Source organism: Somniosus microcephalus, chromosome 5 (assembly GCF_052327205.1).
Source record: "Somniosus microcephalus isolate GS21.2 chromosome 5, FLI_Smic_1.0, whole genome shotgun sequence".
NCBI classification, from domain to species: domain Eukaryota; kingdom Metazoa; phylum Chordata; class Chondrichthyes; order Squaliformes; family Somniosidae; genus Somniosus; species Somniosus microcephalus.
Genome location: NC_140991.1, coordinates 146401474 through 146545652, shown reverse-complemented (window position 1 = coordinate 146545652; position 144179 = coordinate 146401474). Strand labels below are relative to the sequence as shown.

Below are 144179 nucleotides of genomic sequence, written 5' to 3'. Positions count from 1 at the left end.
TGTCTCTCCCTCTCCCGCACGTTCGGTTCTACCGGCTCTGGGTACTCCGTAGGTGGAGAACAGTTCAGCCGCTGGACTGGCTCTCGCGCAGTCTCTCTCCCCGTTCTCGGCTCCTGTTCGCTCTCCCACTCCCGCACGTTCGGTTTTGCCGGCTCTGAGTACCCCGTTGGTGGAGAACAGCTCAGCTGCTGGACTGGCTCCTCGCAGTCTCTCACTCCGCACCCGGCTCTCACCCGCACGGTTCCCGTTCGCCTCCCCAGCCCTCTCACAGACCGGTGTTTCCCTCCCCGGCTGCGGCTGGGTTTCTCCTCCCGCGCCTACTCGCAGGTTCAGCGCTTCGTGGCTGCGGTCGCTGCCTGGATTTTTCCCGCCGATCGCGGTCCAGCTGTCACCCGACGCCGTTGGACCAGACTTTTGGCTGGTACAGCTCCCCCTCGACCAAGGTCGAGTGCTCTGCCCTTCTCCTCCGGATACTTCTACCCCTTCCCCTACTCACAGTCTCTTCGGCCGCCTTGTTTCTTGCTGGTCGGCTCACCCCACACCGTGGTAGCAGGGTAATCAGTGCCTGTTGCTGATGAAGCTTTTGTTGCTAGTCTTCCAGCTTCTGTAAAGTACCACACTTTCTGTTGTTGTAGCCTCGTGTTTTCTTTTGGTAGCACGACGAGGGCGGTTGCCTCTCTTCGACGCTCTTTGTTACTTTGCTATTCTTGCCGCAGGGTACGATCGGACTCATCGCCACTGTAAAGTCTGTGGGTTGTGCAGTAAATAAATACACAGACTTTTGAAGTACAAACAAACAGGTCTTTACTATTCAGAGGTCAGGGCGAATCTGCCCTAGTTATCCTGTAACATCACTTATATACTGGTGTGGTCACTGTCGGTATTACCGTATACAGAAGTCAATCAAATAGTGCCACACCTAAAGTAGTTCTCTTAAAGGTGAACGGTTACACTCAATCGTTCCCTTAAAGGTAGACGGGTACATACCCTACAACACCCAGGTCCGATGCTCTGGTCGGGCCTCGGGTCGCTGCCGGTTTTAAGCTCCGCCTCGCCTCGCCTCACTTCTCACACCCAGGTCCGATGCTCTGGTCGGGCCTCGGGTCGCTGCCGGTTTTAAGCTCTGCCTCGCCTCACCTCACTGCTCACACCCAGGTCCGATGCTCTGGTCGGGCCTCGGGTCGCTGCCGGTTTTAAGCTCCGCCTCGCCTCACCTCACTGCTCACACCCAGGTCCGATGCTCTGCATGTGCAGAAATTGTGGAAGACCGCACGATTACACAGACAAGAGGAAATGTCCAGCATATGGAACAAGCTGCAATGCATGTGGCAAACTAAACCACTGGGAAAAGAGGTGTAGAACAAAGAAAGAAGGAACATACATCAAAAACAAAGGTGGACAGCAGAACCAGAGAAAAACACAATATCCATGCCATGGATGAGCAGGATGATGATGATGATCACGACAATGCACTAAACATCGAAACCATAAAGATACAGCTTCACGAGATGTCCAGAGCGGAAAATACTCCGAGGAGAGAATTGCACACCATCCAAATAAAAAAAAAAGCCAAAGGTTGGCCCACAACCATCAACTTAAAGTTGAAGCTGGACACAGGGGCTCAGAGCAACATTCTCCCATTGAGACTGTACCAGCAGATCGTTCCCGAAAACCTGAGAAGATGGCTACCCGAAAAATGGTTGTTTAAAGGCAAGTAATGTCACGCTGAAAGCATACGGGGGGAGTGAGATTAAACAACTCGGAATAACCTTTATCAAAGGGACACATAAAAGAAAGAACATCAACTGCATGTTCTATGTCACCGACACTGAGGGGCCAGCGATCTTGGGATTAAACAGCTGCGAGAAGTTGAGATTGATCTCAGTGCATCACGAGCTGACGGAAACGTCACTGAAGATAGACAGCAACACCCCACTGGAGAACCACCCACAAATCAAGAGTACAAAAGACTTGATAGACATGTATCCGGAATGTTTCGATGATACAGTGGGATGTTTCGGAGATTTCCAATACCACATCACCATCGACCCAGAGGTAAAGCCCGTTATCCATGCTCCACGAAAAGTACCCATGAAGCTGAAGACAAAGCTTGAAAGAGAGCTAAAGGAGATGGAAGAAAAGGGAGTGATCGTAAAGGTCACTGAACCCACAGACTGGGTAAACTCAATTGTGGTACGAGAAAAGCCAAACGGGCGTCTCAGAATATGTTTGGACCCCAAAGATCTAAACCAGGCGATAAAGAGGGACCACTATCCCACCCCAACGCTAGAGGAGATTACGCCATCACTGGCAGGAGCCAAAGTTTTCTCAATTAGATGCCAGAAATGGATATTGGAACGTGAAGTTGGATGAGGAATCAACAACACTGACAACATTCAACACACCATTTGGGCCGTTACAAATTCCTGAGGTTACCATTCGGGTTAAAGGTCAGTCAAGATATCTTTCAACAGAAAGTAGACGAGACATACAGAGGCTGGGAAGGAGCTATAGGAATAGCTGATGATATTCAGATCTATGGAGCAGATGAAAGAGACCATGACATGCACCTACATGAGGCCATGGAGCGTACCAGGAAGGCTGGCATCAAGTTAAATGCAGATAAGTGCATAGTTAAAGTCAAGGAATGCCAATTCTTCGGTATGATTTATACACCAGAGGGAGTCAAGCTAAGTCCAGAGAAGATTGCGGCGATTGCGGAAATGAAACCACCCAAAGATAAGAAAGAGCTGAGGAGTTACCTCGGCTTGGTCCAATACATGAGTTCTTTCATCCCACACATGTCGGAACATACATCAAATCTCAGAGAGCTATTGAAAGAAGACGCCGAATACCAGTGGTCTGAATCACACGAAAGGAATTTCAAACAACTTAAAGAACTGTTGTGCAAAGAAACAAGTCTGTCATATTATGACAGAAGAAAACCAGTCACTCTGCAAGTAGACGCTTCTACCAGAGGACTAGGGGCATCTCTGGTGCAGGAAGGAAAGCCGGTAGCTTTCGCATCAAAGGCCTTGACGTCAGCCGAGACGAGATACGCCAACATAGAAAGAGAACTATTAGCAGTAGTGTACGGATGCGAGAAATTCCATACATACCTGTATGGCAGGCGATTTACAATAGAGAATGACCATTGTCCACTAGAACAGATATATAAGAAGAATCTGTGCAAAGCGCCTGCAAGACTGCAAAGACTACTTCTAAGGCCCCAAAGCTATGACTTCACGCTTAAATATAAGTCAGGAAAAGAAATGGTGCTAGCAGATGCATTGTCTCGATTGTCACCATATGAGAAACACGAGGTGGAGGGCCTAACAGTAAAAATCCACCACCTAGTGAATGTTACCCCTACAAAGCTCAGTCAAATCAGAGATGAGACTAGCAAAGATGAGGAATTGCAACGACTCACACAACAAGTGATACAGAGGTGGCCGGAGAGAATCCAGCAGGTACAGGCGACAATTCGTCAATACTGGACGATTAAAGACGATATTGCAGTAGAAGATGGTATTCTCCTTGCTGGATCGAGAATCATCGTGCCAAAGACGATGCAGACACAACTTCTCCATCTCATACATGAAGGCCACATGGGAATGGAGAAATGCAAGCTGAGAGCCAGATCAGCTGTATACTGGATAGGCATGTACAAAAATATCGAACAGATGGTCTCTGCATGTGGTATATGCCAGAAATACAGAAATGCACAACAGAAAGAGATGATACCTAGTGAAATACCGTCAAGACCATGGCACACTGTTGGGGCAGATCTCTTCATGTGCAATCAAGAATGGTATCTCATAGTGACAGATTACTATTCCAAGTTTCCTTTTGTGAGAAGGATGAAAGACTTGAGAGCCACAACTACCACCAGGATTGCAAAGAGCTTGTTTGCTGAACAAGGAATCCCGGAAAAGGTAATCTGTGACAATGGAACCCAGTTCACATCGAGTGAATTCAGAGCTCTGGCAGAAAAGTATGGGTTCAAAATAGTAACCTCATCCCCACATTTCCCAAGGGGACACGGGTTCATCGAAAGACAGATCCAGACTGTCAAGAGAACTCTCATCAAAAGTAGTGAGATGGGGGAAGACCAAGACCTTGCCCTCCTATCACTCAGATCAATACCACTGAAAGCAGACATGAAATCACCTGTGGAATTGCTGAATGGGAGGAAGTTTAAGACTACACTACCTGCAAAAATACATCCTTCCCAGGACCAGGAGGATGTCAGACAAAAGCTGGCAGAAGCACAAATCGTAGGAAGCAAACATTACGATAAACATGCAAAGACGCTACCAGAATTGCTAAATGGACAATCAGTGCATGTGCAAGACCCGGTGTTGAAAACCTGGAATCCAGCCAAGGTCATTGGAAAAGCTGATACTCCAAGATCCTACTTCGTAGAGACTGAACCTGGTAACCAATACAGACGGAACAGACTCCACATCAGACCTTCACCTGAACTGGATAAGCAGCAGACAACATCAGCAACATTGACAACACCAGCTACCACAAGCAGTACAACACCAGAAACAAGCGCTACAAATCAAACAACCATGAGCATGCACACTCCAACTCCAAAGGCGACAGCAACAACAACGAGAGCGGAACACACCAAAACACCGCAGAGAGGAATGGTCACCACCAAATCCACAAGATGGAGGGACAACATCCAACCACCTGAGCGATATCGCGAATAAAAAAAAACCTCACGATTCGTTGTAGTTGATAATGGCCCAGAAATTCCAGAACGGGGCTTGCAGCGCGTGCAAGCCCCGTATTTACACTTACCCCGCGCTACTGCCGATCAGCTCCAGGGACGCCTGGAATTGGTGTTTCCAGAAGAAGAATCCCGGGCAGCGTATGTCGTCACGCCGCCCAGGAATGCAGCCAGTGCGAAGTCAGGAGCGTGCAGTGCAAGTGAGACATGCCCCTTGAGGTCTCAGTTTCACTGGACACACCCCCAATGTTTCTGTCAAGCTGCTAACCATTTTTACATGCAAAGCAGCAGTTTAAATAGGTTTTTGGAAGTTTTTTGAAGATTTTGGTAACTTTCATAAACTTTTTAAAATGTTTACATTATTTTGAGTAATCTGAAGTAGTTTTAAAGAGAATTAAAGCAATTTAAAGACTTTTAAAAGCCCTAAAAGAATTTTTTTAATTCCATTTATTTATTTAGCAATGTCGTCGTCATACGTGTCTTCACACTGTTCCCTTTGGGGAACTGTATGAAGTGGTGGAAGGATTTATGGCCATGATTAACGCTCATTCCGTGACCGTAACCATCTTTGAGCCAGCCATTAGGGCGGTTAGTCCTATGGCGGGAGGGTTTTACGGGCTCCCACAAGCTATACAAGGAGGGGGGGCCACCCACACCCACGGACGCAAATATCCCACTGGATGTCAACCCAGAATTTAGAGCCGGAGCTCCGACTCCACTTGCCGGGACTGTCTGGAGCGGGGTTCGAAACCCTACCCTGATCTGGCCCAGCGGCGGGGATCCTACCGCTATGACAAAGGCCCAATCCAATTAGCAACGTGAAATGGCAGCATAGGGTTCCAGTCACGGGAAGGGAAAAGGCGCAGGAAACGTATGGGTGTCACCTTTTGTGCGGAGTGGGCCTTTTGCGTAGCAGTAAGCATCCCCGCCGCTGGGCCAGAAGGAGTAGGGTTTTGAACCCCACTCCAGACAGTCCCGGCAAGTGGAGTCGGAGCTCCAACTTTAAATTCTGGGTGGACATCCAGCGGGATGCTTGCGTCCGTGGGTGTTGGTGGCCGCCCCCCCTCAGATGGGTTGTGGGAGCCCGTAAAACCCGCCCGCCATAGGACTAACCACCCTAATGGCTGGTTCAAAGATGGTTACGGTCACGGAATGAGCGTTAATCACGGCCATAAATCCTTCCACCACTTCATACAGTTCCCCAAAGGGAACAGTGTGAGGATACGTACGATGATGACCTCTTGCACAATGCACCTCCTTGGACCCTCAGTCGCAGATGTGAGGGGGCAAGTTGTGCAATTGTTAAATTTTTTATTTTATTGACATGTAAAATGTTGGCCCAGTAATTCCCTTCCAAATGCGCTAGTACGGTCGGGGTACTTACGCATCTGGCCGGATGAAATGCCGGTTTTCAGCATGCACAGTGCATGTGGGGAAAACCGGCATTTCCTGTCCTCTGAACGAAGGGGTTCAGAGGCAGAACGCGTGCGACTGCACAGGCAGCGCGTGCACAGTATAATTCGCCGCTTTCATTAATGCTTTCAGTGAGGTCCAGTCATTACAACTTACACATGAAAAAAGCATGGGTACAGTTGCTCCAGAGGCTGCGGAGGAAGATATTTTTTTATCGTGGAGCTTCTGAAAGTATGTATGTCTGTATATATTCCTTTGCGTGTTATGTATATATTCCTTTGCTTATGTGTATGAATGTATTATTTAATTATGACTTTCAGAGAAAGTAACTTATTGGAAAATCATAATTAAAAATATACATTCATACACATTAGTAAAGGAATATAAAACATACATACATACACGTAAAGGAATATATGTGGACATACATACATAACTCATTCTCACATTCCATTCACACAGCCACAATTGCTCCTTCTACCTACCGTTCTGAAAACCCGTTTAAAAAAAAAAAATTAAAGTTTAAAACTTAGTTAAAATTTCTTAAAATAACTTCCCTCCCTTTCCCAAACCTAAATATTGCATTTCATAAGCTTCTCCATAAAATATATCTCCTTCCCCAGCCAATGAACAACTTTACACTTGCTTTTTTTAAGGGCAAGTTCTAGGGACTTACCCTCACTGAATCCATCAGTGAAATCTACAAAGTTCACTGCGCAAGCGCTGCCTGTGCAGTCGCACGCGCTGTGAATAGACCTCGGGTCTGGAAATGCCGGCGTTCCCCGCATGCGCTGTTCCTGCTGAACGCCGGCATTTCCAACGGCCAGATGCGTGAGTAACCCAACCGTACTCACGCTTCTGGCCTGGAATTTCTGGCCCAATAGTTTAGATATAATATTTGTTAATTTAAATTGTTAAATTTCATGTTTTAGTTTTTTGAGAAAGAGGGATGTTCCATTGTTATAGTATCACATCGTTAAATGGAACTACTTTGGTATGGAACTACTTTGGTATGGTGTAGTTATATTGCTATGTGGCACACTGTGCACGGGCAGTGCACAGTGCAGCGTCGGACATCTTGTATCACTCCGCACCATGCGGCAGCACAGAAACAAAGCAAGAATACAGTTAAGTAAAAGCAGTAACTAAAATGAGCTAAAAGTGTCTATTATTTATAGTATAACAACACAAGGAGACACAACAGGAAGCATTCCGGTTCGGCACCTAAGAGCGTGAGCATTTGGCTCATGAGCTCGGACGGTCTGGAGTCCCCGAGGCCGGGCATAGTGAGAAGTCTGTGAGCGCGCTCCGACTTCGGGAGGCCGAAGACCTGCAGCAACCGCGCCTTTAAAGTATCGTACTTGCCGTCATCCGGTGGGCTACCGAGGAGGCTGATGATCTGCGAGGCTGTGGCACTGTCGAGGGCGGAGACCACGTAGTAGTAATGGGTCAAATCCGCGACTATGTTCCGGATGGCAAATTGAGCTTAAGCCTGGATAAACCACGCGGCTGGTTGTTGCTCCCAGAATTGTGTCAGTTTCAGGGTCACGGCGTTCGTGTCCATGATGAATATCTTCCACGAATACTGTTCGTAGAAGTCGGGGTCACCAATGTAGGAACGGAGGTTCCTAACGAAAAGACTGAGTTCGACTCAGGCAATTAAAACAACGAACTTTAATGGAACAAAACAGGTTTTAACTAGAAACTGCTGGAATACATCGAATACAGGTCTGCTCTCTTTGAAGGCTCCACGAGGACTGACTCTCTGGTCCGAAGGCTGGCATCATGACAGCAGCGTTCTTCCCGCCATTGGGGGATCACGTGACGAACGGCATGACGTCATCACGTTGAAACCGCGCTGTAAAGGTAACTAGACATAGTACAGTTAAACAGTGTAATTAAAGGTACAGACACAGGCTGCAACTACATTGCTGTTAAAGGAATTATGTACAACTGCTTTGAGTCCTTTGGTGGCTCCGCCACAGTGTTGGATTTCAGTTGCAGAATAATGCAAGTTACATTGGCAGCAGTCACAATGCCTTTATTTTGCTGCCAAGAGTGTGATGGAATACTCACCACTTGCCAGGATGGGCAACAAAACTCAAGAAACTCGACACCATCCTGAACAAAGCACCCCATCCACCACCTTAAACGTTCACTCCCTCCACCACCAGCACAACGTGGCTGCAGTGTGTACCATCTACAAGATGCACTGCAGCAACTCGCCAAGGCTACTTCAACACCTAAAAGGACAAGGGCAGCAGGTGCATGAGAGCACCACCACCTCTGAGTTACAAAAGCAAAATACCGTGGATGCTGGAAATCTGAAATAAAACAGAAAATCCTGGAAATACTCAGCAGGTCAGGCAGCATCTGTCGAGAGAGAAACAGAGTTAATGTTTCAGGTCGATGTCCTTTCGTCAGAACTACATATATGTGGACAGATCAGTGGGGAAGGATTTTGTTCTATAGGGCTGCCAAGGTTTCAAAAATCACCATTGTCTTCTGTATATTGCATAATTTTTCTATCCATAGAGTGGAAACCATTGATTGAGAGAGCCAGGACCAGTCTGAAGCCTTTGTGGAGGAGCAGGGTGATGTGCCTCAATAATTCCGAGACTCGATGTTAGCGAAACAAAACAAGGCTTTTATTAACTTAGAAAGTAACACGTAAGAGAGAGAGGTATCTTCCTTCTGGAGACTGAGGCCAGACTGAGCTAGCTTACAAAAGGGGCCAGGTATGGGCGGAGCCCTACACACAGCACATTCCAATAAACAATACAATGAGGACTGGGGGAAGGGAAATGACACTGAAATCGACCACAGTCACAGGCAGTGATGAATGGAATATTTCATCACATTCACCCCTTCTATAGATTTAGTCTGTTCGGGGGTTTGATAGTCCTCTGCGACCGACGTGGCTGTTGTGGTGCCGCGGGTGTCAGCTGGGTGTCCCCGGTAGCCTCCTGGGTCTCTGCTGGGGGTGCCGCCAGGGTTGTTGAAGGGGTAGTTGGTGGGGGTGCCGTTGGTCGATGTTCTTCCGGGGGTGATGAAAGAGTAGTGGGTGGGTAAGAGTTGCTGTGATCGTTGTTGCTGCTATTGCCGTGGTTGTTGTCGATGCCGGCTGGGGCGACGTCTTTTATGGACACGGTGTCCTCCCTTCCGTCGGCGTGCCGGACATATGCGTATTGGGGGTTGGCGTGGAGTAGGTGTACTGGCTCCACAAGAGGGTCCGTCTTGTGGCCCCTCACATGCCTTCGCACGAGTACCGGACCTGGGGTGGAGAGCCATGACGGCATGGATACGCCTGAGGTGGATTTCCGGGGAAAGACAAACATTCGTTCATGAGGCGTGGCATTAGTGGCCGTACACAATAGCGACCGTATCAAATGGAGCACATCCGAGAGGACTTCCTGCCAGTGGGAGATAGGGAGGCCCTTGGTCCTTAGAGCTAGAGTGACTGCTTTCCATACTGTCCCGTTCTCTCGCTCCACTTGGCCGTTACCCCGGGAGTTGTAGCTGGTGGTACGGCTCGTGGCGATCCCCTTGGACAGCATGTACTGGCGTAGCTCTTCACTCATGAAGGACGCCCCCCTATCCGTATGGATGTAGCTCAGCATACCGAACAGGCAGAACAAGCTGTTGAGGCATTTAATGACCGTGGCGCTGGTCATGTCTGGGCAGGGGAAGGCGAATGGGAACCGGGAGTATTCGTCCACAATGTTCAGGAAGTAAACATTGCGGTCGACGGACGGGAGGGGGCCCTTGAAATCTAAGCTGAGCCGCTCAAAGGGCCGTGTAGCTTTGATTAAGTGGGCTCTATCTGGGCGGTAGAACCGAGGCTTGCACTCAGCGCAAGTGCGGCAGTTCCTGGTCAGAGACCGAACTTCCTCAATCGAGTAGGGTAAGTTACGGGACTTTATGAAGTGGAACAGCCGCGTGACCCCTGGGTGGCAGAGGTCGTTGTGGAGGGTCTGTAGCCGATCCCCGGTGGCGCTGGCACACATCCCTCGTGAGAGGGCGTCAGGGGATTCGTTAAGGGCCCCTGGCCGGTAAATGATGTCGTACTCGAAGGTGGAGAGCTCGATCCGCCACCTAAGAATCTTATCATTTTTAATCTTCCCCCTCTGTTTATTATTGAACATAAACGCTACCGACCACTGGTCGGTAAGTAGGGTGAAGCGTTTGCCGGCTAGGTAGTGGCGCCAGTGGCGCACTGCCTCCACGATGGCTTGGGCCTCCTTTTCCACGGAGGAGTGTCTGATCTCGGGCCCTTGGAGGGTCCTCGAGAAGAAAGCTACGGGCCGCCCCGCCTGGTTGAGGGTGGCCGCCAAGGCGAAGTCAGACGCATCACTTTCCACTTGAAATGGAGTGTTCTCGTCCACTGCCTGTAGCGTGGCCTGCTCAATATCCTGCTTAATGCTTTTGAAGGCGGCGTGGGCCTCAGCAGAGAGCGGAAAAGAGGATGCTTTCAAGAGGGGGCGGGCTTTGTCGGAGTAGTTGGGGACCCATTGGGAATAATAAGAAAATAACCCCAGGCACCTTTTCAGGGCTTTGGGAGTGTTGGGCAGGGGCAGCTCCCGTAGGGGGCGCAATCGGTCGGGGTCTGGTCCGATTTCCCCATTCTCCACCACGCTGCCTAGTATGCAGAGGCGCGTGTTGTTGAAAACGCACTTGTCCTCGTTGTAGGTGAGGTTGAGTTTTTGTGCGGTTTCCAGGAACCTCTCGAGGTTCGAGTCGTGATCCTGCTGATTGTGGCCGCAGATGGTGACGTGTCGAGGTAGGGGAAGGTTGCCTGCAAGTGGTGGTCATCAACCATGCGTTCCATCTCCCTCTGAAAGACCGAGACCCCATTCGTCACCCCAAAGGGGACTCTGAGGAATTGGTAGAGGCGTCCGTTCACCTCGAAGGCGGTGTACGGACGGTCCTCTGGTCTGATAGGGAGCTGGTGGTACGCTGACTTGAGGTCGATGGTGGAGAACACCCGGTATTGGGCGATTTGGTTCACCATTTCTGATATGCGGGGTAGCGGGTAGGCGTCTAGTTGGGTGTACCTGTTGATCGTTTGACTATAGTCGATCACCATCCGTTTCTTCTCGCTACCCCTTACCACTACCACTTGGGCGCGCCACGGGCTGTTGCTGCATTCAATAATGCGCTCTTTCAGGAGCCTGTCTACCTCGGTCGCGATAAACCGCCTGTCCTTCCAGCTGTACCTCCTGCTTTTGGTCGCTATTGGCCGGCAGTTAGGGGTAAGGTTCGCGAATAGCGAAGGCGGCTTTACCTTCAGGGTAGCCAGACCGCACACTGTGAGGGGCGGCTGGGACCCACCGTACTTGAGCGTGATGCTTTGGTGGTTGCACTGGAAATCCAGGCCCAAGATCACGCTCGCACATAGGTTCTTCATGATTAATACTTTAAAATTATCGTATACAGTTCCGTTAACGCCCAATTGTACCGTGCAGTAACCCAGAATGGTCGATGTCTGGGTTTTATCAGCCATAGAGATGGTACCCTGAGCAGGGACCACCTTTAGGGAGAGTTGTTGTGCCAGTTCAGGGTGGATAAAACTCTCCGTGCTTCCACTGTCAATTAAACATTTAACCCAGCACCCGTTTACCTCGATGTCCACCATTGATTTGGATAGCGGGTGCGGCCTGGTCTGGTCCACTGTGACCGATGCCACTGTAGGGCCCTGATCGATACAAGATGGCGTCCACGCTGTCTGCTAATAAGATGGCAGACCCCACGAGGTCGGGCAAGATGGCGTCCAAGATGGCCGCTCCCACGGCGCACACGCGGCGGTGGCGGGTTTTCCGGCGGTTGATTTTCCGGCGGGGTTCCCTCTGCACACCTTCCCGAAGTGCCCCTTCTTACCGCACTTAAAGCAGGTGGTGCCTTTCGCCGGGCACAGGTTTCTGGTGTGTTTTGGCTGCCCGCAGAAGTAGCAGTTGGGTCCCTGACGCGTCGCGGCTGTCGTAGGGCTTCTGGGGGGAGAGCGGGGCCCCGCCGGTGTCGGGCTGCCGGGCGGGGAAGATGCCTTCCAAGATGGCGGTGCCCTCGGTGCACACGTGGCGGTGTGGACAGCGCGGGCTGAAGAGTAGGCGTCCGAGTTTCTCTGGGCCACATCCAGGGATCGCGCGGTGTCCGCAGCCTGTTTCAGGTCCAACCCCATTTTTTCCACCAGTCTTTGCCGGATGTAAGTGGAGCTGAGGCCTGTGATGAAGGCATCGCAAACAAGCTCGTCAGTGTACACTGCGGCTTTTACATCTCGGCACTTGCAGTCTTTGCCAAGCATTTTCAGGGTGCTTAGGAACTCCTCCACCGATTCCCCAGGTCGCTGTGCGCGAGTAGCGAGCAGATGCCTAGCATACACCTCATTCGTAGGCTGCTGGTAATGCGCCTTTAAGATGTCGCAGGCGGCCAGGTACGTATCGGCGTCTTGGATGAGGGGGTAAACCCGGTGGCTTACCCAATTCCGCAGAATTCCGAGTCTCATCCTCGCAGCGTCCGTAGCGTCTTTGATGGCTGCGGAATTGTCCAGGAAGAATTCCATACACTCAAACCAGTGTCCGAAGCATGCTGATGTGTCCGGAGCATGTTGATCCAAATCCAAACGTTCGGGTTTCAGGAGTTGATCCATAGTGTTGAAAAATAAGTTAATAAAATTGATGTGCCTCAATAATTCCGAGACTCGATGTTAGCGAAACAAAACAAGGCTTTTATTAACTTAGAAAGTAACACGTAAGAGAGAGAGGTATCTTCCTTCTGGAGACTGAGGCCAGACTGAGCTAGCTTACAAAAGGGGCCAGGTATGGGCGGAGCCCTACACACAGCACATTCCAATAAACAATACAATGAGGACTGGGGGAAGGGAAATGACACTGAAACCGACCACAGTCACAGGCAGTGATGAATGGAATATTTCATCACACAGGGGTAGGAAGAAGAAGAAATGGTAGAGTAAGCAGCCAGTGAAACTAGTGCATCCTAATCATAGAGTCATAACGGCACAGCAGGAGGCCATTCGGCCCATCGTGTCCATGCTGGCTCTCTGTAGAGCAATCCAGTCAGTCCCATTCCCCCTACTGCCTATAACCCTCAGTCAGTTGCATTAATACAATTATAGAATCATACAGCGTGGAAAGAGGCCATTCAGCCCATGGTGCCTGTGCTGGCTCTTTGGAGCTATCCAATTAGTCCCACTCCCATAGCCCTGCAAATTTTTCCTTTCCATGAATATATTGTATCCAATTCCCTTTTGAAAGTTACTATTGAATCTGCTTCCACTATCCATTCAGGCAGTGAATTCCAGATCCTAACAACTCGTTGAGTAAATAAAATTCTCATCTCCCCTCTGGTTCTTCCACATTAATAGATTCCATCTGAAAGTAAATCTCCACACTACCTCCCAAGGAAACCAATTTATTTCCCTCCTACAGTCCTGTGTATGTAGTCTTACTGTCCACCACCCCAGTGCTTGCCCTTAAGGTGTGTGGCATCTCCTAACTAATCGTGTGGTCCCATGTGAGGAGTAAGTGGGGTGGTAGCCTGCTCATCCTCAATGTCAGGAGATGATCCTGCTACTACTGCCAGAACTTTGGCCCTCATACTGGCAGGCTGCACCTGCACACTCCTTCAGTCCTCTGGGGTGGTGGCCAGCTGGGTTGGGCGGACGTGGCATCACTCTGAAAGGGAGCTAGGGGTACAGTAGCATAGTGGTTATGTTAATGGACTAGTAATCAAGAGGCTTGGGCTAATTATCATGGAGACATGAGTTCCAATACTGTAGTGTATGTAACTGTTCTACCTTTAAGAGAACTATTGTATGTAACCGTCCACCTTTAAGAGAACTATTTTAGGTGTGGCACTACTTTATCCTGACTGCTGTATACTGTAATACCGACGGTGACTACACCGGTATATAAGTGCTGTGGCAGAATTTATTGGGCAGATTCGCCCTGACCTTCGAATAGTAAAGTCTTGTTTAAGTTACTCTTGTAGTCTGTGTATTACTTCGCTATACAACCCACAGACTTTACAGTGGCGACGAGTTCGATCTTACCCTGCGGCAACAATACTTCTGAAGAAGTAAACGAGCGTCGAGAAGAGGCACCCGCCCTCGTCGTTTTGCTGAGAGAAAACTCGAGTCTGCAGACCAAGAAAGGAGGAAGATTTCAAACACGAAGTCTTCCATCAGCAACAGGCACGGATTGTCCCTTCTGCCACGGTGGTGAGTGAGCCGATCAACACGAGAAGCAAGTCGGCCACGGTGACTGTGAGTAAAGGGAAAATAGAAACAAATAAACGGGGGATAAGGGCGGTGCACTCGACCACGGTCGAGGGGGAAAGGAGCCGGACAGAAGTCGGGCCCAGAGGCGCTGAGACTGGGGCAGTGTGGAGCAGAAGCCGCGGTACAAGCGGGCTGGGGAGCGTCGTGAGACGACTAGACCGCGACGGCGAAAAAGGCCGGACAAATACCGCGACCACGAGGCGCTGCGACCGGGATCGTAAGGCGCGGGAAGATATAAACATAAATAAGCCACGGAGAACTCAGCCACAGCCGGGGAGGAAAGCACCGGACTGCGAGAAGCTGGGAGGCGCGATTGGGGTGAAAAAGGCCAGACAGTGACTGAGGCCACGAAGTGCTGTGACCGGATCGTAAGGCGCGGGAAGAGATAAAAATAAATAAATCGCGGAGAACTCAGCCGCAGCCGGGGAGGGAAGCACCGGACTGCGAGAGGGCTCGGGAGGCGCGATTGAGAGCCGCGCGAGCGGGAGAGACAGAGCCCGAGCGAGAGCCACGCGAACGGGAGAGACAGAGCCCGAGAGAGAGCGAGCGAGAGCCGCGTGAGCGGGAGAGACAGAGCCCAAGAGAGAGCGAGCGAGAGCCGCGCGAGCGGGAGAGACAGAGCCCGAGAAAGAGACCGAGCGAGGTTCCGGCCAGCGGCTTGCAGCAGCTGCCGTGAAGGACCAGGAGCTGGATCTGTCCGACGCCAACTGGTTGTCCCCAGCGCCGGTTGCCCCTGCCGAAAAGAAGAAGGGGGGGACAAGGAACGCGATCGGCTTTTCTAGCGCGCGCTTCAGAATAAACTGAAGCCGGCGCACAGGCTACAAACCCCGTAAACCAGCGGTCGTCGCCCGAGGGCAAAGCTTACCCCTCCCACCAGAGGAAGAAGTCAGGAGCGGGAAACCGCCATTTTGCCAGTAGGGGGGAAGAAGACAAGCGCGGGAACCCGCCATTTTTGGAAAAAAGAAAAAGTTAAAAAGTTAAAGAGAAATCCTGTTGTTTCGCAGAAAGATAGTGAGAGATAGTGAAGATGCCTAAGCATGGTAACATCAACAACTTCGATGCCGAGGTGGAAGATTGGGCCACGTACGTAGAACGTATCGAGATATATTGTGAGGCCAATAAAATAGAAGATGATGATAAAGCTATAACCTTGCTAAACTCGATGGGCGCGAAGACATACGGGTTATTGAAGCATCTTCTATCACCAGCTAAACCGGCGGATCAGACCTTCGCTAATATTGTTGCTGTTCTGAAGGATCACTTGAACCCCACACCGCTGATGTTGGCGGAACGATTCAAATTTTATGCGAGAACGCAACGGAAAGAGGAAAGCAACGTGGAATACTTGGTCGAACTGCGTAGATTAGCGAAATACTGCCAGTTTGGAGGAAATCTGACAGAGGCATTGCGAGACAAGTTCGTGTGCGGGTTGTCGAAGGAAGGAACGCAAAAGCGACTGCTCGAAGAGAACGACCTTACACTTGATAGGGCTGTCCTTATTGCAGCATCACACGAAGCCGCAGCGAAAGGAACTGCGGAAATGCAGCTAAAGGCAGCGGTACTCAGTGTGGATCAAATTACTTCGGGTACAACGAAATGTTATCGTTGTGGGAAGACAACACATGACCAGAACCAATGCTGGTTTAAAAACCAGGCATGTTGAAAATGTGGCAAACTGGGGCACATAGCTAAAGTATGCCGGTCAGGAAAGAAGACCAACAACCAAAAAAAAGCCATCACCGGAAAAGTACAACAAAGTACACAAGGTGGCTGAGAAGAGTTCAGACGAACAGAATTCGGATTCAGACCCAAACGGCCAGGAACTGGGTAGTCTGAGAATTCACAATGTGAGTAAGGAAGCTGACCTACAAACTATCTGGGTCATGCTAAAAATAGCCGGAGTCCAAGTAAAAATGGAGTTGGACACTGGATCAGCCCTATCAGTCATAAATCGAAGGGATTACAACTGGCTATTCTCACATATACCCTTGAGAGATACCAAGTTCGTATTGCAGACATACATGGGGCATAAAGTATACCCCATGGGAAAGATAAGAGTCAAGGTGAGAGACAGGGGCAAAGAACACCCCGGAATGGACTTATACGTACTACCTGAGGGAGGACCACCACTTCTAGGACGGGAGTGGATCAAGAAAATAGACATGGAATGGCACTACCTCAAAGCAATAACGAGTGAGGACTCGGGGCAGACAATCAGCTCAGACTCTGAAACGGATGACGATAAGACCAGCCCAAGCATGAAAGACAAGTCTAAAATGAACTTGCTGACTAAGGTTGGTAGAACGAATGTGGGCATAAAGGCTTATGCTCCAGAGGAGAACAAAGTTTCAGAACAGAATTCCTCTGAACAACAACAACATAGCTTGACAGAGAATTCTGAGTCTGTTCAAGTTACAGACATATATATTGCTGAGGAACATCGAGCTCGAACGCAAACTTATTTCAGATTACGACAGCAATTAGAACAATTGAATTGCCGTCTCGAGCAAGAGATGAAAGCAATGAAAAAGTTCTATGATACCGAATGGGAGAATCTGGAAAGACAACAGAAGCAGCTGGGGAAGAAAAGGGAGCAGGAGCACACAAACCGTCTGCACAAGGAGGCCAAACGAATCAAAGCTGATTCGGCTTCTGAAGGGGCGTGCTCCAATCCGGTGGAACAAGATGTGCCGCAACTGAAGGCGCTTGTTAGCAGGTTGCAGGCAGAAAAAGCTGAGTTGGTCGACATGACTTCCGAGCTCCTACTGAAGTTGGGTGCAGCATCACCGGACGATTCATTAGTGGAAATTCGAATGATGGGGGCTGCGGATGATGGCGAAGTAGAAGCAGCAAAGGAGCCCCAGGACAAGGTTCTAAACAGCCCTGCAGCTAATGGAAAAGGGATGAGGACAGAAGAGTTAACAGTCAGCCAACTCCACCAGGGCAAGGTTATAAACAGCCCTGTAGTTAATGGAAAAGGGATGATGGCAGAAGAGTTAACAGTCAGCCAACTCATTCATATGCTGAGGGATAAAACTCTAAAATGGGAAAAACTTAAATACGAGCCTCAATCTTCAAAGGGAAGGGAGCTCTCAAAAGTCATTGGAAGAGCTGAGGTGGCAACCCAGACTGAGAAGTCTGCAGCAGAACAGCCCTTGGATGCCAAAAGTACGCTGACGCACGGCAATGCAGAAGAACAGAATACTGAAACAGCTACTTCAGTAGAGGGATTGAATAGTCCGATCAATCAATCTCCGAATGAAGTTGAAGTATTGAAATCACAAATGATGTCATTAGTAAAAGACTTGCAGGAAGCCCAGGAAAAGCGGGATGAAGCTGAACACATGAAGAAGTCTCTTCAGGAAAGATGTCAGGATTTGGAACAAAAGTTGGCTAACATCCAGCTGGGTAGGGAGGAAATAGAAGACCCTCCCGCTGGCTTAGCTCAGGACGACACCGAATATGACCTGTTGAGCGACACCGAATATTACGAGGACCTGTTCTGCCCAGCTTGTGATGAAAACTCCCAAAGTGCAGAAACCTTGATGAATCACAAAAAGTCTAAGGAACATCGGGAGATGGTGGCGCTACTACGGGAGGAACTGTGCAGGCAGCTGGCAGCTGACAGTGGAGCCCAGAGAGTCTCCAAGAAGCAGAAAAGGAAAAGACGAAGCAGAAAATAATGACCATCTGAACCATTATCACCTCTACCAGACACGCACGTGCTCCCTCCGAATGGAGCCAAATCAGTTGGAAGTAGAAAAACTTCCCAAGGAATCCAGTGGTTTTTAAAAGTCAGCAATGCTGGTTCAGGAGTGACGGAAGTTCAAGCTGTTAAGTTTAGGGAAGGACTATTGGATGAGTCACTCCAGCAACGTGAACCGACTACACCACCGGGAACTGCTACACCACGGAGGCGTTGTCCAGACTGAGTTAAGAAGCACAGGAGACGCCTCCACAGAGACTAAATCTGTGAACTGTTTTCCACAGAGACTGAAATTGTGAACTGTCTTCCACAGAGACTATATCTGTGAACTGTTGTAACATGAAGTTGGATATGTTATGATGTTATGTTAATGGGGAATAAGTATGTTGTAAGCTAAAAAGGGAGGATTGTAGTGTATGTAACTGTTCTACCTTTAAGAGAACTATTGTATGTAACCGTCCACCTTTAAGAGAACTATTTTAGGTGTGGCACTACTTTATCCTGGCTGCTGTATACTGTAATACCGACGGTGACCACACCGGTATATAAGTGCTGTGGCAGAATTTATTGGGCAGATTCGCCCTGACCTTCGAATAGTAAAGTCCTGTTTAAGTTACTCTTGTAGTCTGTGTATTACTTCGCTATACAACCCACAGACTTTACAAATACCACCATGGCAGCTGGGGAATTTAAATTCAGTTAATTAAATAAATCTGGAATAAAAAGTTAGTCTCAGTAATGGTGACCATGAAACTATCGGATTGTCGTAAAAACCCATTCACTAATGTCCTTTAGGGAAGGAAATCTGCTGTCCTTACCCGGTCTGGCCTATATGTGACTCCAGACCCACAGAAATGTGGTTGACTCTTTACTGCTCTCTGAAATGTCAGAGCTGTACATCTGCAGAGCCTCTGGAGAGAAAGAGGTGGGAGATGGGGTTAAAGTCTTAAAAATGGGAAACCTGACCCCAACCCATTGATCTTCCCTTAACAAATCCATGTTGACTGTCCTTGATTAATCCGTGCTTTTCTAAATGACGATTAATACTGTCCCTCAGAATTTTTTCCAATAATTTGCCCACCACCGAGGTTAGGCTGACTGGCCTGTAATTACTCGGTCTATCCCTTTTCTCCTTTTTTAAATAATGGTACAATGTTAGCAGTCCTCCAGTACCACACCTGTAGCCAGAGAGGATTGAAAATGATGGTCAGAGCCTCTGCTATTTCCTCCCTTGCTTCTCTTAACAGCCTGGGATACATTTCATCTGGGCCTGGGGATTTATCTACTTAGCTGCCGGGTTTCCCGAGCCCTGGGAACCCGGCAGATAAAGAGAGGTGAGAACAGCTGGATCCAGCAGATGAGTGCTTCTTCCAGCACTGCTTGTGGACCAGCAAGGACCTCCACATTCCACGTATTTCAGGGTTTCCCAGCCACTAAAAGTCGTCCCCGCTCCCTCCCCGCCTTCTCCAAAAATATTAGGGCCTCTGATTCTGACATGCAGGGAGTCCTGAAGATTTGCAAAGAACCACATGAAGTCTTTGTACTCCTTAGTGAATTCCTCTCTATAGGCAACGCTGTAAAGCAGAAGAAGAAACAACAAACTTGTATTTAAACAGCACCTTTCACATCCTCGATACATTTCATAGCCAGCGAATTACTTTGGAAGTGCAGTCACTATTGTAATATAGACAAATGCAGCAGCCAATTTGTGCACAGCAGGGTTCTACAAAAGGCAATGAGGCAGAATGACCGGATAACTCCCTCAGTACTGCAATGAAGTATCAGTCTAAATCCAAGTCAAAAGGTTATGGGTTCCAATTACCACTTCAATCTCTGGAGTGGGATGTATCCAGAAAATTCTGATCCTGAGGCAATGGTGCTACCACCGAGCCAAGGCTGACACTGTACAGTAAGAATCTGTTGACTCTGCAACCAATGTTCCCTCTAAGTTTTTTTGTACTGAGCGGGCCACGAACTCCTTTGAGCATGACCTTATCATCCATAGGCAAATTTTACAAAAACATATATACAGTAATGCCATATTGCCACCCCACCGTCTCAAATCATGAGATAATCAGACCAGGTTCGATACAAGTTTAACATAACTTCTCTACTTTTGAATTCTATTCCTCTAGAACTGAACCCCAGTGCTTTATTTGCACTTTTCTGGCTTTTTAAACCTGCGTTGCTACTTTTAATGATTTGTGAATCTATACCCCTAGATCCCTTTGCACCTCTACCCCATTTAAACTCTTATTTTCCAAGGAGTAGGTCACCTCCTTATTCCTCCTACCAAAATGCAGCATCTCACACTTACCTATATTGAAATTCATTTGTCATTTACATGCCCATTCTGCAAGTTTGTTTACGGTAGAATTAATTAAAAGCTTTTAGTTCGTTATCTACAAACTGTTAAAAATAAAATTACTCATCAGAAATGGCAGGAATATAAAAGAACTCCATAATAATGCATTAACACTTCAGAAACGTCACTCAGTTACATGGTTATGCATCGACAAACAATCCAAAAGCCCAAGGTGAGCTGAAAGAGGCATATCTATTCTTGTAATTAGTATTAATTTTAAAGTTTTCAACGTATTAGCCCATCCCTCATGTCACTATAGAAGTGGCTGTACAAGCAGCAGGAGCAGTGGCTTTCCTATGGCGCTGATGTGCTTTACGTCCACATAAGTGATTAGAATATTAATTACAATACAACCCGACAGCCAACAAATATAAAGTGCTGTAGTTCTTAAGTTCGCAGTATTAAAAAGAACTGAACAAAAATGGGTATCCATATTTTCAACTTCAATCACTTTCATTAATAAACGTTGCCTTCTTGAACCAGCAGCCCCCGCCCAGCCCCCCAAAACACATACACAATTTGTATCATCGAATTAAAAACAAAAAGCAGGAAAAGCTATGATTTAACAGAAATAAACATTCATCTTTCTTCCTGGACAGGAGAACCAATCAGACTGACTTGGAAATGTTTACTAATATGGTGACATAAAGATGTTAATTTACAAATTTTGCTTCTAATTTTTTTCCCTCAAACATTCTCCGCAATATTAATCCCTGCTCTTATCATGAAAAGTGTCAAATTATTTTAGGTACCTTGCAATTAAATAGTGGGAAACAAACTTTATTGTACCCTCAATTTTTAATCTCCTATTTCAAACATTTATACCAAACATTTATACCAAATCAAAATTGTACATTATCGGTTTAATCAAGTATTTTCTTTGTCTTTCTCAATAAACAAATAGTGGTTTCTTCTAAAGCAGCTTCCTGCAATTTTTATACATCATTACCTAACGCTTGTTTCTATTAACATCCCACTAGATGTTTAAGAGGAAATTTATATTTATATTATTCCTGGGACTTGTTAGAACTATAAAACAACAGACAAAATAAAATGGTTGTGTTTTCACCTTTTTTGGTTCTCTTCCTAAATGTCTCAATTATATATTTTTAAAAAGTCAATAAAAAGTAATGGCCCAGATATTCCGATCGCAGGCCTCCCGCAGGCGGAGGACTGCGAATTGGAAGAATCTGCGCCCTTACCTGAGGGCTCCTGGGGCGCGCACAATTCTGATGCTGGGTCTCTCCAAACTGCAAGTGCGCAGGGCCCACGTATCCCAGAGGTGCATGTAGTTCGCAGCATCCCTGGGATTACGTGGGCCATGGGGAACCAATCACAGAAGGGAATCTCCCTTCATACATTTGACAGGAAGACCTGTCAAATATATGAATGGAGATCAATGAAAAAACATAGTAAAACTTTAAATACATTTTTTTTTTAAATCACATTTTTAAAATGACTTGAAATTACAATAAATTAACTATTTTTGAAAAAAATAATTAAAGTTTTTTACAGGGCTAAAAATAAACTTACCTTTTTAAAAAAAAGTATTTTTAAATGGAGAAAATTTTTTAAAAACTTTTTTCAACTCTTATCCTAGGCCTGCTTTTACCAGGCACAAGAATTAAGAACATAAGAACATAAGAAATAGGAGCAGGAGTAGGCCAATCGGCCCCTCGAGCCTGCTCCGCCATTCAATAAGATCATGGCTGATCTGATCCTAACCGCCAATCCACTATCACAGAACCATCTCCTGAATCTAACAGAATTAGACACATGAAATAGGAGCAGGATCAGGCTACATGGCCCCTGGGCCCGCTCCGCTACGCACAGGGCCATGACCGATCTGAACCTAGACTCATGTCCAAATTCCTGCCCGCTCCCCGTAACCCTTAATTCCCTTTACTTCTAGGAAACTGTCTATTTCTGTTTTAAATTTATGTAATGATGTAGCTTCGACAGCTTTTTGGGGCAGCATATTCCATGGACCTACCACCCTCTGAGTGAAATAGTTCCTCCTCATCTCAGTTTTGAAAGAGCAGCCCCTTATTCTAAGACTATGCCCTCTAGTTCTAGTTTCACCCATCATCGGGAACATCTTCCCCGCATCCACCCGATCCAACCCCTTTACAATCTTATATGTTTCGATAAGATCGCCTCTCATTCTTCTGAACTCCAATGAGTAGAGTCCCAATCTACGCAACCTCTCCTCATATGTCCATCCCCTCATCCCCGGGATTAACCGAGTGAACCTTCTTTGTACTGACTCGAGAGCAAGTATGTCCTTTCTTAAGTATGGACACCAAAACTGTACGCAGTATTCCAGGTGCGGTCTCACCAATACCTTGTACAACTGAAGCAATACCTCCCTATTTTTATATTCTATCCCCCTAGCAATGAAAGCCAACATTCCATTGGCCTTCTTAATCACTTGCTGCACCTGCATACTAACCTTTTGAGTCTCGTGCACCAGGACCCCCAGATCCCTTTGTACTTCAGTACTTTCCAGTTTCTTGCCATTAAGATAATAACTTGCTCAACGATTTTTCCTGCCAAAGTGCATAACCTCACACTTTCCAGTATTGTATTCCATCTGCCAAATCTCTGCCCACTTACTTAGCCTGTCGATGTCCCCTTGCAGGTTTTTTATGTCCTCCTCACTCACTACTTTCCCTCCCATCTTAGTATCATCTGCAAACTTTGATATGTTACACTTGGTCCCCTCCTCCAAATCGTTAATATAGATTGTAAAGAGTTGGGGATCCAGCACTGACCCCTGCGGAACACCATTAGTTACTGATTGCAGTCTGAGAATGAACCATTTATCCCAACTCTCTGCCTTCTGTTAGATAGCCAATCCTCTATCCATGCCAGAATATTACCCCCAATCCCGTGATTTTTTATCTTAAGCAATAATCTTTTGTGTGGCACCTTGTCAAATGCCTTTTGGAAGTCTAAATACACTACGTCCACTGGTTCCCCTTTATCCACCCTATATGTTACTTCCTCAAAGAACTCCAGTAAATTTGTCAAACATGACTTCCCCTTAATAAAACCATGCTGACTTTGTCCTATTAAATGATGATTATCCAAATGTCCTGTTACTGTCTCCTTAATAATGGACTCCAAAATTTTACCTACCACAGATGTTAGGCTAACCGGTCTATAGTTTCCAGCCTTCTGTCTACTGCCCTTTTTAAATAAGGGTGTTACATTAGCAGTTTCCCAGTCTGCCGGGACCTTTGCCGAGTCCAGGGAGTTTTGGAAAATTATTACCAATGCATCCACAATCCCTACCGTCACTTCCCTCAAGACCCTAGGATGTAAGCCATCAGGTCCAGGTGATTTATCCGCCTTGAGTCCCATTATTTTACCGAGTACCACTTCCTTAGTGATTTTGATTGTGTTTAGCTCCTCCCCCCCTTTAGCCCCCTGTTTGTCCAGTGTTGGGATATTTTTAGTGTCTTCTACTGTAAAGACTGATGTAAAATATTCATTCAGTGTTTTTGCCATCTCCATATTTCCCACCATTAATTTCCCAGTCTCATCCTCTAAGGGACCAACATTTACTTTAGCCACCCTTTTTCTTTTTATATAACTATAAAAACTCTTACTATCTGTTTTTATATTTTTTGCTAATTTACTTTCATAATCTATCTTCCCTTTCTTAATCAATCTTTTTGTTATTTTTTGCTGTCTTTTAAAGTTTTCCCAATCCTCTATCCTCCCACTAGATTTGGCTACCTTATATGCCCTTGTTTTTAGTCGAATACTATCCTTAATTTCTTTACTTAGCCACGGATGGCTGTCTTTTCTTTTACACCCTTTTCTTCTCAGTGGAATATATATCTTTTGGAAGTTGTAAAATAACTCCTTAAATGTACACCACTGATCATGTATCGTCTTACCCTTTAATCTATTTTCCCAATCCACTCTACTCAATTCCGCTCTCATACCTTCATAGTCTCCTTTATTCAAGCTTAGCACGCTTGTTTGAGATCCAACCTTCTCACCCTCTAATTGAATATGGAATTCAACCATGTTATGGTCACTCATTCCAAGGGGATCCTTTACTGGGACATTTTTAATTAATCCCATCCCCTTACACAGGACCAGATCTAAGGTTGCTTGCCCCCTGGTCGGTTCAGTTACATGCTGCTCAAGAAACCCATCCCTAATACACTCAATTAACTCACCCTCAAGGCAGCCCTGCCCAATTTGATTTGTCCAATTAATATGATAGTTAAAATCCCCCATAATTATAGATGTTCCCTTATTACAAGCCTCAACTATTTCCTGATTGATACTCCGTCCAACAGATTTGCCACTGTTCGGAGGCCTATAGACTACGCCCACTAGTGTTTTTTTCCCCTTATTATTCCTTACCTCCACCCAAACTGTTTCATTATCCTGATCTTTTGACCCAATATCATTTCTCTGTATTACAGTGATTCCTTCCTTTATTAACATAGCCACCCCACCTCCCCTTCCTTCCTGCCTGTCCTTCCTGATCGTTAAATAACCTGGTATGCTTAATTCCCAGGCATTGTCACCCTGCAGCCATGTTTCTGTAATGGCCACAAGATCATACCCATATGTAGTTATTTGTGCCATTAACTCGTCTATTTTGTTACGAATGCTACGTGCATTCAGATAGAGAACTTTCAAAGATGTTTTGTGACACTTAGTTCCTGCTTTTGCCCTTTTTATTACTTTACCTTTTACTCCATACCTTCTGCCCCTTCCTGACACGCTCTGGTTTTTAATTTCCCCACTGCTACCTAAGTCTATGACCTTCTCTGTTGTCATTATTATTATTTGCTCTCTAGGAATCTCCCCCCAACTAGTTAGTTTAAAGCACTCTCTACAGTCCTAGTTATATGATCCTCCAGGACTCTAGTCCCAGCACTGGCCAAGTGAAGCCCGTCCCAACGGAACAGCTCCCTCCTGCCCCAGTACTGGTGCCAGTGTCCCAGGAAGCAAAACCCATTTCTCCCACACCAGTCTTTGAGCCACGCATTTAACTCTCTAATTTTATTTGTCCTAGCCAAATTCGCTCGTGGCTCAGGTAATAATCCAGAGATTATTACCCTTGTGGTTCTGCCTTTTAATTTGGCCCCTAGCTGCTCAAACTCCCTCAGCAGAACCTCCTTCCTTTTCCTATCTATGTCGTTGGTACCAACATGGACCACGACAACTGGATCCTCCCCCTCCCACTCCAAGTTTCTCTCCAGTCCAGAGGAGATGTCCTTAACCCTGGCACTGGGCAGGCAACACAGCCTTCGGGACTCTCGCTCTCGGCTGCAAAGAACTCTATCTATCCCCCTAACGATACTATCCCCTACCACTACAACATTTCTTTTAACTCCCCCCACTTGAATGGCCCCCTGCTCCACGGTGCTGTGGCCAGGTTGCTCATCCTCCCTGCAGTCCCTGCTCCTGTCCACACAGGGAGTAAGAGCCTCGAACCTGTTGGACAAGTGCAAGGGCTGCGGCTCCTCCAACACTACCTCCTGGATCCCCGTACCTGCCTCACTTCTAGTCACACCATCCTGACCCTGGCCACGGACTACATCTGAATTAATTAATCTAATTGGTGTGACTACCTCGTGATACACAGAGTCCAGGTAACTCTCCCCCTCCCTGATGTGTCTCAGTGTTTGAAGCTCGGACTCCAGCTCTTCAACACGGGGCCAGAGTTCCTCGAGCAGCCAACACTTACTGCAAATGTGATCACTGTGAGCATCAATGGTGTTCACCAGCTCCCATATATTGCAGCAGCAACACATCGCCTGATCTCCCATTCTGTGTAATTAACTAAATTTATTAATATTATTCTTAAATATCCTCTGCCCCGATTCTAGATGGTGAATATCACACCTTAGAAACTATAAACCAAAGAGATTTAAGCTTAAAAGGGAGAAATACTTACCAACCAATCACTTACCCGCTTTCTGGTGACGTCACACTTGGATTACTTTTCACCTCTCTCCTTCCAGACTGGAGATTGGTACGTCTTACCTGGTCTCTGGGACTTTTATAGCCCCGCTCTGCCGCTCGAGATTCCCGCCAACGCTGTGAGGCCTTACCTGGTCTCTGGGACTTTTATAGCCCCGCTCTGCCGCTCATGATTCCCGCCGACGCTGTGAGGCCTTACCTGGTCTCTGGGACTTTTATAGCCCCGCTCTGCCGCTCAGGATTCCCGCCGACGCTGTAAGGGGTTTCTGCGGGCGGAGGGTCTCCAAAAAACAGAACTCTCTCCCTGCAGAGGCCCTGCTCCAGGGCAGCCGGAGGATCTGTCAAGAGCTTTCTTGGCAGATCGGAAATGCCGGTTTCCAGCGCATGCGCAGCGCATGCCTGAAACTGGCATTTCCAATGTCCCTGCGGGTGAGTACACAGCGCATACTCACCCATAGGGATCGGAATATCCGGCCCAATATGTATCTCCTACAAATCCTCCCTGCCCTACAAATCCTCCGTGTTTGTGTAAAACTACTCACTTCAGTCGATCATTCAAAATCAAATCTTGAGAAATTTCAATTTTAAAATGTTTTAAGCACTTCAGAGCCTCGTTAAAAGCGTTTGGACTTCAAGACCTGGTTGAAACTTGTTTAGATGAGGGGAAAATTGATTTTTGCTTCTTTCTTCCAAAATCACATTCAAAACTTAGGGGGGAAAAAGTGTTTTTGACACTCATTTTTTTGTGAGAATTCATTAAAAATCTTTAAATTCTTTCAAGTCTCGTTGCAGCTTTGACAGAAGAAGTTGCTCTAAGTTTCTCTTTCCCTCTGCAATGCTGTTGGTAAACATACAGCAACAAAAAAAATTCAATTCAAAATGGAACTCAAATAAGAAAGTGAATAAAGTGGTTAAACTTCCCAATCCTAAGAAGGTGGTGAGGTTATCTATCCCCAGCCTTGGCGATGAATTGGGATCAGCTTTGGAGAAGTTTTTTCCTCGTATTCTTCTTCTGTCTCTCACAGACTCTGGGGTACAAACAGGGGCACTAACTTTTTCCCCTCTCTCATAACATGATTTAAATAACCCTGATAAACTCTTTCAAAAAAGGGGACAACACCTTGAGAAATTCTCATGTTTTTGTTTCACCGGGGGCCTGAAAGTTGTCTGCTTTAGCCTCCTTCCAGCGGCCATTGTACCTGTGCATCTCCACCTGTGTTGTTCCAAAGTGTGGCCACCGTTCAGTCCCCGGGAAGGGACTATACGGGCAGGATTTTCATTGGGCCGTGGAGGCGAGATTGGAAGCGTGTGAACATAAGAACATAAGAAATAGGAGCAGGAGTAGGCCAATCGGCCCCTCGAGCCTGCTCCACCATTCAATAAGATCATGTCTGATCTGATCTGACCCTGTGGGGGGTTAAAATCCCAAAATCGGGGAGCACGAACCCATCCCGCCTCCATGCCAGTTTCAAAGGATGCGGGTACCCGACCCGCACTGGGACCTGCCGCCCCGAGTCGGGAAGGGGATTAGTGCCAATTAACTGCCTGTTAACATGTAGTTAACAGGCAGTTTTTAGCCTAATCCCTATTTTCATTCTTTAAGTGTGGGATTCCCGACGGCTCCAAACCACGCCAAGTTAGCGAGGCGGGCCATCGGGCTGAAGGGCTTGGAGGGGTCGAGATGTCCGGTGTTCAGGTGAGTGATGGGTGCATGAGTGCAGAGGTAAGTGTGTTTGGTGTGTGACATGAATCAGTCATTCATGAAAGAAAGACTTATGAAATAATACTGAGCGGCCTGCGGGTGGCGTGGTCCAGGGAGAGTATAAATACTCGGGCACAGGCCCAGCTTGCGCAGGACATTCTTAACAGGAACTAGTGAAGGACACAACTAGACCTCCATGTTGTAAAACAGTTGATTAAAGCTTTGTTTAACGCTTAGACCAAGTGCCTAGTAGTTTTCTTACGTCAATTTAATCAACTGGAAATTGTTCCATGCTCAGTGATTTTGGGAACAGACGGCTACGACTCAAACGGTAGAAGGGAACCAGAGGTAGTAATCAATCCATCATGGAGAAACTACTCCGACCCGCCCGTCTTGACCTGGACCCGAATTCACCTGCAACTGCTAAGGCATGGAAACACTGGTATCGTACCTTCAGCAACTTCCTCGGGGCTTGTGGTGAGAATGTTCCTGATAAGTTACAAATGCTTGCCAATTATGTATCTCCTCATGTGTTTGACTATATCGAAGACTGTGTAGACTATGACTCTGCTATCCAAATACTGCAGCAACTATATGCTAAGGCCCCAAACAAAAGTTTTGCTCGGTACTTACTGGCCACAAGTCGACAACAACCTGGGGTATCAATTGACGAATTCCTTCAAAAGCTTTGCAGGCTTAGCAAAGACTGTAATCTCAAAGCTGTCTCAGCTGAGCAGTACCAGGAGGAATTAATTTGTGATTCTTGTATTAATGGAATTGCGTCTCCCTTCATACACCAGCATCTGTTGGAGAATAAAACCCTCGAGTTACAAGCTGCCTATGACCAGGCATATTCTCTGGACTGAGCAAAAAAAATGCAGATGCCTATCTTTTACCATGTGCACGGACTGCTGCTATCACTTTTACTGACTCCTCCAATAAGCCTCAGGCGGAAGCCCTCACTGATGACGACTATATCCTAGCTGATGATGACCCTACCCTAGCGGCATCTTGGCAATCTAAAATGAAGTGTTTCTTCTGTGGAGGTGCATTTCACTATAGGAAATTTTGTCCTGCTCGTAATGCAGCCTGCAATCATTGCAGTAAGAAAGGTCACTTTTCTAAAGTATGTCAGTCAAGAGCCTCTCCTAGGGTTACAGCAGCTATCTATAAAACTGCTCCTCCCCAAGAGCCACTACTAATGTTACAGCTGTCAAGTATAAAACTGCCCCATCTCCCATCACAGCTGTTTTTCCCCAAAGCCTGTCCCATGCAGCCATGAAGGTTTCAGTAAATGGACACATTCTGAGTGCACTAATTGACTCATGTAGCTCTGACAGCTTCATCAGTGAGCAGGCTGTCAGTAAGTTAAAACTGCGTATTTACCCCTCGGACAGGGAAATTGCAATGGCTCTGACGACACTGACCACCAACTCTTTCGGCTTTTGTCTTGTCGACCTTATTCTCAATGGCTGCACTTATTTTTCCACCCGGCTTGGGGTGCTCAAAAACCTATGCAGTGAAGTGCTCCTGGGACAGGATTTCCAGAAGCAACACAAAAGACTCACTTTCGAGTTTGGAGGGTCAAAGCCAGAGCTTACTATTTTCAAAGTACCGTTTTGTGCGCTCTCAGCGGCTTCGCACGACAAGCCCTCCTTGTTTGCCAATCTTTCCCCCCGATGTAAGCCCATAGTCACTAAATCACGACATTTCAGTCAAGATGATCTATCTTTTATCGAGGCAGAAATCTCTCACCTTCTAGCGGATGGTATCATTGAGCCATGTTCATCGTTAAAATTCCTCTGAAGCAACACAAGAAACGTCTTTGCATCGATTACTCGCAAACTATTAACCAGTATACCAACCTGGATGCCTACCCACTACCACACATCGATGACATGGTCAATAACCTTGCCAACTACAGGATATTTTCAACTTTTGACTTAAAGAGCGCATACCATCAAGTACCGTTAAAGGACTCTGACAGAAAGTATACGGCCTTTGAGGCCAATGGTCAGCTTTACCAGTTTTGTTGCCTTCCATTTGGGGTCACCAATGGGGTGGTCGTGTTTCAACGGGCATGGACAGCCTAGTCAAACAGGAGAACTTAATGGACACTTTTCCATATCTGGATAATATCACCATTGCTGGTCATGACCAGAAGGAGCATAATGCCAACCTCCCAGAAATTTCTTGACGTTCTCCGTCGTCGCAACTTAATGTTAAATTAGTCCAAATCTGTGAAATCAATACCATCAGTCAACATCCTTGGCTACTGGGTGGGCAATGGTGCCATCAAACCGGATCCAGAGCGACTTCATCCGCTTCAGGAGCTCCCTCCCCCTACGAATCTCGGCTCTCTTCGTTGGGCCCTCGGCATGTTTGCCTATTATGTGAAGTGGATACCCCACTTTTCCGACAAGATCCAGCCCCTGCTTCACACGAAGTCATCTCCATTGGAGGCGATGGCTATTTCAGCTTTCGACCCCCTCAAGCAACAACTGGAAAAAGCCACGCTTCGTTCCATCGATGAAAATCTCCCTTTCGTGGTCGAGTGCGATTCATCGGAGGTGGCGATCTCGGCTACTTTGAATCAAGGTGGTCGACCCGTGGCATTTCTGTCCAGAACTTTGCAGGGTAGTGAGCTCCATGATCCTCCTGTCGAGAAGAAGGCTACAGCTATCATCGAAGCAGTACGTAAATGGAGTCATTTTCTCGCTCGTTGCCATTTCACGCTTATAACCGATCAGCGCTCCGTGGCCTTTATGCTGGATAACCGGAAATGCACTAAGGTCCAGAATAACAAGATACAGCTCTGGAGAATGGAATTGGCCGCCTTTGGCTACACCATACATTATCGACCCGGCAAAGATAATGTGGCCCCGGATACCCTCACATGTGCATTCTGCCCTTCCATGTCAACTTCGACTCTTGCGGATCTGACTTATGCCATCCTAGCGTTACCCGTATGTTACACTTTGTGCGATCTAAAAATCTCCTATTTTCTACAGAAGATGTGAAAAGAACATGTTCCACTTGTAGAATTTGCGCGGAATTAAAACCGCAATTCTTCCGTCCGTCAGATGGCTCGCTCATACACGCTACACAGCCTATGCAGCGACTCAGCATTGACTTTAAAGGGCCATTGCCTTCTTCAATGCGAAACACCTACTTGCTTACTATGGTAAATTAATATTCACGCTTTCCCTTTGCTTTCCCCTGTCCCAATATGCTTAGTTCCACAGTGATCAAATGCCTCGATCAGGTCTTTTCCCTTTGCGGTATGGCCAATTTCATCCACTCTGATCGGGGTCCCTCCTTCATGTCAAGCGAACTCAAAAGTTATCTTTCCCAACGGGGAATCACCACAAGTAAAACAACACCGTATCATCCTATTGGAAACAGACAGGTTGAGAGATACAACGCTATCATTTGGAACGCTGTTCGTCTTGCACTGCGGTCACACAACCTATCAGACCAGCAGTGGGAAACTATGCTCCCTGACACGTTGCATTCCATCAGGTCCCTCCTTTCTACATCCACCAATGTTACTCCTCACGAACGATTCTTCGGGTTCCAGCGTCGCTCCATTCATGGGACGTCCCTACCATCATGGTTTGCAGCTCCTGGTCCCGTGCTGCTCCAAAGGTTCGTCCGATCTTCAAGAGTGATCCCCTCATCGACGAAGTGGAACTAACGGATGTCAATCCTACATATGCGTACGTGCGGTACCCTGATGGATGGCCGGGAGTCCACAGTTTCACTTCGGGATCTGGCTCCCTGCCCAACCGGTCCCAATCGATAGAGGGATCCATATTAACGACGCTGATACTCTGCGCTCCTCCGAGGATGACGCCCTACCTGGGACGTCAAGGGATCTGCCAGCTACTCCACCAGATCAACCCGGGGAACAGAGTGCTCCCCGCGAGATGACCACCCGAAGCCAGGACACCAGTCAATCACCGACTACTGAGCAGGATGAAGCCAGCTCTGCGCCTGTGGGTCCTGCACCCGGAGTCACCATCTCCCCAGTCCCCCTCAGGTCGATCAAGGCGACACGGGCTCTGCCAGCCCGTCGGTACAAACCAAGCAACCCAGGGACCAAGACATGGTCCGAGGAGACGTGTCTTCCAGCCACAAACGGAGATCCAAATGACTGCAGCTATTCATAGTTCAATTAATCTGATAGAAGGAAGTCGCCAGACTACCAATCCTTCAGGCGGGAAGAATGACATGAATCAGTCATTCATGAAAGAAAGATTTATGAAATAATACTGAGCGGCCTGCGGGTGGCGCTGTCCAGGGAGAGTATAAATACTCAGGCACGGGCCCAGCTTGCACAGGACATTCTTAACAGGAACTAGTGAAGGACACAACTAGACCTCCATGTTGTAAAACAGTTGATTAAAGTTTTGTTTAACGCATAGAACAAGTGCCTAGTAGTTTTCTTACATCAGTATGTTTAAAGTCTTTAAAGAAGTTTTACTTACCTTTACAGCCTTCCTTCCTTCAGGTCTCGAGAGTCCCTCATCTCACCGGCACAGAAAGCAGAATGGCCACGATCTGTCAAAAATTGTAGCATTCAGCTTTCTGTTCTGGAAAGATCTCTAAATCAGCCTGAGAGGAAGGAATTAACTTGGAGTACAGATTGTCAGTGTTTGACAGCTTCAAACAGCTGTCAAACACTGATATTTCATCTGTCAAAAGGTCTTGACAGATGAAATATCAATCTGTGACGTCACCTGTTGCCGGGTGGCCCTTAATTGGCCTGCTGAGCCCGCTGTGCAGGCTCAACAAGGTCAATCAATTCAAAATTGCGTGGGTTGGCTACAACTCGATGGAGGCGGGACTACAACCCCGAAAGTTGTAGTCTCTCCTCCTACACGCCTCCTCAATGAAAATCCAGCATCTCCACAAACAAAAGTTACTGACAGAATCCTGAGACAACGCTCACCGGGCTCCAGGGCTCTGTATCTTAGCAAATGTTGTTCCAATTCGGATTGGCTCTGAGGTCACAAACGACTCTGAGAATTCCTGGGCTGGGCCTAGAAATTGCCCTACGCCTGCTTGCATCAACCATAAGACTTATGTGGGCAATTGCTGGCCAGTTGCTGGAGAAATAGCCCAACTCTGCGGCAGCGATTGCTTTTTCAGAGCCACCTGCAAGTTCCAGGTTTCGCGCAATGCGGATATCCAGAACTTGCGGGGCATTTCAAAGGTGTTGTGTCGGTACCTTTCTACCTAGACACAATTTAGGACTCAGAACTCAGAGATTCAAACATGAAGGCCTAGAAATTGAGTGCCCTTAGCGCCGATTTTGCGGCGCTAGAGGGCCTAGCGCTGCAATTGGCGCCGGCGCCGAAATTGCCTGGGGCCCTTCCGCCGCGGTAGCCCGGTAGCGCTGCGCCAGCACCGATGACGTCATCGGTGTGCGCAGCGTCCCGGTTGCCATGCCGACGGGCCCCAGCGCCGAAATTCAGTTGCGGCCGCCTCGCCCGTGGCAGCCGCAACTAAGACTCTGGCAACAGAGTCTTACAAGTCTTTGCGCCGGCGCATTAAAGGCCCCGCGGCGGCCGGCCGCTTTCCCGCCGGCCACCTGGCCGCAGCTCCCTCCCCGGACTTCCCCCCCCCCCCCCCCAGAACAGAAGCAAGCCTGGCACTTGTCCGAGGTGCCGGGCTCATTTTTAAAAAGATTTTCGCGGGCCGCGGCCGGGTGCAGGCAGCTCCTCCTTAAGGGAAGGAGGAGGCCTGCACTTCCCGAGCCTGCCGCACCGCATCGGGTGCCGCAGCGCCGGAATTGCGGCGCGAAACGGCAGTTAGCGCCGATTTACCGCCGCAAAGACCCTTCAGTAGCGCCGGCAGCCGTTTGGGCGCGGCCCTGCTGAATTTTTGGCGCGCGCAGGGGGACTTAGCGCCGGCACTAACTTCCGGCGCTAAAGCCCTGGCTAAGCCAAAACTCAATTTCTAGGCCGAAGTGCTTTATTGGAAGGAAAGGAAGTTCTGGCAAGTTCCGAACAAAGAGAGCTAAACTTAACCGAGAGAATATCCAACCATTTATCTCATGACAGCGCCACCACAGGTGGGAGGAGAACACACAATACATAACATTTCCTCCCCTCTTAAATGGAAGGTCCACATTATTCCTCAATAGGTAAGTTACTTTCAATACACTCAACTAACCTAGGGTAGAGGTAGACTGCCTCAAACCCTGACTTTACCCTGGGGTTTATTCTGCCCCAGTCTTGTGGGTAAGTCACTAAGCCTACAGATCCAAGCGTCTTGGAGGCCGCCGCTCTCTGACAGGATACCGGCAGTCAGTCATCGCTGGCTTCCACAGCAGTAGGCATTGACACAGGCCTGGATGGAGAAGGTGCCTGTGTCAGTTGAAAGTCAGGAGTTTGCACAGGTGGAACAGTCTCTTTGACTTCCTGTGTTGGAGAAGAGCACTGTGGCAAAGGATGCTGGTTTGCGGTATCATTCAGAAACAGTTCAGGCCAACCAGCCGTTGGAGCCTCTGTGGCTGTCTCTGCTCCTAGCAAAAGTTGATCTGTGTGTCTTCTCCAGACGACGTCCTCAGCAGTCTCAACCGTGTAAGACACAGGGCCCGTCTGCGTGATCACCGTAGCAGGAACCCATTTCGGTCCAGTGTTGTAGTTTCGAGCTAGGACGTGCTCTCCCGGATGAAACCGTCTCTCCTTGGCTCTTTTCTCTCTTTTCAACTTGAGCTTGTTGTTGACGATGGACAACCTGCTCTGCCCTTGGAGGTTTGAGTAAGTCAAAACTTGTCCGCAACTGCCTCTTCATCATGAGCGAAGCGGGGGAAGTTTTGGTTGTGGCATGCGGCTCGTTCCTGTAGGACAACAGGAAGCTGTTCAGACGTTGGTGGATTGAGCCCTGACTTTGCGATGCCTTCAAGGCGTGCTTCAAAGTTTGCACGAACCTTTCTGCCTGGCCGTTAGTAGAGGGATGATAGTGCGCAGACCTGATGTGTTGGACACCATTCACATGCAGGAAGGTTGATACAAATTGTGGACCATTGTCACTTACGAGTTGTTCCGGTGAGCCATAACGGCTGAACATCTCACCAAGTTTCTCAATTGTTTTCTCTGCCGTGGTAGACCTCATCACAGCGACCTACGGCCACTTGCTTCGAGCGTCCACAACCACCATAAACATCTTCCCTTCGAAAGGACCGGCGAAGTCCACATGTACTCGCTGCCACACTTCTGCAGGCCAATCCCAGGGGTGTAGGGTTGCCAGCTGTGGAACATTCCGGATCCTTTGACATGGGGAACATGTTTTGGCTTTCTCCTCAATATTCCCATTGAGACCTGGCCACCAGAAGTAGCTTCTTGCCATTTCCTTCATCCGAACCATCCCACTGTGACCTGTATGAAGTTGTTGCAGTATAGGTTCCCTCAGAGGTGGTGGAATGATGACACGGCGTCCCCAAAGAAGACAACCTGCCTGGACAGAGAGCTCATTTCTTTTTGAAACGTAAGGTTTCAAACTAGGAGAATCTCCTATCGCTCTCCCTCGAATGACATCATCCATTAACTCAGACAGGACTGGATCGTTGCGGGTGTACCTTCGCACCTGAACTGCAGTGACAGGTGCTCCCTCCACTTGTCTAAAGTAGAAGATGTCTATCGGACGAGGCTCTGGGGGAGTAACAGGCAAGGGTAGCCTCGAGAGACCATCTGCGTTGCCGTGCAAGTCTGATTTGCGATATTTGATGTCGTATGTGTGTCCTGACAACAGTAAAGCCCACCTTTGCATCCTGCTTGCAGCGAGAGACGGAATTCCGGTGTGGGGCCCGAAGATTTAAGTCAATGGACGGTGGTCCATCAGGAGTGTGAACCTTCTCCCAAACAGGTACTGATGAAATTTTCGAATTCCAAAAACGATTCCCAAGGCCTCGCGCTCGATCTGCGCACAGTTACTCTCGGCCTTGTTCAAGGTGCGTGATGCGAAGGCGATAGGCTTCTCTTCACCCGAAGGCATGATGTGGGATATGACTGCTCCCACACCATATGGTGATGCATCACATGCTAGCTGCATGGGTAGCTTTGGGTCGAAGTGTGTCAGGACCTCCGAATTCAGCAATGCTTTCAGTTGTATCCGTGTGTTAATGGAGACACGGAATGCAGGAGTTGGTTTAACAGGTGTTTACTGAACAAAGTCTGGAGGTGAACTAAAAGATACAAGACGCCATACAGGCTTATATACCCGAGTGGTCACTACAGGTATTACAGTACGCAGGGGCTCTTAAAGGTACATACACTACAATTCCTCCCCTTTTAGATAATTAGTACATAACATTTTAAGTAATCATTAATTAACATGTTTACAAGAACAATAATCTACACATTTGCTGCAGTTAATCAATTATAAGTCAGTCTCTCTGGAGGCTTCCGGACTCGGTCCGGAAAACACCTCGGTGGTGTAGTAGTTTTCGGTGGTGCAGTAGGTTCTTTTGGCAAGGTCGATTCAGCTTGAATGCCAGTGTCGGGTTCATCTGGTTCCAGTATCACCGGATCGGAGGTAGATACTATGGGTATCTCTGCTTCATCATTAGGCGTATAGAGTTGTGGTGTAGGTTGTCCCTTTTTGGATGATTCTATGATCTGGTCAGCATGGCGCCTTATTATGCTTTCTCCGATGTCCACGGTATACATCAGCGGTCCTAGTCGTGTGCAAATAGTTCCAAGCTGCCATTTCTCGGTACGGTAGTCCCAGGTCAAAACTTGTTGACCTATCTGGAAGGTTCTAGTTGGCCTTTCATTCATGCCTTGAAATTGCCGGTTCTCTACGTCCCTTCTGATGTTTGGCTTGATCAACTCCAGCCGGCATCTTAGTCTTCTATTGAAAAACATCATGGCGGGATTTTGGTTTGTAACCATATGTTGCATTCCTGTACGCAAACAAGAAGTTATCTACCTTATGTTGTAGTTTTATGTCTTCATTACCCATGGCCTTTATGGCCTTCTTGAAGGTCTGGACAAACCTTTCAGCTAATCCATTGGTAGCGGGATGGTATGGGACGGACGCGCAGTGCTTAACCCCATTGTTTTTTAAGAACTTCCTGAATTCTTCGGACACAAATTGCGGTCCATTATCAGAACAGATCTGTTCAGGCAGCCCATTCCTGGCAAATATGGTCCTTAATACTGTGATGGTTTTTTCCTTGGTGGTGGAGGACATCTTTATTACCTCCGGCCACTTGGAGTGTGCATCAACTACGATTAAGAACATGGAGTCCATAAATGGACCAGCAAAGTCGATATGTACCCTTTGCCATGGAGATGAGGGCCACTCCCATGGATGTAGAGGGGCTTGTGGTGGGGCGTTTTGGACCTTCTGGCAACCTAGACAGCTCTTGGTCATTTCTTCGATGTCTCCATCGATTCCTGGCCACCACACAAACGCTCTGGCTAGGTTCTTCATTTTCACTCCACCCAGATGCCCCTCGTGAAGCTCCTTTAGCACTTTATCCTGGAGTTTAGGTGGAATCACCACTCTGGATCCACACATCAAGGTTCCTCGGCACACTGACAGCTGTTCTCTTCTTTGCGAGAAGGCTGGCAACAGTGGTTCTCCATGTGCTGGCCATCCCTTCACTGTTAAATCGTAGACTCGTGAGAGAGTCGGGTCATTTCTCGTTTCCTTTTCAATGGTAGAATTTGTTACTGGTAGACATTCCACTATGGTTGAGTGGAACATCTCCACTGGGTCCACTGTAGGTGCCTCTTCTACCGTTGGCAGCGGTAGGCGCGATAAACCGTCAGCATTCCCATGCTGTTTTGATCCTTTGTATTCTATATCATATTGGTGTGCCCCTAGGAAAAGGGACCACCTCTGTAGCCTTTGCGCTGTCATAATGGGAACGCCCTTTTTAGGGTTGAATATGGAGACGAGGGGTTGATGATCAGTCAACAAGGTAAATTTTTGTCCGTGTAGGTAATGGTTGAATTTCTTCACTCCCCACACCAGGCTGAGTGCTTCCCTGTCGATCTGGGCATAGTTACGCTCAGCTGAGTTCAATGAGCGTGACGCAAAAACTATCGGCCGCTCCGAGCCATCAGGGAATCTATGCGATAATACCGCTCCTACGCCGTAAGGGGATGCATCGCACGCCAGTCTGATTGGCAGTGATGGGTTGTAATGAGCCAACACTTCCTTGGACGTGATCAAGCCTTTGCATTTATGGAAGGCACGTTTACAGTCTTCGCTCCATTTCCAAATTACTCCCGTTTGTAGCAGTTCGTTAAGAGGGTGCAGAACAGTTGACAAGTTCGGTAAAAATTTATGATAGTAATTTATCAATCCCAGGAATGACCTTAATTGTGAGACATTTTCAGGTGCTGGGGCTTTTATGACCGCTTCAATTTTTTCAGGTGACTTATGCAACCCTTCTTCATTAATTATATGGCCACAATATGATATTTGTTTCTGGAAAAATTCGCACTTGGGGTGATTTGCTTGTAGGCCCCGTTCTCTCAGCCTAGTGAGCACCTGCTCCAAATTGGCAAGGTGCTCGTTGTCGTTTTCTCCTGTTACAAGGATGTCGTCTAGGTAACATTGAGTCCCCGGAATCCCTTGCAGGACTTGCTTCATAGCTCTTTGCCAGATAGCTGGAGCTGATGCTACTCCGAAAACCAGTCAATTGTACTGGTACAGGCCTTTGTGTGTGTTTATCGTGAGATACTTTTTAGAGGCCTCCTCAACCTCCATCTGTAGATATGCCTGTGCCAAGTCAATTTTGGTGAAACGTTTCCCTCCGGATAGTGAGGCGAAAATATCTTCTATCCTCGGAAGAGGATACTGTACCATGTGAAGGACCGGGTTTACAATCACCTTGAAGTCCCCACAGATGCGAATTTTTCTCTGTTCTTCAGATTTATCATTATTCAACGTTTTCTTCATGACCGGGACGATGGGTGTTGCCCATTCGCTCCAATCTACCTTGGATAACATGCCTGCCTTTTCCAAATTCTCCAGCTCTGCATCGACTGCTGGACGAATTGCATATGGCACTGGCCTTGCCTTAAAAAACTTGGGAATTGCCGCATCTTCCACTTTCATTGAGGCGGTGGCGCCTTTCAAGGTTCCTAGTTCCTGTTGAAACACTTCTTTGGCGTTGGCCAAGATGTCTTTTAATCGTTCATGTATGACGTCATCGTCATTTTTTTTCTTACTGGTCACCATCAGTGCCTGAATGGAGTGCCAGTCTAAACGTATCTTCCTGATCCATTCACGTCCCAACAGCGGTGGACCACCATCTTGCAGAACATATAAATACAACTTCTGTATTTCCTTGCCGTTGTATACAACAGGCCCCCTTATTTTCCCTCTGGGGTACACTTTCTGCCCCGTATATGTCTTCAAGATAATGGATGTGTCTTTCAAAGGTATATGCGGAAATAGCCACTCGTAATCCCGTCGACTCATGACGGTCAGAGCTGATCCTGTATCTAGCTCCATTTTAACTGGGGACCCCGCTATCGTGAGGGTAACCCAAATGGTCTGGTAATCTTCTTTGGCAATTACATTATGTAATTTGAGACAGCTTAGTCTCGTTTCCAGAGTCGCTATCGCTCTTCTGGTTTTCGGAGCTACTGTCAGTCATCATTTGTACCTTTCTGTACTTTTCCTTATTGATTTTTTTCTGTCAGTGGATTTTTTGTTTCCAGATCGGCATACACGTGCAATGTGTCCCATCTTTCCGCATTGCCTGCATGCTTTGTCCTTGAACCAGCAGTCCCTCTGGTCATGGGTGGATCTGCCGCAGCGATAACATCTCTCAAAACCCCGTGTCATTTCATGGGTGCCGAAGTCCTGTGGCTTTTGCTGTATCTCTGCAGCTCCTCTTGCTGCTGCTTTGTATGATACAGCCACACTGAAAGCCTTGTCCAGTGTCAAATCTTTCTCAGAAAGTAGCCTTTTCTGTGTTCCTTCACTTAGGAGACCGCAGACGAATTTGCCTTGTAGAGAATCTGCCAGTCCTGCCCCGAATTGGCAGTGCTTTGACAACTTTCTTAATTCGGTGAGGTAATCAGCATTACTTTCATTCTTGTGCTGATTCCTCCTGAAGAATTTGAATCGTTCCGCTATCAGCAGCGGTGTTGGGTTTAAGTGCTCCTGTAGGGTATCAACAATCTCCTTAAAATTCTTGTCCATCGGTTTGGCTGGAGTGATCAAGTTTCGTAACAGCCCGTATGTCCTTGCGCCCATCAGATTTAGAAGTACCGATGCCTTTTTATCATCCTCTACTTCATTCGCTGTGCAATATACCTTCACTCTTTCCACATGTGGTCCAATCCTCTATATTACTATCGAAAGCAGTAATATTGCCAGTCTTAGGCATCCTGAAAATCAAAAATGGTGCCTCCCGCGCTTTCCTTTCTTCCCTGCCGAGAATAAATGGCGCCTCCCGCGCTTTCCCGCCGCTGCCGCTGCTGACAACGCTGTTCTCCGTGGTTTTTATTTACACAGATATTTTTAATAGTTGGAGACTCGTTCCCGCCGGACTCTCTGGGACTTTTCCCTCCCTCTGCTTGGTCCGAATGCTGACCTGCTTTGCAGCGCCGGCCGTCTCCCGAGTGCTCCACCCTCCGTCTCTGTTTGCCTCCGCCTTCCGACTCGCTGCTCGGCCCCGCTGCAGAGCCACCCAATCGAGCCCCAGCCCGCCGCCCAGGAAGGATTAGTGCAGTACCTGCCACCAGCCCGGCTAGCTGGTGAAACCACAGTTTTTTTTTTTCTTCTTCGACCTTCGTCTGAGGAATCGATCTCCTTGAGGTGCTGCCGAATTGCAGGTAAGTCCGTTTCCAATTCGTCGCCACTGTTGTATCCATGTGTTAATGGAGACACGGAATGCAGGAGTTGGTTTAACAGATGTTTACTGAACAAAGTCTGGAGGTGAACTAAAAGATACAAGACGCTATACAGGCTTATATACCCGAGTGGTCACTACAGGTATTACAGTACACAGGGGCTCTTAAAAGGTACATACACTACACTTTCTTTGCTTGGGCGAAAGCTTCGTTGCACAGTTCAGTCCATTTCCATGTTTTGCCTTGACATAGCAACTGATGTAACGGCTTCAGCAATGTTGCTAAGTCTGGAATAAACACCCCATAGTAGTTAAGTAGCCCCAGAAATGAACGCAACTGGCTCACGTTCTGGGGTGCTGGGGCCTCCACGATCGCCTTGACCTTTGGCGGCGCCTTATGCAGGCCAGTAGCGTCAATCACATGCCCCAGGTACTCAACTGAAGACTGAAAGAATTCACATTTGTCTTTATGAACTCTGAGTCCATACTCTTTCAGTCGTTGTAGTGTCGCATCCAAGTTCAGAAGATGATCCTCCTCATTTGTCCCAGTGACAAGGATGTCGTCCAGGTAGCACTGGACTCCTGGCAGTCCACTCAAAATCTGATCCATTGCCCTTTGGAATAGAGCAGGGGCCGACGTAATTCCAAACAGAAGGCGGCAGTACCTGTATAGCCCCTTGTGTGTCACAATTGTCAGCAGCTCCTTTGATTTGTCATCGACATGCATTTGTAGATAAGCCTGGCATAAGTCTATTTTGCTGAACTTTTGCCCTCCGGCCAGGCCCGTAAAAAGATCATCAATGAGGGGAAGAGGGTACTGTTCCACAGACAGCACCGGGTTAATAGTCACTTTAAAATCCCCGCAGATTCGAACAGATCCATCCTTTTTCAGGACAGGAACAATGGGTGTGGCCCATTTGCTCACGCTCACAGGCTCCAGGACTCCATTCTCGACTAAGGCCTCCAAGTTAGCCTCAACTTTTGGCCTAATTGCATAGGGTACAGGTCGGGCTTTGTGAAACTTCGGCTTGCTGTCAGGTTTAATGTCCAGTCTCACGCTGATCTTTTTCATGCTCCCAAGTTCCCCATTGAAGAGTTCTGCATGTTTGTTTAACACTGCAGTCAGACCTGACTCCCCTTTTGACATCATGCGGACTGCAGGCCAGTCCAGTGTGATTTTCCATAGCCACGCACGTCCCAGTAGCGATGGGTAATTTCCCTTTACCACATATAGTGGCAGTTTTGCAGTCTGTCCGTTCAATTTAACTGTCACCTCAATGACGCCTCTCATGGCCACAGGTTCGCCGGTATACGTCTTTAGCACAATGTTTGTTGGCTGAAGGGTAAGATGCTTTAGCATTTTGTTGTAGAGTATCTGAAACAAGGGACACAGCCGCGCCTGTGTCCACCTCCATCCACACTGATTGTCCCTCCACCAGTGGTGACACCCAGTAGCCATTTGAACCACCTGCAACCGTCAGTATATGCACCTCTTCCTCCTCAGAGGTGTCGCTCCTCTCTGTTTTGCTTGTTCCATCATACTGCACTGAATGAACACTCTTTTTCCTCTCTTGTCCAAATACAGACATTTTGCTTCCATGCTTCCCAGCTCTGTCTGTTCTTTTTTTACCTCTACAGGCGCATTCAATGTGACCCTTTTTGCCACAATTTCGGCATTCCAGCTCCGTACACCAGCAGTCATTAGCGTGATGGCCCGTTTTCCCACAACGGTAACATGTGCCGTTCCATGCACCTTTAGGCTCAGATGACACCTTGTGAACTCTCCCTGTTGAACTCAACTGGTGAGCCTCCTTTTACACCATCTCCATGGAGACACTAACTTCAATGGCCTTTTCAAGAGTAAGGTTGTCCTCAGTAAGAAGGCGCTTCAGTGTGGCTGCATTTTGCAGACCACACACAAGTCTGTCTCTAATGGTGTCATTCAGCACCTCCTTGAACTGGCAGTGTTCCGACAACCTTTTTAAAGCAGCAATAAACATCGTCACTGATTCCCCCTCCTCTTGATTCTGTTTGTGAAATCTAAATCTCTCAGCAATAACCAGAGGTTTTGATGAAAAATGTGCTCCAAGAATTTCCACTAGTTGCTTATATGTTTTAGTTCCTGGCTTATCGGGCTGCACGAGGCTGCAAAGTAAATTGAAAGTCTTCGGCCCGATTACACTCAAAAAGGTAGGCACGACCTTTTCATTTGCCACCGCATTCGCCAATGCAAAATAGTCAAAACGTTCCGTATATGCGCTCCATTGCTCCACATTTTCATAAAAATCACTGATGTTTCTTAATATAGTAGCCATCACACGTTTCAAATTAAATTTTCTGTTTACTCACTGCACCCGTAACGTACGCGATTCATCCGCTCCTCGTTGCCACTTGTTGTGTCGGTACCTTTCTACCTAGACACAATTTAGGACTCAGAACTCAAAGATTCAAACATGAAGTGCTTTATTGGAAGGAAAGGAAGTTCTGGCAAGTTCCGAACAAAGAGAGCTAAACTTAACCGAGAGAATACCCAACCATTTATCTCCTGTGACAGCGCCACCACAGGTGGGAGGAGAACACACACTACATAACAAAAGGGATTACCATGGCGTACTCAGAGTACAGACACCACAATTTCAGGGCCAGTGTTATGGACACCTCTCCCCACTCCAGCTTTCCAGCTCACTGCATGGCCTTTGAACTTAAGTGGGCGGGACCTTACAGATCACTGCGCAGCCGTGCACCTTACAGGGAACAATGCCTACAGCCCTCCGAGATCTCAGCGCAGCCGTGCATCTTACAGGGAACAGTGCCTACAGCCCTCCGAGAGCTCAGCGCTCCTCCAATTCAGCTCTCTTGCATATTCCCGACTTTACTCGCTCCACCATTGATGGCCGTGCCTTTAGCTGCCACACTCACTCTACCATCCAATACAAGAGGCAACCTTTGTTGCCCCAGGCAGTTTGAATTCTTCAGCAGACCGATATGCTAATGGGGTTGGCCTGTAGAAATTGAGGTGCCTCAACATTTGAAAAATATAAACCTGACACCAGAATTCTGATTTTCAAAAGTAAGCTCCCATTTTCCCCACTTTTTATGTTATTAAAGTTTTTATTAACTTTCATCCTGGTCCAATATTGGATTTTATAAAAACTAGCTAATAAAAGTAAGATAAACTTGTGTTAATCACTCTTCTCTGTTCTGCTAACATGCTCCCTTACTTCACCTAATGATTGAAATCCTGATCTTACAAACCCATCTGCAGTAGGATCATTTTATTTTAAAAAGCGGATTCACTTACAGCTCAAAATTCACACAAACTCGTTTCTCATTTACACTCCTAAAACATGTCACTACCATCTGACAGCAACAAAGTCCCTTCTTACTCACCTGTTTCAGGTAAAACATGGCGACTCACTCACCTGCAACAGGTTTAATAAGTTGAGGGACACATGGTTTATCTACCAATCTCTCCCACCAATTTTCGATTTTTAAAACTTTGCTCAGCCCCATAGCTGCATTGATCTGACCTGCTCCGATTTGCCTGGCAGTGACTTTGGAGTTTTTGTAACACAGGCCCATGGAACCGTGGCGCCAAAGGAGAAGGAGGGTCACACTGCCCTCATCACCATGGGAGCTGGCCGAGCGCGGCTCCTCCACAGCTTCTGCCTGCAGCATGTGGAACTTCTCAGAGGGTGACACAACCAACATGTCACCCACTCCCTTATCATGTGGCCACTGCTCCAAATTCTTTTGTTGATTTCCAATTGGGTTCGGCTCTGAGGTCGCAAGACCCGCAAATGACTGTCTATCTGCATTCCGGTCCATTGTGTATTGAGCCCCTCCCCCGCTCCAGCTGTCCGGCTCTCTGTGTGGCCATGGAATTGAAGTCACGGGAGCTCAGGGACTCAAAGATTCAGAACAGATCTAACAGCTCAAAACTGGGCACCCATGAGACGCTGTGGGCCATCAGCAGCAGCAGAATTGTATTCCACCACAATCTATAACCTCATGGCCTGGCATATCCCTTATTCTACCATTACCATCAAGCCAGCGGACCAACCCTGGTTCATGCAGAAGAGCATGGCAGAAGCAGAACCAGGCATTTGACCGAGTGTGGCATCAAGGAGCCCTAGTAAAACTGAAGTCAAAGGGAATCAGGGGGAAAACTCTCCACTGGCTGAAGTCAAACCTAGCACAAAGGAAGATAGTTGTGGTTGTTGGAAGTCAATCATCACAGCCCCAGGACATCGCTGCAGGAGTTCCTCAGGGCATTGTCCTAGGCCCAACCATCTTCAGCTGCTTCATCAATGACCTTCCCTCCATCATAAGTTCAAAAGTGGGGATGTTCACTGATGATTGCACAGTGTTCAGTTCCATTTGCAACTCTTCAGATAATGAAGCAGTCCATGCCCGCATACAGCAAGACCTAGGCAACATTCCGGCTTGGGCTGATAAGTGGCAAGTAACATTCGCGCCACACAAGTGCCAGGCAATGGCTATCTCCATCAAGTGAGCATCTAACCACCTCCCCTTGACATTCAACGGCATTACCATCGCCGAATCCACCGCCATCAACATCCTGGGGGTTGCCATTGACCAGAAACTTAACTGGACCAGCCACATAAATACTGTGGCAACAAGAGCAGGTCAGAGGCTGGGTATTCTGCAGCAAGTGTCTCACCTCCTGACTCCCCAAAGCCTTTCCATCATCTACAAGGCACAAGTCAAGAGTGTGATGGAATACTCTCCACTTGCCTGGATGAGTGCAGCTCCAACAACACTCAAGAAGCTCAACACCATCCAGGACAAAGCAGCCCGCTTGATCGGCACCCCATCCACCACCTTCAACATTCACTCCCTCCACCACCGGTGCACTGTGGCTGCAGTGTGTACCATCTACAAGATGCACTGCAGCAACTCGCCAAGGCTTCTTTGACAGCATCTCCCAAACCCGCAACCTCTACCACCTAGAAAGACAAGGGCAGCAGGCGCATGGGAACACCACCACCTCCAGGTTCCCCTCCAAGTCACACACCATCCTGACTTAGAAGTATATCGCTGATCCTTCTTCGTCGCTGGGTCAAAAGCTTGGAACTCCCTCCCTAACAGCACTGTGGGAGTACCTTCACCACACGGACTGCAGCGGTTCAAGAAGGTGGCTCACCACCACCTTCTCAAGGACAACTAGGGATGGGCAATAAATGCTGGCCTCGCCAGTGATGCCCACAGCCCATAAGTGAATTTTTAAAAAAAGTTAATTTTAAATCTGAGAGTGATAGATTTTTGTCAACCATTAAGGGATATGGGGCAAAGGCAGGTATATGGAGTCAGATCATAGATCAGCCATAATCTCACTGAATGGCAGAATAGGCTCGATTGGCTAAATGTCCTACTCCTGTTGCTATGTTCCTATGAAAGGCACATTGAAGTCAATGGAGAGGAAAATTGGCGGGGTTTAAAACAGGCTGCTGATTTGCTGGTGGCAAAAACAGGAAGGCAGATTATTATCTGAATGGCAATAGATTGGGAGAAGGGGAAGTGCAACGAGACCTGGGTGCCCTTGTGCACCAGTCACTGAAGGTAAGCATGCAGGTGCAGCAGGCGGTTAAGAAGGCAAATGGCATGTTGGCCTTCGTAGCGAGAGGGTTCGAGTACAGGAACAAGGATGTCTTGCTGCAGTTGTACAGGGCCTTGGTGAGACCACATCTGGAGTATTGTGTGCAGTTTTGGTCACCTTATCTGAGGAAGGATGTTCTTGCCATGGAAGGCGTTCAGCAAAGACTCACCAGGCTGATACCTGGGATGGCAGGAATGACGTATGAGGAGAGATTGGGTCGATTGGGCCGATTGGGCTTGTACTCGCTGGAGTTTAGAAGAATGAGAGGGGATCTCATTGAAACTTATAAAATTCTGACAGGACTGGACAGACTAGATGCAGGAAGGATGTTCCCGATGGTCGGGGAGCCCAGAACCAGGGGTCACAGTCTAAGGATAAGGGGTAGGCCATTTAGGACAGAAATGAGGAGGAATTTCTTCACCCAGAGAGTGGTGAACCTATGGAATTCTCTACCACAGAAGGCAGTAGAGGCCAATACATTAAATATATTCAAGAAGGAGTTGGATATATTTCTTAAGGCTAAAGGGATCAAGGGGTATGGGGGGAAAGCAGGGACCGGGTACTGAGTTTGGATGATCAGCCATGATCGCTTTGAATGGCGGAGCAGGCTCGAGGGGCCAAATGGCCTACTCCTGCACCTATCTTCTACGTTTCTATGTTATTGCCCATCTCGCACTATCAACAAAGAACATGGGGGAAAAATTGGGTTGCACCCCGAAAATGTTAGCTTCTCTGTGCCCAAAATGAATGGCAGTGCCCCAAGCAGGAGGCGGGGCGCTGCTGGAAGCGCTCACCCTCCCTCTTGGGGCGCTCCAGTTCAATATTGCGGCGATACGTGCCGCAGCACCACGCACACTGGCACGGCCTGCCGCGGTACTGTAGGCCTCCCTCCCCTTATTAAAGGGAAGGGAGCTTGCGCAGCGCAAACCGGGGCCCTGCTGGGCCACCAGGGAGTGGGGTGCCGGCAAAAGATCGCAGCCAGCACCCCGCAGCAGGAGACCAGAGGGGGCAGGTGCTGGCAGGCGGCACCCCCAAAAAATGGCCGCCTGGCACCTCCCCTTTAATTTTGCTGCCCCGGCCGCAAGTACGCCCCCCCGACCCTGTTGGACATAGCGTCCGGCGGTACATCGGGGCGGGCAACCCAAGTTTGCGGCTGGGGCGCCTCTGTGGCAAATGACGTCAGCGCCGCGGGGCGCTATCGGTGCCGCTAACTTCCCGCTGAATTTCGCGGGAGGCATTAGCGGTGCCATGCCCGGGCGCTAGTTGCTTTGCGGGCGCGAACGAGAGGAGCAAAGCAACCGAATTTTGCCCCCCATTGTGTTTTTCAGCTGACGTCTTTTGTAGTCATGAACTAAATCTAATTGAAGCATCAACCAAGGAACAGGTTTAAAGCAGAAAATAAAATTATTTTCTCACAGCTATAAAGAAACTGGAATACTGGCATGAAACATTTGGCATATCTAACGACTTCATACACAGACGTAGAATCAAAGGTTTGTTTAATACTTTTTGCACACCTGCCTTTGTTTAGCCACTTCCTTCACATGCAGTGTTTCATCAATTTGGCTTTACTTGGATTACATACAAGAAAATGCAATACACCAGAAGCTACAATTATATCTGAAATTGAGTCGAGTTTCATATACAGTGCATAAGGTAACAATAGTATAAAATCATGGCAAAAATACCATCTGTGAGATTTCACTGTATGCAACTCATTGTTGACCATTTGTCTGCAATTTGTTTCCCCCAAAACTTAAAGCTTTCCTGACAGTTCAGCCAATTCATCCAAAGAATAGCTTAGTCACAAAGAACAGGAAGGTCCCACCTTTCATTTCCAGTTGATGCTTAGTTAGCTGGAGTAGCAGTGAATGCTAGAATTGCTTTAAGTGGCATGGAATAGTAATAGTATTAGGAAAATCAGCTAAGTTTCCAATCCGGATCACTATCCAGCAGCCGCTACTGGAAGAGAATGTGTTTGGACATCAGGATAGAACATTATTGGGCTCAGCTTTGTTGTCCTTTAGGTCGAATAGCCTACCAATACTCATTATTAAAGCTCACACAGAATATTGGGCATTCGGGTGAGGTACCATGAAGTGACCAGTGGCTATGGAACCATAACAAAACAAGGAGTAAACATATTCAAAAGAGAATGAAAGGACAGGAGAAAAATGGGTGAGGAAAAAAACTGATTTAAATATTTAGGTTAGGTCCCACTGGAGTTATTGTCCGGGTATGTACTGAGAATTGTAGTTTCAGGAAGGCCGGTACCCTGTGACCTGAAATCCTTTACTGTGGCAGAGGCAAAATGGTGACTTAGATGCACTTACACAGCAACTCAAAATGCTGTTGTTTCCACTTCACAATGACACTAATGTTGCTATGTAAATCTGGAGTTAGGACCCAACTTGACTTTTGAGGGACTTGTGGTGAGACTGCCTGTGAGGAGGAAGGCTCACACCATGTGTGTTTGACATGCAGTGTCAAACCTGGTTTAAAAAGTGCTCAGCGATCCCTTGGACCCGAGATACTTTTTTTATATACCAATCTGTAGTTAATTTAAATGTTTACAGAGTGTGGGCACTGCTGCGCTACAAACATTTACATTTAAATCATTGGGAGAGGAACGTACAACCACACAGGTGCAGAGGACGGGAGAACTGGAGTGACAGCCAAGTAATGTTAATAGGGCCCTGCCTGCCTGAAACCCACACTGCAGCTGCCAGCCTCAGACTGGTTGCTACAACACAAATACAGCACTTACCTCAAGTACAAAGCATTACCACAAAGAAAAGAAAATCAGTTCAGACTGAGTATTTCTGCTGATCTACCCCTTCCAGAACTTTAGCTTGGTTCTGTTCAAAACAGAACCCTTCCTCTCCTGAAGTCTATGGCCCACACTGAGGTACAGTAGTACAGGTGTTAATAGTCTTCCAGTACTTCACCCAAGTGGCCATGTTTAATGTGCGACATGTGAAAGATAAAGAAGTATTTTTGATAGGTTGCAAAAAAAGAGACGGGGTGGGGGATGTAAAGTCCGCGCCTCAATAATACACGGACTTCGGGAGAACAGTTTAACAGGTACTTTACTGAACAAGAGGCAGCTTGAAACTGAAACTACAGAAGCCTGCTAGGGCCTTTTATACAGGAGTGGCCACTGCTGGTACTGCAGTCTAAGACCAGTTATTCCCTTAAAGGTACATACACAACAATTCCTCCCCTTTTAGATAAACAGTACATAACATTCATTTAACAACTAAATAATAACTAATTACAATTACAATTTTCTCAGTAATATATACATCAACTGAAATAGTCATTTATAAGTTCAGTCTTTGAGGAGGCTTCCTGATCCGGACTGGATAGCGCCTTTCTCGAGTATCCTGTTCTGGCGGTGGAGTCAATTCTGGCTCATTGTCATTGGTTGGTTCGTCAGCTTCCAATACCCCTGCTTCTGAGGTAGACGCAATCTGTACTTCGGGCTCATTACCAGGTGCACAGGCTTGTGGTACAGGTTTGGCTTGTTCCTGTGACTCTAGAATCTGGTCAGCATGGCGTCTCACGATGCTCTCTCCAACATCCACTGTGTACATTAGTGGTCCCTGCTGTGTGCATATCGTGCCTGGCTGCCATTTTTCTGTTCGGTAGTCGCGGGCCAAGACTGGTTGCCCTATCGTGAAGCTCCTGGTTGGCTTCTCATTTATGTGCTGGAACTGCTTATCCTCAACATCTCATCTTATGTTTGGTTTGAGCAAATCCAAGCGACATCTTAGTCTCCGGTTGAAAAACAGTACGGCTGGAGTTTGGTTGGTTACTGCATGTGTCGCATTCCGGTAAGCAAACAGGAAGTTATCCACCTTGTGTTGCAGTGGTATGTCGTCATTATACATTGCCTTTATGGCCTTTTTAAAGGTCTGAACAAACCTCTCAGCCAATCCATTTGTGGCTGGATGATATGGGGCAGATGTGTAATGTTTCATCCCATTATTCTTCAGGAACCTCCGGAAATCCTCAGACACAAACTGTGGGCCATTGTCGGAACAGATCGGTTCTGGCAACCCATTCCTGGTGAAGATGGTCCTTAGGACTGCAATAGTTTTCTCCGTGGTGGTGGAGGACATTTTAATGACCTCTGGCCATTTCGAATGGGCGTCCACAGCGATTAGAAACATTGAGTCCATAAATGGACCAGCGAAATCAATGTGTACCCGTTGCCATGGAGATGAGGGCCACTCCCATGGATGTAGCGGGGCCTGTGGTGGAGCGTTTTGGACCTTCTGGCATCCTGTGCATCTCTTGGTCATATCCTCGATTTCTTTATCGATTCCCGGCCACCACACAAACGCCCTGGCTAGGCACTTCATTTTTACCCCTCCCAGATGACCCTCGTGAAGCTCATTGAGCACTCTATCTCTCAACTTGGGTGGAATTACCACTCGGGATCCACACATCAAGGTTCCCCGGCACACTGACAGCTGTTCCCTCCTTGGCGAGAATGCTGGCAACGGTGAGTCGCCATATGCTGGCCATCCCTTCACCGTCAAATCATAGACCCGAGAGTGTGTCGGGTCATTTCGGGTTTCCTTCTCAATACTTGCGTTTGTAACAGGCAAACATTCGACTATGGTCGCATGGAATATCTCCACAGGGTCCACTGCAGGTGCTTCTTCCGCCGTAGGCAATGGTAGGCGCGACAGCCCATCAGCGTTTCCATGTTGTTTCGTACCTTTGTATATGTCATACTGATGTGCCCCTAGAAAAAGTGACCATCTTTGCAGCTGTTGCGCCGTCATCACCGGAACACCCTTCTTTGGGTTAAAAATTGAGACCAGGGGTTGATGATCAGTCAGTAGGGTGAATTTCTGCCCGTGCAGATAGTGATTGAACTTCTTCACCCCCCACACCAGGCTGAGGGCCTCCCTGTCAATCTGGGCGTAGTTACGCTCGGCTGAGGTTAGCGAGCACGATGCAAAGGCTATTGGCCTCTCTGAACCGTCACGGAATTTGTGTGACAGCACCGCTCCAATGCCGTAAGGTGACGCATCAGATGCCAACCGAATCGGTAGTGTTGGGTTGTAGTGGGCCAATACTTCTTTTGAAGTGATTTGGCATTTACATTCCTGGAAGGCACGCTTACACTCATCACTCCATTTCCATGTTACACCAGTTTGAAGGAGGGCGTTCAGTGGGTGCAGAATTGTAGATAAATTCGGCAAGAACTTATGGCAGTAGTTCACCAACCCGAGGAACGACCTCAGTTGCGACACATTTTCTGGTGCTGGAGCCTTGACTACAGCCTCAAACTTGTCCGGCGACTTATGCAACCCTTCCTCATCAATCATGTGGCCACAATACGAGATTTGTCTCCTGAAGAACTCGCATTTGGGACGGTTGGCTCGTAGCCCATATTCCTGCAATCTCGTGAGCATCTGTTCCAGGTTGGCAAGGTGTTCATTGTCATTTTCGCCCGTAACCAGGATGTCGTCCAAATAACACTGGGTCCCCGGGATCCCTTGCAGGACTTGTTCCATTGCCCTCTGCCACATAGCCGGGGCCGATGCTACCCCAAAAACCAGTCGATTGTACTGGTAAAGGCCTTTGTGAGTATTTATCGTGAGGTATTTCGTAGATGCTTCTTCCACCTCCATTTGTAGATACGCTTGAGCCAGGTCAATCTTTGTAAAACGTTTCCCTCCAGATAGTGAGGCGAAAATATCTTCTATCCGCGGAAGCGGATACTGTACTGTGTGCAGGACTGGGTTCACAGTCACCTTGAAGTCCCCACAGATGCGAACCTTCCTTGGCTCCCCAGGGGTGCTGCTCAATGCTTTCTTCATTACAGGAACGATGGATGTGGCCCACTCGCTCCAGTCCACCTTAGACAGCACTCCCGAACGCTCCAGACTCTCCAGTTCAGCTTCCACAACTGGGCGTATCGTGTATGGCACCGGTCTGGCCTTGAAAAATTTTGGGGTTGCGTTATCCTCAATCGTTATGGTTGCCTTTACTCCTTTTAGAGTCCAAGTCCTTGTTCGAACACCTCTTCCGCGTCAGATAGAATTTGTGACAGACGTCCAGGTGCGACGTCATCATCTTTTTTGTCAGTCACAGTTAGTGCCAGAATGGAATGCCAATCCAATTGTAATCTTCGGATCCATTTACATCCCAATAATGGTGGTCCTCCATCTTGTAGTATATACATGTATAGTTTCTGTGTTTCCTTTCCGTTATATTCAACTGGCACCCTTATTTTTCCTCTGGGGTAGATCTTTTGCCCCGTGTATGTCTTCAATACAATGGACGTGTCCTTTAAGGGTATGTGTGAGAATAGCCGCTCATAGTCTCATCGATTCATGACAGTTAGGGCTGATCCTGTGTCCAATTCCATCTTCACTGGGGACCCTGCTATCATGAGGGTGACCCAAATGGTTCGGTGATCTTCTTTTGCGATCACGTTGTGTAACTTTAAACAACTTAGTCGCCTGCTCCCGGAGTCCTTATCACTCTCCTGATCTTCTGAATTACTATCTGTCAGTTTCTTTACTTTCCTGTACTGTTCCTTAGTAGTTCTTGTCGCGTTGGTCTTCTTTCCCGACCTGCAGACTCTTGCTATATGTCCCATTTTCCCGCATTGCCTGCATATTTTGTCTTTAAACCAGCAGTCCTTCTGCTCATGGGTTGTTCTGCCGCAGCGATAGCACTTTTCGGCTCCATATGCCATTTTGTTAGCGCTGTATTCTTGTGGTTTCTGTTGTATTTCCGCAGCTCCCCGTGCTGCTGCTTCGTAGGATACTGCCACGCTGAAAGCCTGTTCTAGCGTCAGGTCCTTTTTTGAAAGTAGTCGTTTCTGGGTTCCTTCACTCTGGAGCCCGCAGACAAACTTATCCCGTAAGGTGTCTGCCAGTCCTGCTCCGAACTGGCAGTGCTTCGATAACTTGTGTAGTTCCGGAAGATAGTCAGCATTGTTCTCATCTTTGTGCTGGTTTCTTTTATGGAACTTGAATCTTTCTGCTATCAGCAGTGGTGTAGGGCTTAGATGTTCCTGTAAGATATGAACAATCTCCTCAAAACTTTTCTCCATTGGTTTAGCTGGGGTAATTAAATTCCGCAATAGGCCATACGTACTCGCACCCATCAGATTTAATAATACCGACGTCCTCTTTCCATCAGCCACCTCATTTGCCTTGCAGTACACTTCAATTCTTTCCACATACGTGGTCCAGTCTTCTACCTCGTTGTCGAAAGCAGTGATACTGCCACTTTTCGGCATCTTGGGTGATTTAAAATGGCGCCTCCCGCGCTTTTGCTTCTTCCCCAACGGGATAAAATGGCGCCTCCCGTGCTTCTGCTTCTTCCCCTTACTGCCACGCTGCTCCTAGCGTTCTACGGGGTAATGGCGGCGACCCGCAGCTTCGGCGCATCTCGCTTTCCTTCCCCCCCGTTTAGTTTCTCTCCGCTGTCCTGTTCTCGAGCACCGACCGCGCCCTGTGCGCTCCACCCTCTCTCTCTTGTTTTCTTTTCCCGGCGACGCTGCGCGGCCCGATTTGTAGAGCCGCTCGATCGAGCTTGAGCCCGCTGCAGTCCGGAAGGGTCAGCGCACTACCTGCTACCAGCACGATTCGCTGGAACCACAGTCTCTCCTGCAATTCTCCAAACACCGATGGATTCTTTGGGCGGTTGCCCTCGGTCGACGCCCGTTGCTCAGACTACGACCTTCCAGGACCTTCCTTTCAGGCGAGATCCCCGTGAGATGATGCCACACTGCAGGTAAGTTCGAACTTACTCATCGCCACTGTAAAGTCCGTGCCTCAATAATACACGGACTTCCGGAGAACAGTTTAACAGGTACTTTACTGAACAAGAGGCAGCTTGAAACTGAAACTACAGAAGCCTGCTAGGGCCTTTTATACAGGGGTGGTCACTGCCGGTACTGCAGTCTAAGACCAGTTATTCCCTTAAAGGTACATACACAACAGGGGAAGAGTATCAACAGCTGTACAAGTCACAGAGAGGAAGTTTATCAGTTCAATGACCTGCAAATTGCTCAATAGAAAGACTAATAGATTGATGAAATAGAAAGAGAAAATGCACAGCAGGTTAGGCAGCATCTATAAAGAGAAAAGAGGTATATATCCTTCACCAGACTGAAGGCTAATGCCAGTAAGCTATTTTTCTTTCTCTTTCATTGTTGACAGACCTGCATGTGTTTCCAGCATTTTCTGTTTCTCTTTTAGATTACCAGCATCTGCAGTTTTTCCCTTTTATTTTATTTGATGATTGATTTGATTAAGACCAGATGAGCCTGCTGCTGGAGGAGTCCCCCTGAAGCAGGGAGCTTACTTCACATCTACTTGGAACATGGTATACAATGTACAATTGTTCTGACATGGTATGCCATGCAGAGGGTATTTAGCTCTTGGGAATTCAATGACTGTAATTCACTCTCATTGTCTGTTTTATTGGAGCGTGTGCGAGAGCCAGTACCACACTGACTGCCGTGTCAGATTAAAGACTCTGCTGGCTGCGTCTCTGTTGGGAGAATGACTCCAGGCTCATGAAATGAATCTAATGTACCCTCTCTCTCTTTTTAACAACTGATGCAATAAGCTCAAAATGACTTTTTTTTGCAATAAACAAGGTAAATGTGGCAAATAAGTTTGCCTGTTTGATATAATTGAAACCCTTAAGGACAACGTAGGATAATTTTGGAAGCACTTCAAAGAAATGGGAGGTGGCAAGTTATTGCCAGGAGAGTTGAGTTATTGTCTTAGGCAACTGGTGGAGAAAGGAAAAAAAACTGAATGCTTAACTTATATACTAAATTTTTAAAAAATGTTGTCCTAGTTGATCATCTATAGGAAACATTTAGAATTGGTTATTAAAAGTGCTAGTTCTCCCCCCACCCCCACCGAGAAGTGCTACCACTGTCTTATCAGAATTCTCAGGTTTAGCTCATTGACATATTGTATGTCAGACCAGGAATAATTCATGTGTAGGGAAGAGGAGCTTTCTTACTGCAGGATCTAAAAGCAAGTAACATCTTAAAATGGCAACAGCTTTCTGCAGGCATCACTCTCCTTTGTTCTATACCTCCATGTTTTCAAGACAATGCAGGATATAAGATCTTGCAATAGGTTTTAAAGCAAAAATAATTGACTTAGCCTATTGCACAGATATTTTCTAATAATTCCTTAAAGTACTACATTATTTATCCAGAGGTTTAACAGCCTTCTTACACGGTTATAAACTGAAATTAGATTAGTGGAAAATGAAGAACAAGCACGAAAACCTATGAAGTATTTTTACAGTACAATAATAGACTTAAACAACAGGAGATAGGCACATTTAACTTCTCAATTCATAATTTATAAAATGGTTTTCTTTAAAAAAGCAGACATGGAAATATGCCAGCTTTGAAATGGTTTCTGTAGCAAAGAAAAAGTGTTGTCATTCTGGATAAAAGTGTCTTGCTTGGTGTTTGGCAGCAGCACTTGTGTTATTCAGAATTCTCTCAGGACATTTCCCTCATAGGAACCTCCTCTCTAAACACTTCATCTTTATATTAAGCATCCCAAGAGGTACCTTCTGATACCATCTGCCCTTAGAAAATAGAGGTTAGCCAATGGCTTAAACGTTCCAACTCCTTTAAAAGATGAAAATAACCAGACACTGAACATCTAAACCACAAGCTTGGGATAAGGGTGCAGGAAAAAGATGAAAGAAAGCATAACGTGTATAGGGACACTACTTTCAAAGTACTTCATTTCCACTAATGTTCTACTTTAAGCAGCATAAGCAACAATAAGCTGCATTCCTGTCCAGCTTCCATCAAAAACTTCACACTTAATCTCCTAACTCCGTCACTCTTCCTCGCAGCTCGCTCAGGTTGAATCTGTCATGGCACATTCTCAATGTTCTATTTGACCTGGAGCAGAGTTACAAACTGCAAATCATAATCACCATCAAGACTAATTCCATCCTCCTAACATTACCTGCTTCCACCCCTACTGAAACACTTATCCATACTTTGTCACCTCCATACTCGATTACTCCAGCACTTCTCTCACCAGCCTACCGAGATCTGCTCTTCAGAAATTGCAACTTATCCAAAACTCCACCACCCAGATCATAACACTCACTAATTCCTAATGCCCTATTATCCCTGTCCTCGTCAACATTCACTGGTTCTCTGTAATCCAATACATCATTTTCAAAACCCTTGTCCTCATCTAAAAGTATCTAATGACTACATCCCACCTGACCTCTGCAACCTCCTGTAGACCAATGTTCCTGCATGTTCCCTCCATTAATCTGACTCTGGCTTCCTTTGCATTCGGCCCACCCGCCCACTGCCTTAGCCACAGATCTTTCAGCCGTCTTGACCTTCCACTCTGGAACGCTCTCCCTAAACCTCCTCCGCTATGCTATCTCTTGCCCCTCCTTTAATCTACCTAGTCAATTATAGCTTCGGATACCACCCTAAATCTTCTCCCATCACTGTTAAGAGTCTGGTTATTTTCATCTTTTAAGGAGTTGGAGCATTTTAAGCTAAAGGAAATTTGTAAGTACAACTGGTTGTTGTTGCTTTCTTTATTCAAATATCTTTCGAAGCTTGGGTTCCAACAGAATGGGAGTCCAAAGTTACAGAAGTATTGGATTGATCTTAACTTCTCTATTAGCTGCCTTGTTCCTCTTCATTTTGTTTTTGTTTTTCTCCTCGTCTCTTTAAACTTCGCTCACATCACATACGCTTTTCAACAACTGAGAACAGACAGTTCATTTCTTCCTGAGTGTCTGCTAATGCCAACTTGCAACTAACAAATGCACTACGGTTTGAATTATCCATTCATCGACGCTGTCACATTGTTAAAACTGTCTTTGGTTTTACTAGTTGCCTCCTCCCTCACACTTAGCAATGATCTAGTGAGATTAGCTAATCCTCCTAGGCGACTTTAACGGCAGAGTTGGAAAGGACACATACCTCTGGGGAGGTGTGATTGGCAGAGAGGGGGTAGGGAAAGCCAACTCCAACGGCACCCTCCTCCGGACAAAATGCTTAGAACATGGCCTTGTCATAGCCAACACCTTGTTCCATCAGAGAGACAAGTACAAGGCTTCATGGCAACACCCTTGCTCCAATCACTGGCATCTGCTGGACTACGTCATTGTCCAAGTGAGGGACCGCAAGGACATCCGCATCACCCGCGCCATGACAGGAGCTGACGACTGTTGGACAGACCACCGCCTAATCTGTTCTGTCGTCTCCATCAACGTAGCCCCAAAACAGCAGCGGCAACAGAAGCAATGCCGCAGGAAAATCAACGCTGGAGCACTCAAAGACCCTGCTAAGAAAGCCCTGTTCAGCCTGCACCTCACAACCAACCTGATGACTCCCAGTGATTCAGAGAGACAGAGCGCTGGATTTTGTCAATGGGAAGCTTTTGGAGGCGGGATTGCTGCTTGCCAGCTTTCAATCCCGCCTCCATCAGCTTCTGGCCAACCAGAGGGATTTTGCCCTGATTGATATTGTTAAGCCTGCCCAGTGGGCTCAGCAGACCAATTCGGGGAAAGTCTGTGACAGAGCACGTATGACATGCCATCTGTCAAGATTTCTTGGCAGAAGAAATGTCAGCGTTTGACAGCCCCGTGAAGCTGTCAAACACTGACATTCTGTGTAGTTTGATGAGACTCATCAAACCATTCAACTTTGCAGAAATCACCTGGCTGCTGGTTCGGAGGATCCAACAGCCAGTCTGTGAAATCTGTAATGGAGATGCCGGGACACCGGCTCCTCAGCGGCTGAAGGCTGTAGGTAGAAACAAAGGTAAGTGAACATTGTCTAATAGTTTACACTCACCTTACATACTTACCACTCCACACTTGCACCCATCACTCACCTCTACATTGCACTTTCAGACCCCTCCAACCCCCGCAGACCTCCTACTCGTCTCCTCCACCCTGGCGGGGATCCAAGGTCAGGAAGCCTGCACTTGGGAAGGTAAAATGGGAATAATCCTATTTTCTGGCTGTTAGCAGGCAATTAATAGGCTTTAATCCCTTTCCCGCCTCGAGGAGACGGGACCCGGGGCAAGACGGCTTCCCGCCTCCGTGCCCTCTTGCCAGCCGCCCCCAAATTCTGCAACTTTACCGGCAGTCCCGCCTCCATACCCGCCTCCTTGAGGCTGAGAAAATCCAGCCCAGAGTGTCCACAGCGATTGGTCTGCACTCAAGGCCTCCATAATCAGCACCTGTGAAGAGACACTCGGTCACTCGACCAGGAAACACCAAGACTGGTTCGACGCAAATGACCAGGAGGTCCAGGAGCTAATAAGCCTCAAGCGCAAGTCATTCCTGATCTGGAAACAGCAACAGAACTCGAGAGCAAGAAAGCAGCTCTACAGACGCCTGAAGGCCGAGGCCCAACAAAAAACTTGCAACCTAAAGAACAGATGGTGGGTGGAGAAAGCACAGCAGATCCAGCAGCTAGCCGACAACCATGAATTGTGTGGATTCTTTAGCGCATTCAAGGCTACCTACGGCCCAAGCACCCAAGGTCCTACCCCACTGTGGGCCAAGAACGGAGAGGTACTCATCAAGGACAGAGAGGCAGTCAGTGCACGCTGGAAGGAACACTTCGAAGATCTCCTTAACCGAAACTCTGTCTTCGACGCGAGTGTCCTCAACTCCATCCCGCAGCATGCTACCCGCCACCACCTCAGCACAACCCCAGCCCGGCATGAGGTTGAAAAGGCCATCCGACAACTGAAGAACAACAAGGCCTCAGGAGCAGATGGAATCCCCGCCGAGGTGCTAAAACATGGCGGAGAAGCACTATTGGCACGAATGCATGAACTAATTTCTCTTATTTGGAAGGAGGAGAGCATGCCAGGGGATCTCAGAGACGCAGTAATTGTGACCATCTTCAAAAAAGGTGACAAGTCCGATTACGGCAATTACAGAGGAGTCTCCCTGCTGTCTGCTACAGGGAAAGTCATCGCAAGAATCCTCCTCAATCGCCTCCTCCCAGTGGCTGAAGAGCTCCTCCCAGAGTCGCAATGTGGATTCCGCCCACTAAGGGGCACAATGGACATGATCTTCATCGTGCATCAACTGCAAGAGAAAGGCAGGGAACAGCACCAACCGCTGTACATGGCCTTCTTTGACCTCACAAAGGCCTTCGACACCGTCAACTGTGAGGGATTAAATTCGGCTGCTCTCAAAAGTTTGACACCATCCTCCACCTGCTTCACGATGACACGCAAGCTGTGATCCTGACCAACGGATCCACCACAGATCCAATTCACGTACGGACTGGGGTCAAGCAAGGCTGTGACATCGCACCAACGCTCTTCTCGATCTTCCTGGCTGCAATATTCCATCTCACCCTCAGTAAGCTCCCCGCTGGAGTGCAGCTAATCTACAGAACAAACGGGAAACTGTTCAACCTGTCGCCCTCCAGTCCAGATCCAAGGTCGTCCCATCCTCGGTCATCGAATTACAGTATGCAGACAGCGCTTGCATCTGCGCAAACTCTGAGGCCGATGTCCAAACCATCGTCAACACCTTCACCGAAGCGTACGAGAGCACGGGCCTTACACTAAACATCCGTAAGACAAAAGTCCTCTACCAACCTGCCTGCACCACACAGTACTGCTGCCCGATTATCAAAATCCACGACGAGGCCTTAGACAACATGGACCACTTTCCATACCTCGGGAGCCTACTGTCAGCAAGGGCAGACGTCGAAGACGAAGTCCAACACCGCCTTCAGTGCGCCAGTGCAGCCTTCGGTTGCCTGAGGAAGAGAGAGTGTTTGAAGACCAGGACCTCAAACCCAGCACCAAGCTCATGGTCTTCAGAGCAGTAGTGATACCCGCCCTCCTGTATGCTTCAGAAACATGGACCATGCATAGCAGGCAGTGGTATAAAAAGTGCCGAGAGTGGGAGCAGCAGCACAAAGAGCGCCGAGAGCGGGAGCAGCAGCACAAAGAGCGCCGAGAGCGGGAGCCATGGTATAAAGAGTGCCGAGGGCGGGAGCAGTGATACAAAGAGCACCGAGAGCAGGAGCAGCGGCACAAAGAGCACCGAGAGCGGGAGCAGCAGCACAAAGAGCGCCGAGAGCGGGAGCAGTGTCACAAAGAGCGCCGAGAGCGGGAGCAGCAGCACAAAGAGCACCGAGAGTGGGAGCAGTGTCACAAAGAGCGCCGAGAGCGGGAGCAGTGTCACAAAGAGCGCCGAGAGCGGGAGCAGTGTCACAAAGAGCGCCGAGAGCGGGAGCAGTGTCACAAAGAGCGCCGAAAGCGGGAGCAGCAGCACAAAGAGCACCGAGAGCGGGAGCAGCAGCACAAAGAGGGCCGAGAGCGGGAGCAGTGTCACAAAGAGCGCCGAGAGCGGGAGCAGTGTCACAAAGAGCGACGAAAGCGGGAGCAGCGGCACAAAGAGCGCCGATAGCGGGAGCAGTGTCACAAAGAGTGCCGAGAGCGGGAGCAGTGTCACAAAGAGCGCCGAAAGCGGGAGCAGCAGCACAAAGAGCGCCGAGAGCGGGAGCAGTGTCACAAAAAGCGCCGAGAGCGGGAGCAGTGTCACAAAGAGCGCCGAGGGCGGGAGCAGTGTCACAAAGAGCACCGAGAGCGGGAGCAGTGTCACAAAGAGCGCCGAGGGCGGGAGCAGTGTCACAAAGAGCGCCGAGAGCAGGAGCAGTGTCACAAAGAGCGCCGAGAGCGGGAGCAGTGTCACAAAGAGCGCCGAGAGCGGGAGCCATGGTATAAAGAGTGCCGAGGGTGGGAGCAGTGATACAAAGAGCACCGAGAGCAGGAGCAGCGGCACAAAGAGTGCCAAAAGCGGGAGCAGCGGCACAAAGAGCGCCGAGAGTGGGAGCAGTGTCACAAAGAGCACCGAGAGCAGGAGCAGCGGCACAAAGAGTGCCGAAAGCGGGAGCAGCGGCACAAAGAGCGCCGAGAGTGGGAGCAGTGTCACAAAGAGCGCCGAGGGCGGGAGCAGTGGTATAAAGAGCGCCGAGAGCGGCACAAAGAACACAGAGAGTGGCAGCAGCGATACAAAGAGCGCCGAGCGTGGGAGCAGCGGCACAAAGAGCACCGAGAGCGGAAGCAGCACCGGAAGGAGGTGGTCACCCCGCAGCTTAAGAGTATGCAGGCAGAGAGGGAATGGGTGACTGCCAGACAGAAGAGGAGGACCAGACAGGTAGTGCAAGAGTCCCCAGAGTGCATCACGCTCTCCAACCAGTATTCTGTTCTGAGTACTGGTGAGGGCGATGGTTCCTCTGGGGAGTGCAGCCAGAGTCAAGTCCATGGCACCACGAGTGGCTTAGCTGCACGGGGGATGGTGGTGGGGGGCGGGGGAGGAAAAAAAGTGAAAGAGCAATAGTGGTAGGGGATTCAATAGTTAGGGGAGCAGACAAGCGTTTCTGTGGCTGTAGACGTGACTCCAGGATGGTATGTTGCCTCCCTGGTGCCAGGGTCAATGATATAGCGGCTGCAGGACATTCTGAGATGGGAGGGTGAACAGCCAGACGTCGTTGTCCATATTGGTACCAACAACATAGGCAGAAAGAGGGATGAGGTCCTGCAGGCAGAGTTTAGGGAGCTAGGAGAGAGATTAAAATGCAGGACCTCAAAAGGTAGTAATCTCCGGACTACTCCCGGTGCCACGTGCTAGTGAGTACAGGAAGAGGAGGATAGAACAGATGAATGAGTGGCTGGAGAGATGGTGCAGGAGGGAGGGCTTTAGATTCCTGACGCAATGGGACTGTTCTAGGGAAGGTGGGACCTGTACAAGCCGGACGGGTTACACCTCAACAGAGTCGGGACAAATATTCTCGCAGGGAGGTTTGTAAGTGCTGTTGGGGAGGGTTTAAACTAGCTTAGCAGGGGGATGGGCACCAGCATATAGGAGTAGAAAAGAGGAATAAGGTGCATAAAAGAGTGAGTGTGTTGGATAGTACTAAGGAAGATAGTAGTAGAGGTGGCAGTAGTGCCTGTTGTATCCGTGTGTTAATGAAGACACGGAATGCAGGAGTTGGTTTACAGGTGTTTACTGGACAAAGTCTGGAGGTGAACTAACAGATACAAGACAATATACAGGCTTATATAGCCCGAGTGGCCATTACCGGCATTACAGTACACAGGGGGCTCTTAAAGGCACATACACCACAATTCCTCCCCTTTTAGACAACCAGTACATAATATTTTAAGTAATCATTAATTAACATGTTACAAGAACAATAATCTACACATTGCTGCAGTTAATCAATTATAAGTCAGTCTCTCTGGAGGCTTCCTGACTCGGTCCGGATAACGCCTCGGTGGTGTAGTAGTTTCTGGTGGTGTAGTAGGTTCTTTTGGCAAGGCTGATTCGGCTTGAATGCCAGTGTCAGGTTCATCTGGTTCCAGTATCACCGGATCGGAGGTAGTTACTATGGGTATCTCTACTTCATCATTAGGCGTATAGAGTTGTGGTGTAGGTTGTCCCTTTTCGGATGACTCTATGATCTGGTCAGCATGGCGCCTTATTATGCTTTCTCCGATGTCCACGGTATACATCAGCGGTCCTAGTCGTGTGCAAATAGTTCCAGGCTGCCATTTCTCGGTACGGTAGTCCCGGGCCAAAACTTGTTGACCTATCTGGAAGGTTCTAGTTGGCCTTTCATTCATGCCTTGAAATTGCCGGTTCTCCACGTCCCTTCTGATGTTTGGCTTGATCAACTCCAGCCGGCATCTTAGTCTTCTATTGAAGAACATCATGGCAGGAGTTTGGTTTGTAACCACGTGTTGCATTCCTGTATGCAAACAAGAAGTTATCTACCTTATGCTGAAGTTTTATGTCTTCATTACCCATGGCCTTTATGGCCTTCTTGAAGGTCTGGACAAACCTTTCAGCCAATCCATTGGTGGCAGGATGGTATGGGGCGGACGTGTTGTGCTTAACCCCATTGTTTTTTAAGAACTTCCTGAATTCTTCGGACACAAATTGCGGTCCATTATCAGAACAGATCTGTTCAGGCAGCCTATTCCTGGCAAATATGGTCCTTAATACTGTGATGGTTTTTTCCATGGTGGTGGAGGACATCTTTATTACCTCTGGCCACTTGGAGTGTGCATCAACCGCGATTAAGAACATTGAGTCCATAAATGGACCAGCAAAGTCGATGTGTACCCTTTGCCATGGAGATGAGGGCCACTCCCATGGATGTAGAGGTGCTTGCGGTGGGGCGTTTTGGACCTTCTGTCATCCTAGGCAGCTCTTGGTCATTTCTTCGATGTCTCCATCGATACCTGGCCACCACACAAACGCTCTGGCTAGGTTCTTCATTTTCACTCCACCCAGATGCCCCTCGTGAAGCTCCTTTAGAACTTTATCCTGGAGTTTAGGTGGAATCACCACTCTGGATCCACACATCAAGGTTCCTCGGCACACTGACAGCTGTTCTCTTCTTTGCGAGAATGCTGGCAACAGTGGTTCGCCGTGTGCTAGCCATCCCTTCACCGTTAAATCGTAGACTCGTGAGAGAGTCGGGTCATTTCTCGTTTCCTTTTCAATGGCAGAATTTGTTACTGGTAGACATTCCACTATGGTTGAGTGGAACATCTCCACTGGGTCTACTGTAGGTGCCTCTTCTACCGTTGGCAACGGTAGGCGCGATAAACCGTCAGCATTCCCATGCTGTTTTGATCCTTTGTATTCTATGTCGTATTGGTGTGCCCCTAGGAAAAGGGACCACCTCTGTAGCCTTTGCGCTGTCATAATGGGAACACCCTTTTTAGGGTTGAATATGGAGACGAGGGTTGATGGTCAGTCAACAAGGTAAATTTTTGTCCATGTAGGTAATGGTTGAATTTCTTCACTCCCCATACCAGGCTGAGTGCTTCCCTGTCGATCTGGGCATAGTTACGCTCAGCTGAGTTCAATGAGCGTGACGCAAAAGCTATCGGCCGTTCTGAGCCATTAGGGAATCTATGTGATAATACCGCTCCTACGCCGTAAGGGGATGCATCGCACGCCAGTCTGATTGGCAGTGATGGGTTGTAATGAGCCAAAACTTCCTTGGACGTGATCAAGCCTTTACATTTATGGAAGGCACGTTTACAGTCCTCGCTCCATTCCCAAATTACTCCCGTTTGTAGCAGTTCGTTAAGAGGGTGCAGAACAGTTGACAAGTTCGGTAAAAATTTATGGTAGTAATTTATCAATCCCAGGAACGACCTTAATTGTGAGGCATTTTCAGGTGCTGGTGCTTTTATGACCGCTTCAATTTTCTCAGGGGACTTATGCAACCCTTCTTCATTAATTATGTGGCCGCAATATGATATTTGTTTCTGGAAAAATTCGCACTTGGGGCGGTTTGCTCGTAGGCCCCGTTCTCTCAGCCTAGTGAGCACCTTCTCCTAATTGGCAAGGTGTTCGTTGTCGTTTTCTCCTGTTACAAGGATGTCGTCTAGGTAGCATTGAGTCCCAGGAATCCCTTGCAGGACTTGTTCCATAGCTCTTTGCCAGATAGCTGGAGCTGATGCTATTCCGAAAACCAGTCGATTGTACTGGTACAGGCCTTTGTGTGTGTTTATTGTGAGATACATTTTAGAGGCCTCCTCAACCTCCATCTGTAGATATGCCTGTGCCAAGTCAATTTTTGTGAAACGTTTCCCTCCGGATAGTGAGGCGAAAATATCTTCTATCCTCGGAAGAGGATACTGTACCGTGTGAAGGACTGGGTTTACAGTCACCTTGAAGTCCCCACAGATGCGAATTTTTCTCTGTTCTTCAGATTTATCATTATTTAACATTTTCTTCATGACCGGGACGATGGGTGTTGCCCACTCGCTCCAATCTATCTTGGATAACACGCCTGTCTTTTCCAAATTCTCCAGCTCTGCCTCGACTGCTGGACGAATTGCGTATGGCACCGGCCTTGCCTTAAAAAACTTGGGAATTGCCGCATCTTCCACCTTTATTGAGGCGGTGACGCCTTTCAAGGTTCCTAGTTCCTGTTGGAACACTTCTTTGGCGTTGGCCAAGATGTCTTTTAATTGTTCAGGTATGATGTCATCATCATTTTTTTTCTTACTGGTCACCGTCAGTGCCTGAATGGAGTGCCAGTCCAAACGTATCTTCCTGATCCATTCACGTCCCAACAGCGGTGGACCACCATCTTGCAGAACGTATAAATACAACTTCGGTATTTCCTTGCCGTTGTATACAACAGGCACCTTTATTTTCCCTTTGGGGTATACTTTCTGCCCCGTATATGTTTTCAAGATAATGGATGTGTCTTTCAAAGGTATATGCGGAAATAGCCGCTCGTAATCCCGTCTACTTATGACGGTCAGAGCTGATCCTGTATCTAGCTCCATTTTAACTGGGGACCCCGCTATCGTGAGGGTAACCCAAATGGTCTGGTAATCTTCTTTGGCAATTACATTATGTAATTTGAGAGAACTTAGTCTATCGCTCTTCTGGTCTTCGGAGCTACTGTCCGTCATCATTTGTACCTTTCTGTACTTTTCCTTATTGATTTTTTTTCTGTCAGTGGATTTTTTGTTTCCAGATCGGCATACACGTGTAATGTGTCCAATCTTTCCGCATTGCCTGCATGCTTTGTCCTTGAACCAGCAGTCCCTCTGGTCATGGGTGGATCTGCCGCAGCGATAACATCTCTCGAAACCTCGTGTCATTTCATGGGTGCCGAAGTCCTGTGGCTTTTGCTGTATCTCTGCAGCTCCTCTTGCTGCTGCTTCGTATGATACAGCCATACTGAAAGCCTTGTCCAGTGTCAAATCTTTCTCAGAAAGTAGCCTTTTGTGTGTTCCTTCACTTAAGAGACCACAGACGAATTTGTCTCGTAGAGAATCTGCCAGTCCTACCCCGAATTGGCAGTGTAGGGTATCAACAATCTCCTTAAAATTCTTGTCCATCGGTTTGGCTGGAGTGATTACGTTTCGTAACAGCCTGTATGTCCTTGCGCCCGTTAGATTTAGAAGTACCGATGCCTTATCATCCTTTATTTCATTCGCTGTGCAATATACTTCCACTCTTTCCACATATGTGGCCCAATCCTCTACATCACTATCGAAAGTAGTAATGTTGCCAGTCTTAGGCATCCTAAAAAAAAAAGGCGCCTCCCGCGTTTACCTTGCAGAATTTTTTTTTTTTTTTTTTTTTTTTTTTTTTTTTAAATGGCGCCTCCCGCGCTTTCCCGCCGCTGTCAACGCTGTTCTCTGCGGTTTTTATTTATACAAATATTTTTAATAGTCGGAGACTTGTTCCCGCCGGACTCTCTGGGACTTTCCCGCCCTCTGCGTTGTCCGAACGCCGGCCTGATTTGCAGAGCTGGCCGTCTCCCGAATGCTCCACCCTTCGTATTTGTTTGCCTGCACCTTCACTACTTGGCCCCGCTGTAGAGCCAGCCGATCGAGCCCCAGCCCGCCGCCCAGGAAGGATTATTGCAATACCTGCCACCAGCCTGGCTAGCTGGTGAAACCACTGTTTTTTCCCCTTTTTTTTCTTCTTCCTTCGTCTGAGGAATCGATCTCCTTGAGGTGCTGCCGAATTACAGGTAAGTCCGTTTCCAATTCGTCGCCACTGTTGTATCCGTGTGTTAATGAAGACACGGAATGCAGGAGTTGGTTTACAGGTGTTTACTGGACAAAGTCTGGAGGTGAACTAACAGATACAAGACAATATACAGGCTTATATGGCCCGAGTGGCCATTACCAGCATTACAGTACACAGGGGGCTCTTAAAGGCACATACACCACAGTGCCATATTAGATAGGCACAGACTACGAAAGAATACGAAAAATTCAAAAATGGGTTTAGAATGCATGTACGTAAATGCACAAAGTGTGGTGAATAAGGTTGGTGAGCTACAAGCACAATTAGCTGTGTGGCAATATGATGTAGCCATAACGGAAATGTGGCTTAAAAACTGTGAGGACTGGGCACTTAATATTCAAGGGTACAAGGTGTTCAGAAAAGAAATGGAAAGAAAAAAGGGAGGTGGGGTGGCAGTGCTGATTAAGGAAGACATTGTAGTGTTGGAAAGGGAGGATGTTCTTGAGGGGACAAGGACAGAATCCATTTGGTTAGAGTCGAGGAGCAAAAAGGGTATGATCACACTATTGGGGGTATTCTATAGGCCGCCAAATAGTGAGAAGGAGGTAGTGGAGCAAATCTGCAGGGAAATCACAGAGATATGCAAGAGCTATAGAGTGGTGATATTGGGGGACTTAAATTACCCAAATATCGATTGGGATAATGCTAGGGTAAAGGGAAAGGAGGGGGAGGAATTTCTGAAATGTGTTCAGGAGAATTTCCTTAACCAATATGTTCTTGGCCCAACTAGGAAGGTATGTAAGAAAGACAATAGCAACTCTCCGACTTCCCCTTTCTCCCTTTGTGGGAAAATGCTTGGGTCTTTGTTCAGCACCCTGACAATGGCACAGTTGAGATTAATAACTGTGTTGAAAATTGGCAACACAATACCTCCATCTCCTATAACATAACGCTCTATAGAGCACTGCACATATTTATACTTACCTTTTTTTTTGTTCTGCTCTCAGGAGAGATGTAGTGTTTGTTATTAAGTCTGGTTGATAAAAATTAGAAGTTCAAAACAAGCGTCTCCTCAATTGTTCCCAAAAGCTGGACGGTGGCATCAGGAAATGGAGCGGAATTTGGTCCCACTCACATGTCAGTTTTAGGAGTCGCTCAACTTTGCCCATGAAATCAAGTGTGGCTGCAGAGAGGGGGGATTTGGTAGGCGGATGGAGCTCCTGTTTGAAGTAGGCAAGAGCCTCATTAACCTATGTAAATGCTAAGGAGATGAGGACCCCAACATTTCCTGAATGTAGGCATGCTTAACGCAACAGGTGAAAAATTTGATAAGGCCCAAAAACAGGGACAGGGATCATGATCTTGTTGAAAATAATGCAGGCAGCACGCAACATTCGTGCTGCTTACTAATTAACACGATTGAGGCTCTGAACTAAATGCTGAGAGTGCTGCTGGTTGGCTGAGGGCCACGGTCACCTTGTGGGTCACTGGCAGTACCGTCGTCGCCCTGCTCTGAGGTTGCAGGTCTGGTTCCAAGAGGTGGCAGAGTTCTGTGACCACCGCCTTGGTGAAGCGGAGCTGCTGAACACACTGCTCCTGGCTTAGGTGCCGGTAGAAGTGCTCCCTGAAGACCCTAGGTGGGTAAGGCCTCCTGCTGAGAGCCCTCTTCCCTCTGTGAGCAGCTCATCTTCTTTGCTGCCTCTGTTCCATCTCCTGGTCAGGCTGCAGCACGAGGGGGACTGCAACTAGAGCCCCTCTGAATGGGAGTTCTTAGAGGCCTACTCGCTACCTAACAGCACTGTGGGAGTGCCTTCACCACAGACTGCAGCTGTTCAAGGCGGCGGCTCACCATCACCTTCTCAAGGGCAATTAGGGATGGGCAATAAATGCTGGCCTTGCTAGCGACGCCCACATCCCGTGAATGAATAAATAAAAATTAAAAAAAAAAACAATCCCAGCTTCTCTAATCTCTCCACATAACTGACGTCCCTCATCCCTGGTATCATCCAAGTAAACCTCCTCTGTGCCCTCTCCAGGGCCTTGGCATCCTTCCAAAGTGTGGTGCCTAGAATTGGGCACAATACTCCAGCTGAGGCCTAACCAGTGATTTGTAAAGGTTTAGCATGACTTTAGCATGTTTTTGTATTCAATGCCCCTAATTACAAAGCCAAATATCCCAGAAGCTTTTTCAACCTTATCAACATGCCCTGCCACCTTCAAAGGTTTGTGATTATATACCCCCATGTCCCTCTGCTCTTGCACCCCCTCAAAAGTAGTACCATTTAGATTATACTGCCGCCTTTCCATGTTGTTCCATCCAAAGTACATCACTTCACACATATATGCATTAAATTGCATCTGCCATCTGTCTGCCCATTTCACCACCCTATCCAAGTCCTCATGAAGTCTGCTACTATCTGCCTCACTATTTACAACATTGCCAAGTTTTGTATCATGCACAAACTTCAAAATTGTACTCCCCATATCCAAGTCATTTATATACAAGATAAGCAATGGTCAGAATACCAACCCCTGGGGAACCTCCACTGCATACTTCCCTCCAGTCAGAAAAACATCTGTTCACCACTACTCTCTGCCTTCTATCACTCAGCAGATTACGTACCACCATCCCTTTAATCCCATCTGCTTGTATTTTCCAAATAAATCTGTTATGCAGTACTTTATCAAATGCCTTTTGAAAGTCCATATTTACAACTACTACACTACCTTCATCAGCCCTATCTGTTACTTCATCAAATAACTCAACCAGGTTAGTTAGACATGATTTGCCTTTAACAAGACTGTGCTGGCTGTCACTTATTAACCCATTCTTCTCCAAGTGATAATTAATTTTGTCCTTGACAATGGTCTCTAGTGGTTTTCCTACCACTGATGTTAGACAGACTGGCCTTCAGTTACCAGGTTTATCCCTCTCCCCTTTTTGAACAGGAGTGAAACATTTGCAATCCTCCAGTCTTCTAGCACCAAGAAGATTTCCTTTATTGTCCCCAATCGGCCCCACCATTCCTTTAACTATCCTTTTACTTTTTATGTTTATAAAGGATTTTTTGTTTCCCTTTTGTTACCTGTTAATCTTTTCTTATACTCGTTCTTGCCCTTCTTATATCCTTTTCAATTTCGCCCTGCACTTTCTGTACTCTGCTTGGTTTTCAACTGTATTCTGTACTTGACATTTAATCATATACCTCCTTTCCTGTTTTATTTTAACCTCTTTGTCCTTTGTCATTCAGGGAGCTGTACCTTGAAGAGTCGAGATGAGTATTTGCTGACAACTATTGTGTCTCTTCTAATGTTCACTCTTGGGAGGTCACCTATTCTCCTGCTTTCAGGAGGACTGTGGTCTGGATCTGTACAGCGTATTTCATAGCCATATTAAAAACATTAGAAATAGAGTAGGACTAAGACATACCAAAGGCTATTTAAAATGAAATCTATGTTATTCACTGCAAGTGGAAAAAAACTCCAGGAGCATCTTTATTCTCACAATGGTTTTACCCTTAAAAGAACGATAAGTGATATACTTCATGGAACACTTCATTTTATTCAAATCAAAACATTTAAAGTGATACACAGAAAGGTTTATTATAAAGTATAATCACTGAAAGTATTGTATAAATGCAAAAAAATTCAAAGCAATGACCACTTACAACAGATTGACAAAAGCACTATCAGTTTATCCTGACAGATGTGGGAGCATTAACAATAAGACTGAAAAACCTTATAAATTTGAAAAAAATGTTAGATCCCAAAAGGGCTAAAATTATTGAATCTAATACAATTGGGATCTAGAGCATTTTATGCATTTAGATGATATTATTTTGGTTATGTTCTGATAAGAACAAAAAACAAACATGTGGGTTCACATAACAATATCCTAAATATGTAGAAAGTTGGGGTTTCATAATTTAGTAAACTGATTGAGGTCAACCACAACAAACCCATTTTCTAGTACCTCCTGAACCTTAAAGTAATTTCCCATAAATTCTACTTATTAACCATGTTAAAGCCCTGAAAAGGAACGTCCCAGCTAGAACATTGCTCCATAGTACGGTCTTGCTTATTCCAGCAATGTTAAACAGCACTGTTTGTATCTGCAGAGACCAATTTAAGTTTACATTATAAGCTTGCCTCAGTTGCCAAAAGCAACCCTGAAACTTGGATACCTGCTGGCAGTGCTGTTGAAGGCACCAAAACCTGTTTGAGAAGGACTTTATTGGGTGTCTTAGATCTCATCTGCAGCAAATCTAAATGGTCCCACTTGCAGCACTTGGCTCTAGCAATAGTAAGTTAGCAGCTGACCCATACTTTCACCATTGATGGCATGTATGAACGTACACCAGATATCAAAAATGGTTCTGGCCACAGCTACTAAATGTGCCCCACTGTATAAATGGGGCAGACTTGGCACCAATGGAATTGTCTCAATTATGGAGCCCGACATTGGGAGTGGTTCTGTAATAGAGGCATCAGTGATCATCACTGGCAGTGAAGCTAGATACATAACCCATCAACTGCGAGAGAAAAGGCTGATTGCTGACAAAGGGTATTCATTACATTATTACTGAAACTGCAGTGAAATTTCACCACCAACGGGCAGCTCCACTATACATGTATAAAAAAATTGTACTAAATTTTAGAGCACACAAAAATAAACTCTTAAATGCATAAAATTGCTTTGATCACAGCATCAAGCACACTCGTTACATAGGTAACAGACACACACACACACTACACCATGCATACAATCTCTGATCATAGCTGCATCTTCCTCTTCATTTACAATAATTTTTCACATGTGCTGCACACCTGGGTTTTGGGCCCCATTGTAAAACAGTAGATCACGTAGGTCTGTTTTCATTTAAAAAAAATTTTTTTTATAAAGTGTCCACGATATGCACTGACAGACCATATTATACCTGGATTTGGGGCCCTTTTAAATGAAAACCTGCTGCACACTGAAAAGTTACGGTATGGCATTCTACCATACAAAATTGCATTTGAAACATTGTATAGTATATGTAAATAAATTTTCTACATGTTTAAACACACTAAGAAACTTCATGCAGATGTGTTTTAAAAAAAGCACCCATAAGGGTATTTTTAAACCATGAAAATCCCCTTGAAATTTATATTTAAACTGCTGGCCCCATTTACACAGGAGACTGCATCAATATTTGGATCAAAGTGATGTCAGTCCAATTGATTGCACTAGTTTTCTTCGTTCACTTCAGGTTTTGAAACAAGTCAAAATATCAAGTAACCTAAATTGATTTTTTTTTTTAATAAAAAGGACAAGCATCACGTGAAACCTTAACTTTCAGATACTCAATGACGTACTGTGCATTCTCATCATTGGACCTTTTGCCATTGAAATATTTTCCTTTGGAAACAATTTGAATTTATGCACTTTTTCAGAAAAAAACTCCACAAACTGACTTCTGACTACCTGTGAGGAAAAAACCCCACCTAGGTCTTGAAATTGTGTTGTGGGTAGGAATGGTGCTTAACACTTGAATTTTGTTCTTTCTCTTTCTGCTGTCTGCTATTGATATTTAAAATCAATGGATTATTGCCTCTCTCCTTTAAGAGAGCAGAACATTATCAGATGAATGCATTAACTTACAATAGTAAAATACTGCAAATGCTGAAAATCTGAAATAACAACAGAAAATGCTGGAAACACTCAGCAGGTCAGGCAGCATCTATGGAGAGAGCATTAACTGTTATATCTGTTCTCTTACTGCATAATTTCAAGGACTTATCACTTTGCCAGAAGCAATCAGGAATATGGTGTAGGATGATTTACTAATAAAATTTTCAAAATAAATCAGGTCAATATAATTGAATGTTGTAGCAAGTTGTTAAAAATGAATTTGAATGAAAATTGATACTTGAAACTGGAGAATCTGAAATTTAACTAAAATGAACCTTAAACTTGCCTTGCGCCAGCTTTAAAACACCTAGATAACACAAACATAAAGCCCCTTGTATTAAACCAGAGTTCAAATGGTAGTGAAACAATGTGGATTTGTTAGCCTAGCATTCATTTTCATTGGAAAATATGAGTAACATTTGTTCATCATGTTTGTTTTATGACCTCCTTCTAGCAGAGTTTTGTCCAGGTGGAAAGTAACTGATGGCAAAGGCCAGTTAATACAGTAGATATTGGGCAGTACACACTAATTAATCAATTGTGCCGCAATATTGAACAAAGTTATTCATTAAACTCATTTGTACATACATTAACATTAAATAAGCATGTAATGTACAAGAATATTACTGTATTCGTAAATACTGTAGCTTGTGCATTGCACCAAATGCTCTGTACCTATATGGGTGGCATGGAAGAATGTTCTAAAAATGTTAACTCCCCTATGGAGGAACTTGCCAACAATTTGGAATTGCAAAATACAAATGTACTCCAGCATCAACCATAACTGAAAGCTCACCACTACATCTTGCTTCCTTTAAGCAAGTGTGATGCACGGCACTTACACAGTTACTCTGAATACATTTTATATCCTGTTCTCCACTTCTAGCAGAATCAAGCAATATGATTTTACTACAAATAGTCGAGAAAAATCCCCATATGACCTGTGTAAACGGGGCAACCAGATATAGAAAAAGTCAAATATTTTCCCAGAACTTATATAGTGCATTTGTATAAAACGCTCTCCTTTACTCAGTGAGAATTAAAAATCAGAGTCAGTGCTAATTTCCAGCTTCAGCCATCAATTTATACAGTGATTCAAATGGCTTTGACATTGTTTTTTTAACAGCATTCATTCATTACCTAGAAATTCCTTGGCTGTAGAATTGCTTGCTTTTAGGTACATCTATCCAAGCCAAGATAACAAGAACCAGATCATTTCCATTCAATGAATTAGTCATACACTGGTACAAAACTCAATCCTCGTCATCACAATTTCCCAAACCTCGGATTCAATCCCAAATCCAACTACTGTATGGGCCTAATTTAAAAGTAGAAAATTTGCAGTTTTTAATTTAACAGTCATAAAGGGACATCCATAAAGTGTATTTTCAGATTACATGCATGATCCATTTTTCTTTATAAAAAATGATTTTGAGGGGTGAAGAACAAGGGTATCATTAAAGGCAAATTAGAGCTAAAAAAAAAATGTCTTTACAAAGAGGTGGTTAGAATTTTGAATTCTCGGTCGTAAACCTGTGTTGAAGCAGAGTCCATCAATTCTTTTAAAGAGAATTAGATAGGTGCTTGACATATAGGAATGTTAAAGGGCACGGAATGTGAAAAAGGGAGTGGGATTAGACAAGGTGGTTCATGTGGAGAAAGTTTAGCACAGACTTGGTGAGCAAAATGGCCTGTTTCTATGTTATAACAGCAATCATGGATGCCCCTCAACATCTTCAGGCAATAGACATACTGATTGCACAAACGCAACTTTAAACTGAAAAGAGTACCTGCTATAGGTTTGGTATTTAAAAAATAAAAATAATTAATGCAGGGCTATAAGGAAAGAGTAGGGGAGTGGGACTAACTGGATAACTCTTTCAAAGAGCCAGTACAGGCACGATGGGGTGAACACAAGATTCTATGGGGGCAATTTTGACTTTGCGCGACTGTAAAACGGGTGATAGCGAATTGGCAGCCCATTTTACATCTCTCCCGATTTTTATTTCCCTTTAAGTTAAATTTAGCCCCTATGATTAATTCCAAATTTTCAAAAAAAATTGCTTTCAATCCCAATCATTTATGCATAATCATTCATCTCTACCTGAACTACAATGGCAAAGGTTAATTTTTATGGTTGTTAAAATGTGTCCCTCTCCCACCTAATATTCTACCCTTTATTACTCCCCCTGCCTCGAGTCTTACTGGGATACAGTTCCACAGCTATTGCAGCTCTCCTGTATCCTGCCAATATGGTCATTTAGGTGTGTGAATCTAGATAGAAAGGCTATTCAACTATGAATGTTACTACAGACAAGCCTGATCTTACTTCCACCCAATATGCATGTTTTCCAGCAGGGATCACAGTGATCAGAAACAGGAACCCTGAATGTTCTTTCTCCTTCCAAACCCAGCAACACTGAAGCCAATTGTAGTGCCCTCAAATGCTGCCGATTGAGTTCAGCTAACCCAGCAAAGACTGGGAATTAACCAGTGACCTTTCTCATCTGCGACTAAACACCAAGAGGCAAGGTAGTATATTTCCCACTAAACCAACGGAGAGCTATAAATGTTTTTATGTATAATGACAGAAATCTCTGCCAGTTACTTCAAGCTGGCAATAAAAGAAAATACATTTGAAAGAAAATAACCCAATTGATGTCATGAGCTAATAAATTCTATTCATGTGAAGTATAACCTTACATATAATTCTGCTGCATTGTGAGGTGTGAATGGTCCAGTGTAACTTGCATTAAAACAAAGTTCCAAAACATTTTTGATGACCAGCAGGAATCTTCATCATTCATTTCTAACATTTGCATTTTCACAATTTCTTCAATTGCTGTGTCTCTTAAACAGAAGTTTTACAGAAATCTATTTTGTTTACTCCAGCTTCTTTGGTAGAGAGTCTGGATTATACCTAAACTTGTAGCCATATGGTCGTAGATGGTAAGTCATGTATTCCAAATAGTACATGGTCTTAGAATCAATGTAGTGGAACGACACTGCCAGATCAGAACAACATCCAGGCCCCTGCGAAGAAAACAAACTGCATCAAAAAAACTGAAATTTGTGTAAGTCTGGTGCCAAATACATTACTTGTATCACAAAAATAAGTACATTGCAGATATATTGTAGCTATTTTTAAACAAAGGTTCACTAGATAGATTCGGGTGAAGCTCATTTGATCTCATCAGTCCAAAATACAAATCCTGGCAGCCTGTTTAGCACCTTGCATTAATACGTAGCTGGCATCTGTCCTAAATTTCCCCTTCACAACCTTGAATCTGTTCCCTAGCATATTGCTGAATTTTCGTAACTGTTACATATCTAAAGATAGAGAACTGTCTTGTCAAAAACATGTATCCTTATTTGAGAGCTTCCATAATCATGGGAATTCCTAATTTTAACAAAGAAACAATCTTCCAGTTACAAGTCAGAAAACAGACTGCAAACCTGCTACTCTAAAAAGGAATGTAGGACGTATAATTTTCCGGCCCAGTTTGAAAACAGCCACAGAGAGTTACGTAAACATCTGTCTGGCTATAAACAATAGTTAATAAAAACAGAAAATGCTGGAAATACTCAGCAGGTCAGGCAGCATCCGTGGAGAGAGAAACAGAGTTAACATTTCAGGTCAATTTCATAAAGGGTCTAGAGGAGGTGTAAATGGCAATCAGAATCATCAGCACAGCTGCTGTCCGAAGAAATGGGGCAGAGGTTATGATCTGAAATTGTTGAACTCGATGTCAAGTCTGGAAGGCTGTAAAGTGCCTAATCAAAAGATGAGGTGCTGTTCCTCGAGCTTACATTGAGCTTCATTGGAACGGTGTAGGAAGCCGAAGACAGAGAGGTTAAAGTGGGAGTGGGACAGAGAGGTTATGACAGGCAACCAGAAGCTCAGGGTCACGCTTGTAGACTGAACGGAGGTGTTCCGCAAAGCTGTCACCCAATCTGCATTTGGTCTCCCCAATGTAGAGGCGACCACATCGTGAGCAGCGAATACAGTATACTAAATTGCAAGTACAAGTAAATCGCAGTTTCACCTGGAAGGAGCTGTCGGGGCCCTAGACGGTGGTAAGGGAGGGGGTAAAAGGGCAGGTGTTGCATCTCCTGCGCTTGCACGGGAAGGTGCCGGGCAAAAGGGAAGGGGTGTTGAGGGTGATTGAGGAGTGGTCCAGGGTGTCGCAAAGGAAGTGGTCCCATCGGAATGCTGAAAGGGGACGGGGGAAGATGCGTTTGGTGGTGGGAACATGCTGGAGGTGGCGGAAATTGCGGAGGATGATCCTTTGAATGTAGAGTGAGGACAAAGGGAGCTCTATCGTGGTTCTGGGAGGGAGGGGAAGTGGATGAGAGCAGAAGTGTGGGAAATGGAATGGACACGATCGAGGGCACTGTCAACCACGGCGGATTAGAATCCTCAGTTGAGGAAAAGGGAAGACGTATCAGAAGCACTGGTATGGAAGGTGGCATCATCGGAACAGATACAACGCGGACAGAGAAACTGGGAGAATGGAATAGAGTCCTTACAGGAAGTGGGGTGGGAGGAAGTGTAGTCAAGGTAGCTGTGGGAGTCAATGGGCTTATAAAGGATATTGGTCAATAGCCTATCCCCAGAAATGGAGACAGAAGTCGAGGAAGGGAAGAGTCGGAGATGGACCATGTGAAAGTGAAGGAAGGGCGGAAATTGGAAGCAAAATTTATGAAATTTAAGTTTGGGGCGAGAGCAGGAAATGGCACCAATACATTCATCAATGTACCAGAAAAAGAGGTGGGGGTCGGGGGGGGGGGGGGGGGACCTGAGTAGAACTGGAACAAAGAACATTTGACATATCCCACAAAAAGGCAGGCATAGTTAGGACTCATACTAGCTCCCACAGCAACATCTTTTATTTGGAGGAAGTGAGTGGAGTCAAAGAAGAAGTTGCTCAATGTGAGAACAAGTTCAGTCAGGCGGAGGAGGGGGGTGGTGGATGGGAACTGGTTGGAGCCTCCTCCCTTCCCTCGCCATCCCAGAATTTTCTGTTTTTATTTCAGACTTCCAGCATCCCTAGTACTTTGCTTTTGTACCAGTGGTGTAGCTAGGAATGGAAATTTGGGTGGGTCCCAACGTTTGGTGGACAGGGAATGACCATAGGTCTGCTCGGGGTGGGAAGATGCATGCGCATCCCTGTTTTTCCAGTCATATAGCAACATGGCATTTCTGTCTTTCAGACGAACGTTAAACCGAGGGCCCGTCTGCCCTCTCAGGTGATTGTAAAAGATCCATGGCAATACTCAAAGAAGTGCAAGGAAGTTCTTCCCAGCGTGTTGGCCAATATTTGTCCCTCATCCAACATCACTAAAACAGATCATGTGGCTATCATCACATTGCAGTTTGTGGGAACTTGCTGTACACAAATGGGCTGCCATGTTTCCTACATTACAACAGTAGCTACACTTCCAAGTATTTAATTGGCTCCAGGCAGAGCAGAGATCAGTTCATCACCGCCGTGCAGTGTCTGGGCCCGAGGCTGACAAACACCATCACTGGGCGGGGCACCAGGGTAACTGGCTGTAGGGGACAAGCACACAGACCCTCGACTCCCCCCACTCCCCACCGGACAAATGTTGGTCTGCAGGGCATTCTGAAGGGGGCGTGCGAACAGTCAGAGGTCGTAGTTCACATTGATACCAATGACATAGGTAGAAAAAGGGATGAGGTCCTGCAACAAGAATTTAGGGAGCTTGGTAGCAGATTAAAAAGCAGGACCTCAAAAGGTTGTAATCTCTGGATTACTCCCGGTGCCACGTGCTAGTGAGTATAGGAATAGGAGGATAGAGCAGATGAATGCTTGGCTAAAGAGTTGGTGCAGGAGGGAGGGCTTTAGTTTCCTGGATCACTGGGTCGGTTTCTGGGCAAGGTGGGACGTGTACAAGTCGGACGGGTTGCACCTGAACCAGAACGGGATCAACATCCTTGCGGGGAGGTTTCCGAGTGCTGTTGGGGAGGGTTTAAACTAACTTGGCAGGGGGATGGGATAGGGAGTGGAGCTATACTAGGGGGCGACGCACGGCCAAATAGAGGAACAAACAAGTCAGTTTGGAAGGCAGAGTAAATAGGTAACGGCACAAGGGAGTATGGCAAGGCTGGATGGCATTTATTTTAATAGAAACATAGAAGATAGGAGCAGGAGTAGGCCATTCGGCCCCTCGAGCCTGTTCCGCCATTTAATGACATCATGGCTGATCATCCAAATTCAGTACCCTGTCCCTGCTTTCTCCTCATATCTCATGAACCCTTTAGCCTTAAGAAATATATCCAACTCCTTCTTGAATATATTTAATAAGTTGGCCTCAACTGCCTTCTGTGGTAGAGAATTCCACAGGTTCACCACTCTCTGGGTGAAGAAATTCCTCCTCATCTCAGTCCGAAATGGCTTACCCCTTATCCTTAGCCTGTGACCCCTGGTTCTGGACTCCCCCGCCATCGGGAACATCCTTCATGCATCTAGGCTGTCTAGTCCTGTTAGAATTTTATAAGTTTCAATGAGATCCCCTCTCATTCTTCTAAACACTAGCGAATATAAGCCTAATCGACTCAATCTCTCTTCATAAGTCATTCCTGCCATCCCAGGTATCAGTCTGGTGAATCTTCGCTGCACTCCCTCCATGGCAAGAACATCCTTCCTCAGATAAGGTGACCAAAGCTGCACACAATACTCAAGGTGTGGTCTCACCAAGGCCCTGTACAACTGCAGCAAGACATTCTTGCTCCTGTACTTGAATCCTCTCGCTATGAAGGCCAATATACCATTTGCCTTCTTAACCGCCTGCTGCACCTGCATGCTTACCTTCAGCGACTGGTGCACAAGGACACCCAGGTCTTGTTGCACTTCCCCTTATCCCAATCTATTGCCATTCAGATAATAATCTGCCTTCCTGTTTGTCACCAAAGTGGATAACCTCGCATTTATCCACATTATACTGCCTCTGCCATGCATCTGCCCAATCACCCAACCTGTCCAAGTGATACTGGAGTTTCTCTGCATCCTCCTCACAGCACACACGCCCACCCAGCTTTGTGTTGTCTGCAAACTTGGAGATATTACATCTAGTTCCCTCGTCTAGATCATCATTAATATATACAGGAAACTTCGTGATATCCGGCACCGAGCTGCTGCCGATATATCAAAACTTCCGGATAGACCAGCGCTAATGTTGAAGGATACGGAGGTTTTCATCTCCGTATCGGACAACACTGTTGCTTAGCAACAGCTTGTAAACACTCGGCCCGTACCTTGGAAGCGTCTCTGAAGCTGTTGCTAAGCTACAGAGACGCTTTCCAGAGCCTGACTTTTTTTTTAAAAAACAAAATGCTAGAAGAAAAAAATACCTAGCCAAAACGGCTGCTGATTTCTGCTGTTAGATCGAGGTTTCCGGACATACAACCTCCCGATAAACCAAAGTTTCCTGTATTGTGAATAGCTGGGGTCCTAGCACCGATCCCTGCGGTACCCCACTTGTCACTGCCTGCCACTCGGAAAAAGACCCGTTTATTCCAACTCTTTGCTTCCTGTCTGCCAACCAGTTCTCTATCCAACTCAGTACCTTTCCCCCAATCCCTTGTGCTTTAACTTTACCCGCTAATCTCTTACGCGGGACCTTATCGAAAGCCTTCTGAAAGTCCAAATACACCACATCCACTGGTTCTCCCTTATCTATTCTACCAGTTACTTCCTCAAAAAATTCCAGTAGATTAGTCAAGCATGATTTACCTTTTGTAAATCCATGTTGACTTTGTCCGATCCTGTCACTGTTTTCCAAGTGCTCTGCTATTACATCTTTTATAATGGACTCTAGCATTTTCCCCACTACCGATGTCAGGCTTACCGGTCTATAATTCCTCGTTTTCTCTCTACCACCTTTTTTAAATAGTGGGGTTACATTAGCTATCCTCCAATCCCTGGGAACTATTCTAGAGTCTATAGAATTTTGGACGATGACCAGCAATGCATCTACTATTTCTAGGGCCACTTCCTTAAGTACCCTAGGATGTAGATTATCGGGCTCTGGGGATTTATCGGCCTTCAATCCCGTCAATTTCTCTAAAAGCATTTTCCTACAAATATTGATTTCTATCAGTTCCTCCCTTTCATTAGACACTATGTTCCCCGACATCTCTGGGAGGTTATTTGTGTCCTCCTTTGTGAAGACAGAACCAAAGTATGTATTTAATTGGTCTTCCATTTCTTTGCTCCCCATTATAAATTCCCCCGATTCTGACTGCAAGGGACCTACGCTTGACTTCACCAATCTTTTTCTTCTCACATATCTATAGAAGCTTTTACAGGTCAGTTTTTATGTTCCCTGCAAGCTTGCTCTCATATTCTATTTTCCCCCTCTTAATTAATCCCTTTGTCCTCCTTTGCTGAATCCTAAACTGCTCCCAATCCTCCGTTTTGCTGCTTTTTCTGGCCAATTTATATGTCCTCTCCTTGGATCTTATGCTATCCCTAATTTCCCTTGTTAGCCACGGTTGAGTCAACTTTTTTGTTTTATTTTTACAGCAAACAGGGATGAACAACTTCTGTAGTTCATCCATGCGATCTTTAAATGTTTGCCATTGCTAATCCACAGTTAACCCTTTAAGTAACATTCCCCAATCCATCCTAGCCAACTCACGCCTCATAACATCATAGTTTCCTTTATTTAAATTCAGGACCCTAGTCTCCGAGTCAAATACTTCACTCTCCATCTTAATGAAGAATTCGATCATATTATGATCACTCCTGCCCAAGGGGCCTCGCACAACAAGATTGCTAATTAATCCTCTCTCATTACATAATACCCAGTCTAAGATGGCCTGATCTCTAGTTGGTTCCTCGCCATATTGGTCCAGGAAACCATCTCGTATACACAAAGGAATTCCTCTTCCACAGTATTGTTACTGATTTGGTTAGCCCAATCTATATGTAGATTAAAGTCACCCATGATAGCTACTGTGCCCTTATTGCATGCATCTCTAATTTCCCATTTAATGCCATCCCCAACCTCAGCATTGCTGTTTGGGAGTCTGTATACAACTCCCACTAACGTTTTCTGCCCCATGGTATTTCTCAGCTCTACCCATACAGATTCCACATCATCAGAGCTAATATCCTTCCTTACTATTGTGTTAATCTCCTTTTTAACCAGCAATGCTACCCCAACTCCTTTTCCTTAATGCAAGGAGTCTTACGAATAAGGCAGATGAATTGAAGGAGTTGATGAACACATGGGAGTACGATATTGTTGATTTCAGAGACATGGTTGAAGGAGGGGCAGGTCTGGCAGCTCAATATTCCGGGGTATAGAATCTTCAGGTGAGACAGAGGGGGGTGTCGCAATATTAATCAAGGAGTCAATTACTGCAGTAAGGAGGGATGATATCTTAGCAGGTTCCTCTAATGAGGCCATATGGGTAGAACCCAAAAACAAAACGGGGGCAAGCACTTTGCTGGGAGTGTACTATAGGCCCCCAAACAGTCAGGAGGAGATAGAAGAACAGATATGTAGGCAAATCTCAGAAGTTTGCAGACGACACAAAGCTGGGTGGGCGTGTGTGCTGTGAGGAGGATGCCGAGAAACTCCAGTATGATTTGGACAGGTTGGGTGATTGGGCAGAAGCATGACAGATGCAATATAACATGGATAAATGCGAGGTTATCCACTATGCTGTCAAAAACAGGAAAGCAGATTATTATCTGAATGGCAATAGATTGGGAGAAGGGGAAGTGCAACGAGACCTGGGCGTCCTTGTGCACCAGTCGCTGAAAGTAAGCATGCAGGTGCAGCAGGCAGTTAAGAAGGCAAATGGTATGTTGGCCTTCGTAGCGAGAGGGTTTTGAGTACAGGAACAAGGATGTCTTGCTGCAGTTGTACAGGGCCTTGGTGAGACCACATCTGGAGTATTGTGTGCAGTTTTGGTCGCCTTATCTGAGGAAGGATGTTCTTGCCATGGAAGGAGTGCAGCGAATTTTCACCAGGCTGATACCTGGGATGGCAGGAATGACATACGAGGAGAGATTGGGTTGATTGGGCTTGTACTCGCTGGAGTTCAGAAGAATGAGAGGGGATCTCATCGAAACTTATAAAATTTTAACAGGACTAGACAAACTAGATGCTGGAAGGATGTTCCTGATGGTCGGGGAGTCCAGAACCAGGGGTCACAGTCTAAGGATAACGGGTAAGCCAGTTAGGACAGAGATGAGGAGGAATTTCTTCACCCAGAGAGTGGTGAACCTGTGGAATTCTCTACCAAAGAAGGCAGTAGAGGCCAATTCATTAAATAGCTTCAAGAAGGAGTTGGATATATTTCTTAAGGCTAAAGGGATCAAGGGATATGGAGAGAAGGCAGGAACAGGGTACTGAATTTGGATGATCAGCCATGATTTCATAGAATGGCGGAGCAGGCTCGAGGGGCCGAATGGCCTACTCCTGCTCCTATCGTCTATGTTTAAGTGTAGAAATAATAGGGTAATAATAGTAGGGGATTTCAACTTCCCCAATATTAACTGGGATAGTCAGAGTGTGAAAGGCTTAGAGGGTGCGGAATTCTTAAAAGTGCATCCAGGAGAGCTTTTTGAGCCAGCATGTAGAAAGTCCTACAAGAGAGGAGGCGGTACAGGACCTAATTCTAGGGAATGTAGCTGGGCAAGTGGTAGAAGTGTCAGTAGGAGGGCATTTTGGTGACAGTGACCATAATTCGGTGAGGTTTAAGGTAGTCATGGAAAAGGATAAAGATGGACTGGAAATAAAGGTTCTAAATTGGGGGAAGGCTGATTTTAATATGATAAGGCAGGATCTGGCCAAAGTGGTTTGGGATCAGCTACTTGTAGGAAAATCCACATCAGAGCAGTGGGAGTCATTCAGAAAGGAAATAGAGAGAGAGTATAGCGCCAACATGGTCCCGTAAAGGTCAAGGGTGGGACCAACAAGTCCAGGGAACCCTGGATGTCAAGGGATATACAAGAATGGATTAGGAAAAAAAAAAGGGAACTTTTGGCAGATACAAAGGACTAAAAACAGTGGAAGCCCTAGAGTATAGAAAATGCAGGGGGTACTTAAAAAAGAAATTAGGAGAGCAAAGAGGGGGCATGAAAAAACACTGGCGGGCAAAATAAAAGGAAAATCCCAAGGTGTTTTAAAAGTATATTAAGGGCAAGAGGATAACCAGGGTTAAATTCCATTTGCCACTTTTCTGCCCATCTGACCAACCCATCTATATCGTCCTGTAGCCTGAGGCTGCCCTCCTCGCTATTTACCACTCTACCAATTTTCGTGTCATCTGTGAACTTACTGATCATACCTCTTACATTCATATCTAAATCATTAATGTACACTACAAACAGCAAGGGAGCCAGCACTGATCCCTGCGGTACACCACTGGACACAGGCTTCCAGTCACAAAAACAACCTTCGACCATCACCCTCTGCCTCCTGCCACTAAGCCATCAAAGGGTGGTAGAGGCAGGAACACTCACAACATTCAAGAAGCATTTAGATGAACACTTGAAACGCCATAGCATATAAGGCTACAGACCAAGTGCTGGAAAATGGGATTAGAATAGATGGGGCTTGATGGCCGGCGCAGACACGATGGGCCGAAGGACCTCTTTCTGTTCTGTATAACTCTATAACTATGGGCTCTCAGCGCACGCAGGGCAGGGCTCGGAGTCCGGTCAAGTCTACTACATATTTGGGTGGGCCTGGCTGCTAATTGGGTGGGTCATTGCCTACCCAGGTCCACCCATGGCTAGGTCACTGAGGAATACATAGCTTTAGACCATACACTGAGAATGCAATTTTGGTTTCAGTAGCAGGCTATGGAGGAGAAAAACTAGTATCCTCCCACTTTCTGTTAAGACAAATTTCACCCACAATACAACAGAATATTTTCACATCACAAGAAAGACAAGCTAGCCTTGCTGGTCTCCATCATTCCCTAACTTGCCATTGTTGAAAAACTCAGAGGGTATGGTTCAAATCAATTCCAAAAAGAGTACAGAGCAGCAACATATCCCACTGAGTATGTGCGGGTACAGACACACAACAAACTTAACTGCAGTTCCAATTGCTGAGGATTTGAATTGCTACTCACTTTACCTAATTTGGATAGTTAATACTTTTTCCAATTCCTTCTCTTGGTCCATAAACCTTAAATAAAAAGAAAAGTTGAGCAGGAAACAACACTCCGGCTCATGTAGGAAGCTAAGAATTAGGAGCAGGAGTAGGCCATACAGCCCAGCGAGCCTGCTTCCAATCAGTAAGATCATGGATAATCTTCGACTCGATTCCCCTAGAGTCCAAAAATCGATCTATCTCAGCCTTGAATATACTCAACAATTCAGCATCCACAGCCCTCTGGGGCAGGGAATTCCAAAGATTCACAACCCGCTGAGTGAAGAAATTCCTCCTCATCGCAATCTTAAATGGCTGACCCCTTATCCTGAGACTATGCCCTTCAGTTCCAGCCAGGGGAAACAATCTCTCAGCATCTACCCTGTCAATCCCCTTCAGAATCTTCTATGTTTCAATGAGATCACCTCTCATTCTTCTAAACCCCAGAGAGTATAGGCCCAATCTACTCAATCTCTCTTCATAGGACAACCCTCTCATCCCAGGAATCAATCGAGTGAACCTTCATTGCACAGACTCTAAGGCAAGTATATCCTCCCTCAGAAAAGGAGACAAAAACTGTGCACAGTACTCCAGGTGTGGTCTCACCAAGGCCCTGTACAAATGTAGCAAGACTTCCTTACTCTTGTACTCCAACCCCCTTGCAATAAAGGCTGACATGCCATTTGCCTTCCTAATTGCTTGCTGTACCTGCATGCTAACTCTGTGTTTCCTGTACGGGGACACCTAAATCTCTCTGAACATCAACATGTAATAGTTTCTCATCATTTAAATAATATTTGGGTTTTCTATTCTTCCTACCAAAGTGAATAACCTCACAGTTCTGCACATTAAACTCCATATGCCACCTTATTGCTCTCTCACTTAACCTGTCTATATCCCTTTGCAGGCTCTTTGTGTCCTCATCACAGCTTACTTTCCAACGTAGCATTGTATCGTCAGCAAAGTTGGATACATTACACTCGGTCCCTTCATCTAAGTCATTAATATAGATTGTAAATAGCTGAGGCCCAAGCACTGATCCTTACGGCATCCCACTAGGTATAGCCTGCCAATCTGAAAATGACCAGTTTTATCCTTACTCCCTTTTCTGTCAGTTAACCAATCCTCTATCCTTGCTAATCTATAACCCCCAACCCCATCGTAGCTACCTTTTATGTGGCACCTTATCGAATGCATTCGTAATAAGGTGGATGAATTAGCTGCGCAAATAGATGTAAACAGATATAATATGATTGGGATTACGGAAACATGGTTCCAGGGTGACCAAGGCCAGGAACTCAACATCCAGGGGTATTCAATATTCAGGAAAGACAGGCAAAAAGGAAAAGGAGGTGGGGTAGCATTGCTGGTTAAAGAGGAGATTAACAATATTTTAGGAAGGATATTAACTCTGATGATGTGGAATCTGTATGGGTAGAGCTGAGAAATACCAAGGGGCAGAAAAAGTTAGTGGGAGTTGTATACAGACCCCCAAACAGTAATGCTAAGGTTGGGGATGGCATTAAACGGGAAATTAGAGATGCGTGCAATAAGGGCACAGCAGTTATCATGGGTCACTTTAATCTACATATAGATTGGGCTAACCAAATTAGTAACAATACTGTGGAGGAGGAATTCCTTTGTGTATACGTGATGGTTTCCTGGACCAGTATGTCGAGGAACCAACTAGAGATCAGGCCATCTTAGACTGGGTATTATGTAATGCGAAAGGATTAATTAGCAATTTTGTTGAGAGAGGCCCCTTGGGGCAGAGCGATCATAATATGATCGAATTCTTCATTAAGATGGAGAGTGAAGTATTTGACTCAGAGACTAGGGTCCTGAATTTAAATAAAGGAAACTACGATAGTATGAGGCGCAAGTTGGGTAGGATGGACTGGGGAACGTTATTAAAGGGTTGACGGTGGATAGGCAATGGCAAACATTTAAAGATTGCATGGATGAACTACAGAATTTGTTCATCCTAATTTGGCATAAAAAAAAAACAAAAAAGGTGACTCAACTGTGGCTAACAAGGGAAATTAGGGATAGCACATATAAATTGGCCAGAAAAAGCAGCAAACCTGAGGATTAGGAGCAGTTTAGGATTCAGCAAAGGAGGACAAAGGGATTAATTAAGAGGGGGAAAATAGAGTACGAGAGTAAGCTTGCAGGGAACATAAAAACTGACCTGTAAAAGCTTCTATAGATATGTGAAGAGAATAAGATTGGTGAAGTCAAGCATAGGTTCCTTGCAGTCAGAATCAGGGGAATTTATAATGGGGAACAAAGAAATGGCAGACCAATTAAATACATACTTTGGTTCTGTCTTCACAAAGGAGGACACAAATAACCTCCCAGAGATGTCAGGGAACATAGGGTCTAACGAGAGGGAGGAACTGAATGAAATCAGTATTTGTAGGGAAATGGTGTTAGGGAAATTGACGGGATTGAAGGCTGATAAATCCCCAGGGCCTGATAATCTACATCCTAGGGTACTTAAGGAAGTGACCCTAGAAATAGTAGATGCATTGCTGGTCGTCTTCCAAAATTCTAGCGACTCTGGAACAGTTCCCATGGATTGGAGGGTAGCTAATGTTACCCCACTATTCAAAAAAGGTGGTAGAGAGAAAACAGGGAATTATAGACCGGTAAGCCTGACATCGGTAGTGGGGAAAATACTAGAGTCCATTATAAAAGATGTAATAGCAGAGCACTTGATAAACAGTGACAGGATCGGACAAAGTCAACATGGATTTACAAAAGGTAAATCATGCTTGACTAATCTACTGGAATTTTTTTTGAGGATGTAACTGGTAGAATAGATAAGGGAGAACCAGTGGATGTGGTGTATTTGGACTTTCAGAAGGCTTTCGATAAGGTCCCGCGTAAGAGATTAGCGGGTAAAGTTAAAACACAAGGGATTGGGGGAAAGGTACTGAGTTGGATAGAGAACTGGTTGGCAGACAGGAAGCAAAGAGCTGGGATAAACGGGTCTTTTTCTGAGTGGCAGGCAGTGACTAGTGGGGTACCGCAGGGATCGGTGATAGGTCCCCAGCTATTCACAATATATACTAATGATCTAGATGAGGGAACTAGATGTAATATCTCCAAGTTTGCAGACGACACAAAGCTGGGTGGGTGTGTGTGCTGTGAGGAGGATGCAGAGAAACTCCAGTATGATTTGGACAGGTTGGGTGATTGGGCAGATGCAGTATAATGTGGATAAATGCAAGGTTATCCACTTTGGTGGCAAAAACAGGAAGGCAGATTATCTGAACGGCAATAGATTGGGAGAAGGGTAAGTGCAACGAGACCTCGGTGTCCTTGTGCACCAGTCGCTGAAGGTAAGCATGCAGGTGCAGCAGGCGGTTAAGAAGGCAAATGGTATGTTGGCCGTGGTAGCGAAAGGATTCGAGTACAGGAACAAGGATGTCTTGCTACAGTTGTACAGGGCCTTGGTGAGACCACACCTTGAGTATTGTGTGCAGTTTTAGTCACCTTATCTGAGGAAGGATGTTCTTGCCATAGAGGGAGTGCAGCGAAGATTCACCAGACTGATACCTGGGATGGCAGGAATGACATATGAGGAGAGATTGGGTCAATTGGGCTTATACTTGCTGGAGTTTAGAAGAATGAGAGGGGATCTCATTGAAACTTACAAAATTCTAACAAGACTAGACAGACTAGATGCAGAAAGGATGTTCCCGATGGCAGGGGAGTCCAGAACCAGGTGTCACAGTCTAAAGATAAGGGGTAAGCCATTTAGGACAGAGATGAGGAGGAATTTCTTCACCCAGAGAGTGGTGAATCTGTGGAATTCTCTACCACAGAAGGCAGTTGAGGCCAATTCATAAGAAATATATCTAACTCCTTCTTGAATATATTTAAAGGCTAAAAGGATCAAGGGGTATGGGGAGAAGGCAGGGACAGGGTACTGAGTTTGGATGATCAGCCATGATCTCATTGAATGGCGGAGGAGGCTCAAGGGGCCGAATGGCCTACTCCTGCTCCTATCTTCTATGTTTTGGAAATCCAAATATACAACATCCACTGGTTTCCCTTTATCTACCCTGCTAGTTACATCCTCAAAATGCTCTAATAAATCTGTTAAACATGATTTCCCTTTCATATAACCATGCTGACTCTACCTAATCATATTATGATTTTCTAAGTGCCCTGTTACCCATTTCCTTAATAATAGATTCCAGCATTTTCCAGACGACTGATGTCAGGCTAACTGGCCTATAATTCCCTGTTTTCTCTGTTCCTCCTTTCTTGAATAGCGGGATTACATTTGTTACTTTCCAATCCACTGGGACCTTTCTAGAATCTAGGGAATTTTGGATCACCACCAATGCATCCACTATCTTTGCAGCCCCCTCTTTTAGATGACTAGGACATAGGCCATCAAGTCCTGAAGATTTGTCGGCTTAGCCCCATTAGTTTCTCAAGTACTTTGTCTCGACTGATCTTAATTACTTTAAGTTCCTCACTCTCATTAGCACCTTGGTTCCCCAGTATTTTTTATATGCTTTTTGTGTCTTCTACTGTGAAGACAGATCAAAATATTTGTTTTAAGTCCCTGCCATTTCCTTATTCCACCTTCTAATTTCTCCTGTCGCAGCCTCTAAGGGACCAAAGCTTACTTTTGCTACTCTCTTCCTTTTTGCATACTTGTAGAAGCTCTCACAATCTGTTTTTATATTTCTTGCTAGTTTACTCATTCTATTTTTTCCTTTATCAATTTTTTGGTCATCCTTTGCTGGTTTTGAAAGCTCTCCCAATCTTAAGGCTTACTAGAATTCTTTGCATCATTACAGACCTCTTCTTTTACTCTAATACTATCCTTAACTTCTGTAGTCTCTAAAGCTCTCCTGAAATCTTTCTTTCAATGTTAGCCACTGCTTATCTACAGTCATACCTGTTAATCTAATTTCCCAATCTAGCTTAGCCAACTCGCCCCTCATACCTATGTAATTGGCTTTAAGTTTAAGAATCTCATTTTGTACTTCAGTGTGTCACTCTCAAACTCAGTGTGAAATTCTATCATATTATGATCACTCATCCCCAGAGGATCCTTTACTATAAAATTACTAATTAACCCGGTCATAGAAACATAGAAGATAGGAGGAGTAGGCCATTCGGCCCCTCGAGCCTGCTCCGCCATTCAATGCGATCATGGCTGATCATCCAAATTCAGTACCCTGTCCCTGCTTTCTCACCATATCCCTTGATCCCCTTAGCCTTAAGAAATATATCTAACTCCTTCTTGAAAATATTGAATGAGTTGGCCTCAACTGTCTTCTGTGGTACAGAATTCCACAGGTTCACCACTCTCTGGGTAAAGAAATTTCTCCTCATCTCAGTCCTAAATGGCTTACCCCTTATCCTTAGACTGTGACCCCTGGTTCTGGACTCCCCTGCCATCGGGAACATCCTTCATGCATCTAGGCTGTCTAATCCTGTTAGAATTTTATAATTACAGTTTAAAATCTCATTCTTCTAAGCTCGAGCGAATATAAGCCTAATCGACTCAATCTCTCTTCATACGTCATTCCTGCCATCCCAGGTATCAGTCTGATGAATCTTCGCTGCACTCCCTCCATGGCAAGAACATCCTTCCTCAGAGAAGGCGACCAAAACTGCACACAATACTGAAGGTGTGGTCTCACCAAGGCCCTGTACAACTGCAGCAAGACATCCTTGCTCCTGTACTCGAATCCTCTCGCTATGAAGGCCAACATACTATTTGCCTTCTTAACTGCTTGCTGCACCTGCATGCTTACCTTCAGCAACTCGTGCACAAGGACACCCAGGTCTTGTTGCACTTCCCCTTTTCCCAATCTATTGCTGTTCAGATAATAATCTGCCTTCCTGTTTTTGCCACCAAAGTGGATAACCTTGCATTTATCCACATTATATTGCATCTGCCCAATCGCCCAACCTGTCCAAATCGTACTGGAGTTTCTCTGCATCCTCCTCACAGCACACACACCCACCCAGCTTTGTGTCGTCTGCAAACTTGGAGATATTACATCTAGTTCCCTCGTCTAGATCATTAATATATATTGTGACTAGCTGGGGTCCTAGCACCGATCCCTGCGGAACCCCACAAGTCACTGCCTTCCACTCGGAAAAAAGCCCGTTTATTCCAACTCTTTGCTTCCTGTCTGCCAACCAGTTTTCTGTCCAAGTCAGTACCTTACCCCCAATCCCATGTGCTTTAACTTTGCACGCTAGTCTCTTATGCGGGACCTTATCGAAAGCCTTCTGAAAGTCCAAATACACCACATCCACTGGTTCTCCCTTATCTATTCTACCAGTTACATCCTCAAAAAATTCCAGTAGATTAGTCAAGCATGATTTACCTTTTGTAAATCCATGTTGACTTTGTCCGATCCTGTCACTGTTTTCCAAGTGCTCTGCTATTACATCTTTTATAACGGACTCTGGCATTTTCCCCACTACCGATGTCAGGCTTATAATTCCCCGTTTTCTCTGTACCACTTTTTTTAAATAGTGGTACTTTTTTTTTTTTTTTATAAATAGCTACCCTCCAATCCATGGGAACTGTCTGATTACACAACACAAGATCTAAAATAGTCAGTTCCCTGGTTAGTTTCACGACGTATTGTTCTAGGAAACTGTCTCAAATGCATTCCATGAACTCATCCGCCAGACTACCTTTGCCAATTTGACTATATGAAGATTAAAGTCCCTCACGATTATGGCACTACCTTTGTTACAATCTCCAATTATTTCTTGATTAATACTGTCCAATGATATAGCTACTGTTAGAGGCCTATAAACTACTCCCACCAGTGTTTTCCACCCTTTGTTATTTCTCATCTCCACACATTGTTTTTTTATTCGTTCATAAGATATGGGCGGCGCTGGCAAAGCCAGCATTTATTGCCCATTCCTAATTGCCCTCGAGAAGGTGGTGGTGAGCTGCCTTCATGAACCACTGCAGTCCTTGTGGTGAAAGTGCTCTCATAGTGCTGTTAGGGAGGGAGTTCCACGATTTTGACCCAGCGACGATGAAGGAACGGTGATATACTTCCAAGTCAGGATGGTGTGCGACTTGGAGGGGTGGTTTTCCAATGCACCTGCTGCCCTTGTCCTTGTAGGCGGTAGATGTCGCAAGTTTAGGAGGTGTTGTCGAAGAAGCCTTGGCGAGTTGCTGCAGTGCATCTTGTAGATAGTACACACTGCAGCCACGGTGCACTGGTGGTGGAGGGAGGGAAAGTTTAAGGTGGTGGATGAGGTGCCAATCAAGTGGGCTGCTTTGTCCTGGATGGTGTTGAGCTTCTTGAGTGTTTTTGGAGGTGCAAGTGGAGATTCCATCACACTCCTGATTTGTAGGTGGTGGAAAGGCTTTGGGGAATCAGGAGGTCAGATACTCGCCACAGAATACCCAGCCTCTGACCTACTCTTGTAGCCACAGTATTTACGGGGCTGGTCCAGTTAAGATGTTGATGGTGGGGGATTTGGCGATGGTAATGCCGTTGAATGTTAAGGGGCAGTGGTTAGACTCTTGTTGGATAGTCATTGCCTGGTACGTGTGGCACGAATGTTACTTGCCACTTATCAGCCCAAGCCTGAATGCCATCCAGGTCTTGCTGTATGCGGGCAAGGACTGCGTCATTATCCGAGGAGCTGCAAATGGAACTGAACACTGTGCAATCATCAGCAAACAACCCCACGTCTGACCCAACGATGGAGGGAAGGTCATTGATGAAGCAGCTGAAGATGGTTGGGCCTAGGACATCAGTAAGCAGGTTAATGGTGTGTAAGTGCCGTTTGATAGCACTGTTGACGACACCGTCCGCCACTTTGCTGATGATTGAGAGTAGACTGATGGGGCAGTAATTGGTCGGGTTAGATTTGTCCTGCTTTTTGTGGACAGGACATACCTGGGCAATTTTCCAAATTGTTGGGTAGATGCCAGTGTTATAGCTATACTGGAACAGCTTGGGTAGAGGCAGGGCTACTTCTGGAGCACAAGTCTTCAGCACGACAGCTGGGAGGTTGTCAGGGCCCATAGCCTTTGCTGTATCCAGTGCACGCAGCCGTTTAGAAACGTAGAAAAATAGGAGCAGGAGGAGGCCATTCAGCCCTTCGAGCCTGCTCCGCCATTCAGCCCTTCGAGCCTGCTCCGCCATTCAATATGATCATGGCTGATCCTCTATCTCAATACCATATTCCCGCTCTCTCCCAATACCCCTTGATGCCTTTTGTGTCCAGAGATCTATCCATCTCCTTCTTAAATATATTCAGTGACTTGGCCTCCACGGCTTTCTGTGGTAGAGAATGCCACAGGTTAACCACTCTGAGTGAAGAAATTTCTCCTCATCTCAGTCCTAAATATCCGACCCCATATCCTGAGACTGTGACCCCTTGTTCTAGACCCCCCCCAGCCAGGGGAAACATCCTCCCTGCATCTAGTCTGTCTAGCCCTGTCAGAATTTTATACGTTTCCATGAGATCCCCTCTCATTCTTCTAAACTCTAGTGAATACAGGCCTAGTCGACCCAATCTCTCCTCATAACACAGTCCTGCCATCCCAGGAATCAGTCTGGTGAACCTTTGCTGCATTCCCTCTATGGCAAGTAAATCCTTTCTTAGGTAAGGAGACTAAAACTGTACACAGTACTCCAGGTGTGGTCTCACCAAGGCCCTGTATAACTGTAGTAAGACATCCTTGCTCTTGTACTCAAATCCTCTTGCAATGAAGGCCAACATACCATTTGCCTTCCTAACTGCACCTGCATGTTTGCTTTCAGTGACTGGTGTACAAGGACACCCAGGTCCCTCTGTACATCAACATTTCCCAATCTATCACCATTTAAATAATACTCTGCCTTTCTGTTTTCCTACCGAAATGGATAACTTCACATTTATCCACGTTAAACTGCATCTGCCATGTATTTGCCCACTCACTCAACTTGTCTAAATTGCCTTGAAGCCTCTTTGCATCCTCCTCACTTCTTGATATCGCATGGAGTGAATTGAATTGGCTGAAGACTGGCTTCTGTAATGGTGGCGACCTCAGGAGGAGGCTGATATTGAAGAAGGTTGCCAATGCTTCAACCTTGTCTTTTACACTCACATGCTGGACTCCACCATCATTGAGGATAGTGATGTTCAAGGAGCCTCCTCCTCCCGTTAACTGTTTAATTGTCCAGCACCATTTACGACTGGATGCGGCAGGACTGCAGAGCTTTGGTTGTGGAATCACTTATGTTTCCACAGTTTAGCATGTATGTAGTCCTGTGTTGTAGCTTCCAGAGGTTGGCACTTCATTTTTTAGGTATGCCTGGTTCTGCTCCTGGCATGCTCCTCTACACCAGAAAATGCTGGAAATACTCAGCAGGCCAGGCAGCATCCGTGGAGAGAGAAACAAAGTTAACGTTTCAGGTCTGGGACCCTTCATCAGAACTGGAAAAAGCTGGAGATGGAACAGATATTAAGCAGGTGCAGAGACAGCGGGGCGGTGGGGGGGTTAGGAGGGGAGGAAGAAATAGAAAGAACATCCTGTACTTTTGTACCGGTACATCGATGACTGTATTGGTGCAGTTTCCTGCTCTCGCCCTGAACTGGATAAGTTCATTCACTTTACTTCCACTTTCCACCCTGCCCTCACCTTCACATGGTCCATCTCCGACTCTTCCCTTCCCTTCCTCGACTTCTCCGTCTCCATTTCTGGCGATCGGCTTTCAACAAACATCCACTACAAGCCCACCGACTCCCAGAGCTACCTGGACTACACTTCCTCCCACCCCGCTTCCTGTAAGGACTCTATTCCATTCTCCCAGTTTCTCCATCTCCGCCGCGTCTGTTCTGACGATGCCACCTTCCATACTAGTGCTTCTGACATGTCTTCCTTTTTCCTCAACCGAGGATTCCCCTCTACCATGGTTGACACGGCCCTCGACCGTGTCCGTTCTATTTCCCGCACTTCTGCTCTCACCCCTGCCCCTCCCTCCCAGAACCACGATAGGGTTCCCCTTGTCCTCACCTTTCACCCCACCAGCCTCCACATTCAACGGATCATCCTCCGCCATTTCCGCCACCTCCAACGTGATCCCACCACCAAACACATCTTCCCCTCACCTCCCCTTTCAGCATTCCGAAGGGACTGCTCCCTCCGCGACACCCTGGTCCACTCCTCAATCACCCCCAACAGCCCTGCTCCTTCACCTGGCACCTTCCCGTGCAAGCGCAGGAGATGCAACACATGCCCTTTTACCTCCTCCCTTCCCACTGTCCAGGGCCCCAAACACCCCTTCCAGGTGAAACAGCGATTTACTTGTACTTCTTGCAATTTAATATACTGTATTCGCTGCTCACGATGCGGTCTCCTCTACATTGGGGAGATCAAACGCAGATTGGGCGACCGCTTTGCGGAACACCTCTGTTCAGTCCGTACGGGTGACCCTGAGCTTCCGGTTGCCTGTCACTTTAATTCACCGCTTCACTCCCACTCTGATCTCTCTGTCCTCGGGCTATTGCATTGTTCCAATGAAGCTCAACGTAAGCTCGAGGAACAGCACCTCATCTTTCGATTGGGCACTTTGCAGCCTGCCGGACTCAACATGGAGTTCAACAATTTCAGATAATTATCCCTGCCCCCATTTTTCATGCAGTATGATTTTTGCCATTCCCATTTGCAACATTTTATCTTTCCTGCCTCTTACAAAAGTACAGAATGTTCTTTCTATTTCTTCCTCCCCTCCTAACCCCCCCACCCCTGTCTCTGCACCTGCTTAATATCTGTTACATCTCCAGCTTTTTCCAGTTCTGATGAAGGGTCCCAGACCTGAAACGTTAACTCTGTTTCTCTCTCCACGGATGCTGCCTGGCCTGCTGAGTATTTCCAGCATTTTCTGTTGTTATTTCAGATTTCCAGCATCCGCATTATTTTGCAATTATATGCTCCTCTACACTCCTGATTAAACCAGGGTTGGTCGCTTGGCTTGATGGTAATGGTAGAGGGATATGCTGAGCCATGAGGTTACTGATTGTGGTGGAATACAATTCTGCTGTTGCTGAGGGCCCACAGAGCCCAGTTTTGAACTGCTAGATCTGTTCTGAATCTATCCCATTTAGCATGGTGGTAGTGCCATACAACACGATGGAGAGTGTGTCCTCAGTGTAAAGACGGGACTTTGTCTCCACAAGGACTGTGCAGTGGTCACTCCTACCAATACCGTCATGGACAGATGCATCTGCGACAGGTAGTTTGGTGAGAATGAGGTCAAGTAGGTTTTTCTCTCGTGTTGGTTTGCTCACCACCTGCCACAGGCCCAGTCTGGCATCTGTGTCCTCCAGGACTCAGCTAGCTTGGTGATGGATATTAAAGTCCTCCATCCAGTTCTGTGATCTTGCTACCTTCAGTTCTGTTCAACAAGGAGGAGTACTGATTCATCAGCTGAGGGAGGGCAGGAGGTGGTAATCAGCAGGAGGTTTCCTTCCCCACGTTTGACCTGATGCAATGAGACTTCATGGGGTCCAGAGTCAATGTTGAGGACTACCAGGGCCACTCCCTCCCAACTGTGTACCACTGTGCCGCCACCTCTGGTGATGGAGGAGTCTGGGACGTTGACTGAAAGGTATGATTCTGTGAGTATGACTGTCAGGGTGTTGCTTGACTAGTCTGTGGAACAGCTCTCCCAATTTTGGCACAAGTCCCCAGATGTTAGTGAGGAGGACTTTGCAGGGTCAACTGGGCTGGGTGTGCCTTTTCTCGTGTCCGGTGCCTTGGTCAATGCGGGTGGTCCATCCGGTTTTATTCTTAGTATACTTCTTTGTAGCAGTCTGGTACAACTGAGTGGCTTGCTGGGCCACTGCAGAGGGCAGTTAAGTCAACCACATTGCTGGAGTCACATGTAAGCCAGACCAGGTAAGGATAACAAATTTTCTTCCCTAAAGGACATTAGTGAACCAGATGGGGTTTTACGACAATCTGGTTGTTTCATGGTCACCATTACTTTTTATTTCAGATTTATTAATTAACTAAATTTAAAGTCCCCAGCTGCCGTGGTGGGATTTGAACTCCAGATCATTAGTCCAGGCCTCTGGATTACTAGTCCAGTAGCATAACCACTATACTACCTATACTGATTCTACTTCCTGATCTTCTTAGCCAAGATCCTTTCTCACTACTGTCCTCCGTTCATCCTTCATTGTCAGGCTGATGCGCTATCAATTACTCATAAAAGACTGAGAGTTAAGAGAGTAACTAAAGGCTTTTATTAACAAAAGAATGAAGGTCTGCCTCGAGTGGTCGACCGGTCCAGAAATACAAAGGGCTGGGGAGCAGTCACCTTTATACTAGGACTTGTGGGAGGAGTCAGCCGAGGCATGTCCAGGCATGTACACAGTGGAATACAAACAGTGGTTTACCACATTCACCCCTTGTTTAAAATTGAGTCCGGCGGGGTGAAGTGTATTAAAAGTTAGTGTATTGGAGTCTCTCCGGAGGTCTTGTCTGCCGCTGTGATCGGCGTGGCGACGGCAGGGGTAGTGGAGCTTCCGGCGTCGAGTCCTGCGTGGGCTGTGGCACAGGCGTGTCGTCCTCGTAGATGTCGAGCGGGTCGCGGGGCCCAGGCCTGCCGTCTGCTGGGGCTGGATATCGGATCGTTGGGGGGGGGGGGGGGGGGGGGGGGGGGGGGGTGGGTGGTAGTGAGTAGTGGGTTACTGCGGCCCCCGAGGGTGCAAGGTCTCTTATGGAGACTGTGTCCTCCCGCCCGTCCAGGTATGCAATGTAAGCATACTGGGGGTTGGCGTGGAGGAGGTCGACCCTCTCGACCAGGGGGTCCGTTTTATGGGTCCTCACGTGCCTTCTCAGTAGGACCGGCCCTGGGGACGTCAGCCATGGCGGTAGCGATGTCCCCGATGTGGACTTCCTTGGGAAGACAAACATTTTCTCATGAGGGGTGGCGTTAGTGGCAGTGCAGAGCAGTGACCGAATAGAGTGGAGCGCATCGGGGAGCACATCCTGCCAGCGGGAGGTTGGAAGGCCCCTAGACTTTAAGGCTAGCAGGGCGGCCTTCCAAACTGTCGCATTTTCTCTTTCCACCTGTCCGTTCCCCCGGGGGTTGTAACTGGTGGTCCTGCTTGTGGCAATACCCCTAGTTAGCAGGTACTGACGGAGTTCGTCGCTCATAAACGATGAGCCCCGGTCGCTATGGATATAGCTGGGGAAACCGAACAGGGTGAAGAGGTCGTTCAGACATTTAATGACCGTGGCACTGGTCATGTCCGGGCAGGGGATGGCGAACGGGAAACGGGAGTACTCATCAATAATATTGAGGAAGTACACATTGCGGTCGGAGGAGGGGAGAGGCCCTTTAAAATCAACGCTCAGGCGCTCGAAGGGGCGAGTGGCTTTTATCAGGTGGGCCCTGTCTGGTCTATAAAAGTGCGGTTTGCACTCAGCGCAGACTTGGCAGTTCCTGGTCATGGTCCTGACCTCCTCAATAGAGTAAGGCAGGTTGTGGGCCTTGATGAAGTGGAAGAACCTGGTGACCCCCGGGTGGCAGAGGTCATTGTGGAGGGCCCGCAGTCTATCGATCTGCGCGCTGGCGCAGGTGCCACGCGATAGCGCATCCGGGGGTTCATTGAGCTTCCCGGGCCGGTACAAGATCTCGTAATTGTAGGTGGAAAGTTCGATTCTCCACCTCAAGATCTTGTCGTTTTTGATTTTGCCCCTCTGCTTGTTGTTAAACATGAAAGCAACTGAACGTTGGTCAGTGAGCAGGGTAAATCGTTTTCCGGCCAGGTAGTGCCTCCAATGACGCACAGCCTCCACAATCGCCTGGGCCTCCTTCTCAACAGCGGAGTGTCTGGTCTCCGGGCCTTGGAGGGTTCGCGAAAAGAAGGCCACGGGTCTCCCCACCTGATTGAGGGTAGCGGCCAGGGCAAAGTCGGACGCGTCGCTTTCCACCTGGAAGGGGATGGATTCGTCCACTGCGTGCATGGTGGCTTTGGCAATGTCTTCCTTGATACGGTGGAAGGCTAAGCAGGCCTCTGCCGTCAAGGGAAAAGAGGTGGACTTGATCAGCAGATGGGCCTTGTCCACATAGTAGGGGACCCACTGGGCATAATAGGAGAAAAACCCTAGGCACCTCTTCAGGGCCTTGAGGCAGTGGGAGTTCCATAAGGGGACGCATCCGGTCGGGGCCGATGACTCCGTGTTCCACAACACAGCCAAGGATGGCGAGGCGGTTTGTGCGGAATATGCACTTCTCCTTGTTATATGTCAGGTTCAGGAGTTGGGCGGTGCGGAGGAATTTTGAGAGGTTTGCGTCATGGTCCTGCAAGTCACGGCCGCAGATGGTCACATTGTCCAGATATGGGAAAGTGGCCTGCAACGCATTTTGATCTACCATCCGGTCCATCTCCCTTTGGAACACGGAGACCCCGTTGGTGACGCCAAAGGGAACCCTAAGGAAGTGGTAGAGGCGGCCGTTTGCCTCAAAGGCAGTATACTGGCGGTCCTCAGGGCAGATAGGGAGCTGGTGGTACGCTGATTTCAGGTCAATGGTCGAGAAGACGCGGTACTGCGCGATCTGGTTGACCATATCAGCTATGCGGGGGAGTGGGTAGGCGTCCAGCAGGGTGTAGCGATTTATTGTCTGGCTGTAGTCGATGACCAGGCGCTGCTTCTCGCCGGTCTTAACGACCACAACCTGGGCTCGCCAGGGGCTGGTGCTGCCCTCAATAATCCCTTCCTTCAGGAGCCGCTCCACTTCGGTTTTAATGAAAACCCTGTCCCCGGCACTGTATCGCCTGCTCTTTGTGGCGATGGGCTTACAGTCGGGGGTGAGGTTAGCAAACAGTGGGGGGGGGGGGGGGGGGTGACTGAGTGTGGAGAGGTTGCACCTGGTGCGCGGCGGGCAATTTGGGAGCTGCTGGCTGCGGACTGTGAGTGGGGGTAGGGGTCCACCGTACGCCATCGTAACACTTTTAAGGTGGCACTGAAAATCTAACCCCAGCAGGACGGCAGCGCAGAGGTCGGGCAGGGCCAGAAGTTTAAAATGATCGTACACGGTCCCGTCTACTATGAGTGTCACTACGCAGTAGCCGCCGATGTCCGCCGACTGGGACTCGGAGGCCATAGAAATCCGCTGGTGCGCAGGCGGGACTGGGAGAGAGCAACGCCGCACCGTGTCGGGGTGGATGAAGCTCTCCGTGCTTCCAGAGTCAAAAAGGCAGATTGTATCGTGGCCATTTACCTTAATGTCCATTGTGGAACTGGCCAGCTGATGCGGTCTCGCTTGGTCCAGTGCAACGGATGCCAGCGTAGGGGTCGGTGTGTCGCTGCGGGTATCAGATGAGGCGGTGTTGGGGGCCTGCTGCGTTCCGGCTGTCGTCCAAGATGGCGGCGTCCATGATCCCCATGTGGCTGGAGGCGTCCAAAATGGCTGCTGTACCGGTGGTTCGCACATGGCCGGGGAGGCCCAAGATGGCGGCCCTCATGGCCCACACGCGGCGCTGCTGGGGTTCGGGGTGGCTTTGGCCCTGCAGACGTTAGCGTAGTGTCCCTTCTTCCCGCAGCCCGAGCAGATCGCGTTTTTCGCCGGGCAGCGCACTCTGGGGTGTTTTGCCTGGCCACAGAAGTAGCATTTCTGGCCTTGGGGCACTGCTGTCTGGCCTTGGGACACTGCTGCGGTAGTTGGGCCGTTGCTGGGGTGTGGCTGGGGTGGCACGGCGCTATGAGGCGGTCCTACCGTGTCCCAGGCTGTCATTCCCCGCGGCGTCCACGGTGCAGGAGTAGGCATCCATGCCCTGGTAGGCTGCATCCAATGATAGTGCGAGTTCAGAGGCCTTGTTGAGGTCGAGGTCACTCTGCTCCAACAGTCGCTGTCAGGTGTAATTGGATCTGTGGCCCGCTACAAAAGCGTCCCGGATAAGTTCCTCTGTGTACACGGCGGCCTTTACATCCTTACAACCACAGGCCCGGCCAAGCACAGACAGTGCCTGAAGGTATTCCACGGTCGATTCCCCAGGTTGTTGTTTACGACTCCCCAGAAGGTGCCTGGCGTACACTTCGTTCACTGGGCGCGTGTACTGGTCCTTGAGGAGCTTGATAGCGTCCGCGTACGAAGTCGCGTCTTGGATGACCGAGTACACTCGGTGGTTCACTTTGGAGGTCAGGACATCCAGTTTGTCCTCGTCCGATTTGATTGCTGCGGAGGCGGTCAGGAATTTTTTGAAACACTTAAGCCAGTGAGTAAACTTGGTGGATGAGTCCGCCTCCCGATGATCTAAGTCCAGGCATGCTGGTGTGAGGATCTTCTCCATTATAAAAATTTTGTTAATAAAATTGATGCGCTATCAATTACTCATAAAAGACTGAGAGTTAAGAGAGTAACTAAAGGCTTTTATTAACAAAAGAATGAAGGTCTGCCTCGAGTGGTCGACCGGTCCAGAAATACAAAGGGCTGGGGAGCAGTCACCTTTATACTAGGACTTGTGGGAGGAGTCAGCCGAGGCATGTCCAGGCATGTACACAGTGGAATACAAACAGTGGTTTACCACACAGGCCTACCCGCTCCCCTCCTTTTCCATTCTGCCTATCTTTTTGAAAGGTCAAGTACTCTGGAATATTTAGTTCCCAACCTTGGTCGCCTTGCAACCATGTCTCCGTAATGGCCATTAGATCAAACCCATTTATTTCTATTTGTGCCACTAATTCGTGCATTCAGATAAAGAGCCTTTAATTTTAACTTTTTACCATTATTCTCTGCATTCACCTTATTCGCTGATGCACTCCACCGTTGAGCTCTCTGTCCCTTCCTGTCACACTCTGCTCATCTTTAGCCAAATCACTACACTGCTCCATTGCCTTGCTGATTTAAAGCCCTATCTACAGCCCTAGTTGTTCGATTCGCCAGGACACTGGTCCCAGCCCGGTTTAAGTGGAGCCCTTCCCAACAGACCAGCTCCCTCTTTCCCCAGTAGTGGTGCCATGAATCGAAACCCCTTCCTCCCACACCACTCTTTGAGCCACGCATTTAATCTCTGATCTGCTTATCCCTATGCCAATTTGTTGTGCATGGCTCAGGTAACAATCCAGAGATTATTATTTTCTTTTGAGGTTCTGTGCTTTAATTTGGACCCTAGGTCCTCAAATTCTCTCTACCTATGTCATTGGTTCCTACCTCGACCGCAACAACTGGATTCTCCCCACCCCACTCCAAATTCTTCTCCAGCCACGAGGAGATATCCTTAACCCTAGCACCGGGGAGGCAACATAGATTTCGGAACTCACGGTTGCGGCCGCAGAGAACAGTATCTAATCCCCTGACTATACTGTCCCCTACCATGAAAACATTCCTTTTCACTCCCCCCCCACTTGAATGGCCTCCTGTACCATAGTCAGTTTGCCCATCCACCCTGCAGACTTTGCCTTCATCTACACAGGCAGCAAGAAGGGCTTTGGATAAGGGCAAAGGCGGAGGCTCCTCCAGCACTGCACCTGGGGTCCTTTTACCTGCCTGACTCGTAGTCACACCCTCCTGACCCTGACCACTAACCACACCTGTACCGTTATCTAACCTAAGAGATGTGACTGCCTCCTGGATTAAAATGTCCAAGTAACTTTCCTCCTCTCTGATGCCCCATAATATCTGCACCTCGAACTCCAACTCCAAAACACTGAACTGAAGTTCCTCAAGATGCAGGCACTTACTGCAGACGTGGTCATCTCTCTGCAAACTCCCACATGCTGCAGTTCCAGCACACTACCTGCACTGCCATTCCTATATAACCTTGTTTTATTCATTTAATTAATTATAGCTTATGAATTTAATTAACTTAGTTTATAGTGTAGTTTATTAACTAATTACTAAATCTAGTTTAAGTTAAAAGGTAGATTAAATCAAATATTTACCTGTAACACAAACTATTACAAGTATTGGAGGCAGAAAGCAGCACCTCCTTCCCCTCTGCTCAGAATTCCCACTCCCTCGAAATTCCTAACTTTAACACTCTGTTTAAGTGCACTCCGTTTAAGAATACTCTGCTTCAGCAGATAGTGCACATACATGCAATTTTGTAGCATAACTCGAACATTTACTGATTTTGCACATGCGTGGAAGTTTTGCCGATTTTGCACACGTGCAAATGTTTTCCATCGGTCGCACGCATGAGGACGTAACGAACCGGAAGCGCGCATGTGCAGAGAGCTTCTGCACAGCTTCCAGTTTGCTAGCAACAGTTACTCCGTACTTTTAGACTGTACTTCCCCGATTATTCCCTTTCCTTTAACCACCCACCCAATATTCCAAATCCTTGCATTGCTTTGTCTTGATCTTTTATGTCCCTTTAAACTAAATAGTTGGGGGGGGGGGGGGAGGATCCAGGTAAGCGGGAATTTACAATGTCAATGAGAAATGAGAAAGCAATAGAGCAGGATAGAGATGGGGGAAATAATAACCAGAGTGCGACAGGATGGGACAGAATGCTTAAAAATAAGAGTGCAACAGAAAATGGGGCCAAAACAAGGAGAAATGGTAAAAAGACAGTTAAAAGCTCTATATCTGAATGCACGCAGCATTCGTAACAAGACAGATGAATTGACGGCACAAATAGATACAAATGGGTATGATCTGATCGCCATTATAGAGACGTGGTTGCAAGGTGATCAGGGCTGGGAACTGAATATTCCAGGGTATTTGACAATTCGGAAGGATAGACAGGTAAAGGATGGGATCAGTGCAGTGGTGAAAAGTGATATTGGCTCAGAAGATCATGATGTAGAATCGGTTTGGGTGGAGATAAAAAATAAAGGGAAAAAGTCTCTGGTGGGCGTAGTCTACAGGCCCCCGAACAGTAGCAATACTGTTGGACAGAGTATAAATCAACAAATAATGGAGGCCTGTAAAAATGGTACGGTAATGATCATGGGTGATTTTAATCTCCATATTGTTTGGACAAATCAAATTGGCCATGGTAGCCTGGAGGAGGAGTTTAGAGAGAGAATCCGGTATGGTTTCCTAGAACAGAATGTAATGGAACCAACCAGGGAGCAGGCTATCTTGGATCTGGTACTGTGTAATGAGACAGAATTAATAAGTGATCGCATAGTAAAGGATCCTCTCGGAAAGAGTGATCATAGCATGGTTGAATTTCAAATTCAGTTGGAGGGTGAGAAAGTTGTATCTCAAACCAGTGTCCTGATCTTAAACAAAGGCAATTACAATGGCATGAGGGCAGAACTGGCTAAAGTGGACTGGAAAAATAAATTAAAGGGTAAGACAGTTGAAATGCAGTGGCAGACATTTAAGGAGATATTTCATAACTCTGAACAAAAATATATTCCAGTGACAAAGAAAGATTTTAAGAGAAGGGGGCACCATCCGTGGCTAACTGAGGAAGTAAAGGATGGTATCAAATTGAAAAAGGCATACAATGTTGCCAAGATTGGTGGGAGACCAGAGGATTGGGAAATTTTTAAAAACCAGCAAAGGATGACGAAAAAAAGGAGATGAATTATGAGTGTAAACTGGCAAGAAATATTAAAACAGATAGTAAGAGCTTCTACAGGTATATAAAAAGAGGGTAGCTAAAGTAAACATTGGTCCCTTAGAGGATGAGACTGGGGAATTAATAATGGGGAACAGGGAAATGGCAGAGACTCTGAACAAATATTTTGTATCTGTCTTCATGGTAGAAGACACTAACAACATCCCAATAATGGATAATCAAGGGGCCACAGGGAGGGGAGAACTAAAGACAATCACTATCACTAAGGAAATAGTACTTGGTAAAATAATGGGACTAAAAGATGACAAGTCCCCTGGACCAGATGGCCTGCATCCCAGGGTCTTAAAAGAAGTGGCTGCAGAGATAGTGGATGCATTGGTTGCAATATACCAAAATTCCCTGGACTTTGGAGAGGTCCCAGCGGATTGGAAAATTGCAAATGTAACACCCCTATTTAAGAAGAGGGAGACAGAAAGCAGGAAACTATAGAGCAGTTAGCCTAACATCTGTCGTTGGGAAATTGCTGGAGTCCTTCATTAAGGAAGCAGTAGCAGGGCATTTGGAAAATCATAATGCAGTCAAGCAGTCAGCATGGTTTTATGAAAGGGAAGTCATGTTTAAAAAATTTGCTGGAGTTCTTTGAGGAGGTAACAAGCAGGGTGGACAAAGGTGAACCAGTGGATGTGGTGTATTTGGATTTCCAGAAGGCATTCGATAAGGTGCCACATAAAAGGTTACTGCATAAAATAAGAGCTCATGGAATTGGGGGCATTATATTAGCACGCATAGAGAATTGGCTAACTAACAAAAAGCAGAGAGTCGGGAAAATGGGTCATTTTCCGGTTGGCAAACGGTAACTAGTGGGGTGCCACAGGGATCGGTGCTGGGGCCTCAACTATTTACAATTTACATTAATGACTTGGATGAAGGGACCGAGTGTAATGTAGCCAAGTTTGCGGATGATACAAAGGTGGGTGGGAAAGCAAGTTGTGCAGAGGACTCAAAGAACCTGCAAAGGGATATAGACAGGCTAAGTGAGTCATAGAGTCACAGTCATAGGGTGAGAAATTCAGTTGGCTGCGCCACCCGTTAGTGCCTTAAGAGGGCGCTAAGTGGGTCGCAAGCCACTGCCCACGCCTCCCGCTAAATTCTGCGGGATGCTAGTAGTGGTGCTAGCCGTTAGCGCTGCGCCGCTACCGTTGACGTCATCGGTGTGCTCAGCCACTGCTGACGCCCCAGCCGCGATATTTGGAAGCGCCCCCCGATTTACCGCCGGACGCTATGTGCGACCGGTTCAGGGGGGCCTACCTGCGGCGGGGGAGGCGCAAATTAAAGGAGGTGTGGCGCGGCCATTTTTGTTGTTGGCCGCCTGCCAGCACCTGCCTGCGCTCCCGTCCCCGGCCTCCTGAACCCCCCCCCGCGGAGTGCCAGCTGCGTTCCAAGAGCCTGGCACTTCTCCTCGGTGCCGGGCTCTTTTGCCGGCACTCGATCCTCAGGGGCCCAGCTGGGCCCCAGATTCTGCTGCACAAGGCCCCTCCCTTTTAAGAAGGGGAGGAAGGCCTGCAATACTGCAGCGCGATGTGCCGCAGCGTGTGGCGCTGCGGCACGTTGTGCAACGATATTCAGTCGCAGCGCCCCAAGAGGGATGCGGGGCGCCTCCAGTAGCACCGTGCTTCCTTTTGGGGCGCTACCACTGAATTTCCGGCGGGCGGCCGCGAATGCTTCCGGGAAGCTACTTTTAGCGCCCTGGCGAGGCTGGTGCCCCAAACGGGGCTATAGTCAATTTCTCCCCCATATAGAGTTTTACAGCACAGAAAGAGGCCCTTCGGCCCATCGTGTCCGCACCGGCCATCAAGCCCTGTCTATTCTAATCCCATTTTCCAGCACTCGGTCCGTAGCCTTGTATGCTATGGTGTTTCAAGTGCTCATCTAAATGCTTCTTGAATGTTGTGAGGGTCCCTGCCTCTACCACCCTTTCAGGCAGGGAGTTCAAGATTCCAACCACCCTCTGGGTGAAAAAGTTTTTCCTCAAATACCCTCTAAACCACCTGCCCCTTATCTTGAAACTATGTCCCCTGGTTATTGACCCCTCTACTAAGGGGAAAAGTTCCTTTCTATCTACCCTATGCCGCTCATAATTTTGCACATCTCAATCAGGTCCCCCCTCAGCCTTCTCTGCATGAAGGAAAACAACCCCAGCCTGTCCAGTCTCTCTTCAATCGCTGAAGCGCTCCAGCCCAGGTAACATCCTGGTGAATCTCCTCTGCACCCTCTCCAATACAAATCACATCTCTCCTGTAGTGTGGTGACCAGAACTGCACACAGTATTCCAGCTGTGGCCTAACTAGTGTTTTGTACAGCTCCATCATAACCTCCCTGCTCTTATATTCTATGCCTCGGCTAATGAAGGCAAGTATCCCATATGTCTTTTTAACCACCTTATCTACCTGTCCTGCTGCCTTCAAGGATCTATGTACATGCACACCAAGGTCTCTCTGATCCTCTGTCCTTACTAGGGTCCTACCATTCATTGTGTATTCCCTTGCCTTGTTAGTCCTCCCAAAATGCATCACCTCACACTTTTCAGGGTTAAATTCCATTTGCCACTGTTCTGCCCATCTGACTAACCCGTCTATATCGTCCTGTAGCCTGAGGCTTTCCTCCTCGCTATTTACCACTCCACCAATTTTTGTGTCATCTGCAAACTTACTGATCATACCTCCTACATTCATATCTAAATCATTAATGTACACTACAAACAGCAAAAGACCCAGCACCGCCTGCTGTACACCACTGGGCACAGGCTTCCAGTCACAAAAGCAACTTTTGACCATCACCCTCTACCTCCTGCCACTAAGCCAATTTTGGATCCAATGTGCCAAATTGCACTGGATCTCATGGGCTCTTACCTTCTTGACCAGTCTCCCATGCAGGACTCTTGTCAAAAGTCTTACTGAAGTCCATGTAGATTACATCAACTGCACTACCCTCATTCACACACCTAGTCACCCCCTTGAAAAATTTAATCAAATTGGTTAGACATAATCTCCCCCTAACAAAGCCATGCTATCCTTGATTAATCCTTGCCTCTCCAAGTGGAGACTAATTCTGTCCCTCAGAATTTTTTCCAATAATTTCCCTACCACTGATGTTAGGCTCACTGGCCTGTAATTCCCTGGTTTATCCCTACTACCCTTCTTGAATAATGGTACTATGTTGGTTGTCCTCCAGTCCTCTGGCACCTCCCTTGTGGCCAGAGAGGTTCTGAAAATTTGCGTCAGAGCCCCTGCAATCTCCTCCCTTGCCTCACACAGCAGCCTGGGATACATCTCATCTGGGCCTGGGAATTTATGCACTTTTAAGCCCGCTAAAACCGCTAGTACCTCCTCCCTCAATACTAATTTGTTCAAGTATATCACAATCCCCCTGCCTGATTTCTATGCCTACATCGTCCTTCTCCATAGTGAACACAGATGCAAAATATTCATTTAAAGCCTCACCCACATCTTCCAGCTCTACACAGATTGTCACTTCGGTCCCTAATGGGCCCTACTCTTTCCCTGGTTATCCTTTTGCCCTTAATATACACTTATAAAACACCTTGGGATTTTCCTTTATTTTGCCTGCCAGTGTTTTTTCATGCCCCCTCTTCGCTCTCCTAATTTCTTTTTTAAGTACCCCCCTGCACTTTCTATACTCCTCTAGGGCTTCCACTGTTTTTAGTCCTGTGTATCTGCCAAAAGCCTCCCTTTTTTTCGCCCCAATCCATTCTTGTATATCCCTCGACATCCAGGGTTCCCTGGGCTTGTTGGTCCCACCCTTGACCTTTACAGGAACATGTTGGCAAACATTTGGCAGATGGAGTATAATGTGGGAAAGTGCGAAGTTATACACTTTGGCAGGAAAAATAAAAAAAGCTATTATTTAAATGAGAGAGATTACAAAATGCTACAGTTCAGAGGGACCTGGGGGTCCTTGTGCATGAAACACAAAAAGTTAGCATGCAGGTACAGCAAGTAATCAAAAAGGCAAATGGAATGTTGGTCTTTATGTCAAAGGGGTTGGAGTATAAAAGCAGGGAAGTCCTGCTACAACTGTACAAGGTATTGGTGAGACCACTCCTTGAGTACTGCGTACAGTTTTGGTCTCCTTATTTAAGGAAGGATATACTTGCATTGGAGGCAGTTCAGAGACGATTCACTAGGTTAATTCCGGAGATGAGGGGTTGACTTATGAGGAAGTGATGAGCAGGCTGGGCCTATACTCATTGGAATTTAGAAGAATGAGAGGTGATCTTATTGAAACATAAGATACTGAGGGGGCTCGACAAGGTAGATGCAGAGAGGATGTTTTCCCTCGTGGGGAAATCTAGAACGCGGGGGCACAGTTTTAGAATAAAGGGTTGCCCTTTTAGAACTGAGATGAGGAGGAATTTCTTCTCTCAGAGGGTCGTAAATCTGTGGAATTCCCTGCCCCAGAGAGCTGTGGAGGCTCAGTCATTAAATACATTTAAGGTGGAGATAGACAGATTTTTGCAAGATAAGGGAGTGAAGGGTTATGGGGAGCGGGCAGGGAAGTGGCTTTGAGCCCAAGATCAGCCATGATCTTATTGAATGGCAGAGCAGGCTCGAGGGGCCAAGTGGCCTATTCCTACTCCTATTTCTTACGTTATGTTCGTATGTTAATTCCAGTTGATGTATGAAAAACAGTAGTGCAAGTTGCTAACATATGATCTCATGCAAATCAAATATTCCTTTCCCCTCCAGAATGAGCTCCTAACAATGCAGTGGTATGTGATCCGTTAAAATGTGCGGAATTGATAAGCTGCATTGCTTAATCTCTACACCTCATGTTCAGGTATTGCAGTAGAAAATCACTTTACAAAGAATCTGTTCATATTAGTTGCACTAGGGAGTTCCAACAAGCTCATTTTTGAAAGGATGAGAAAGGAAAAATATCACTTTTCACATTTAAAGTCAATCCGAAAGCACTTTACAAGTTACTGACTTCTCAATCTTTGTAAACAAAAATGCAGATATATGGACAATACCCAGTTTAAAAAATGGCTTAGAGTGCTTCAATTTCCACATACGGCTCACTTGCAAAGTATCAGCTTTGCCCATGTTTGCATGACTGTGGCCATGGATGCCTCCACAATTATCCCAGCTGCTTAATGAACAGTTTGCAATTAGTGCAACTCAAATGTAGTAAACTACATAATATCTATTTTCTCTTTCTCCCAGTATGAATTACACAGCCTGTTTTGGAGAAACTTGTTCAATAAAGATGATGAAAGGGATTAGGTGAAAAATAAATAGTGGTCAGCCTATAAAGTACAGATATGCATGTTTGATGCCTTACCTCCTCAGCAGGGTAAAAGCAATAGTTCCAGTACCAGAATGTTTTGGGTAGGTAGCTTTTTGACAAATGATGCTCTGGTGGAAAAGGATGAAATGTTTCCCTTTTGTTTGTGTCCCTGGAATCACCAGCTTCTACATTAACAGTCTCCATACATCTCCCCATGGCCAAATCTTCCGTAGATGTAAAATGAGTGCATTTCCCAGTCTTGAAGGCATCAACAAATCTTTTCAGTGCTTCCTTGCTCAGCACATACCCAGCTCCACCACTCATGTATCCTTGCTTAACATATGGCTTAAATTTTCTTCCAAAGAATATAGGCTGATCAGGGGAGTACTTTGATAGCAGCCACCGCAGATTGTCAACAACCACGTAAGTGTCATCATCTGCTTTCATAAACCAATCAGCATCATTCAAGTGATGGTCATGAACATACTGAAAAGCTTTGATAGTTTTCCAATATAACTGGTCCCGGCCTTCTTTAACGTCCAGTCCCACCGTAGGGAAATCTTTGTTTTCTTCTGAACTCATGAAAAGCACAATGTTACACTTTTTGCCCCAAGTGGCTTTAACATGTTTGGCCTTTGTGGCTAGGTTCTGGGGCCCAGTCATCACCCAGCAGAGGATTCGTACTTTCTTATACAGCTCATCTGCAACACTTCTGTTTTCATCTGGGTAGAGAAGATATATATATTTATGTAAAATCATTGACAATATATTATCTGACAGAATCAGTCTAAAATATCAGCTATGAACATTCAGAATATTGTGCACCCATATTACTTCAGTTAAAATATCTCTAAACTAGAGCACCGGAAAAAAATCAACTGCGGCAAACACAGAGATTGTGATAATATCTGTACATTTCATCTATCTTTATCCTCCCTGTGCAATTGCCATTCTTTTCCACTGGGAAGGAAGATAAAGTATGAACCAAAGGTTTCTGATTATTCAGCATAAACTGTTTTCAAGCAGTGTGGTGGTGCGGGGGGGGAAGAGAAATGGACTGGAATTGAACGTTGATGGGGATAGAATGGCACACTTGCAATGGTTCAGCCAAGAAATGAACATCCATCTGTGCCAAAATATGTCTCAAAGGGGGTGATTTTGCCAATGGGGAGCTTTTGGAGGCGGGTCTCCCACTTGTCGGGTTTTAGTCCCGCCTCCATCAACTGCTGGCCAACCCATGCTATTTTCTCTTCATTGACCTTGTTAAGCTCGCCCAGCGGGCTTAGCTGGCCAATTAAGGGAAAGCTGGTTGCAGAGAACATTAACGTATGACGTTTCATGTGAAAAGTTTGAAGCTGTCAAACACTGACATTCTCTCAAGTTTGATGAAGTCTTGAATTTAAGACCTCATCAAACCTCTTTCTTTTGCAGAAATGAGATGGTTGCTGCATTGGAGAATACAAGTACCACCTGTCATCTCTACTGCGGAGGTGCGAGACTCTCCGCATACCCACCGACTGAAGCCTGCAGGAAGAAGCAAATGTAAGTACACTTTTTCGAACACTTTCCACTTACCTCAGATACTCACCTCTCCACACTTGCACCCATCACTTACCTTCACAGCACACCTTTGCACCCCTCCAACCCCCGCAGACCCACTACTCGCCTTGCTGACCCTGGCGGGGTTCGGAACCGTCAGGCAAAATGGTGATAAGCCTATTTTCTGCCTGTTAACAGGAAGTTATGTGGCTGTAATCCCATCCCACCTCCAAGGAGATGGGAGCCAGCGCAGGACGGCTACCCACCTCCTGGCAAGATAGCACAGAGGCGGGTTGGGCACCCCCCCCCCAAATTCTGCCATTTTCCCGGCAGTCCCACCTCCATGCCCGCCTCCCCAGGGCTGGCAAGATCGCGCCCAAAGCTTTTGATAATTTGATCTCTGTAGTCTCGGTTAGAGAGTAAAACACTATTGCTTGATCCATCAGATTTTGAGTAGATGGTTACATTTGTGCAATCTATTGGAAAGCAATTACTTTATACCTTATAGCTCGATAAAGTAGTTGATTCCTGTCACATTTTACTGGACTACCTTCCAACTCAGGCCATCAATTCATAAAAACAAAAATCAATCACTAACCTCACTTTTTTTCCTAAACTTAGTTCTAAGCAAAGTTTGGTTACAAATTTATTTTTCCCTCTCCATCTGTATCATGAGGAAAATTCAAACTTCCTAAAACATTATTTAGGGGATGGGAATAATTTTCTGTGAAAACACAGGAGTCATTTCAAGGAAATATTAAAATGCTGACCTTCATATAGTTTTCTCAATCTTTGAACATAGAGAGGAATAGACTGTTAAAGCAAGGGGTAAAAAGATCAGCGCAATATTCCTTCAAGACTATTTTTCCCCCTCAGTAGCCCTCACAGAAGACTATACCCATAGATCCCTCCCAGTGAGCCAAATGAACTGTCAAAGCTTGAAGCGGCAGAGAAATGTCTGAGAGAAAATGAACAGGGACAGTTGAATCTGGGGAAAGTCTTGACTAATGGCACTTCTAATATGAAACTACATAGCTGTTTTCTGCATACTTAATGGTTTGGGTGACATTTATGTAAATACATTACTTTTATAAGATGTAAAAATGATAATGGGCTCAAGGAGCCGAGCGGTCTACCCCTGTTCCTATGTTCCTTCATGCACATTAGGCCTTATTCTGGATCCCTTCCTCAGTCTTTTAGCAAAAGGTGGGAGCAAAAGAGACAGAGACACAAATGTCAACTATAGAATGAAAGCTGCAAGAATGCCACCATGAACTAGGGTGAAATAAAGAGCAATACTATAAAGGTAGATAACCTCATTCTTCCAGATCTGTTCACTTTCCACACACAAATTAATTACACTAAAGCAGTACATTAACAGAAGTGGGTAACTACAACCAAAACACTTAGTGAGTGGTTAAATTAGCACAATACTGCTTATAGGAAGTACCCCAACTGCACCATGGAGTGCCTCAAAGTCCACAGAATTTTAATCATAATTAGCCCATGCATCTTGAGAGGGAACGGCATCCAAATTGCATGGTGATAAAATCAATCCTGTTGTAGGCAAACTTTGCCTAGATTTGACTTGAACCAAGTACCTATGGAGGACAGTTTGTTCAGCTTCCCCAAGATACTCAGAATCTATTGGATGGTTGGTTGCTGTTGCAGATTTCTGAGAGGGACCATGGAAATCTAGTCACCAAGCTGCTCCAGAATTAAGTGAAGGTAGTCACCTTGAACAAGAACTTTGTGAACAGTGCTGAATGGGAGTAACTTGTACTTGTAAGGTTCTCCGGCTCTGTCAACGTACACTTTTCAGATCTTTGGTCAAAGATGGGCATTCAACTGGTCTGAATGATGTACGAAAACAATACTCACCTGTAACATTTCCTGATGGATTAAAATAGTGAAGAGCCCTTGATTCACTATAGGTCAGAAACCACCCACACTTTTGTTAACAATGTGGTAGAAGCAGCAAGTCATTCTCTTGTGCTAAGGGAGCATTCTCAGATTGATAAAGAAACCTTTACATGTAAAGCTAAAAGATCCAATGGGAACACAAGCTGAATCTCAAGAGAATTATTCCTTGAACTGCAGCGTGCATTAAAAAAGTCAAATGCCCTAGAAAATAGTGGTGCTCAATCTTTTAACTAACGAATGAGCATTATTATGGAATAATCAGTTTATCATGCTAAATCACTAAATGGCAGAAGACACATTCCACTTCTAGCCCACAAAGAGAAAACAATATTATAAGAGTTTAAATAGCACACAGGTTGTACAAAATGTCCCAAAACACTTCACACCAGAGGGAGGGAAAAAAAATCAAACATCGAGCAGAAATGATGATGAGGAAAGGGAGCTAACTGAAGTTGAAGTAGTAGGTTTGGCGGAGCTTTTGAAAATGGAAAAAGATGAATCAAGTTTAATGGAGAGAATTCAAGAGCAGAGGACTATGTTAGCTGAAAGCTCTGCCACTCATATTTGGAACTGGGTGTGGGGGTGTTTGGGACAGGGCGGTCACCAACACATACAGGAAGCTATCGATTAACCGGCCCCTAAATAACCGGAATGCTCTAGCCACCGGCAAAATTCAGGAGTCGGTTCAGGTAACTTTTTTTTACTCCATTTGTTGCTGTGCAAGGGTGTAGCTGAAGCTGTTGCTAAGCTACAGAGACGCTTGCAACTTGGGCCGATTGTTTTGAAGCTGAAGCAACAGGGTTTGTTGCTTTATACGAAGCTCTGAGCTCCGTATCTTTTACTATAGCGTTCGGTTATCCGGAATTGGTGATGAACCGGCAACACGTCGGTCCCGTCCGTGCCGGATACCAGAAAGTTTCCTGTAGTTCAAACTCTCAAGCGTAGTGGAAGGGAACAAAAGGGATGAACGACAAAGCATCACCTTAACTATATTCTAACATAACTATAATGACATTTCTCATTCATTTGAAATGAAATGCAGGTTCCAAAATACGTAGATGGATTTTTCCCCGCAGCCTACAGTGAATTATAACGATCAGTTATGACCCTGACCATCATAACTTAACTCAAGACTCACTGGTTTCAGTTATGATCGAAAAGATGGACTGTAAAATACCATACATCTTCTCTGTTGAAGCAAAAAGTCTTTGCCATACCAAATCTATTAACTTACATTCATTTGAGCCACCTCACAATGCAATTATTCAAATTTAAATTTTGTGGCGTTCACTCATTCACATGTGACAACGAGCACTGATGTTTTAGATTTTATGGAAAATGTTGCAGTGGTAACAATGGAGCCGTATGCAGGAGGACCAACATGCATCAGAGTGGTGGGACACAGACTCCATCTCAGTCCATTGAGGTGTTGATCTCAGCCAGGTCACTGTTTGGAAGCATCAAGCAGACACCATGCATTTGCCAAAAAGGAGGAACAGTCAACATTGATCACTGTCAAATCCTTCCTAGTGGCAGTTTCAGATGTACATTGCCAGAGACCTTCTAAAACTCAATTAGCCACAGATGGTTGGCACAGGAAAGAACAAAAATGAGATGGGGTATTAGCGCACAACATACCCCTTTATATAGGTTTGGAAGAATAAAAAAGGGACAATGCAATTTGGGTTCGAACAAATCTGTTACAGCAAACATTCCCCTGGCCCCAACTGATGTTCCATTATAGCTAGCAGAGAAGCTCAAATTGCTGATTATTTTGAGTCAATCTCAACAGTTTCCGATTAGTGAAATCTGACTGTATTTTCACAAATCTTAGTGAGATACACGCCATTTGAACGATCTTGTGCTTCAGATAGCATTTATAAAAAAAATTGAAGTACTCTGATTTGCAATATTACCTGTAGTCATCACCTATCATGATGGTACAATATTGCTTTATCAGGGTTCAAATATCTATGCAGTTCCACCATAGCATTACATAAAATTAGAAAGATACCTTTATGTTGACTGATGTCAGCATTAAAGTTCATCTCTCCTTGAAGATGTTGATGGTGTTGATGGTGATCAGAGTCCTCTAAATGGCCATGAGGGTCATTGAAGAGCAGATGACTGTGCTGCGGTGCTTCCTTATTTATTGCACTAATCACTAGATGGCAGATGATAAATCCTAATCCCAACCCACAACAAAACATGAGCAGAGACATTACAGACCGTGGCATTGCCATTTCCAAGCAGTACTGTGCTGGGGAAGAAGAGAAAAAAAAGTGTCACTCTGAATAGATTGCAGACACATTGACACTTCATTATAGGTCAATTTGCAATAACAGACGATCAGGAGACTGATTATTCCATTGGATGGTGCTTACAAGGGAATATTTCCAGAGGTTAAGGTCCCTGCTACCAAAAATTTCAAAACGATTCACTGAAACTTTCACCCTTCAATTTGTGCGGTACATTCATATTTCAGTGGAAGCTCTAAATGAGTGACTGTGATTATCATATTCTTTTACCTATGTACTTAATTCTATCACTTACGTTTTTTTAAAGTCCAGAACAAAAAGCAAGATGGTAAGAAGATATAGATAACTACAGGTAGGGGCAGGGGATTACTCATGGGTCCTGGGTTTAGGTAGCAAGGAGGGGTGATGTTGGGTTTGGTAGAACTGTTGCAGTCTGGCAATACTATGGCGGAGGGCGTTATGATTTTTGAGGATTAGGAATTAACTCCCTTGGAGTTTGTGGTTGGGGGGGGGGGGGGGAAGGTGAGCGGAGGAAGGGAGGTTTGGAAAGATATCAGTGGTGGTACTAAGGGGTGAAGGTTTGTAGTATGCAGGATGTGGGGTGAGGGGCTTGCTGAATGCAGGTGCAGGGATGTTGTAGCATTGCAGGAAGCGTCTTTGTTGGGAAGAATTTAGATTTGTGCCTTTACGAAGCACAAAATCCAGCAGCTTCTATTGTTAAAAAGCAAGTGGGTATTTTGCATAATTTATAGAAGAACATTAACATGATAGTTTGCTTTACTGTTGGTTTGATCTTTGGTGAGTTGGTTGATCTCAGCCAGGACAGTGACACAGGAACCACAATCAGTCCTAGTGTTCTAAGGAATAGAAAATGACCTCTGCTGTAAAGTAAGCCTGTGTGGGCACAGGGTAATGACTTGATCAGATTCGACTATGATAACTCCCTATGGTTGAATAATGAAGCAACAATCAACATCTAGCCTTGCACATGAAGAATGGACATACTGGACAGTTGCTCATATCTATAGAGTAATACCCCACCACAGGTCAGCATTTTCAGGAGAGATGGGAAACAACTGGGGGACTGCAAGCACACAAAAAAGCACGCTTGATGAAAAAGTTGTTTGCAAACAACTAAATTGTGATTGCCTTGCTCCCTAACAGATCTCTGAAAACTATCAATAATGCAGAAGTTAAGATATGTGCTTAACAGTCAGTTACAAATGTTACTACCATTACTGGTTGACTGAAGGTGAATTCAATATAATGATGATTAGTTGAAATTCAAATTAAGCACTATCGCAAGGCCCCTAAACCAGCAAATTACACAACCACATTTTTACATTACTGATTTTCTGGCACTGGAGCCAATTAGCAACTTTATTAATTAATATATTTTATAGAATTTATGAAGTAAGCGGAGGACATTAAAGGGAAGATGCTTTTCTATAGATATATACAAAGTCTTGGTTAGACGACATCTGGAATACGGTGTACAGTTCTGGGCACCGCACTTGCAAGGGTTAAATTATATGAGGAGAGATTACACAATCTAAGCTTGTATTCCCTGGAATGAAGCTTAAGGGGTGATTTGATTGAGCTTTCTAGGATTTTGAAAGGAATTGATAGGGCAGATAAAGAGAAACTTTTGCTGCTGGTGGGGGAGTCTAGGACAAGAGAACATAACCTAAAAATTAGAGCCAGGTCATTCAAGAGAGAAGTTAGAAAAAAAATTATTCACGCAAAGGGTGGCAGAAGTGTGGAACTCCCACAAAAACCAGTAGATGCTAGCTCAGTTAACAATTTTAAATCTGAGATCGATAGATTTTTGCTAGCCAAGGGTATTAAGGGGTATGGAGCCAAGGCGGGTGGAAGGAGTTAGGATACAGATCAGCCATGATCTCATTGAATGGCAGAACAGGCTCAAGGGGCTAAAAGGCCTACTCCTGGTCTTATGTGCGTATACTCGAGTATTTCTTCTAATTGCAGCTAATTTATCACACCAAATTTTCTCGACTTTAACTCCTTCAATTGAACATTAGAGTTTGAAAGGACCCCTAATCATGAATCTTAGTGATTCAAGCTAAAAACTCTGACATTAAAAACAAAATTACACAAATCATTTCATTTAACATATCACTTGGTTGAATTGGTAGTCCTTTCATTTGTTTGCATACAAGTCATGCTGATAGCACGGTTGCCGAACTGTTGGTGCAATCACTCATACTAATCTACAGGGGAGATTAAAAAAAAGGAACTACAAGTACTCCCCGTGTTTTCTTCCTTATCTTATTCCTGATTGCCATAGGTTTCTAGAGGTTGCAAATGACACTTTTTAAAAAGCTATTTTAATGCATTCATCACTGACGAAATTAAGTATGTATATTCTCTCTTCATTTATGGATGCTCTTGCAAATTCACAGCCAAGACGGCAGACATTCTAACAATGCTGCTCTGAAGCCAACCTAGTTAGTTACTTGAATTTTCCCTCTGCGCAAGAGTTGCTGGGCCTCCATTAACTGTGCCACTATGGAGAAGTTGAGATCAGGAAATTACATTTTATATCCGACAAAAGTTTTTTTTTTTTTTACAAAATACCAGAACCATTCCAAGGTTCATGCTAGGAGTTTTTATTTGAACCCCATGGACAGCAAAATCCAAAGACACACCATCACCTGTTGTACTTGGATATACAAGACTGTCCAAATTGTTGAATATTAGGTTATATCAAATACACAAATAGTATAGGACAGCTTACAAAAATGAACAAAGACTTCACCCACCCGTGAGGGAAGTATTTTCAATGAAAAGTGCTTTCCTCTTTTAGATCTCCCACTTAAAATTAAAAAATATATGTTACGAGAAATCCTCATTTGAAATCACTTCACAGTGCATCTAGACCCACTTTACCTTTAATTATTCCAGGAAAATATATATCCCTATTGAGGTAGAATTTCCCAATAGCTGTTTATGGCATTTCTCAGGGCTTTCCACCAAGTTACATCTGGGGATTGGAAAAACTCCCATGGGACATCTAGGCGATCGTTTCAATGCGAGTTAATAGTGAATAATTCTCGTGCCTCTACCTGACAATATGCCAGGCGTGCTTGGGTTTATGCAAATAAATAAGGCCTTCTCCTAAAAGGAGAGATTTTTAAAAAATAACTGGGGAAGGGAAATATTTTTCATTGGAAATGATACCCTGCACCCCTCTCAGTTCCCTTTGGAGAAAAGGGGCAGGATTTTCATTGGGGCGTGCAGGGGGTTAAAATCCCGAAGTCGGGGGTCCCGACCCCATCCTGCACCCAACCCGCCTCCATGCCAATTTCAAAGGAGGCGGGTGCCCGCCCTGCACTGGGACCCGCCTCCCCAAGGCAGGAAGGGGATTAGTGCCAATTAACTGCCTGTTAACAGGTAGTTAACAGGCAGTTTTTAGCCTAATCCCTATTTTTAATGCTGAAGTGTGGGATTCCCGACGGCTCCAAACCACGCCAAGTTAGAGGAAGCGGACCATCGGGATGAAGGGCTTGGAGGGGTCGAGATGTCCGGTGTTCAGGCGAGTGATGGGTGCATGAGTGCAAAGGTAAGTGTGTTTGGTGTGTGTAAAGTGTTTAAATAAGTTTTACTTACATGTACTTACCTTTCCAGCCTTCCTTCCTTCAGGTCTCAGGAGTCCCTCATCTCACCAGCACAGAAAGCAGAATGGCTGTGAGCTGTCAAAAATTGCAGCATTCAGCTTTCTGTTCCGGGGAGATCTTTAATTCATCCTGAGAGGAAGGAATTAACTTAAGAGTACAGATTGTCAGTGTTGGGCAGCTTTAAACAGCTGTGAAACGCTGATATTTCATCGGTCAAAAGGTCTTGACAGATGAAATTTCAATCTGTGATGTCACCTGTTGCTGGGTGGCCTTTAATTGGCCTGCTGAGTGGGCTCAACAAGGTCAATCAAGTCTAAATCGCGTGGGTTGGCTAGAACTTGATGGAGGCGGGACTACAACCCCGAAAGTTGTAGTCCCGCCTCCTACCTGACTTCTCAATGAAAATCCAACCCAAGGTATCTGCAAGTACTATTGATAATTAGTTATCTGCAGATACCTTGATACTTTCACACTATAAATTACTTGTATTTACACTTTATGGAGCCAAATATTCTTTGCATAATACTGGTGGCAGTTTATTTATGTACAAAAAAAAGCAATCTGCCTGCCCAGCTGGTTTAATTTTGATGATGACAGGCAAAACATTAAGCCTAGAACAATTTTAAGACATACATATCCAGTCTTTTATAAATAATTATCAGTTTTCACACAAGAGGCATGGGAAAGGTTGTTCTGACCAACTTAGCACAGATCAACACTGCAAACCCCCAACTATCTAGAGTACGGTGCAATGATTTTAAACTAGGATTTCTTTTAATACGAAAGGCTTTGAAATGCAAGGTGTTCTAAAACACTACAAATACATCATGGAAACAAATGATTTTTAAAAGGTGCGAGGACATCTTACCTCAAACATTGTGCCAAATTTAATAGCATTGAATGCGGAATGTATCTAGTTTGAATGTCATTCATTTCACAAATTATATCTGTAGATGTTTAAAAATAAAACACTGCAAAAGCAATTCTCCAAATCTTCATAAGCAATTTCACCATGTGTTGTGGTACAGTGCCATACAGACCAATCCGCACGTAATGTTTTTCCCTTTCCCTAGCCCAAGGTGGTCAGGCCAATCCTACTGCATACTTACTGGTGTCTTCTTATTATATGCTTAAAATATATGCATTAGAGAAAGGGCGTCAGAAACACATCCCATAATCCCTTGCAGTCTGGCCCATAAAGCCCAGGAAATGGAGTTTTATTGGCGCTTTTATTTCTTCCTCGCTGATTTGAATTTTGTGGTCCTGCAGGTTTTCAATTAACTCTTGCCTCATCGGTGAATGAATCTAAAATCAAAACATTGAAATATGTCAGATACATGCAAATTAATGGCAACATGGATCTAAACTTTATACATAGCCCACAAGGTTCCACGGTAAGCAGCCCATAAAGATAAAAAGCTTAGAGGTTCTTGCATTAGAGGCAGACATCTTGCATTGAATTTCCTCAGGAGTTCTGACAAAAGGTCATCGACCTGAAACGTTAATTGTTTCTCTCTTCACAGATGCTGCCTGACCTGCTGAGTATTTGCAGCGTTTCCTGTTTTTATTTCAGATTTCAGTACCCGCAGTATTTTGCTTTCATCTTTGAAGAATGTCAGTGAAATAACCAATGTGGTGCTGAGTTTCTGTTTCAAAGCAGGAAGCGAGAAGGTGATAAAGCACACGTATGGTTGTAACTCAATCTCCAGCACAGAATATAATAAAGTAGAATGCCTCTGCAGTGAAAGCTCTGCCATTATAGCAATAATTTTGAACAGTGCCAAAATGGCAAAACACTTCCCCTAAAATGTTATCATTTTAAATTCCATGGTAAGTTGGGGGGGGGGAAGGGGGGAGGGGAGAAGGGGATGTAAATCACACAGTCTAGTTACTGAAAATAGAAGATACATACTGTACAAATTATCCAAGTTTTCCTCTTGGATTTGTTACTCACTCAGTCCCAGATATTGATTTACATACAGTACTTATCTTTGGTGTGATATGTGGAATGAAGCTACTGGTTCCAACAGGTTGGAAAATTGATCACATCCATGGAGAGGACAAGACATTTGGAGTATGTTGCTTGCCTTATAATTGAAAGATATTACATATAAACAGCATTTAAAAAGGAACAGAAGGAGAAGGGGGAAATAAAACAGAACATACACAGGAAAATAAATCGAATGGCTCAAAGTGCTTAAGTGAAGAGCAGGATATGGTTAAATGGCAGCTGATATTAGCATGAGACAATAGGAGGCTCAACAACAACAACTTGCATTTATATACAGCACCTTTAATGTTGTAAAATGTTTCACGGTGCTCCACAGGAGCGTTATCAAACAAAATTTGGCACCGAGCCAAATAAGGAGATATTAGGGCAGACTTGGTCAAAGAGGAAGGTTTTAAAGGAGCATCTGAAAGGAGGAAAGAGAGGTAGAGAGACGAAGCGGTTTAGGGAGGGAATTCTAGAGCTTAGGGCCTTGGCAGCCGAAAGCACAGCCGCCAATGGTGGAGCGACTAAAATCGGGGATGTTCAAGAGCCCTGAATTGACAGAGTGAAGGGATCTCGGGGAGATGTAGGGCTGGAGATTACAGAGATAGGCAAGGCCATGGACAGATTCAAAATCAAGGATGAGAATTTTAAAATCAAGACATTGCTTAAGTGGGAGTCAATGTAGGTCAGCGAGCACAGGGGAGATAGGTGAGCGGGACTTGGAGAGAGTTAGAACGCGGGCAGCAAAGTTTTGGATGACCTCAAGTTTACGGAGGATAGAACTAGCGAGGTCGGCCAGGAGTGCATTGGAATAATCAAGTCTATTGATGAGTGTCAAAGGCATTGATGAGGGTTTCAGCAGCAGATAAGCTGAGGCAAGGGTGGAGTCGGGCGATGTTATGGAGGTGGAAATAGACAGTTTTAGTGATGACGTGGATATGTGGTAGAAAACTCCTCTCGGAGTCAAATAGAACACCAAGGTTACGAACAGCCTGGTTCAGCCTCGGACAGTTGCCAGGGAGAGGGATAGAGTCGGTGGCTAGGGAATAGAGTTTGTGGCGGCGACCAAAGACAATGGGAGAAATTGAAGTGTATTATGAGACACAGAAAGTGTGTGAACAGCTAAAGGGGGTCAGCTAAGTGGGGGATAGGCAGGTAGGAATGGAAGCATGAAAAACTGGCTCTAGTGATCCAAGATCCTGGTGGAAGAAAAAAAGCAGGTTGATACCAAAGGTGCAGACCACTCGCCAGCATCATGTTCCGACAGGGAAGTCCCCATCTCAAGCACCAAACCGCTCCGTCCCCCCATCCCCAGAAATACCGGCACAGCTATTCCACATTGCCTCCTATCAGAGAGAAAATGGGAGCTACAGTTTGCAGTCACGTGGCCTTAATATTGACTTTAACAACTTCAAACCTTAACTACAGCTCCCACTTTCTCTCTGGCATCTCCTGTTCTCTACTCAAGCTCTTTATACATCATTCTATTTATTTTCCTTCATTCTATTTATTTTCTGTGTGTGGGTGCATGTGTTTTATCCCCTTCCCTTTGTTCTGTTCCTTTTTAAAAGCTGTTCATTTGTACTTACAGTTCTAAGGGAGGGTCTCCTTGTTCTCTCCACGGATGCTGCGTGACCTGCTGAATGTGTCTGGAGTTTTTTGTTGTAGTTTCAGATTTCCAGCATCTGCAGTATTTTTCTTTTTTGAAAATGAACCACAATGAGTCTCCTCTGAAGCAATTATCGACGACAACATCTCCCACCCCTTTAGGTTGTACATAGAGACAACTAATGATGGCTAGACTTATTACAGTACTAAGATTGTTCACTGAAGCTATTCGTGCTCATGAGGTGGGTAGGGGCAAGGGAAAACTTCCAAAAACAACTTGCATTTATATAGCACCTTTAACATAGTAAAATGTCCCAAGGCGCGTCACACCATTGGTGGAGCAATGAAAATCGGCAATGTGCAAGAAAATTAGAGGAGTGCAGAGATCTTGGAGAGTTCTAAGACTGGAAGAGGTTAAAGAGATAGGGAGGGTCGTTTCCATGAAGAGATTTGAAAACAAAAGGTGGGATTTTAAAATCGAGGCATAGCTGGACCGGGAGACAACGTAGGTCAGCAAGCACAGCGGTGATGGTGAAGGGGACTTGGTGCAAGTTAGGATATGGGCAGCAGAGTTTGAATGAGTTCAAGTTTATGGAGGGTGGAAGATGGGATTACTAATAGCTTATTTGCTATTTATATTACATCAGTGGGGGGTGGGGGGGGTGGGCATCGTAGAAAATCACCAGAGCACTGTACTTGGGCTGAGAGTCAGTACCCAAACTAGCAGGCCAGAGGCCTTGGCGAGGATATCGGGATAGGGGGTCGATCGCAACTGGCAGGAGTGCTGTGGAGTCGGGAGGAGCACTCCCACTCAGGGCAGCCAATTCCAGCAGGAACTGCCCCATGAGCAGCAAATACAGTGTAGCGGATTGGAGGAAGTGCACGTGAATTGTTGTCTCACATGCAACGGGTGTTTAGAGCCCTGGTCAATGGTGTAGGAGGAGCTAAATGAAGTATTTTTTTTTTCCCCCCCACTTCCCTTTCCTCTATTAAAGTGTTTGCATGTCTTGCTTTTTTCAATTCTGAAGAAACGCTATGCCTACAATGTTGACCTTTTCTCTCTCCAGGAGATGCTGACTGATCTGTTTGTGTGTGCCTAGGATTTGGGGTTTTCATTTCTATATTAACTGCAAATGACCAATTACTTTACAGTGTTCACAATATGCACACACAGTTGTGCTGGAGTGAACAAATCTGCTCCACAGTACAAAACAGGGTGATTTCAGAATAGAAGCAAAATTGTATGCAGAATTGTTTCATTGGAAGCCGTTCCATAATATAAATGGGATATTGATAAAGACTGGAAAATCGGAACTTCCCAACCTGCCACTTGCTGTTTGAAGAGAGACAATTCTAAATGACTGTACTCGTCAAGGGCCTCCAACTTGGTGGAACCTGGGACGTGGCTTAGGTAACACAAATATTTAATCTGCCCCACCTATTAATTCCTGTCTACCTGAAATACACATTCTTCCATTGCCACAGTAACACTGGCACTTTCACTCCTTTCTTGTATTAGATTAAATGTATTTATCCTTAATTACACTGCAATATCCATAAAAGTGAGCACCTGTTCCCTAGGCTGTGTACAGTAGTGTATTAAAGAGCTTCAGTGCTTATGCAACACACGCTGCTGCATGATTCATCACACCCAGAAGAGCAGAAATTGTTTATGGGTTGTGGGCAATGCTGATGAGGCACTAATTTTAATGCCCATCCCAAACTGCCCTGGGCATTTAGTGTGGGACTGCAGTGACCTGTGAACCAGAACAGGTCGGAGTGGTAGATTCCCTTCCCACAAGGCCATTAGTGAACCAATAAGTGTTTCTTTTTAAATGACAAAAACGAAACTAGATAGTCATTTTCTGGTGCTGCTCCACAAATAACCAAATTTGCCAAATTCAATTTCACAACCTGCTATAACGATTAGGCTACCATACCCCTCACCGCATTAGTCACCCTGCCTTTACCCTTCACAGGCCGTAAAGACCATGTCACAGCAGTGACCCAAGTATGCCGCTCTCCCATTTATGCCTAAACAATGCAGCCGATCTCATACAGAGCTGCTACGCAGGTTCAACAGGGTGTACACACAAAATACTGGTGCTATGCCATCAGCAATAAGTGGCTTCTGAAACATCTCCGTCCTGATGCCACGTCATAAGGATATATGTTGAATCCAGATCAGCACTTTAACTGGAGCTCCAAAGACAGGCAGCGGTTGGAACCATAGAAATAAAGAAGTTTACAGCACAGACAGAGGTTTTTCAACCCAGCACGATGACGTCATCCAATACCAATTCCACCCCCAATAGTTCTGTATCCTAACTGCTTCAAATATTTATCCACTTTTGCCTCCTAAAAACTCCTAGGGCTCAATTTTATTAACGGAGGCAGGTTGAGGGAGGGCCTGCTGCTCGGCAGCTTTCGGACCTGCTCCCGGCTGCCGCCTCCCAGCCCTTTCGATTTTGGCTTCATTGGCCTCGTTACAGCCGATGTCAGTTACTCGCGTCTGATGACGCATTGTTTGTTTGAACATTTAAAGGGGCCATGTCCCCTTTGCATACAAATGTCATTGGGATTGCTTGGTGCTTTATTATCTTGAAAGGGGAGTTGACAGCGTATGTTCTGAGCAAAATTTAATGAATGATACTGCTGGTCATATTATTCCAGAAAGAGATTCATGATTTTTTGATATATGACTTTATTATCTGACTATGAAATGAAAAAGATGCCAGATGTATTCCAATCATTTGCTTAGTAATATTAATGCTTTTTTCTCTTAAAGGTGCTGGGAACTGCAGGAATGGCAGCCCCAAAAACTAAGGCTGCACCCAGGTTCAATGAGGGCTCTCTCCATGCTCTTGTTGAGGGAGTTAGAGGACGTCAGGAGCTCCTCTTCCCTGGAAACGGAAGGAGGAGGCTTCCTTAGCAAACCAAGGCAGCTTGGCTGCAAATGGCCTACTCCTGCTCCTATTTCTTATGTTAGCATGGGTTCCACACATACTATAGCTCTTTGGAGCCTCACTAGAATCAGCTGGAAGGATGCTCTTTAATAACATTTGTTTACAGTATCCATAAGAAAATACCAACATTGCTAATGTAACTAAGGATAAATACCCAATGACTCAATTGAACTAATGTCACAGAAAATTGTAAAGCAAACTACACTGTAGTTTGACAGCAAACTTAGAACAATCAGCTCGTGAATGATTAACTTTTCTCCATCACATTGTGTTCAACTTGCCACATCCTGATAACACAGTCAATCTATCCAAGAAAAGAATGAAATTGCCAGTGGTTCTGTGAGAATGCTAGGAGGAGGCAAACACTGTATTGCAGGTAAAATGGAATGAGAAGGCAGGGTGGATAAAATATTGTATTAGCTAAGCCAGGTCCCAGGTTCGACCAAATCGGAGACAACTGTTCATCATTTGAAAAATCACCTCCTTTTATAGCATAGAATGGATTTGGTAACTCCAGCATAACTATTGCATCAATAATTGAATAGAACATTAAAGCAACTGTTTGTGCACAGTGAGAATGTAGGTAGATAAAACTATATTTTAAAAAAGGTCAATAGGGGCTGGCATCTTTCTGGAATTTTTAACCATTTTTTCGACAGAAAGGATCTAAATTTGACTTGTTTTAAATTTGAGTTTTACTGATTCAACTAAGCAACTCAGATCATATCTATTGCTCTGTACCTTTCACCTTACTGTGGATTAAAGCAGTGTGCAATTCAAACCAAACTTCATGCTGTCTAGTGCTAACATAGTCCACCTTCAGAGAGATTGAAGAAACACATGTAAAAAAGACAAGTCTCCAGCAGCAAGCGAGGGGATGCTATTGTTACATTCCCGGATGAGATGTAGAGCTATTGAACCAACTCCCATAAATGCAAGATACTCAGACTACTTAAGTGAACGACCAACGCCACTGAAGCTGAAAAGGTATATATAGCAGACTCAAGTTTGCAAAAATTAACAGTAAATGGCATTTTAGGTTTATAAATAGGGACAGAGAGTACAAAGGTAAAGAAATAATGATATATTTGTACAGGGCAATGCTTGCTACAACTCGGTTAAAAAAACAAGTCTTCCAAGCCACGAGCCTTAGCAAATCCAGTAAATTTATTTTGGGGTTGCCATGGTCTACACAAGACTCAAGTATGAAAGCGATGTTAAACTGTTACCAGCAGATCGAGAATTAATATCGCGCCTCATCAGATTAATCAGAGTTCAAGTTGCTGACATTTTCTTATGCTAGAATTCCATATCCTGTTGTAGGAGTGTCCCGTAATCTAACCTGCCGCCGCTTTCCTTGTTTATAAAAGATTGAGTATATTTGGCAATCGAATCATTGCCTTATTCTACCTGCCTGATGTGTTTTGCCAGTCCTATGTCTCAATGGCCAATCACTTCTCAAACTAATCAGACATTTGTTTTAAAATTTAAACGCTCCACAATATCACTTCTCTTCAGCTTGATTTTTGAAATTGCCACCTATTTATTTATTAGTCGCTGAACTGTCAACATTACAATTCTAAAAAACAAAATCAGCAAAGAAGTGCAGATAGTGAATTAAAAAATGCCCCCACTAAGAAAAAATTATCGTAAAAAGTATTAATCTAAAATTTAAACAAAACATGTGACAACGTTTAAGACTGAATCTGGACATACGAGACAAGAAGTCTAGCCTTCAACCATTACAAGAACTATCTATTACCAAACAGCCCTTCTATTTCAATGGTACGGACCAGCAGCATGTTCCCAAAACTGATCGTTCCGTCAATTTGTCTACCAAAAGCCATTGAAGCAAGTCTTTCTAAAGAAACAAACGATTATTTGGATGATAGCTTCCATAGTGAAAACTATGTGGCAGACAAACCCACACTAAGAACGCAACGGTTTCACTCTCCCCTTAGTTGGCAGAGAGAGCGGCTTCCTTAAATGAGAGGCGCCTACATATAATTTATATGTAAAGAAATCCAAACAGGAAAACATCTCAAAAGTCGTTCGCATTGGATCCTGACGAGGGTCTGCTCGCTTTCTTTCACGGCATTCGGCTGCTATTTCAGTCGACTTTAGCATTTTGCTAGACAGATTTAGATTTACTGACCTGTCAAACGGACAACAATTTCAACCTGACCCTGCCAGCGAAAACACCGACACGGACTGAAGCCTGACTTCTCGCTACTTCCGTGCAGTGGCCCCTACTCAGAGAGGTCCAGGTTTACGCCAGGGTGCAGGTCACTCGCCCTGCACAGTCGGCGACCTTGGCAAATGCCACTGGCCTACTTTTAGCAAAACACAAGCGCGAATCCCGCAACATTAAAGCCAGTCCGCGTCCACCTAACTGTCACCGTTTACAACACGCCAGGCACGGGGTCTCGGGCGCGCGCGCATACACACACAGCAAGGCAGCGACGTACCTTCTGCTCCGGTCTGCTGCTGCCCGCCTGCCACTCTCTCTCTCTCTCTCTCTTCAGCCCGTCTGCTGCGGTCTCAGCGGGAGCCCGGCCGTACAACGTTCCATTCCATTCAGAGCTCCCCGGCTCAGCGGTCACGTCACAATACGTCCAACAAACCCCCGTTCTGCGGCTGGAAGCAGGAAGTGCAGGACAGCTTGGGCGCGTGTGCTCTGTGCATCCTGCTCATCAGTGTGTGCTACTCGGTCTTATCACATTTGTTATTATTATCCTCGCTCCATCTTCAAAACAACTGCTTATTAATTATTAGAAATCCTTGAACATCTGCACACAAATACCTATGCAATGGATATGTATGTGTGTACTAGTCAATCAGCCCTGGTGAAGGGAGCTTTGAAGGAGGTGTTTGGACCAGAAGGAGCACATGTAATTCAGTCCCAATTTTAAAGTCATACATTCTGTCCTTATTTTTATATTAATTTCATTATAAATCCTTGATTACACATTTATAATGTAAATCTGCCATGCTGTAATTACATCTTCCCGCCAGTGATGGTGCTGAAGGAGGGGGGAGGTACAGGCAGGATGGAGTGCAGGAATTGTGGTCTGTAGTGAGAAGGTTGGAGAGCAGGAATAGTGGGGATTGGAAAAACGGGGAGAAAGATCAGGGAGAGAGAAGTAGACTACATAGATTGAGTTTATAGTTCAAAGGGGAGGAGGCACATAGATTGAGTTTATAATTCAAAGGGGAGGAGGCAAGACATAGGGTCATTTTTATATCCCCCTAACCCTGGGCCAAATGGAATATTTTATGATTCTATGGGGATAAATTTCAACTTCGGCTGGTGTGTAAAACGGACGGTAGCGATTTAACCACCCATTATGCACCCCACCTAATTTTCCTTTCCATTGATGGCATTGTATTACTGATTATCGTATTCCTTTTGCCTCTGTGCATTAAAAATCTTGTAAAAAGATTTGACTTTTAGTTTTAGCATTAACGATACATTCTGACAGCATAGTGTCTTCTGCCTTTCCAAGTTAACAGGAGCACATGGTGACAGCCCGTGCAACCTCTAGAGTGAAGTATTGCAGTGAAAGGACAGGGTAATTGTTAGTCCTGCAGTGTGGTGTTCCTATTTATGACACACTTAAGGTTTTAAGTTTTGAATGATAGCAGCTATGGGTCTGCCTATGGAAACTGTACTTTGCTGTGAGCAAGAATACAGAGGGTTGGGAATAAAGAACCCAAATAGCAACATCATGTATATGACAGAAACACAAGGGCTGCTTTAGCTGCACATTTGCATCCTGCAATACATCTCAAATATCCATATGAAATAATAATAGCAAAGCTTTTATTACCATTTCCTTTGTGGTTACTTGGAAAATGCTAGCCCTTCAATTCAATTCAATTCAAATCGCTTTATTGGCATGACAAGGTACATCTTATGATACCAAAGCATCGAAAAACATTCATGGTTGTACACAAAAATACAGATCTATCCATACAGTGTACAAACAGATATATCCCTGAGTGTATAAATATACATTCATATAATTTGTATATACTCTTCTTATATTTAGTGGTTGTCCCTCTGTTTATGGCAAGCTGTAACATAGTGTGCCGCTAAGGTTACACAATTTCTCTCTTCCCCTAGTAGGTATGGGAGTTTTTGGTCGTCATTCAAATTTCTGAATTCCGGGCATATTTTTGTGAATTTTGGGTAGAAATTCTCCCTTATGCCCTGATATTTTCTACACGCTGTGAGGAAGTGCATCTCTGTCTCCACCACTCCCTGACTGCAGTGAGAGCATATCCTGTCCTCTCTTGGTAGCCGGGTCTGCCTGTGTCTACCTTTTTCGATCGCCAGGCTATGTTCACTAAGTCTGTACATTGTCAAGGTTTTTCTCATTTTGCTATCCTTTACCCTGGTCAAGTAATCAGCCATGTTGTATTGTCTGTTTAGGGCCAAGTAGCAATTGAGTTTGCTTTGGGTTTTTGTTGTTTCTGCCCAATATGACAGATATTTTTCCTTTTGCTTAGCGACGATTGTGTTGGGTCGAATTCTTTGTGTTACGCTGTCACTGTCCTGGGGCTGGTTATTGTTAGTAGTGTTAGTAGTTACTTCACTGAGTCCCAGGACTAGTTGACTGAGGGTATTCTTCTTTATGGTCCTCTCTTGGCATTTCAGGGCTTCGTAATGATAGCATTGGGGGTTGCTCATTTCTAGGTGTTTCCAAAATTTGGTGGCTCTTTTTTGGATAGTGATTATTAATGGATATTGGCCTAGTTCTGCCCAGCATGCATTGTTTACGGTTTTCCTTTGAGTCCGGAGGATACTTTTACAGAATTCTGCATGTAGGATCTCAATTGGATGTTTGTCCCATTTTGCAAATTCTTGTTGTGTTAGCGGTCCCCACACCTCACTACCATAGAGTGTGTGGTGTATGTAACCTGTTCCACCTTAAGAGAACTTAAGCCTGTTCCACCTTAAGAGACGTACTACTTTCTCTGTCTGCTGTATACGTAATACCGGTGGTGACCACACCGGTATATAAGCACTGTGTAGTAATATTGTATTCAATATAGTCCCTACCTCCAACCAGTAAAGACCTGTTGAATTTACTCTTGTAGCCTGTGTAGTAATTATCACTATAACACACAGACTTAACAGTGGCGACGAGTCCGATTCTTACACTGCGGCAGTTATTTCCACGGCGGCTTCATCCACAGACAGGACATCGAAGAGAGGTTTCCACCCTCATCACCCTACTGGAAGACACGTCGAGCGGCAGGCATCGAGAAACCGGAGTGCAGAAGACATCCTGACCTCGAAGCCTCCATCAGCGACTGTCAGCTTTCTTCTTTCTACCTCGGTGGTGGGTAAGCCGGGCAGCGACGCGACAGAAAGTCAACCGCGTTGGCTGCACAGACGGGGCTGGGAAGATGGAGGAATAAGGGCGGTGAGATCGATCGCGACCGGAGATAAGGGCCGGGCCGCTTTCGAGCAAGAGGCGCAGCGCGGGGACATCGATCGCGACCGGAGATAAGGGCCGCATTCGGGCTAAAAGGCGCAGCGTCTGGGGAAACTGAAGGCGCGAGAGCCGCGGTGAAGCGGAGACAGCGTCGGGGGACGGTTGAAGACCGCCAAGCGCGGGAAAACCGCCATTTTGTGGGCGGAGGACGACGACAAGAGCGGGAAGCCGCCATCTTGGATAACATAAAAATATAATAAATTGCAACGATGCCTAAACATGGGAACATTAATACCTTTGATAGTGACATCGAAGATTGGGCCATGTATGTAAAACGCATACAAAATTATTGTAAGGCAAATAAAATTCCTGATGCAGATAAAGCACTAACATTATTAAATTTAATGGGTGCGAAGACATACGGGCAATTGAAACACCTGTTATCACCAGATGAACCGGCGGATAAGACGTTCGATGAGATTGTTACTGTCCTGAAAAATCATCTAAACCCCACGCCGCTGATGCAAGCGGAACGATTTAAATTTTACAACAGAAGGCAGCTGCAGAATGAAAGCAATGCTGAATATTTGATGGAATTACGTAAGCTAGCAAAATATTGTCAGTTTGGAACGGGACTGACAGAGGCACTACGAGATAAATTTGTGTGTGGTTTATTTAAACAGGATACACAAAAGCGACTGCTCGAGGAGAATGAGCTGACGCTTGAGAAGGCAGTCACTATGGCAGCAGCACACGAAGCCGCAGTGAGAGGCACGGCAGTAATGCAGCTACGGTCACCGGAACTCGGTACAAACAAATTGGGTTTGAGTTCTGTCAAATGTTATCGTTGTGGAAAGACAACGCACGATCAGAACCAGTGTTGGTTTAAAAACCAAGAATGCAGAACGTGTGGCAGGCTTGGCCACATAGCTAAAGTATGCCGGTCAGGAAAGAAGACCAGCAACAAAAAGTCACCGCAAGGAAAATACGCAAAGGTACACAAGGTGACAAAGAACAGTTTGACCGAACAGAAGTCAGATTCAGATGCTAGCAGTAATGAACTGGATAGCTTAAGAGTACACAACGTTGGTAAGGATGCAGATCTCCAGACAATTTGGGTCACTCTTCAGATAGCAGGAGTCCAAGTAAAAATGGAATTGGACACTGGATCGGCATTGATGGTCATGAATAAGAAAGATTACAGAAGGTTATTCCAACATATTCCCCTACAGGATACGGAGATTATATTGAAAACATACACGGGGCAAAAAGTGTACCCCATGGGAAAAATAGAGGTAGAAGTGGTCCACAAGGGCGAAGAAAGCCAAGTAATGGACTTATATGTGCTACCTGAAGGAGGTCCACCACTACTAGGATGGGAGTGGATTAGGAAAATGAATATGGACTGGCACTCCTTGAAGGCACTAACGGTAGATTCCGGGGAAACAGATGTCAAACCTAAACGATTGTCCAGAATATTGGATGATGCTAAAGAGGTGTTCCAGCAGGGACTGGGAACACAGAGGAATTACGGCAAACATCAAGATTGATGAACATGCACAACCAAAATTTTTTAAAGCCAGACCGGTACCCTATGCAATACGACCTACTGTTGAAGCGGAACTGGAAGCACTAGAACGTTCAGGTGTACTGTCTAAGGTAGATTGGAGTGAGTGGGCTACGCGCATTGTTCCCGTTATGAAACGTCCTGCGAGCAACAAGCCAGGAGATCCAGGGAAGGTTCGCATCTGTGGAGATTTCAAAATCACCGTTAATCCGGTGCTTCACACGGTGCAGTATCCGCTTCCACGGATTGAGGATATTTTCGCTTCATTGTCTGGCGGGAAACACTTCACCAAGATAGACCTGGCGCAGGCATACTTGCAGATGGAGGTTGAGGAAGAGTCACGCCAATACCTCACGATCAACACGCATCGAGGGTTGTACCGGTACAATAGGCTGGTTTTTGGAGTGGCATCGGCTCCAGCAATTTGGCAGAGGGCCATGGAGCAGGTATTACAGGGAATTCCAGGCACACAATGTTACCTGGACGATATTCTGATCACAGCTGATGGTGATGAACAACATCTCGCAAACTTGGAACTGGTGCTCAACAGACTGAAAGAGTATGGACTTAGAGTAAATCGGCAGAAATGTGAGTTCTTCCAGAAGCGGATCTCGTACTGTGGCCATGTCATTGACCGGGAGGGGCTTCATAAGTCTCCTGACAAAATTGAGGCAGTTGTAAAGGCTCCCGCTCCGGAGAATGTCTCTCAGTTGAGGTTGTTTCTAGGATTAATTAACTATTACCATAAATTTCTGCCAAATCTATCCACGGTACTGCACCCGTTAAACGCTCTTTTACAGAAAGGGGTACCATGGGAATGGGGCAAAAACTGTAAGAAGGCATTTCGCAAAAGCAAAGAATTGATCACCTCAGAGGAAGTGTTGGCTCACTTCAACCCGACACTGCCTATTCGGTTGGCTTGTGATGCTTCTCCATATGGTATTGGGGCAGTACTCTCACACAAGTTGCCAAATGGCACGGAAAGGCCAGTCGCGTTTGCATCCAGATCATTGACCTCCGCTGAGCGCAACTATGCGCAGATCGATAGGGAGGCTCTTAGCCTTGTATGGGGAGTGAAGAAGTTTAATCATTAACTGCAGGGCCAAAAATTCACACTTCTGACAGACCATCAACCGTTGGTACCCATTTTTAACCCTAAGAAGGGTGTTTCGGTGATGACAGCGCAGCGTCTCCAGAGATGGTCTCTTTTCCTAGGGGCACATCAATATCAAATAGAATTCAAAGGTACGAAACAGCATGGCAATGCTGATGGGCTGTCGCGCCTGCCACTACCTGAAGAAGAAGACACGACGAAAGTTGACCCTGTTGAGTTATTTCATTCGACCATCATCGAGTGTTTACCAGTCACCAATGCAAGTATTGAAAGAGAAACCAGGAACGACCCGACACTGTCCAGAGTCTACGAGGTGACAGTGAAAGGATGGCCAACACGGGGTGATCCTCTGTTACCGGCATTTTCGGCAAGGCGAGACCAGCTGTCCGTCTGCCATGGTACCTTGATGTACGGGACAAGAGTGATTATTCCTCCCAAGTTAAGGGAAAGAGTTTTAAACGAACTGCATGAAGGTCATCTGGGGGGAGTTAAAATGAAAAGTCTTGCTAGGGCTTATGTATGGTGGCCGGGTATTGACCAACAGACTGAGGAGTTAACGAAAAGCTGCGCTGGGTGCCAAAAAGTGCAAAATGCACCTCCGATAGCACCGCTACACCCATGGGAATGGCCTTCAGCCCCATGGCAACGCGTACACATTGACTTTGCTGGTCCATTCATGGACTCCATGTTCCTAATCGCGGTGGACGCACATTCCAAATGGCCAGAAGTCATCAAGATGAATACCACTACTTCAGAAAAGACAATTGCGGTGTTAAGAACAATATTCGCAAGGAACGGATTGCCAGAACAGATCTGTTTGGACAACGGACCACAGTTTGTATCGGAAGAATTCCGACAATTCTTAAAGAAGAATGGAGTAAAACATTATACCTCTGCCCCATATCATCCGGCGACAAACGGGTTGGCTGAAAGATTTGTCCAGACATTCAAAAAGGCAATTAAGGCCATGAACGATGATCAGATTCCGCTGCAACACAAGGTCGACAAGTTCCTGATGTCCTATCGAAACGCCGCTCATGCAGTGACTAACCAAAGTCCTGCCATGATGTTTTATAACAGGAGGTTGCGGTCCAAGTTGGACTTGTTAAAACCAAATGTGCGGAGGGAAGTGGAAAACAAACAGTTTCGGCATATTAACAACAAGACCACTCGAGCTTTCGACGTAGGACAACCAGTGTTGGCAAGGGACTATGGAAACGAAAAATGGCAGTCCGGAACAATTCGGGCCAGACAAGGACCTCTGATGTACACAGTAGATATTGGTCATAATGTGATAAGGCGTCATGCGGATCAACTGGTAGAGTCGAGAGCAAGGGTCGAACACATGGTTGTGACAGAGACAACTGTGGAAGACATTAATGAACCTGAAGCATCTACCTCGGCAGGGAATGTACTTGATGATGATGACACCCAATACATTGGAAACCAAATAGAGGAGGCACCTCAACAACAAGAATCAGAGACTACTGAGAGGCGTTATCCAAGCCGCATCAGAAAGCCTCCTGAGAGACTGAACCTTTGAACTGTTATACCTGAAGTTATATATGTATATATGTTATTATGTTATGTTAAATGGGGATATGACTGTTAAGCTAAAAAGGGAGGATTGTGGTGTATGTAACCTGTTCCACCTTAAGAGAACTTAAGCCTGTTCCACCTTAAGAGATGTACTACTTTCTCTGGCTGCTGTATACGTAATACCGGTGGTGACCACACCGGTATATAAGCACTGTGTAGTAATATTGTATTCAGTATAGTCCCTACCTCCAACCAGTAAAGACCTGTTGAATTTACTCTTGTAGTCTGTGTAGTAATTATCACTATAACACACAGACTTAACAGAGTGCAATTGGTTCAATTACTGATTTGAAAATTTTGAGCCAAATGCTAATTGGGATTTCTATTTGGATTGATTTTTTAATAGCATAGAAAGCCCTTCTTGCTTTCTCTTTCAGTTCATTCACAGCCAGATGAAAATTTCCCGTAGAACTGATTTTTAAGCCCAAGTATGTGTAGTTAGTGGTTTGTTCAATTTTGGTTGTTCCTAGTGTGAAATTTATTTTGGGTCCTTCAATCTCTATACGAAGTGAACCATAGTAAAATAAATCAAGGTTGATGGTGCATGGATTAGACCAGATGTGGAAACCCTTCCAAAGTTCAAGAGCCATACATGTGGCAAACAGCCAAATGTTTTAAATATAGTATCATAAGATGAACACTTATGAACTTCTCCACTTAGGAAACAAAATGTGAGGTTGAAGTTAAAGATTGTGGTGGAGCCACTGAATGACTGGGCAACTATATATAATTCCCTTTAACGATGTTCTAACACCAGCCTAAGCCTGTACCATTGTGTTAGACATTACTGTGTTTTGTATATAGTGTTTGTATGTACGGGGCGTGGCCCCTTTAAGAGCGCGGGAAAACGCGGGCAAATGCGATGACGTCACGTCGCAAACCACGTGACTGTCCGGGCAGTCCTCGTGGAATCTCCATCTTGTTGAGACCTGTTTTCATGGTTCTCCTGTATCGATCTCAACAAACTGTTTGAACTCGTTTAGTCTTACATTAAAGACCTGTTTGATTGATCCCCTGAGTCGACCTCAGTTATTGGTTAGGAATTCGTCAATTCCTACATTGGTGACCCCGTTTTTTGTGAACGTTTTTCGCAAAAAGAACACAGCATGGAGGCCAACGCCGTTTTGCTGCAGCTACCGCAGTTCTGGGAGCAGCAAGCGACCTCGTGGTTCATTCAGGTCAAGGCCCAGTCGCCCTGAGGGACATCGTTGCGGATCAGACCAAATATCTCTATGTGGTCTCCACACTCGACAGCTCTACCGCCTCGCGGATCGTCAGCCTCCTCGAGAACCCTCCAATGGAGCGCAAGTATGAAACACTCAAGGCGCGGTTGCTGCAAGTTTTTGGGCTCACTAAATCGGAGCGCGCCCGTCGATTGCTCGCTATGCCCGGGCTCGGGGACTCCAAGCCTTCGGAGTTGATGAGCCAAATGCTCACACTCCTGGGCTCAGAACCGGAATGCTTCCTATTCCGTGAACTATTCCTCAGCCAGCTGCCTGAGCAGGTGCAAGCTGCCCTGGCCAGATCCGAGGTGGAAGACTGCGCGGCACTCGCGGTAGAAGCAGACAAAATTTTTGCGGTAACGCATCAGGAGTGCACCGCCACGAGGCACCCAACCCCCACAGACGCCGCCCCAGCTCGTCAGCCTGCTGGGCTGTGTTTCTACCACGCGCAGTTCGGCACGAAGGCGCGACATTGCCGCCCTCCCTGCAGCTTTCCCCAAAAAAAGAAACAACTGCGACTACTGAGGAACGGGTCTCACGGGTGCCCCGCGACCGCCATGGCGATCGGCAACGCGGGCAAGTTGCTTTTCATCACCGATACGCTCTCCGGTCGTCGTTTTCTGTGCGACACCGGAGCGCAGTGCAGCATTTTACCCGCGTCCGCCCTCGATATGCAGGCAGGGAATCATGGCCTCGCCCTTGAAGCGGCCAATGGCGGAGCAATTCGGACCTTCGGCAGACGGCGAGTGGAGGTGTGCTTCGGGGGGCAACGTTTTCACTGGGAGTTTGTGACGGCCAAGGTTTCTCAACCCATTCTCGTCGTGGATTTCCTGTGCGGCAACAGCCTCCTGGTCGACGTGAAGAACCGGCGGTTGATCAACGCGGCAACTTTCAATTCTATCCCTTGTTACCGCAGTAACACTACGTTGCGCACCGTCGCCTGTGATTTCCCGACTCCTGACGAGTTTGCTCGTCTGCTCGCTGAATTTCCCGTCCTGACACGACCCACGTTCTCCTCCACAGCCACGAAACATGGTGTGGAACACCACATCACCACCAACGGCCCCCCGGTCTACGCGCGGGCCTGGCGCCTGGAACCTGGCAAGCTGGCGGTCGCAAAGGCGGAGTTCGCGACCATGGAACGGTTAGGGATTATTCGCCGGTCGAATAGTCCCTGGTCTTCACCCCTCCATATCATCCTGAAGCCTGGCGGCGGATGGTGACCATGCGGCGACTATCGACGCCTAAATGACGCCACCGCTCCTGATCGGTACCCGATCCCCAACATCCAGGATTTCTCTGCCCATTTGGCAGGGAGCACCGTCTTCTCGAAAGTCAACCTCGTACGGGGCTACCACCAGGCCCCAGTGCACCCACAGGACGTCCAGAAGACCGCAGTCATCACCCCATTCGGCCTCTTCGAGTTTCTGCGAATGCCGTTTGGGTTAAAGAACGCCGCCCAGGCTTTCCAACGCCTGATGGACTCCGTGCTGCAGGACCTCACGTTCCTCTTCGTCTACCTGGACGATATCCTAATTGCCAGTCCTACTAAAGAAGAACATATCTGTCACCTACGCACCCTTTTTCGACGCCTCAGCCAACACGGCCTGATTATCAACCCGGCCAAGTGTCAGTTTGGCCTGCGCCAAATTGATTTCCTGGGACATCGCATCACCGCAGAGGGAGCGGTTCCTTTACAAGCGAAGGTAGAGGCGGTGATATCCTTCCCACGCCCGCAAAGCATTAAGGCCCTACAGGAATTCCTAGGCATGGTAAACTTTTACCACCGTTTCGTGCCTAAGGCAGCACTACTCATGCAGCCCCTGTACGAGGCCCTCAAGGGCAAGACTGGCAAGAACCCGGTAGACTGGACGGACGACATGGCCCGAGCGTTCAACGACACTAAAAGCGCCTCAGCCAACACAACCATGCTGGCGCACCCACTGCCAGGAGCCACCATCGCCCTCACCACCGATGTGTCAGACTACGCAATCGGCGCCGTGCAAGAGCAGTGGGTGAACAGGACGTGGCAGCCATTGGCATTCTTCAGCCGTCAACTACAGCGGCACGAGAGAGCGTATAGCACGTTCGACCGGGAGTTGCTCGCCCTTTTTCTGGCCATCCGCCATTTTCGCTTCCTCCTGGAAGGACGTCCTTTCACCGCCTTTGTTGACCATAAGCCACTAACTTTTGCCATGGCCAAAACCGCCGAACCGTGGTCATCCTGACAGCAACGTCAACTGACCTACATATCCGAGTTCACCACGGATATACAGCACGTGGCCGGTAAGAACAACCTGGTGGCAGACTGCCTCTCCCGCGCGACCGTCAATACGGTTCATTTGGGCATTGATTACACCCTTATGGCAGCGGACCAAGCCTCAGACCCAGAAGTCCAAGCCTGCAGAACGACCGTCACTGGCCTCCGGTTGGCCAACGTCAAGTTCCATTCGGCAGGTACCACGCTGTTGTGTGACATCTCCGTACGGGACCCTCGCCCGGTCGTGCCGGTCGTCTGGCGCCGTAAAGTGTTCGACGCCATACATGGGTTGTCACACCCAGGAATGAAGGCCTCTCAGAAGCTGATGTCAGCGAAATTCGTATGGCATAGCATGCACAAGGATGTCCGCAACTGGGCCAACACCTGCGTGGTCTGCCAAAAGGCCAAAGTACAGCGCCACGTCAAAGCTCCGTTGGCCACCTTCACAGTTCCGGAGTGACGTTTTGACCATGTCAATGTGGACCTGGTAGGACCACTCCCACCCTCCCATGGTTTTTCACACATCCTGACCATGGTTGACCGCACCACCAGATGGCCGGAGGCGGTTCCCCTGTCATCCACTACTTCGGCGGACGTGGCCAGGGCGTTCATTTCCACCTGGGTCGCCCGTTTCGGAGTGCCCGCAGATATTTCTTCCGACAGAGGACCGCAGTTTTCCTCTGAACTCTGGAATGCAGTGGCCCAAGGACTCGGTGTCAAATTACACCGCACCACACCACAGGCGAATGGCCTCTGTGAACGCTTCCACCGATCTCTGAAAGCCGCCCTGAGGGCCAGCCTCCAGACGCTGGATGGGCAGACAAGCTACCATGGGTCCTGTTGGGCCTTCACACGGCCCCCAAAGAAGACCTTCGCTCTTCATCAGCAGAGCTGGTGTACGGTCAGCCGCTGCGAGTCCCGGGGGATTTCCTGCCAGCTTCGATGAAGCCATGGTCTGCGTCTGACCAGCTTACTAGTCACCAGGAGGCGGCCAGATGCTTCGCACCGGTGCCCACTTCGCACCACGGGCTGCAGGGTTTGCACGTTCCCCCGGAGCTTCACAAGGCTGAGTACGTCTTTATTCGCCATGATGCTCATAGGGATCCACTCAAGGCCCCATATACTGGTCCCTTCCGCGTGTTGGAGGCAGGGGACAAAACCTTCACGGTAGATGTCGGTGGTAAACCGGACCACATTTCGGTCGATCGCTTAAAGCCAGCACATCTGGACCTCGACCGCCCCGTTGAGACAGCACAACCGCCGAGACGAGGTCGGCCACCCATCGCCGTTACAGCAGACCAAGTGCAACCGCCTGCCAGACCGCTAGCCGCCCAGCAGCCTCCGCCTCAGGAGTACAGGAGTCGTTCCGACAGGCTCATCAGACCCTCTCACCGTTTGACTTTGTCCGTTAAAGCAAATTCTGGGGGGGCGCATGTGGCGGAGCCACTGAATGACTCTGGGCAACTGTATATAATTCCCTTTAATGATGTTCTAACACCAGCCTAAGCCTGTACCATTGTGTTAGACATTACTTTGTTTTGTATATAGTGTTTGTATGTACGGGGTGTGGCCCCTTTAAGAGCGCGGGGAAATGCGGGCAAACGCGATGACATCACGTCGCAAACCACGTGACTGTCCGGGCAGTCCTCGTGGAATCTCCATCTTGTTAAGACCTGTTTTTGTGGTTCTCCTGTATCGATCTCAACAAACTGTTTGAACTCGTTTAGTCTTACATTAAAGACCTGTTTGATTGATCTCCTGAGTCGACCTCAGTTATTGGTTAGGAATTCGTCAATTCCTACAAGATCATTTAAAATAAACACCAGCATCTAGTACAAAAGACTGATATGTGGTTCTACAGCACAGAAGGGGGCCATTCTCTCCCTGTTGCCTGTGCCGTCACTTTCCTGTAGCTCTGAAAATGACCCCCCTTCAAATATTTATCCAATTTCCTTTTGAAAGTTATGATTGAATCTGCTTCCAGTACTCTTTCAGGCAGTGCATTTCAGATTACAACAACTAGCTGCGTATTTTTTTTCTCATTTCACCTCTGGTTCTTTTAGTTCTTCTAAATCAAATATAAACTTCCACTCACTCACTGCCCATGTGTGCTTCCACTGATAGAGTGCAAGCCCAGGAGAAGAGCAGTCTCTTAGTGTATAGAAACTGTTTGTCCACAAATCTGAATAATTCACATGTATCAGCATGCAGAGTGCCTCAGGGCCTAAGAATCAGCTAGGGGGTAGGGCTGGTGACTAAACGTTGAACTCAAAATTACTATCCATCCTGCCCTGCTCAATTTACCAAGTTCATATTCTCTCCCATAACAGGTCTTATGTGATCATGATATATGTTGTGTATGTAACCTGTTCCACCTTAAGAGAGCTTAAGCCTGTTCCACCTTAAGAGATGTACTACTTTCTCAGGCTGCTGTAGACGTAATACCGGGGGTGAACTCACCGGTATATAAGCACTGTGCAGTAATCTTGTATTCAGTGTAGTCCCTACCTCCAACCAGTAAAGACCTGTTTTATTGTTACTGATTAAGTCTGAGTATTAATTACTTGAACAACTCACAGACTTAACACTGGCGACGAGTCAGGTTCTTACCCTGCGGCAGTTATTCCACGGCGGCTTCGTCCACAGACAGGACGTTGAAGAGAGGTTTCAAATCTCACCACCCCACTGGAAGCGACAGGCATTAGGACCCTGAAGCCTCCATCAGCGACTGAAAACTGGAGGACAGAAGACATCCTGCAGCTTCTTTTTCAACCTCGGTGGTGGGTAAGCCAAGCAGCGTTGGCTGCAAAGACAGGGCTGGGGGAAGTCGGAGGTAGAAGGGCCATCGATCGCAATCCCTGATAAGGGCCGCACTCGGGCTGAAAGGCGCAGCGTCGGCAGACACTGAAGGCGCGAGAGCCGCGGTGAAAAGCGCGGGCCATCGATCGCGGCGGAGATAAGGGCCGCACTCGGGGCTGAAGGGAGACGGCGTCGGGGGACGGGTGAAGACCGCCAAGCGCGGGAAAACCGCCATTTTGTGGGCGGAGGACGACGGCAAGAGCGGGAAGCCGCCATCTTGGATAGCAGTAAAAAAAAAAAATCTGAGAAATTGCAAATCTGATAAAGTACTACAATGCCTAAACACGGGAATATTAGCAACTTTGATAGTGACATCGAAGATTGGGCCATATATGTTGAACAAGTTAAAAATTATTGTAAGGCCAATAAAATTCGTGAGGCTGATAAAGCACTAACATTATTAAATTTAATGGGTGCGAAGACATACGGGCAATTGAAACACCTGTTATCACCAGATGAACCGGCGGATAAGACGTTCGATGAGATTGTTACTGTCCTGAAAGATCATCTAAACCCCACGCCGCTGATGCTAGCGGAACGATTTAAATTTTACGACAGAAGGCAGCTACAGCATGAAAGCAATGCTGAATATTTGCTGGAATTGCGTAAATTAGCGAAATATTGCCAGTTTGGAACGGGACTGACAGATGCACTACGAGACAAATTTGTGTGTGGTTTATTTAAACAGGATACACAAAAGCGACTGCTCGAGGAGAATGAGCTGACGCTTGAGAAGGCGGTCACTATGGCAGCAGCACACGAAGCCGCAGCGAGAGGCACGGCAGTAATGCAGCTACGGTCACCGGAGCTCAGTGCACACAAATTGGGTGTGAGTTCTGGCAAATGTTATCGTTGTGGAAAGACAACGCATGATCAGAACCAGTGTTGGTTTAAAAACCAAGAATGTAGAACTTGTGGTAGGCTTGGACATATAGCTAGAGTATGCAGGTCAGGGAAGAAGACCAGCAACAAGAAGTCACCGCAAGGAAAATACGCAAAAGTACACAAGGTGGCCGAACAGGAGTCCGATTCAGACGCTAGCAGTAATGAACTGGCTGGCTTAAGCAGTATTGAACTGGTTAGCTTAAGGGTACTCAACGTTGGTAAGGGTGCAGACCTCCAGACAATTTGGGTTACTCTTCAGATAGAAGGAGTCCAAGTAAAAATGGAATTGGACACTGGATCAGCATTGTCGGTCATGAATAAGAAAGATTACAGAAGGTTATTCCAACATATTCCCCTACAGGATACGGAGATTATATTGACAACCTACACGGGGCAGAGAGTGTACCCCATCGGGACAATAAAGGTTGCAGTGGCCAACAAGGGCGAAGGAAGTCAAATAATGGACTTATATGTGCTACCGGAGGGAGGTCCACCACTACTAGGCCGGGAGTGGTTTAGAAACATAAATATGGACTGGCATTCGCTAAAAGCCATAAAGAGTGGGAACTCGGTGCAGATAATCAGCCCAGACTCTAGAACTGATGATGGTAAGACCAAACCATGTGCAAAAGACAAAGTTTCAGCACAGAATTCCACTGAGCAACAACAACATAGTTTAACAGAGAATTCTGAGTCTGTCAAGTCTACTGATATGCACATTCTTGAGGGACACTGGGCTCGAACTCAACTCCATTTCAAACTACAACAGCAATTAGAACAAATGATTCGCCGTTTTGAGCAAGAGATGAATGAAATAAAAAAGTTCTTTGTTACAGAGTGGGAGAATCTGGAAAGACAACAGAAGCAACTGATGGAGAAAATGGAGCAGGAGCACACCAACCATCTGCGCGAGGAGGCCGAACGAATCAAAGCTGATTCAGGTTCTGAAGGTGCGTGCCATAATCTGGTGTCAGAAGAGTTAACGGTCAGCCAACTCCTTCATATGCTGAGGGACAAGACTCTGAAATGGGAAAAACTTGAACACGAGCTGCGATCTTCAAAGGAAAAGGGTTCGGAGCTCTCAAAAGTCATTGAGATGGCTGATGTGACGACACAGACTGAAACGACTGCAACAGAGCAGCCATTGGATGCCAAAAGTACGCTGACTCATGTCAATGTAGAACAACAGACCGCTGAAACAGCTGCTCCGGTAGAGGGATTGCATAGTCCGATCAATCAATCTCCAAAGGAAGTTGAAGTATTAAAATCACAAATGAGGTCACTAGTAAACGACTTGCTGAAAGCCCAGAAAAAGCTGGATGCAGAGGTACACATGAAGAAGTCTCTTCAGGAAAGATGTCTGGATTTGGAACAAGAGCTGGCTAACGTCCAGCTGGGTATGGAGGAAATAGACGACCCTCTCGCTGACCTGTCGGACGACTCTGAATATTACTATGTCCTGTCCTGCCCAACTTGTAACTTC

General features: G+C 46.3%; 1 protein-coding gene across 4 annotated transcripts; it reads right to left on the bottom strand.

Moving 5' to 3' along the window:
• Positions 1-70740: 70740 nt before the first annotated feature.
• Positions 70741-128439, bottom strand: LOC147117385 (glycoprotein-N-acetylgalactosamine 3-beta-galactosyltransferase 1-like). Of its 4 annotated transcripts, none has more exons than XM_085988346.1 (5): positions 128214-128439; positions 120288-120483; positions 115297-115542; positions 109875-110542; positions 70741-75905 (listed from the first exon to the last, which is right to left on the bottom strand). In XM_085988346.1, the coding sequence occupies exons 3-5, from the start codon at positions 115523-115525 to the stop codon at positions 75756-75758; spliced, it is 1047 nt and encodes a 348-aa protein (XP_085844472.1). In that variant the 5' UTR covers positions 115526-115542; positions 120288-120483; positions 128214-128439; the 3' UTR covers positions 70741-75755. The 4 variants fall into 4 exon arrangements, with proteins under 4 accessions (XP_085844472.1, XP_085844476.1, XP_085844474.1 ...); XM_085988350.1 differs by having other exon boundaries at positions 115297-115537; XM_085988348.1 differs by lacking the exon at positions 128214-128439 and adding an exon at positions 127901-128089.
• Positions 128440-144179: the final 15740 nt, after the last annotated feature.

Excerpts from the sequence above, each read along its gene's own strand:
- LOC147117385 (XM_085988346.1), bottom strand. The coding sequence starts at position 115,525 with ATGGCAATGCCACGGTCTGTAATGTCTCTGCTCATGTTTTGTTGTGGG. Across the intron at positions 110,543-115,296 it reads TGACATCAGTCAACATAAAG|ATGAAAACAGAAGTGTTGCA; the intron begins GTATCTTTCTAA and ends TTCTCTACCCAG. Across the intron at positions 75,906-109,874 it reads GCTTTTACCCTGCTGAGGAG|GGGCCTGGATGTTGTTCTGA; the intron begins GTAAGGCATCAA and ends TTTTCTTCGCAG.